The sequence below is a fragment of the Elgaria multicarinata genome, chromosome 11 (genome assembly GCF_023053635.1).
Source record: "Elgaria multicarinata webbii isolate HBS135686 ecotype San Diego chromosome 11, rElgMul1.1.pri, whole genome shotgun sequence".
Taxonomy (NCBI): Eukaryota; Metazoa; Chordata; class Lepidosauria; order Squamata; family Anguidae; genus Elgaria; species Elgaria multicarinata.
In genome coordinates, this window is record NC_086181.1 from 16,869,768 (window position 1) to 17,012,262 (window position 142,495).

The 142,495-nt window shown below is 46.5% G+C and overlaps 5 protein-coding genes across 6 annotated transcripts in view; 2 read left to right on the forward strand and 3 right to left on the reverse strand.

Moving 5' to 3' along the window:
- The first annotated feature begins 3,844 nt into the window (after positions 1 to 3,844).
- Positions 3,845 to 19,650, forward strand: RRAS (RAS related). The gene is made up of 6 exons (XM_063138701.1): positions 3,845 to 4,041; positions 5,801 to 5,888; positions 9,619 to 9,721; positions 11,781 to 11,889; positions 13,655 to 13,773; positions 17,389 to 19,650. The coding sequence occupies exons 1-6, from the start codon at positions 3,937 to 3,939 to the stop codon at positions 17,474 to 17,476; spliced, it is 612 nt and encodes a 203-aa protein (XP_062994771.1). The 5' UTR covers positions 3,845 to 3,936; the 3' UTR covers positions 17,477 to 19,650.
- A 1,468-nt stretch (positions 19,651 to 21,118) lies between these two features.
- On the reverse strand, positions 21,119 to 74,583 carry PRR12 (proline rich 12). Its single transcript, XM_063138385.1, has 14 exons — positions 74,337 to 74,583; positions 63,337 to 63,449; positions 61,485 to 61,646; positions 55,717 to 59,204; positions 47,697 to 48,297; positions 45,892 to 46,211; positions 43,652 to 43,768; positions 42,987 to 43,120; positions 41,275 to 41,729; positions 40,492 to 40,617; positions 39,248 to 39,345; positions 35,676 to 35,804; positions 26,457 to 26,552; positions 21,119 to 24,997 (listed from the first exon to the last, which is right to left on the reverse strand). Exons 1-14 carry the CDS (start codon positions 74,420 to 74,422, stop codon positions 24,857 to 24,859), a joined length of 6,066 nt encoding a protein of 2,021 aa, XP_062994455.1. The 5' UTR covers positions 74,423 to 74,583; the 3' UTR covers positions 21,119 to 24,856.
- Positions 74,584 to 82,770: 8,187 nt separating this feature from the next.
- Positions 82,771 to 112,032, reverse strand: PRRG2 (proline rich and Gla domain 2). Of its 2 annotated transcripts, none has more exons than XM_063137409.1 (7): positions 111,774 to 112,032; positions 107,200 to 107,313; positions 105,880 to 106,043; positions 95,328 to 95,373; positions 93,597 to 93,723; positions 89,622 to 89,765; positions 82,771 to 84,224 (listed from the first exon to the last, which is right to left on the reverse strand). In XM_063137409.1, exons 2-7 carry the CDS (start codon positions 107,303 to 107,305, stop codon positions 84,194 to 84,196), a joined length of 618 nt encoding a protein of 205 aa, XP_062993479.1. In that variant the 5' UTR covers positions 107,306 to 107,313; positions 111,774 to 112,032; the 3' UTR covers positions 82,771 to 84,193. The 2 variants fall into 2 exon arrangements, with proteins under 2 accessions (XP_062993479.1, XP_062993480.1); XM_063137410.1 differs by lacking the exon at positions 111,774 to 112,032 and adding an exon at positions 107,428 to 107,511.
- Positions 112,033 to 118,242: 6,210 nt separating this feature from the next.
- Positions 118,243 to 132,111, forward strand: NOSIP (nitric oxide synthase interacting protein). Its single transcript, XM_063137885.1, has 9 exons — positions 118,243 to 118,443; positions 121,802 to 121,919; positions 123,222 to 123,327; positions 124,696 to 124,777; positions 126,546 to 126,687; positions 127,851 to 127,957; positions 130,041 to 130,228; positions 130,379 to 130,487; positions 131,711 to 132,111. The coding sequence occupies exons 2-9, from the start codon at positions 121,850 to 121,852 to the stop codon at positions 131,780 to 131,782; spliced, it is 876 nt and encodes a 291-aa protein (XP_062993955.1). The 5' UTR covers positions 118,243 to 118,443; positions 121,802 to 121,849; the 3' UTR covers positions 131,783 to 132,111.
- A 1,278-nt stretch (positions 132,112 to 133,389) lies between these two features.
- RCN3 (reticulocalbin 3) overlaps positions 133,390 to 142,495 on the reverse strand; it is a 13,657-nt gene continuing 4,551 nt past the window's right edge. Inside the window, exons 3-7 of the mRNA XM_063138702.1 lie at positions 142,487 to 142,495; positions 139,851 to 140,023; positions 137,775 to 137,835; positions 137,227 to 137,426; positions 133,390 to 133,548 (exon numbers count right to left, since the gene is read on the reverse strand). The exon at positions 142,487 to 142,495 is cut by the window's right edge and continues 185 nt beyond it. Coding sequence (XP_062994772.1) covers positions 133,438 to 133,548; positions 137,227 to 137,426; positions 137,775 to 137,835; positions 139,851 to 140,023; positions 142,487 to 142,495 — 554 coding nt within the window. The 3' untranslated portion in view covers positions 133,390 to 133,437. The remainder of the gene's footprint in view (positions 133,549 to 137,226; positions 137,427 to 137,774; positions 137,836 to 139,850; positions 140,024 to 142,486) is intronic.

Consider the following 142,495-nt stretch of genomic DNA (forward strand, 5'->3'; position numbering starts at 1 on the left):
ACAACATATGGGCAAACTGCGGACCACGTGTGGCCCTTGGCCACTCTGTGTGGCCTGTCCACTTTTCACCATCGCCCATCTGATCGGCCATCAACTGGGGACGGGTAAGAGATTACTAAGCAGCAGGAAAAACAACAATCTAGTTTGGGATCACTGGGGCAGGGGAAGGGGAGATATCTTCACCCCCATCCCAGCGATCCCAATGCAGAAATCGCTGGGCAGGGGCTAGGCTTTGGAATCTCTCCGTCAGCAATCCTATACCACAAACTCAACAGGGAGAAAGGGGAGGTTTAACCAACCCCATCCCTGCATGAGGAAATGTGGTTAGGTGGGGGTCAGAGCACATGTGGGGACACACATGTACAGCCACTGACTGACCAACTGGCACTGTGTACAGCCCTAAGGGTCAACGACGTTGCTCACCCCTGGTGTAAACCATCTATATTCCATTTATATTTTGACTGCTAATTGTCACTCACAGTGCTATGTTACTTGCACTTCTGATTTTTCCAATCCTAAATAAAAATCTAACAGTAACAAACCCCCCAAAAGTTCTAGATCTGTCAGTTTCACCTTGCAACTTGTACTCTAAGATTCTGCATTGCAAACAAGTATGCAGTGGTGCAGCTAGATAATTTTAGACCTTGGACTTAATAGTCTTATGCAGGGAGGGGAGTGTTTAGATGACCCTGCGTATTACTTCAGTTGTGAAGAAACAACTAACATATCTCCTCTTACATTGCCGCCTCTTGCCATCCCATGCTTTACAACTATTTCTATATTCCTGATATAGTAGAGCACCCACAGACCTACACAGAGGGAAAGAACATCTCTCGGCCAAACCCGACAATAGGGAAATACTCTCTCTGTGTGCAATTTCACACTGCAAACTCATCTCAATCATGGTTTATCATGATTAGCATGATAACCATGATAACCATGATTTATCATGGATCATGATTACAGGAATAAAATGGAGTCTCCTTCTGCTGCCCTTATAGATGCTGCTAAACACATTTGCAGGGGGAATAAGTATCATTTTGCTGTATTTATTATTTATTTATTTATTTTATTACATTTATATACCGCCCCACAGCCGAAGCTCTCTGGGCGGTTTACAACATTAAAAATAGTAAACATTAAAAGTATACAATTAAAAACAAAACAAAACATAAAAACAGTATAAAAACAGTATCCATTTAAAAACAACAATTCAATTGTTGAACAATTAATATTCAAAAGGAGAATATTTTCTACATGAGAATCAGTGTGGTGTTGGGGTTAGATTGTTGAACTGGGAGTCAGGAAATCCGGGTTCTAGTCCCCACCTGGCCATGAAGCTCACTGGTTGACTCTGGGCCATTCACTGACTCTCCCCATAGCCTACCTCACAGGATTGTTGTGAGGAGAAAATGGAGAGGAGGAGAACCATGTAAGCCACCTTGGGTTCCTTGCAGGAGGAAAACAGACGGGATATAAAAGTAATAATACATAAATAATAAAATCAATAAATGTATTTGTCAAGTAAAAATCATAAAATGAGCATCTGTAACCACCTCCAAGCCCACATGGATGCTGTGAGAATAGGTTTCAGCTCTGGTGGGCCTCAGCGTGTCCATATCAGGCCCAATGCTGATGCAGGGGGCCTGTTTATTTATTATTTATTTATTACATTTATAACCTGACTTTTTCCCTCCAAGGAACCCAAGGCGGTGTACATAATCCTCCTCCTCTCCATGTTATCCTCACAACAACAACCCTGTGAAGTAGGTTGGGCTGAGAGTATGTGACTGGCCCAAAGTGGCTTTCCATGGCCAAGTGGGGACTAGAAACCAGATCTCCCGACTCCCATTCCAACACCTTAGCCACTACACTGGCCACTGCCCCCTCCCACCTGCTGGTCTATCTGTGAACATTTAGGGGAGGGGCTGGGTTGCAGAGCCCTGGACCTTGGTGCTAAGATCCAGCCCTGGTTTTCCCACTGTTCTCATCAGGCAGCTGGGCTGGCATAAGAGTATGCACGGTTGGACACCTGTCAAGAGTCCCCTGGAGTGGTCCTCCTTTTCACCATTGCACACTGTTTGCTCACCTGCCCCTGGCTCTGGCCAGACAATGGTGGTGGTGAGAGGGAGAAGCAGTGGATGCCACACCCCCCCCCCTGCTCACTGGCTCTCTGCCTGCCAAGGAAGCAAGCCTGGGAATGATGAGAAAGAGGATGGAGAGCAAGAGCAGCTGGGGGCAATGGCAGGGAAAGGCTGAATCACTGAGGGAGGAGGGCCATTGAAAATGTCTTGCTCAAGGGCCCTCCAAAACCTGGAGCCAGCAGGGTCAGGCAACGCTGCAATTGAAATACTTCTGTGCAGCAGGCCTTTGTACCAACCCAGGCTCAATGGATCTACTATTGTTTGTTTCCCAGATGAATGCAGATGTTCCCCACGCACATCTACAGAAAAAGTTTCGCTTGTGAACTAGAACCACAGGGTGCAGCTGAAGCAGTGATGAGGAGGCATTCCACTGATCTCCTAACTCTACACTGTACACATGGCAGGGAGGAGGGAGGGGACAAGCAGTGGGCGGTGCCTCAACTTCCTTCACACAACACATGAAAGGAATGTGGTGGTGAGCTCATGGCCCCCTCCACCCTCGGACAGGCGGAGCGCTGGGTCCTAGCGCCCGTCTCCACTGGAGGGAAAAGGGAGATTTATATCTGAGCAATTCCAGGCCACTAGGAAAGAACCCAGAAGGCTCAGCTCCGACATGTGGGGCCTAGACACATCCATACACACAATCTGTTCGAAGGAGCTACGGTTTGCAAGCCTATGCATGTAGTTTGGGGTTCTGAGTGAGCCCCATGCCATGGAATTGTGGCAGTGGAAGGCACCTCTAAGTAACCATATGTAGGATCAGGCTGCATTGGTCTATACCAGTCTTCTCCCAACCTGGTGCCCTCCAGATGTCTCAGGCTACAAGCCTCAGCATCCCTGACCATGCTGGGCTGATGGGAGTTGAAGTCCAAAACATTTGGAGGGCAACCCGCATGGAGAAGGCTGGAGTCCATCCGCTTCTCGCCTGGCTCCTAAGACCTCTTCTTTCTCATTCCAGAAGTCCTCGATCCGGTCAAAACGCCGACTGTCTCCACCGCGGAATCCCTGATCGGCAGGCAAATCATAAAGCCGTGCAGAACAGCCTTCCCCAACCTGGCGCCCTCCAGATGTGTTGGCTCGCAATTCCCATCAGACCCAGCCAGGATGATGGGAATTGCAGTCCAACACATCTGGAGGCAACCAGGCAGGGGAAGGCTGCTCTAGAAAGCCATAGAGGTCGCCACGTGGCCCTTCTAAGGAGCAACTCACTGACGACTAGTTCCTGCCATGGACCCGGCTCTAGTTTTCCCAGGAGCCCGGCTGCTTCTGCCTTACGTCGAGGCTTCGTCTTTCAGCATCCCGGGATTGTATCTTTCCCACCTGGATTCGTTCTTAGCATTTCATTTCGGGGAGGGGGGGTTTAGTGCTTGTCAAGGGCCCCCTAACCCGTCCGCCTCGCTCCCCCGCAACAGAGCGCAACGGAAGGCAGCGTCCCGCCCGGCCCAGCGAACCTCCCTCCGCCACTAGCGACGGGGCGGACCACCCCCGGGGCGTGGGAGGAGTGCGTGAGGCCCAGGAGCCTGTTCCGGACGTGGGACCCGCCCCGTAGCGGCTCCCGCTGGCCAAATAGGGAAGCGGAGCGGCCGGGAATCATCGCGCTTCGGTTATCGGAGCGCCGATTCGTATTAAGAGGGCCCACCCCGGATCTCAGCCATATTTTGGGGGGTGGGGTGGGAGCGTGACGGCGGCGGCAGGCGGGCGGACGGGTGATGGCCGCGGCGGCAGGACTTGGGGGTTGTTGAGTTCCTCGATCCGATTCTCCCCCCCCCCCCCGCCATATCCAGTGCCAACTATGATGAATCCCAACGAAGGCGCGGCGCCGCAGGAGAAATATAAGCTGGTGGTGGTCGGGGGAGGCGGCGTGGGCAAGAGCGCCTTAACCATTCAGTTCATCCAGGTAGGTCTACACCGAGCAGGGCGGGGGCAGCTCGGGACACAAAACTTCCCTCGCATGCTTTCGTGGAGATTCGGGTTCCAACGTGACAGTGCGGCGGTGCGCGTGAACGCGTGTGAAAACGAAACTTGTCCCACGGCCCCGTGCATTTAAAACCACGTACACACGAGATGGCAAGTTCCAAGTTCTACCGACTTTACTGGGACAATATCAAATTAAGCGCGCCTGACTTTTAGCAACGTCGGCTGCTCAATGGGTGTTGTTGCACGCTTACTTCGGAGTAAGTCCCACAGAGTATATTGGCGCTTCTTCTTTTTTCTTTTTCTTTTTGCGAGTAAACGTGCGTAGGATCGGGGCGTTGGTTTTCTCTCGTGGCGGAGGCTGGGATCTCTAAGCCAGCCCCACCCACCCCAGCCCCTTTCAAGCAAACACGGTTGGGAGAGAAAGAGGCAAGGAGGTTGACGTCGAGATCTGCGGTGTCCTGATAAACGAGGAAAGGCGGCGGGGAGTTGCTGCTCAGATCTGATTTTCTCAGATCGCAAATCCCGATCCATCAGTCGCAGCCAGCATGGCCTATGGGCACTGGGCGTTACCGTCCAAAACATCTGGAAGGCACGAGCTTGCCTGTTTGATCCAGGGGCTGTGACTGTGAGCCGGGTAATGAAGGATCATTGGCACAGATGGGTGGAAAGGTGGGAGCACATTGGAACGGGAAGGCAGGAACTAAAGATAACGTGATAAGACCAGTAGAGCAATACCTGACAGAATGCCCCCCACCAATGCAAACCTACCCCTACGCAACACTCAACATCTAAGGGCCTCCTCCGGGTGCCTACTCGGAGGGAGGCTTGAAAGATAGCCACAAGGGAGAGGGCCTTCTCTGTGGTGGCCCGCCAATTGTGGAATGATCTCCCTGATGAGGCCTGCCTGGAGCCAACGTTGCTGTTTTTTCGGTGCCAGATCAAGACTTTTCTCTTCTCCCAGGCATTTAGCAGCATCAGTCCTGGATCTGTTTTTTTATGTTTGGCTGATTGCTCAAAGTTGCTTTTAGATGTATGTTGTCTTTGTGAATATTGTCTGTTTTTATGGTTTTAAATTTTGTATATCATTTTTATTGTTTTAATCTTTTGTAAACCACACAGAGAGCTTTGGCTATGGGGCGGTATAGAAATGTAATAAATAATAAAATAACAACAATGGCCATTAGCATTGTGCTCCCTCAGTGAGCGTTCTAGAGGCATCAGTCTGGCCCGCTCTCAGAAACAGGATACTGGGGTGTGTGGCATCTCCAGTTAAAGGCAGGGCTGGCAACAGCCCCATGCTTGAGACCACAGGTGGGGAACCTGTGGCCCTCCAGGTGTTGTTGGACTCCAGCTCGCCTCATTCCTGATCACTCACCATGCTGGCTGGGGCTGATGGGAATTGCAGTACAACATTTCTGAAGGACAACTGGTTGGGGAAAGCTGTGCATTTATTCCATCTCAGGCAGCAAAATGTCTTGGACCGGTCCTGACCGTATGACCTTTGGCCTGAACAGCAAGGCAATTTTGTCAGAGAAGGGAAGAAGCAGAACCTACTGTTTGTACAGCAAAGCACGGGGAGATCTCACGGCAGAGGTCCGAGGCAACTCTCATGCCAAGACTCTCCGGTTCTCATGAGCAAGGCTGGGAGTTGGGTTTCCTGTTTTTGCTACAAGGAGTAGCAAGCACAGCTTTTCTCTCCTCTTTAACATCCTTTCTCTCCCACCCCTCCCCTTTTTCAGTCGTATTTTGTCTCTGACTATGACCCCACCATCGAGGACTCGTACACCAAAATCTGCAACATTGATGGCACCCCAACCCGGCTGGACAGTGAGTATCGGCAGGCCAACATCTTGCTTAGCTGTGATGGAGGCTGCATGTAGATGTATCAGGTTAAGCAAAGGCTTGGGGGAAAGCGATCCTAGCATATTGTGGTGTGTTACATCCTTCCTGATTTCACTCGCGTGAGGGTTCTGCCATGACCACAGCTTTGTGGGAGGAAGCATTACGCTTTCTCCATCAGCATTGCCCTCCCTTCAGTGATGAGGGCCGTGCTTGTTTGTGGGACAAGTGGTTTGCTATAGCTCAGGAGCAGCAAAAGGCAGGCACACGAGGGGTGGGGAAGGGGAAAGCCAGAGAGCCCGTGTGGCGTAGTGGTTAGAGTGTTGGACTGAGAGTCAGGAGATCCAGGTTCTAGTCCCCACTCAGCCATGGAAACCCACTGGGTGACTTGGGGCCAGTCACACAGATCTCAGCCTAACCTACCTCACAGGGTTGTTGTTGTGAGGATAAAATGGAGAGGAGGAGGATTATGTATGTTGCTTTGGGTTCCTTAAGAGGAAAAAAAATGGTGGGATATAAAAGCAATAATAAATAAATAAACCCCAGGAAATCTGGGTTCTAGTCGCTACTTAGCCATGAAGCTCACTGGGTGACTCTGGGCCTAACCTGCCTTACAGGGTTGTTGTGAGGAGAAAATGGAGAAGAAGAGGACCATGTAACCCCCTTTGGGTTCCTTGCAAGAAGAATGTAATAATAAATAAATATAGTAATAAAAATAATTGAAAACATTACTACATTTTTGTAGATTTTTGTAATAGGTCACTAAAGGTTTCTGAACTCCCAACTCTTTAACAACAGCAACAACAAATTACTTCCTCCCCCATCTAAATGAGGCTACAAAAATGCAGAAAGCTTGAGGTAACCAGGAGCAGACTTCTTGCATGTGAGCTCAGTTCAGTTTGACTACCGAATATAAATTTCCAGCCTCAGAATTGTGCTCAGAGGCACCCTGTATTTCCATTCTAATCCAGGGACAGGGAATATCTGTAAGTCTGAGGGCTGAATTCAATTTTGGAGACGCTCTTGAGGGTTGCGTTCAAGTGGAGGCGGTGCCAAGGTAAAGAGGGTGGGGCCAACCGACAGAAAATACTGCAATATTGTAGCTTAAAGCTCTTGTTGCCGGTAACTAAGCCTATGGAGAGGCATTTCAGTCTTTTAGAATGGGGGTAAAACTGCACAAATCCCCAGATGATTAGTGGTTGGGAGAAAGGGGTGGGACCAGGGGAAAGGGGCGTGGTCTTCTAGGGTGGTCCATATTTATTTATTTATTACATTTTTATACCGCCCAATAGCCGAAGCTCTCTGGGCGGTTCACAAAAATTAAAACCATGAAGAGCATAAAAACAACCAACAAATTTAAAACACAAATATAAAATACAATATAAAAAGCACGTTGGGCATGAAGGTCCCCACCCCGTTCAAAGTGTATACATTTTGCACCTGGCTCTGGTTGGTGGATTTTGGACTTCTAGTAAACAAAACAAAGTAGATCTGAAAAGCCTGAAATTGACCCACCCTTGCCACAGACAGTAGGATTCCCTGGAGTGATGTGATGTGAAACAATGTATTAGGAAGAGAGCCAAAAACTCCCCACAAGCTATCCTTTCCTGACAACACTGTCCAGCTGGATAGGAGATCCACCCAAGCTCCTTACATTGAGGGCAGATGAGTCTGAGAGGAGTTTTTGGTTGCAAAGGAGCCATGCAGGAATTTAGGAGCATGGTGTTAGAAAGGGGAGCGGGAGAGATAGGTGTTTGGCGTGAGGTGGTGGCGTCCATCAGAAGGACACAGTGTTGATGGCCTTGTCTGTATGTGCAGCAAAATGAACTGAAAAAATCCTGTGATGGTAGAGTGGACTGTATGACCCTATTCAGATGACACGCTAAGCCATGGTGGTTAAGCATTTTGAGCAAAACATTATGGCTTAGCACGTTGTGTGAACCATTCCTAGCCATGGTGGCTACATAACCACGGTTTAAACAGGCTCACTAACCATTTGCTGCAGTAGGGTTAGTGGCCTAGACATGGCTTAGCGTGTTGTCTGAACAGGCCCTCGCATTTTGGACTCTCTGAGTAAAGCATATAATTTCTGAACGTCCCCTGGTTTAAAACAAAACTTGTGTAATTGTAAAAACATACACACACTGCAAACAGTGGTTTAGAACATTCTCCTTGTGGTGATAGAGGTGCTGTTGTTGTTTTTACTTGTAGAGAATTGTTTTTAATTTTCAGGAACATTCAAGAATGGTGTTACCTACTTGTAGTGTGAAGTGGTACAGTCTAGGGATGTGCTCCGCTTCTAATCGGACCGGCGAATTAGAAACGGAGCGGGATGCTTCGCCTCCACTTAAGGCGGGGGCGAAGAGGATTGGGGGGCCGGTGGAGTGTGGCGAAGAGGATCGAGGTGAAGGCGGATCCTTCGCCTCGATCCGGAGCTCCGCCAGAAAGGTAAGTGGGGTTTACCGGGCCCTGCCGCTGTCACCCATGCGGCGACAGCGGCAGGGCTCAGTAAAACCCCCCTCCTCTCCCTTACCTGCCTCCGTCCGCGGTCCCTCGGCTTCTTCAATTGAGCTCGCGGTTCAACCAGGAAGTCTAGGCCGCACTTGCTGCCCAGACTTCCTGGCTGAACCACGGGCTCAATTGAAGAAGCCGACGGACTGCGGACGGAGGCAGGTAAGGCCCCCTTGGTCCCTTACCGGGCTCTGCCGCTGTAGCCGCATGGGCGGAGACGGCAGCAGGGCCCGGTAACCCCCCCCACCCTCCTCTCCCGGCCTTAACTGGCACCACTCCCCTCCACTGCGGAGCTCCGATTCGGAGCCGGAGCTCCGCAGCGAAGAGGAGTGGAGCATGGGTGGAGCGGCGCAGAGCGGGCCAATCCGAAATTTTCGGATCGGCCCACGGGGCAGAGCAGGGGGTCCGTGCACACCCCTAGTACAGTCTAGTCCTCCATCTTATTCTGTTGCATGTGTAGACCTATGTGAGGGGGAAGTTATGGGCATATTAAAGGATGCTATAGATATAATACTTAGTATCCATATAGCTCTTCTAAGTGTTCACGACACATTATTTCTTCTATAACCTTCAACAAACAACTCTGTAAGTTAGAACAACATTATTGAAGATAAGGTGCAGAAGCTAAGATATACTGTGATTTGCCTACGCTGCTACAGTGCAATCCTATACATGCTTACTCAGAAGTAAGTCTCATTGACTTAAATGGGGCTTACTCCCAGGTAAGTGGTATAGGATTTTAGCTCTAGTGAATTTGTGGCTGTGGTAACATTTGAACCAGGAACCTAGTGGTTCATAGTTTGTACTCTTTACCAGCCTGTGTCAGCTTGCAGCATCCTCAAACAACTTCAACAGGACCTACTGCTGATTCACACTCTGGTAGTTGGCTGGGAGACACCATTTTAATTTCCCACAATGCCCCCCAATGTAACATGACCCTGAGGCATTGTGGGGAATTTAAACGGCAGCTTCCAGCGCTGTCTGCGACCTGGTAAGCTCATCAGGATTCATCAGAGGGGGGCCACCAGAGGCCACCCACGTTAGAAGAGAGGGCCCATCAGAAGGCACTTTGCTGAGGGCTCCCTCAATCCTGGAATTGGCCTTGCTCTTTCTCACTAAACTATACCGGCTCCTGTGCTACGTCCATCTTGTTCAAAGTGACTTAGATCTAAACTGCTTTCCTTCCCTTACAATCCCAACCTGTCAGTTCTGGACACTGCTGGGCAGGAGGAGTTTGGGGCCATGCGAGAGCAGTATATGCGTACAGGGGAAGGTTTTCTCCTCGTCTACGCCATCAACGACCGTGGCAGGTAAGACCCAACCCATGGGATTCACATTTGAGCATCTTTGTAATGTTAACCTTTTTTCTTGGGGCTGCTCTGTCCAGGGCTGCATGCCAGAAATGGGTGGGGTTGACGCTAGTAGTGCAATGGACCAGAGCTAAAAGTGGGCAGATCCACCTTTTTCTCTCTGTTTTGGACATCTCTCTCGCTCTCTCTCTCTTTGCCCACTTCTCTCCTTTTCTCTCTTCTTCTTTCACATATTCTATGTTGCTCATCCTCCCAACAGTGGAATAGACCATCCTAATCTCCATTTTATGGATGGGGAAAACTGAGACTAAAAGTACTGTGTCATAGGCTATCCAGTGAGTTATCCTGGTTATCCAGGAACGATTTGATCCTGGATTGGCAACAAACCAGTTCATGAATAGGCCACACTGTTTCCACTCCCTCCAAACCAGGAAGTTTTTTTTAAAAAACCAAGTCAAAACCAAGTCCCTGAGAGGCCATTCCACGGACCATAGGGTAGTACAGCCCATCCCCTCTGCAGGCAACAAGAGACAGCTACCTACAGTTGTCCTCCCTAGACAGCAGTATTTATTTACAAGACCTTTTTATTCTCCCAGTATTTTAACAGTTTATAAATAAATTTTAAGTTGGTGTTTTAAATTTGTAATTTTGCATTGCTGCTGTTTTTATCTGGTTGAGCTTTTATATTGTATTTTATATTATGGTTTTATACTGTTGTTTTATACTTTGAATGGTTTTAATTTTTGTGAACCACCCAGAGAGCTCCGGCTATTGGGCGGTATAGAAATGCAATAAATAAATAAAATAAATACAAAATGTTTATACCACTCTATATCTGAAACAGATTCCAGGGCGGTGAGCATAAGAATTAAAACAGTAAAAGATACAAAAACTAAAACACACTACAAAGAACAGAATGCCAATAAAAACCTTATACCCGAAACAACACAGTGTTGATGCCTGCCTGCCTGACCTCCGGGAGCAGGAAGTTCAGCAGAAAGGGGGCCACCACACTGAAGGCTCTTCTCCAGGTGGACTCCAGTTGGGACATAGGTCCATGTGGAGTCACCAGGAGCATGCCCTCTAATGTTCTCAGTGACCAGGCAGATTGGTAAGGGAGAAGGCACTCTCTCTAGTATCCTGGTCCCAAGTTGTTTAGGGCTGGGTGGCACAAGTTTGGTACAAGTGCCTGTAATGTCGTAGTTTGTGTTTTGTATAAGATATATTTTCTGTAAGATATACATTCCTATCTACATATATGTCAAAGAAAAAGTACTTGCTATCTTTAATGTGTGAAGCATTGATGTAAAGAACAAACAAACCTGACTTTTAAATCGAAATATCTGTTCATTATGAATAACAAGCCATAATACCTATCCTATAGGATTGGCGAAGTATAAAGGCTGGAAATTTTCCATGCTTTTCTCTGATAACAACAAATCTTGCATACAAGAAGTGTTGTGATTCACAAAACAATTTTTTTTAATATGTAGTTTATTTTCTGGGTGTTGTTCCTCTTCTCTATTTTAGTTTGTTTATTTTGAATTATTATAGCTCCTGACGAAGGACTCATAGTCCGAAACGTTGAGCACTTTTGGATACAAATAAAAACATGTGTACGAATTCTTCCAGCACCAGAGCCTGTCTCTTTTGTGCCTACACAAGTTTGGTAGACCGTAGGAATTGCAGACTTTATACTGTTAGTTCTACCCTACCCTGTGCCTGCTTACCCTACCCTGTGCCTGTTTGCATTCTCTTCCCCTCCTTATTGTTTTACTATGATTTTATTAGATTGTAAGCCTATGCGGCAGGGTCTTGCTATTTACTGTTTTACTCTGTACAGCACCATGTACATTGATGGTGCTATATAAATTAATAATAATAATAATAATAATAATAATAATAATAATAATAATAATAATAATAATTGGTAGTTCTTCTGCCACAGTTGCTCCCTTCCCTGCCCTCGTAGGATTGCTCTACCCTAGTATCTTTCTCAGGGAGCATCTTGTTGAAGGAAGAGTCATCTTCATCGGTCTCTATTTCCTCTCAACCGCAGTTTCAACGAGATCAACAAGTTCCACACCCAGATACTTCGAGTGAAAGACCGCGATGAATTTCCCATGATCCTCGTGGGCAATAAGGCTGACCTGGACCTTTATCGGCAGGTGAGGAGAGCATCATGCTATTCATCTCCACCATGGTGGGGCTCTATGACACCTAATGCAGACCGATTAATGTTTTCTCTCTGCCTGTCAAGCCATTGTTCAGCAAACCACAGATGCCATTGAGATTAGGATCCACTCTTCGTTTACGTAGCTTCTTTTTGGTGGTCCAGCTCATGCAAGTGCTCCTCTCGTTTGCAACAGGCCCATTTATTTAATGAAACCTTAGCTGAATCTTAGGGGATTAATCTATTAAGGAATCGATTCCATTTGCATTTGAGTTGGATTGAGAATTCTGACGTTTTTCGATCACAGGTGTCATCGTAGCAAGCATCATTTTAGAGGCATACCCTTCCGCATGTGAGAGAAAGAGGAACACCTCTTTCAAGATAGCGCTTGCCCAGTAGAGTTTACTTAGAATCATAGAATAGTAGAGTTGGAAGGGACCTATAAGGCCATCAAGTCCAACCCCCTTGTAGTACTTGTATTCAAAGTAATAGGTTGGACCCAGGCAGGGTGCAATCCTGTAGTTCCAAGGGCCATTGGGTTTTTAGATTCCCCTACCTGAGGGTAGGCAGAACGGAGATCCAATTCCGCAATACTCCTAGGTGCAGCTGCAGAAAGGTCTGCAACTGATGTTTCTCCAACTCCAGAGAGGACAAAAAGGAGGCGTGCCAGCAGAGGCTGTGGACATGGCCCCGGAACAGGAGAAAGACTACATTAGCCCTGCCTGGATTTGGTGTAGTTGCCTACTGTCTCATCGAAGGTTTTAGTTGACTAATCACACGAATCGCAATGCTTGCAACCCTAGTTCAAAAATGGGCTCCTTTGACTGGCAACCATGCAAAAATTGCCGTGAGTAGGCACTCGGATTTTGGGTGTATTTTTTGAGCATAGTAGCCACATAGAAGTCGACTTTAAAGCTTTTTAATAGGACGGGGGGGGGGGGGGGGAATGATGGTCAGCCATTTAAAAGATAGTACCCAGGGAGATAGACATCTAGTCTTTGTGACTATTTATTAGTTTATTTATTACAATTTCTTCCATCATCAAACTCAGGGTGGTGTACATGGGGTTCCCAGGCAGTCTCCAAACTCCAGGCATTAGCTTGAACAAGATGGCTATTTCATTTGTGTTTGAGCCATGTGCCTTAGATGTATGGGCCTGTCAACACCTTGTTTACTTCATGTTTGACTCATAAAGCTAATGTGTGGGCTGAGTGGGGCATTTCCACATGAAAATTGCCTCTGCCTGGCCATTTTAAGTTTTTGTGTGGTATGGTGGTGGTTGTTTTTTTGCCCCGGTTGATCTCCAAAACTAGAAGAGAGCTTGGCTGAGAGAAAAATTACCTTGTGGGCAAGATTTGGCAACCAGGAAACATCATGCATACCTCCCACCCACCCAGATTCTCTCCTCAATATGTTCCTTCCTATTTATTTATTTAAGCATTTTTATCCCGCCATTCAGCCAAAAAAGGCTCTCACGGCGGCTTACAAAAATGCATTGGTTGAAGATATTTGTCTGTGTCCAGATTTAGTCATACTTCGAGTAGAGCCATTGAAATCCATGGGACTTAAGTTAGTCATGACTAAATCTGGATCCAACCCAGTAACTACTTTGGTTCTTCAGCAACTCTGTGCTTGATTTGGGAGACTGCTCAACCAAACACCACATTTGTCCATCACTGGCTTCCATTTTCTTTTACCCATTCCCTCCCCACTCCCCTCATGTTTCTTACTCACTACTGTTGCATCACATACGCTGGCAGGTGCCCGAGGAGGAGGCCCTCAGCTTTGCCCGGGAGAACCGAATACCATACATGGAAGCCTCTGCCAAAATTCGCCTCAATGTGGATGATTCTTTCTACGAGCTGGTCAGGGCCATCAGGTAAGAGGGCGGGCAGCTGTGGTTGCTTTTGCGGAGCCTGACATTGTGAAATAAGTATATCCCCCTTCCTTGCCCAAAGGATTTCCTTTGACAACATTCCTCAGTATGGAGGTCATTTGCAACTAGGAGTGCTTCCAGACCGAGGAGGCCTGTTCCTGCTGATCAAAAGCCATTGTGCAATTATTCCTTCTTTCCCACCTTAGTGGCTTTTCTGTGGTAAGAAAAGAAATGGACAAACACAGTAGGGGAAGATGACAACATCTGGCACCCTGCACAAATTCCAGGAGTGAGACAATTGCACTATAGAGCCAATAATAATAATAATAATAATAATAATAATAATAATAATAATAGTAGTAGTAGTAGTAGTAGTAGTAGTAGTAGTAGTAATAATATAGCAGCAGGAACCATACAGGATCATGTCATAGCAACCAAGAACTACCATAATGTAACAACAGAATTATGTAGGAAATGTCAACAGTTCCAAGAAACAATAGGCCATGTAACAGGAAGATGTAAAATTCTGGCAGGAATGGACTATACAGACAGTCACAATACAGCTGCAAAAAGAGTTCACCAACAACTGGCCATCAAGTTCAACCTCATCAAACAATCTACACCGTACTATACATACTCACCCGAAACAATCTTGGAAAATGCAGATCATAAAATATGCTGGGACAGAACAATTCACACAGACAAGAATACAGTGTAACTGACCAGGCATAATAGTTATAGACAAAAAAGAAAAATGTGCTTACCTCATCAACATAGAAATATTTAATGACAAAAATGTTGTAGAAAAGCAAGAGGAAAAGAGAGAAAAATACACACCACTGGCCATGGAAGTTAAAGAACTATGGCAACAGGAAAAGGTCACAATTATTCTGTTTGTCACATTAGCATCACATCAAAAAACTATACAGAAAACCTTCAGAAACTGGGCCTACCAAAATATATCCACACCAACATCCAGAAAGCAGTCATATTTAAAACATGTGAATAGTCAGGAAATTCCTGGATTGGTAAAAGACGGCATGACTTGGCAAAGCCCAGCATGTCTGTCTAGAAAATAACATGATTGAGAAAAGAGATGACGATGATGATGATTCTTAGACAGCTTTCTCAAAAAAAGACTTAAGATGCCTTACAACAAAAGTAAAAACAGTTAACAATAAAATAACACAATCCAATAAAGCAACTAAATTAAGAAGCCCATCACATGCCATCAAATTCCTGGGACTAGAGGAAAGTCTTAACCTGGTGCCAAAAAGATGGCACTGTTGGCACCAGGTATTCCTCAGTTGGGCTGGGGCACCTATGTATTGTGTTCTGTGATTTACTCTTTTTTACCTGTGCCATTAGCCACTCCCAAGTACATTTGTAAAAGAGTAAGATCAAAATTAACTGATGATGATAATACTGAAGTATTTCTTCCTGGGTGCGCCTTGCCCCCAAATTTTCAGGCCTGGAGAACTTTTGACTGACCAAACTAATTGCAGCTCACCAGCCTTGTCTGGCATTCTACTTGGGGCTTGGTAAATCTGATTTTGCCATTCAGCAAATACTCCAAAATTGGGATTGGGGGAAGCTGGGAAGCATCTGGGAGACCACAACACTAGGCTGGCCAGCTGTGTAGAGGTTGGCAGGTCACTAGTTTTGTAGGCCTACTCCATTTCTATTTCTGCCGTGCGAGCTGGGAGCGTGTCATGGCCTACAGCAGTGGTTCTCAACCTTCCTAATGCCGCGACCCTTTAATACAGGTCCTCATGTTGTGGTGACCCCCAACCATAAAATTATTTTTGTTCTTCTCTACACGATCCATTGTCATGGGATGGTTTGCTAATGAAAATAATACATAACAATAGCTTTAATAATACAAAAGATGATACATGACATAGTTCAGTCAATACAGTTTCCTAAGACCATCGGAAATATGTGTTTTCCAATGGTCTTAGGCGACCCCTGTGAAAGGGTCATTCGACCCCCAAAGGGGTCCCAACCCACAGGTTGAGAACCGCTGGCCTACAGTGTGTGTGAGGGTGCAGTGCCTGGTTCCCCTTTTATTGTGGTACTCTGTCCACCACCTATGTACTGAAGATGTGGAACAATTTCCTCAGAGAAGAGGTTTCTAGGTCTACAAAGAGGTCAGGACGTAAGGCGTGCCTTGCCAAGCTAGGCCATCTAGTGCATTTTATTTCCAGCTGCAGGCAGGCCAGTGATTCTGAAAGCTCACACGCAGGGCCTAAGCGCGATGGCCGTCCTGTCAGTCACCCCCAGCAGGTGATAATCCGCCGTATCCTCCTTCTGAACTTGAAGGCTCATGGGTAATAACGGTTGTCGACAAACGTGTATGTGGAACTTCCTCCAGAGAGAAGCAGGGTTGGCTCCATTCCTGAGTTTTGTACGTCCAGTAAAACTAGTTTCACAGGCCCTTTGACAAATGTTAACGTTGTTTGGGTTGGTTTTAAATAATGCTTTTGTTCTGTTACTGTTTCTTTTATTGTATTGTTGGTTTAAATTGGACAACACTTGGCTTTCCTGCCTACCAGCACCCTCAATGTTTAAGTCCTCTTCCTCCTTTTAGTAGAGGTACTTTGTCTCCTTTATCAGTAAGACCGGTGTTCTTCAACCCAATGCCCTCTAGATGTGTGGGGTTACAACCCTATCATCCCTAGCCAGCTTAACCATTGATCATGATTAAGGGGCTGGAGCATCTCCCCTATGAGGGAAGGTCAGATTGTTTACCTTGGGAAAAAAGGAGGCTAAGGGGAGACATGACAGAGGTGTACAAAATTATGCATGGTGCGGAGAATGTGGATAGGGAGACATTTTTCTCCCTCTCTCAAAATACTAGAACCCGGGGTCATCCCATGAAGCTGATTGGTGGGAGATGCAGGACAAATAAGAGGAAGTACGTCTTCACACAACACATAGTTAAATTATGGAACTCGCTACCACAAGATGTAGTGATGGCCACCAATTTGGATGGCTTTAAAAGGGGTTGGATAAATTCCTGGAGGAGAAAGCTATCAATGGCCTGGTTCAGACAACATGTGAAACCATGCTGCTTAACCACAAAATGGAACCATTTTGTGGTTAAGTAGCATGGTTTAACATGTTGTCTGAACCAGGCCAATAGCTACTAGCCCTGCTGGCTATGTGCTACCTCCAGTATTCGAGGCAATAAGCCTTTGTTCATCAGTTGCTGGGGAACATGGGTGGGAGGGTGCTGTTGGCATCGTGTCCTGGATGTGGGTCCCTGGTGGAAAGCTGGTTGTCACTGTGTGAACGAAGTGGTGGACTAGATGGACCCTCAGTCTGATCCAGCAGGGCACTTCTTATATTCTTATGAAGTCCAAAACATGTGTTGGGGGAAGTCTGAGTAAGATCTCATTTTAAAATATCAGTGTAGATTAGCCTTCCCCTAGGCAGAGCTCTCCAGATGTTTTGGACCACAACTCTGCATTCCTGATCACTGGATGGGGCTGATCAAAGTTGAAGTCCAAAACATCTGGACCCACTTGGGGGAGGCATGTGCAAGTGATAGCTCTTTTATTACATTCTCCCTCAGTTTCCTGCCCCAATGTGTGTGTTTTCACTTTTTTTTTGCAGGAGGTTTCATGAGCTGGAGTCTCCCCCTGCTCCAGCTGTTACCCCAAAGAAGAAAGCAAGCAGAGGCTGCCCTTGTTCCATTCTGTAAACTGCCGCCCCACACAAAGCTACAGATCCTGGAAGGGGAAGAAAGGCGGTCCAGGTTCCCTACCAACCAGAGGATACAGCAGGATTTTCCCCCCTGGCTCCACTTCCCCCACTGCAACAAGGGCTGGCAATGTGTACTCTGCACTTGTGTCCAAATACTACTTACTTCTCTACTCTCACCAAGGACCCTACAAACTGGAACGAGGTGCAGGAAGCAGATCAACCGTATTTCCCTTTCAGCGCCTGCTTCACCTAGAGGTTACACATATTGAGAAGGGTGTTGTGGGGGGATCCAAGCCTGCGTATCCTACTCGCCCACCTCTCTCTCCAGAATTCTTCCAAGGGAATTGTCGGTTTGCCTTCTTTGCCAAGAGGGAGAAGGCAGGGAGGTTTAAGAAATGTGGGTTCATGGATATCCATTTGGAACAGACAGGCAGGTACGGGATTGTTCTATATTGTGCTAGGGAGTGGAAAGCCACAGCAGGAGGGTCACAACACTTCACTGCAGCTAGAGCCAGCGTGCTTCTCCACCTACACAGATAACACAAGTTTGTTCAAACACATATTGTACGAATACATTTAGAGGGGTGTTTTTAAGCTTTTTTAAAAAATAATAAATCACAGCCATATTTATGCAAGCAGCAAGGGAAGGAGAAGCAGGCTCAGAGTTGCGTCTTCTTCCCAGGCCCTGGCTGACATCGTCCATTTTCTCTGGAAAGGGGAGGATTTAAAAATAAGCACAACTTTTCCATGCAAGTCAATAATATCGGGGTGTGTAATAGCAGCCAGGTTGTCTGGACGACTAATTCCTCTATTTTGGGTAGAGGAAGTAAGGGAAGCAACAGTATTATTTTTGGTGAAGCGAACAAAAGTTAAAAGAGGCTGGAGCTAAAACTGGCCCTACCTCCTGATTCTGTTGAGAAAAGACTAGGCAATAGAAGTTGAAAACTTAAGTGTTTTAACTATTGGATCCAAATACCAATGCCAGTCACCATAGCTCATAGGTAGGGCAACATGGTACCCACCAGATGTTTTTGGCTGTTTATGGGACTCTGTAATCTAAAACTTCTGGAAAGCCCCAGGTTGCCTACTACCCTTTCATTTTTAAAAAGTTGCTCTGTCCAAGAATCACATGGTTTGATTTCGCTTTGCATAATACAAAAAGATGTATCCAGCTTTTCCTTTTCTTTCTTTCTTTCCTTTTCTGATGCACTTGTTGAGTGGTAAGCTAAGCTGAAACAGCCATTTGCCATAGTTTTGTTAGCAACACTTTTGTGGCCAGTGCATTTATCACATTATTTCCCAGCAATAACCTCAGACACAACCATGTTTAAAATCTTAGAGCTCTTCTTGCATGCATTTGTATGGAGTGATCTTGATCAATGATCCTCACAATCATCATTCAAAAATTTCCTGCTGTTTTGGCAGTCCCACCATCTTAGTAAGCTACCTATCTACCAATTCATCCAGTATTTTCTGTTCTCCAGCTCCTGCTACCTATAGAAGAAATGGATGTATAAGACATCCATGTTCTGTTTTTCAGAAATAAAGGTGTGTGTGTGTTTGTGAATGAGGCCTCTCCTGCTAATAGCCTTTCTATTATGCTGCAGAGCATTCCAGCCTATAAATACCAAAGAGTTACCACTTAATCAAAAAAAAAACTATCTTGGGGCACCTTAAATGCAAACTTACTGTGGCATAAGCCATCAGAGCCCACTGTGCCAATTGCATGAAGTATTCTCAGCTGGCAGGGATAATCTATACAGACACAGATAAACAATTTTTTTTTGTAAACGGGGGCCAAAAGGCCATGAAATGCAAGGGTAGTTAGTAGTGGGCTGGAAGTTTGTCACTTATCCCAAAGTAATTTTAATAAAAGGAAACTACTTCCAAATCAGTGTGTAACTGTATTCATCATGACAAAATGGAATGGCTAAGAACAAGTAGCACTGGATGGGGCTGTTGAGCTATGAAGTGTGGTGTCAATCTGTAATAAGAGGTGGGTTAACCATCTCAGGAATTAGATCAGGATGCAACTATTAGGATGCAGTCCTAGACACAGCCGAGAGTAAACCCTACTGAACTAAGGGAGGGGGTATAGCTCAGTTGGTAGAGCACCTGCTTTGGATGCAGAAGGTCCTAAGTTTGATCCCTGACATCTCCAGACAGGATTGGGGGAACAAAACCCTGCCTGCATCCCTGGAGAGCTGCTTCTGGTCAACGTTGAGCTAGATGGACCAATGGTCTAGATTAGTACAAGGCAGCTTCCTGTGTACACAATGAAACTTAAAAGTGAGATTTATCTGAATTAAACTTACACCCAATTTTTCTGAAACAGGTAGGATAGCCATGAAAAGAGCCCTCCCTTAATAGGAACATGGCACACAAACCTAAGTAGGTAGAGCCATAGAATGTGCTGGATGGGTACACAAACCAGATGAAGCCTACTGGTCTGATGGGTGTCCATGCTACCTAGCACCTTCCTGCAGAGCCTTTCCCCCATCACACTGTTGTCTTTTATTGTGTGATGTTTTGCGAAGACCTTGGGCATAATAGAATTTGGGGCAAGGTGGTTGGGGAGTGCTATGCTGTGATTTGGTAAGAGGTGGAGACACACTTAAATCCCAATCCTGTAACCCAGGTCACAAAATATTTTGCCAGGTACAAAGTACGTTTTGAGCATTCAGAAAGTGCAATTTTCCTATGACAGAAGTGCATGTTAAAAGGAAAGAAAGTCTCTGTTCAACAATAAAAATACATTTATGGTGCACAAAAAGGGTGGTGTGGAAAGATTCTTGAAACTGCAGCTCTCTGGGAAAATCCAGAGGGTAAGCAATATAGGGTGACCATATGGAAAGGAGACAGGGCTCCTGTATCTTTAACAGTTGTATAGAAAATGCAATTTCAGCAGGTGTCATTTGTATGCATGCAGTACCTGGTGAAATTCCCTCTTCATTACAACAGTAAAAGCTGCAGGAGCTCTGCAATTTTTCGTATCTGGTCACACTAGCTTTAACTGTTGTGATGAAGAGGGAATTTCACCAGGTGCTGCATGCATACAAATGACAACTGCTGAAATTCCCTTTTCTAGACAACTCTTAAAAGATACAGGAGCCCTGTCCAGCTTTTCATATGGTTACCCTAAATATGTTTGTTCAGATTCACATAGAAAAGTAAATGTGTCCCTTTACTGCTCAGTCTCCATGTGCAGTTGCCCTATCTGCTAAAGAAAAAGTTTTCTCCTCCCAAGGTAACTTGGTGTTCAGTCTCCTCTGTCGGCTGAAGATCCAGTAGCCCTGGGGAATTAGCTATAAAGTCCGCACAGATTCTTCCAAATTCAAAGGAGGACTACTTCCAAATAAACAACTTTCTAAACTTAGCATGTGCCACACTTTGCAGGGTTAGTGATTTTCTCCTTATAATATAAGTACACACTAAAAGGAAACTGGTGCCATCATCTCGGTATAAAAGTTGTCCAAAAGCAACATAGTTAACAATGAAATTACCACGGAAATAGAATCAGGAGCAAGTTGATATTTTTAAAGGTGTGAGTAAATGCAGTAGGTGACAGAGAAGGAGACAAATAGAAAATCCATTGTTTTAATACCAATTCTGATAAAAGGCTGAAATACTTTGTCTTTTTAAACTTACTCTCCCTGCCTCATACCCAACCAACAACCTTTTAAGTCCCAGTCTTCTTACCTCTTGACCTTAGCTGTCATTCTGCAAAATAAAACAAAACTCAGGGCAGGAGCAGGTAAGGTCTGCCTTTATTCTTTTGCTGTGATTTGAATTCTCTTCGCTTCAATGGGAAAGAATGCTGAATAAAGCAGAGAAATGATGCCCCCTCCTGATATCTGGGGCCAGGAATGGTGCCTTAGTGGCATTTTAAGAGTTGCCCAGGAGGAAGACTTCAAGCCAGGGATCATGAGTTCCTCGAGCATAGAGTGAATGGGTCAACAGTGCCAAGGCGCTGGGGCCAAGAGCCAGAATGTCAGGCCTCTATGGGGAGGGGGGGCGGAGATCTAGGAGTGGTAGCTGGGATTCCTAGGTTTTTTCCCCCTCTCTGTCCAAACCCCATCCTACCAATGACCCAACTTGAATAAACTTTGCCCTCCTTTTCACTGCCATCCCAAATTGCCACAAAATGAACAAAGCTGTGCGCCAGGCATTTGATTTTTGCAAAGAAAAGTGTTTTTTGTCATTTTGTTGTGTACACAGTATACAATGTGAGTTTTACATATTGAGAGAAAAAAACGTCTCAGACACTAATAATAAACAATAAAAATATATAGGAACATCCAATAATACAGAACACAAATCCCATATCTCAGAACAATACCCTTGAGGCGCGAACAAGATACACAGAAATACACGTCGTAAAAAAGGGGGCCTTCCGAGATCCAAATGGGGAGGGGGGGTGGAGGAGGAGAAAAGTCTTTTTTTGTCACAGGAAGCTGGGGTGTGTGTGTGTGTTCTTGACCACCTTGGAGCTGGGCCCCTCCAATTCTAGGTGCTCAGGTTTTGGCCACTCAGCCCCTCCATCCAGGGCCGACGCTTAAGCAAGGTTTCACATGGGATTGATGTTTCAAATCTGTTGTCCTGGGAGGTGTCATGACTCTGTCCCTCAAAAATTAATCCAGTATTGGGAAATACTCCCCCACCCCCACCCCATTCCCTCATTACCCGAAACCCATGTTCAACTAACCCCACTTCCACACACAGGTTCAAGCTACAATCCTTCACCTCTAAGGCCCAACAGCTATCAGTAACCGAGTTTGTAAAGGAAAGCGGTTAAGAACTAAGTCGCAAGCTTTAAAATATCCAAAAGGAAGCCAGGCAGCCCTCTTCCCCCTTAAAAACACACTCATTTGAGTGCAGCTCATGTACACCAAATTCCACCCCCCCCCCACGCACACTCACATACACACTTGCCAACCTCTATTCATCCACAATAAATAATGGAGGAGGGGACAGGACCCAGAGGGACATGGGGAGTTGTGTGTGTGTGTGTATATATATATATATAAGGGACTCTGACCTGACCTAGACACCCAGGTGGGTCCCAAGCACATTGCTGTGCTCTTCAGGGATTTGTCTAAGTCATTCTGCTAGGGCAAAGAGGCCACCCCTTCTGAGGTGGGAGTTGTTTCCCCCACCCAAAGTACCTTTTCATACCTCTCTCCTCCCCAACAACAACAACAAAACTAAAAAAGGGTCTCGGGGGATTTTCACCTGCCCTGTGGATTGGGTAGATGAAAAGGAATGAGAACTCTTTCGAGATGGTGAAAGGCCAAGCGATTGGGAACCTAGAAAGTGAAAGGCCAAGCGTTTGGGAACCCAGAACAGATAAGGAAAGCAAAGAAGCTGGGATATGCTCAGTAAAAGGGGGGGGGGGGCAAGGGTATGAAGAAAGGGGGGAACAAAACTGGAGGCTGTGGGATTGCGCTGGCGCAAAGCAGTCAATGATCAATGATGAGTAGTGTGGAGAAAAAGGGAACCATGGGAACAAGAATGAGGTAGACGTTGGCTGGGAGGTGGGAATCTGGTGCTGGAAGGCTCTACGTTCAGATATGGGATCGCTTTGGGACATCACTAGGAAGACCCGGGAGGGTGGGGGGAATGCTGAAGAGAACCGGCTAACAGGTTGGTGTACTTGCGTGTGTGAGGCCACTAGGAAGTTTCAGAAAAGAAAAACACGAGGTTCAGCGTGGCTGAATGCGGGGTGGGATGGGGCAGATGGACACCTGTGAGTTGTGAGTTGAAGGGCGGGAAACCGGGGCTAGGACCTAATCCTCTATCTAAACAGAGTTTATTTTAGCATTTCTGCTCAAGGTTAGAGAGGGATCTTTGCTTAGGAGGCTGGGGTAGGGGTGAGGGACACAGAATCTCCCCTCCCCCTCAATAACAACAACAACAATGATAAAAAAATTAACGACCTCCTAATTAAAGTTTCAGTCCAAACCAAAGAACATCACAGCTACAGGTGAGAGGAGAGAGAGAAACTCCTGCGCATTGTTAAGTTCAAGTTAGTCAAATACAATATGATACATAGACTTTTTTTATCCTATACAGTATATACAGCTGGGAGGGGGGGGGGAGCAGAAACCTGCCTTGTCAAACACCACAACCAGGGGGGGCGGGAATAAAAATAATTACCCCTCCCTCAAAGGAGCTCAGATCTAACAGACACAGAGGGATGTATCTACAGCCCTCTCCTGCACCCCTCTCATGATTCATGTGGGGCCAGTTGAGAAGTCTAGAAAAAAGGGGAAGGGTTTTTTAGGAAGTCTTGGTACAGGCAGGCTGCTCTGGATTTCACTAGGCTCCCCCTCACCTGTTACTGTTATCTAGTCAGAAGGGATACTGGGAAAGGTGGGGAGATGTTCCCCAAGTCCAAAAGAGCTAGAATCCCAAACTCAATGGCCAAAAAAATGAAAGAAAGTGGCTCGCAGCAGATCCAGCAGCAGCAATTGCCCCACAAAAAGACAAGTGGGGGGAAAAGGATGCCCCAGGGAGAGCACGCTCTGTAACAAGTTATGGTTGGGAAGAAGGAGGAACTTGGCAATAAATATTCCTGTTGGGAGCAAGAACAGGCGTGACCGCTGTCCGTGCGTGGGTGGGTGTGGCCCCCTCACTCCAAACGAAAGAGTTATTTGGCAGGGATGGGACCAGAGATGTTTGTGGGCAGGGAGGGGACGTGGGCTCATATTGCCTGATCGGACTGTGGATGATAGGAGCTGGACATTGTAGAAAGGGTAGTCAATGCACCATTCCCCACACTCAATTCTCAACTCTCCCTAAGGAGAAGTAAAGGTTCTCAACGGAAGAGGTGCAGGATAGAACCCAGGAACCCGGATCCTTCTGTTTACACCGTTCTCACTGCTACCAACCCACCCATCCCTGGGAGAAACCTAGGGGCCCTGGATCCCAGCTCTAAACCACACACCGCCACGCCTCTGACCTTCCTATGGGTTCTCCTACTCTCGCCCCTGCCAGAGCAGGGGGCAAGGCTGCTCAATTAGACATTTATACATTTATATATAAATAATATTTCTCTGTACAGCCAGGGCAAAAGGGAAAGGGGTTGTCCAACCATCCAATATTTTGATGCGAACCCTCCTCAACATGTCTTCTTTGCCATCACAAACCTCCCGCGCTCCACCACCAAAATAGGAGGCCCATCCCAGGTCCTGTTTTTAAAAAATAAAAATAAAAAAAGAGAGAAAGAAACCCGAAAAGGGAGGGGGTGGTGAGCTGAGTCTGAACTCGTTGCCTGTAATGGTACCCCTCGACCTTCCTCTCCCCACTTCCTGCTCTGGCTCTGCAGAGGGGCGGGCGTTAGGGCAGCCCCTCCCGGGGCGTGGCTCTGGCAGCTGCGTCATGCACACTTGCTCTGTGCCTGAGTCAGCAACTCGCTGAAGGAGTCAAAGAGTTTCTCCAGCCACGGCTGGTTGCGCATGCACTGCTGCACCACCTCCTCCTGGCCCAGGTCCTCGTCTTGACCCTCGATCGCCGTCGTCTGGAGGAGAGAGAGGCAGAAGGAACAAAAGGTGAAGCCCCGGAGCCGGGCGAGCGTGGGAGGATTTCGAGAGAGTGCCAGAGATGAGCGAGGCTTAGGTAGGCCCGGGGCAAACGTAAATAAATAAATACAAATCTAGCCCAAATTCTGCAATTGGGGGACCACAATGGAAGTTGAGCAAGTGGGTGCAGTTTCTCCTCCCGCCCCATAAATTTCTTCTAGTTTTGTTAGATGTGGGGAAGGACCACCAAAGGCAGATCCTCTAGCCCAGGGGTTGGCACTCTCCAGAGGTTTTGGACTAGAGCTCCCAGAAGCGGTAGCCAGCATGAGCAATGGTCAGGGATTATGGGAGTTGTAGTCCAAAACATCTGGAGGCTGCCTACTCCTGCTGTAACTATTAGAAGTCCTCTCCTGCTCCTTCTCTGCTTTTTAAAATTCTACTAGGCACAAAGTCCAAAGTCTATCTTTGCAACTACGTGGATAGAAACTATGAAATTTAAAGCTGAGATTTTTCATGAAGGTGAACTCTTAATCCAAAACTCTGGGCCTTTTCTATGCTCAGCACAAACCACAGCATCTACACAAACCCCTTTAGGCCTGCGTGAGGCCAAAGTGAGAGGAGAAGCAAATTCTTCACTTAAGAAAGTTCTGACGCCTCTTCGCTCAGTATCATCCAACTGTTAGTCAGCTCTATGATGACAACAGTATATTTTGCATCACTAGTGCTGATATCTCAATAATGTTTCCTTTGGGGAGATGCAATCGTTAGGTTTTGCTGGTGCTCCAAATCTGACTGAATGCCACACTGGGAATCTTGGCAGGGTGCTCCGACCAGGCTGGATGAACAAGCTGCATGGTCAGGATCCAGAATTGCTTTGGAACACCGTCTCTGGGATGCTCATTCCCTACAAGATGCAAACCGTGGTTTGCAGTCCATAGAGATGCACTATCATGATGGTTTGTGGTTTGCAGTCCATAGAGATGCACTATCATGATGGTTTGTGGTTTGCAGTCCATAGAGATGCACTATCATGATGGTTTGGGGACATCCTTTTTCAAAAGGAACAAGAGTGTCATCCTCTTAGTTAGCCGTTCTTTACAAAGGGCTGCAGTCTCCCCAGAGAATGGCGTGTCAATGCATGGCTGCTTGACCCTTCAGAATAACTTGGCATAGAAGTCAGGTTTCCATGGCACCAAATATGTTTAGTGGGCAGATGGGAAACTCTTTCTGTCAAGAGAGACCAAGTCATGCCATGTGGATTCCACCTGAGACTTTCCCACTCCTTACCTCTATTTTATAAGTGTGTGTGTGTGTGTGTGTGTGTAAGAGAGTGAGATAGTGAATGAGTGTTTGAGAAAGCAAGCACACATGGACTTTGTGTCGGAGTGGTGATGGTACCCTTGCAAAAGGGGGTTCTCAGGAAAAGCTGCAAAATGGTAGGCTCAGCGTCTCACTTACCTCATCCTTACAACGCAGAAAGGTGTGGTACTTGTAGTGGTGAAGGGAATGGTATAGAGTGTAGAAAAAAGACTTCTCCACTTCCACACTGAATTCCTGTCAGCAAATAAGGGGAAACCGATGAGGGGGAGAAATCACAGCTCAGTGTTTTCCCCTGCTCTGATCTCCTCATCACTTCCACAACTCCAGTAGCATCTTAGGATCACATTGTTTTCTCCTTAGATAATTCACAATCATCAAGAGGTCTAGAACTCTCCGCCTGCTCTTGCCCATTACAAACTGCTCCTTACTGGGCTGCCCCTCTGGCTACATCTTCCCCTTCTGCCCCTTAAATAACTCTCTCCTCCCCATTACCACAGAAACATCTTCACCTCAGTGCCTGGAACTTTGGGATCCACTTGAAGGTTACCTTTAAGGGCTTCAATGTTCTCCCCCGCTCTGTCCCATGACAGAGACCTAATCTACCCATGTTAGAGAATGAGGTGGCGGGAAAGTAAGAGAGTGAGTCGAATGAGGTGGGAATGAAGTCGCAGAGTTATGCAATGGTACCAGTTCAGAGTGCAGTGCGGAGATGCTATTTTTTTTTAACATGCCCCCTATATTTAAAAAACATTTCCCTACAAGTAAAAAACAAAAAACAAAACCTAGCATGTAGGCCAGGGGTGGATAACTTGTGGCCCTCCAAATGTTTTCACCTACAACTCCCATCATCCCTAGGGTGACCATATGAAAAGGAGGACAGGGCTCTTGCATCTTTAACAGTTGCATAGAAAAGGGAATTTCAGCAGGTGCCATTTGTATGCATGCAGCACCTTGTGAAATTCCCCCTTCATCACAACAGTTAAAGGTGCAGGAGCTATACTAGGGTGACCAGATTTAAGAGAGCAGGGCACCTGCAGCTTTAACTGGTGTGATGAAGAGGAAATTTCACCAGGTTCTCCATATACACAAATGACACCTGCTGAAATTCCCTTTTCAATACAACTGTTAAAGATACAGGAGCCCTGTCCTCTTTTTCATATGGTCACCCTAATCTTCCCTCATCTCTGGCTAGGGCTGATGAGAGTTGTCAGCCAAAACATCTGGAGCACAGCAAGTTGCCCAACCCAGATGTAAACAGTGGGGTGGACTAGAACCTCTCTCTCTCTCTGAGATGCTATCATATTTTTTTACTTGCAGGGATTTTTAATGAAGGTGAGCATTCAACAACATGATTCCCACTTGCAATCTGAAGTGTACAGTCCATCCTACCATGCCATTCTTTTCCACATATCTCCCAGGCCAACCTTTCCTCACTCACCTTCTTTTATTCCCTCCATAGAACAGTTTTCCTCAACCTGGTGCCCTCCAGATGTTTTGGACCACAACTCCCAGGATTACAACCACTGGCTATGCTTACTGGAGCTGATGGGAGTTGAAGTCCAAAACATCGGGAGGGCACCAGGTTAGGGAAGGCTTTCATAGAACACCTTCTGCTACCAGGCCCTTCCTATTTATGATTTATTTATTACATTTTTATACTGCCCAATAGTCGAAGCTCTCTGGGCGGTTCACAAAAATTGAAACCATGAAGAGCATAAAAACAACCAACAGTTTAAAAACACGAGTACAAAATACAATATGAAAAGCACTATAAAAAGCTGATAGTTTCTCCTGCCATGGAACAGTTTTCTTGTATCTACCAGCACCAGACTTTCACTCCGAAACATCTCATTTCATGAAGCCTGGTCTGAACTACTTAACCCTCTCTTATCCCCAAATCATTCCTATTCTTTTATCAGAAGTTCACATCTTTCTCTTCCTTTGTCTATCTTTCTTAAGCCCGTGTGCCTTCCAGGCAAGGATCAAGTTATTTTCTCAAGTGCTAAATAAATGACTGTTAAGTAGCAGGAAGCAATAGCAGCAGCAAGAAAATCCAACAGGCATTCTTCTTGCCAAAACCCAGAGATAGAATGGCGAAGAAGAGAGTCACATTCCAGTTTGTAATTGTTTTCAAGACAGGAAGTGTCGAAATCTGAACATGTGTAAGAGGATTTGTTCCCTTAAGGATATTTTAATTTCTCAAAGTTGGAAACGTGAGGTTTTTCCTGAATGTTACTTTTCTTAAAGTTGCAGGGTTGTTGTTGTTTTTTAAAAATTGTTTTATGAATCTCTTTCCAAAATAAAATGGTTTATCATTTTTTAATACGCATGGGGTTCCTGAAAAAATAAATAAATAAATCTAAAATTGGGTATTTGAAGAATTCCTGTTCCTAATCTGTCAAATAGATTGCAGGGGGGAAAACAATTCCTAAGATTTTTAGGATGTGAAATTGTCACACACAGCCCACAAACAAAAGAGACAGCTGCTGACATTTAAATTCTTTTTATGTATTTATGGCTGTTGTTATTATTAAGAATGTATGTCCTGCACTTAAGAAAATGTCCAATCACTCTTACCTTTATCCAATCCCCAGTTATCTTTCACTGAAAACTCTTTTAATTCCTACTTTGAAATGTCAGATATTATGCGCATACATGCGCAATGCGCACACACACTCACCAAAGCAAAACCTTTTGAACGTATAATTCTGTGGCATGTTCAGCAGCTCAGAGAATTAAAAAGGTAATGGTTATGTGGTACAATCCAACAAATTAGTTTGAAATTTATTCAGGCAAAGCTACACCTAGGCTACAAACTGATGGGATTAATGTATTTTATGGCTTTCCTTAAAGGTTCTCAAGAAAGGAGAGGGCCATAGCTCAGAGGGAGACCAATGCAGAAGGCCGAGTTCAATCTCCGGGCTCTTCTAATGGCAAGAAAACACTCCTGTCTGAGAGCCTGGGAAACCATTGGCAGTCAGTCCAGACCAGGGTGTGGGCAACTTGTGACCCTCCAGATACATCAGCCCTAGACAGCATAACCAATGGTGAGGGATCATGGGAGTTGTAGGCCAAAACATCTGAAGGACCACAGGTTGCCAACCTCTGCTGTAGAGAATAGTAAGGTGGATGGACCCATGGACTGACAGAATAAGGCAGCTTCATATGTTCATTAACCTAGACAGCTCAAGAAGCAAGACTTTAATTGTGTCATTCTCACATGAGGTGGTTCCTGAAATTTGAAGAGCAAATCAAGGCCCAGAGCCTTCACGTGTGCCTTGTGGCTCAAAGTTGGGTCAGAGAGATTCCCAAGGGCAGTCTTCATCCAGGACAGGGAGGGCCTGGGCCACTCTTCTCATCAAAACATAAAACAGGGTGTGGATCCTATTACTTCGTTGCTCCAGAAAAGGAGTGGCATGGATAGGATGGGTGCCGTACTCTGACATTTTATCTCAAGAAGTCCAAAGCCAGACAGAACCCTTACTAGCAGAGGAAAGGAGCTTCTCACAACCTGGAGGCCAAAGATGTGCATGTAGATAGCTTATAAATCCAACAAGGAGAACTGCCGATGGGAGGAGAGCGATCGCATTGCTGAGCCATGCTCCACTAGAGAAAATAACTACATGTCTGTAGTGTGGACAGTGGCGCAGCTCGGGTTGGGCCTCGACCTTGAAGTCTAGGGCCCTGCAGTCCGGGGAAACCCCCAAATGTCCACCCACAGAGCAACAGATGATGGGGGCAGCAGCAAGCATGTCAGCATCTGGGGTGGCAAACTCCAAGTTATTCGTGTAGTCATGATGGTGCTATGGTTTCATTGACCTGGTTCAGATGACACACTAGCCATGAGGGTTAAGCATTTTGAGCTAAGCATTATGGATTAGTGTGTCGTGTGAACCTTTCCTAACCACTCCAGAATCCACTATAAACTTCTCCTGTTGACCTTCAAAGCTTTTCACGGTCTAGCTCCTGCCTATCTCTCCTCTCTCATCTCACACTATTGCCCTGCTCGTGCTCTCCGCTCCTCTGATGCCATGCTTCTCACCTGCCCAAGGACCTCTATTTCCCTTGCTCGGCTTCGTCCTTTTTCTTCTGCTGCCCCTTACGCCTGGAACGCTCTTCCAGAACACTTGAGAACTACAAACTCAATCACAGCTTTTAAAACTTTTCTGTTCCCTATAGCTTTTAAATATTGAGTTTGTTCTGACTCTATACTGTCTAGCTTCACCCTACCCAGTGCCTGTTTACACTTCCCTGTGCCTGTTTGCATTCTCTTTCCCTCCTTATTGTTTACTACAACTTTATTAGATTGTAAGCCTATGCGGCAGGGTCTTGCTATTTACTGTGTAATCTGTACAGCACCATGTACATTGATGGTGCTATATAAATAAATAAATAAATAAATAAATAAATAATAATAACCACAGTTTAAACACGCTCACTAACCATTTGCTGCCAAAGAGCTAGTAGCCTAACATGGTTTAGCGTGTCGTCTGAACAGGCCCACTGTGTTTAAAGTGTGAAACTGCACAGTTCACAGTGTTTATTTATTTCAGAAGGGCTGGCAAACATTTGTTGCTGTTTTGTTCTAACAGATCAGGCATGTTGAAGCGCTTGTGAAGCAGCGAGTGCTTTTTGCGGGGACTAGAAAAAAACTGTTTATCTGTGGATTCAACGAATAAGAAAACTTTAAGATAATAGAAAGAGGGGAACTAATTATAGAATAAGGGAAAATACTGTTACATATTTTTACTGTGGAGAAAATCGGAAGTCCATTTTAATTTTGTATGTTTGTTTGTTTGTAGTGTCCGCTTGTCCTTTTTTTTTTGGTATTTGGAAATAATAAATAAATAAAACATTCTGCAAAGTGAAGCAGGGAGTGGTGGTGGGGAGGAGAGAAATCTTAATTGTGTGATTCACATGCTTTAGAGCAGCCTTCCTCAACCTGGGGCGCTCCAGATGTGTTGGACTACAACTCCCAGAATGCCCCAGCCAGCTGGCTGGGGCATTCTGGGAGATGCAGTCCAACACATCTGGAGCGCCCCAGGTTGAGGAAGGCTGCTTTAGAGAAATAGCTCTCTTACTGCCCCCGCAATAAGACCATTAAATCCAGAGCCTAAAGTAACTGAGCCGCACCACTGAGTGTGGACTTCACTCTACACAACTTTATATTCTGCTATAGAACTGACCCACTTGTCTCAGGGAAGGCCTTCCCTTTGGGAGGACGGTCGGGCATTACAAAAAGTTCTGAAATCGGCTGAGCTGGCATATGGCAGAGTGAGCCATGGCAAGGAATGGAACTGCTAAGCAGGCATCCTTTGTCTAACTGTCCCTCCTTAACTAAAAGATGTAGGGAAGTTGACACGCTCAACTTCTTGTTATGTTCAGCGATGGGAAAAGAAGCTACTCTGCTCTGTTCAAACGGGAGATCTTCTCCCCCTCTCAATTTCAGTGAGGCCTCCTGGGATTGACCTTCCTTACTGACTTTCTGGTTTCTCTCTTTGTCTGTCTCATAACCCGTTGCATAGTTTTTGGGAGTTTTGTGGCCCTGCCTCCCGATACAGGAAGGAGGAATGACGGTTGCCAGATTGCCCTCCCAGCACTGGACAACTACATTTTTGCAAGTGTGCTGCCAATTCTCTATTAGAGGTCCCTAGCTATCCCCTAACTAACGGAACTACTATTCCCAGGATCCAAAGGGGGAGGCCACGGCACAGTTTTAAATAGTGTCAGTCCTCCCTTCACTTGGATGAATATGTGAGCTGAAATGCTTGTTGGGAATTTTAAATACGATTACCAACAGAGGCCCGCGAAAAACTGCATGGCAATTTCTCCCCAAGTGCCAAAAGGAGGTGTGCATGTAGGAGAGAGAATATCCTTGGTGAATCCAGGGTCCCCCTCTGAATCTGCATTAACAGATTAGGGCAATGAAACAGATACATAGAAGAAGGCCAGTGTGGTGTAGTGGCTAAGGTGTTGGACTGGAAGTCGGGAGATCCGGGTTCTAATCCCCACTCGGCCATGGAAACTCACTGGGTGACTTTGGGCCAGGCACAGACTCTCAGCCCAACCTACCTCACAGGGTTGTTGTTGTGAGGATAACATGGAGAGGAGGATTATATACACCGCCTTGGGTTCCTTGGAGGAAAAAAGGCGGGATATAAATGTAATAAATAAAAATAAATTTGCCAGGGAGGAGAGAAAGGGCCCCCAGAGCAAGCTGGGGTATCAATGGTGGAGGGATGCCTCTTTATCGATCAATTAGTGAATTTGCAGCTGTCACAACATCCTGTGGCAATGAACAGAGGTGGCTTTTTGAGAAGGATTATGAAAGTTCATGGAGAATAGATCTGGAACCTTCAGAAACAATTTACATCTGATTACTAGATGGAAGGGTAGGGAATGGAGGTTTAGCTTCCTTATATCCTGCTTGAGAATTTCCCAGGGCCTTTGAGCAAGACCAATCAGTTTTAAGCTGTTCTCCTGTCTGGCCTAAAAATTAACACAAAGGTCACTCCGCCACCTACTTAAGAGATGGTCAAGCACTGAGATTCCAAACCCCATTGGCACAGATCTGCCAGGAGAGAGACCAACTGTTGTATTCCCTTCCCTTCAAACTAGTAATCAGATGTACACTGTTTCTGCTGTATTCTGTCCTGCCACCCCCAAAGGTGCCATCCGGTGCTGGAGCATCTCCTATACTTGCACACAGCACATGTACATCTTTCATTTCCCCACATGCTGTTTTGAGAGAGTCCTATATTACCCATTAAAATTTCCACTAGATAGCTTAAAATCACTCCACTGGCTGCCAATTAGTTTCCAGGCAAAGTATAAAGTGTTGGTTATTACCTTTAAAGCCCTACATGGTTTGGGTCCAGGTTACCTGCGGGATCCCCTTCTCCCGTACAATCCGCCCCACACACTCAGGTCCTCTGGGAAGGGTTTACTCCAGAGTCAGCCACAACTAGGCTGACAACTCTTACCCAGAGGACCTTTTCTTCTGCTGCCCCCAGACTGTGCAATGGCCTGCCGGAGGAGATTTATCAGCTTAATACTCTCTCTGAGTTTAAAACAGCCATAAAGACTAGTCTCTTCTAGCAGGCCTACCCAGATGAATTTTAAACCTAAGAATTTAAAGATGTTGTGATAGTTATTTTAATATTGTATTGGTTTTATGTGCTCTTTTAACCAGTTTTATGTATTATATTGTATGTAATGTTGTTCCCCGCCTCGATCCAGAGGTAGAGGAGGATAAATAAATAAATATATTATTATTAATGTACATGATGAGGTCAGGCTATTATTGGTATAGATACTACAAGGAGTTCTATTTTCTGGGAGGGGGTACTACAAACATAGTGTTTTACTGGCTTTTGTTATTTATCTCACTGTTCCTACAAAAAGAAGCAAGTTTCACCAGCAAGTCATCTTTACAAGCTCAGACAGATTAGCAGCAGTATTGCTCTGACCCCAGCAGATGAACTGTCCCTTACTCTAGTGCAGGGATGGGTAACCTGTGGCCCTACAGATGTCCCATCAGCCCCATAGAATCATAGTACAGTAGAGCTGGAAGGGGCCTATAAGAACATCGAGTCCAGCCTCCTGTTCAATGCAGGAGGAATCTATGTTAAAGCATCCCTGACAGATGGCTGTCCAGCTGCCTCTTGAAGGCCTCTAGTGTGGGAGAGGCCACAACCTCCCTAGGTCATTGGTTCCATTGTTGTACTGCTCGTACAGTCAGGAAGTTTTTTCCTGATGTCCAGCCAGAATTTGGCTTCCTGTAACTTGAGCCCATTATTCCGTGTCCTGCACTCTGGGATGATTGAGAAGAGATCCTGGCCCTCCTCTGTGTGACAACCTTTTAAGTCCTTGAAGAGTGCAATCATGTCTCCCCTCAATCTTCTCTTCTCCAGGCTAAACATGCCCAGTTCTTTCAGTCTCACCTCATAGGGCTTTGTTTTCCAGACCACTGATCATCCTCGTTGCCCTCCTCTGAACACATTCCAGCTTGTCTGCATCCTTCTTGAAGTGTGATGCCCAAAACTGGACACAATAAAGATGAGGCCTAACTAGTGCCAAATAGATGGGAACCAGTACTTCGTGTGATTTGGAAGCTATACTTCTATTAATGCAGCCCAAAATAGCATTTGCTTTTTTTTGCAGCCACATCACACTGTTGGCTTATATTCAGCTTGTGATCTTCAACAATTCCAAGATCCTTCTTGCTTGTAGTATTACTGAGCCAAGCATCCCTCATCTTGTAACTGTGCATTTGGTTTCTTTTTCCTAGGTGTAGAACTTCACATTTATCTCTATTAAATTTCATTCTGTTGTTTTCAGCCCAGCACTCCAGCCTATCAGGATCACTTTGAACTTTGTTTCTATCTTCCAAGGTATTAGCTAACCCACCCAGCCAGCATAGTCAATGGTCAGGAATGATGGGAGTTGTAGTGCAGCAATATCTGGAGGACCACACGTTCCCCATCCCTACTCTAGTGTTCAGCAGCAATGGATCAAGGTTAAGAAGCTCAAGACAAAAAGCATCAAGGAAAAGCTGGAAGGGAGTTGGCATTACAGCAGGGGTTCCCAATGTTTTTGGGTTGGTGGGCTCAACTGGAATTCTTAAAGTGTTATTGGTTCTCTCACAAAATGGCTGCCATGGTTGTTGTTGTTTTGCCTATTCAGAAAATAGCTGCCATTATGGGCATGGTGGCCAGTCCCAAAGTAACTCATTTCCCAGAAGGAAAACTGGTGAGACTGAAAGAAAAGTAACTTGCTCAAAAACGCAAGTTCCAGGCTGAGGTGTGTATGTGTGTTTTGTATTCTGAGATACAAAATAAAGAGGGTTTTGGAGGGCAGCATTCTGCTTTGGAAAAGTGTCCCGGTTAAAAAAAAATAATACAAAAAATCTTAAGAAATAAAATAAAAATCAGGAGGATTCCTGCATTGAGAGAGGTGTCTGTGGACGTCATGCTGGAGAGAGCCCAGCGTTGCAAGTGGATCCAAACACTGGCTCCTCCACTGTGTGATGGCTGGCTGAAGACTGCAGGGGGATCAGAGCCAAACGGGGTGAGCCTGGGCATCGTAGGGAGCGAGAGTGTGAGACCAAGAGCGTGGAGACCTGAGTTCAAATCCCTGCTCAGCCTCAAAGCTCTCAGCAGGTGACTGTGGACCAGTCACTCTCCTACAACTTAACCTACTTCATAAGGTTGTGAGGATAAAACAGGAGGAAAGTGGGGGGAAAACATTTATACTGCCCTGAATTCTCTGGAGGAAAAGCAAGAGAAAAACAGCAATCCATGTAGTTCAATATGTTTACTGCCCATCTTTGGCATCCTCTTGGCTCCCAACACCTACCTGCGGTTTGGATACATTCTTCTTGAGTTTGTTGAGTGTCTTGCGGTTGTAAGGTTCACCACCTGGGCGCAGTTTAACTGTGGTGTCGCACGTCTCGGCGTGGAGTTGGGGGAACGTGTGGAGTGCCTCCTGGGGTGGGGACACACACGCACACAATATTAACTGTGAGACAGCAGCTTTCTCATAACCTGTGGCTGTCAGACCAAATATATGACCTCACGTTGTTATATATCCCTAAACCCTTGATTAGACATTTAAATGAAAAAGAGGGGGTGAGAGCATTCTTAAAGGGTGGAGCAAGAAAATAGCCACTGAGCAAACTGGGAGACTCCAGAGACAATGGTTTACGGCTAGGAGGTAGCCACAGAAAAGGAGCTGATACTCTTTTAAGTAAGCAGGACTAGGACTTAAGTAAGCAGGACTCCCTTTGAAGGGAGACCAAAGCATCAATGCTAGGGTGACCATATTAAAAGGAGGACAGGGCTCCTGCATCTTTACAGTTGCATAGAAAAGGGAATTTCAGCAGGTGTCATTTGTATATATGAGAACCTGCTGAAATTCCCTCTTCATCACAACAGTTAAAGGTGCAGGAGCTATACTAGAGTGACCAGATTTAAAAGAGGGCAGGGCACCTGCAGCTTTAACTGTTGTGATGAAGAGGGAATTTCACCAGGTTCCCCATATATACAAATGACACCTGCTGAAATTTCCTTTTCAATACAACTGTTAAAGATACAGGAGCCCTGTCCACCTTTTCATATGGTCACCCTAATCATTGCTAAATGTGCCATTTAAGGGGCCTGGGTATATGGTGCCACATGGCTTCAAGCAAGAAGCCTTGAGGATCAGACACAGACTCTCTTAATCCTGGAGCTACTGGGAGGATAGAACTACAGGCAATTCAGGTAGGACACTCATACCATAGGCTAGAAGCTTCCTGAGCCTGGAAATCAGGTGATTCCTGTAAACCAATCCCATCCCATGCTACTGCTTGCTAAACAACCCCAGCACGTCTGTTGCATTCTCTAAGTTTGGGCAAGTTGGTATCCAAGGAGGCCACCTGACTTTCCTTTTGTGCCTCCATCCAGACTATCTCCTCTCCGATCTCTGCTCCTTCAGGAACTGTATACTTTTTTTTTAAAGGGGAGGAAAGAGAATGGCCTTTTATCAGCACACTGTCCAGAACACAGGAAGATGCATTATACTGAGCCAAGCCAGTATTGTCAACACTGACTGGCAGCGGCTTTCCAGGGTTTGAGGCAGGATTCTTACCTAGCCCTACCTGGAAAAACAGAATTGAACGCGAGACCTTCTGTGTGCAAAACATGCGCTCCAACACTGAACTATTTCACTCCAACCAGGATGTCTGACATTAAAAATGTAGCTGTTCATATGCCTGGATGAATGTTTATGACCTGGGTGAGCAGTAGGGCTCAAAGATCATCCCAATGTGGTAGGGTGACCATATGAAAAGGAGGGCAGGGCTCCTGTATCTTTAACAGTTGCATAGAAAAGGGAATTTCAGCAGGTGTCATTTGTATGTATACAGCAGCTGGTGAAATTTCCCCTTTGTCACAATAGTTAATGCTGCAGGAGCCCTGCCCTCTTTTGTATCTGCTCACTCTAGAGTGACTGCAGGGCTCCTGCAGGAAAAGGGAATTTCACCAGGTGCTGCATGCATACAGATGACACCTACAGAAATTCCCTTTTCTATTCAACTGTTAAAGATATAGGAGCCCTGTCCTCCTTTTCATATGGTCCACCCTAAATGTGGCACATAACCCCCCTCCTCTCCCGATAACAAGACCTGCAAACCTAAAGTAGACTCTCACCACAAACTAGCAATATAAAAAGAAGAGATAACTAAATTCTGCTCTGTATTCAGCTAGTGAGTCCTCCCTGCTCTGAGGTGAAAGTTTCACAAAATTCCTCAAGGTTGGGAAAGCAAATAGATAACTAACAAAATATACAAACCAAAATAAATAACAATAAATAAAGATAAATAACAAGGCCTGCAAACCCAAAGTAGACTCTCACCACAAACTAGCAATATAAAAAGAAGAGATAACTAAATTCTGCTCTGTATTCAGCTAGTGGGTCCTCCCTGCTCTGAGGTGAAAGTTTCACAAAATTCCTCAAGGTTGGGAAAGCAAATAGATAACTAACAAAATATACAAACCAAAATAAATAACAATAAATAAAGATAAATAACAAGGCCTGCAAACCCAAAGTAGACTCTCACCACAAACTAGCAATATAAAAAGAAGAGATAACTAAATTCTGCTCTGTATTCAGCTAGTGAGTCCTCCCTGCTCTGAGGTGAAAGTTTCACAAAATTCCTCAAGGTTGAGAGCGCAAATAGATAACTAACAAAATATATAAAGCCAAATAAATAACAATAAATAAAGATAAATAACGAGGCCTGCAAACTTAAAGTAGACTCTCACCACAAACTGGCAATATAAAAAGAAGAGATAACTAAATTCTGCTCTGTATTCAGCTAGTGGTTCCTCCCTGCTCTGAGGTGAAAGTTTCACAAAATTCCTCAAGGTTGGGAAAGCAAATAGATAACTAACAAAATATACAAACCAAAATAAATAAATAACAATAAATAAAGATAAATAACAAGGCCTGCAAACTTAAAGTAGACTCTCACCACAAATTGGCAATATAAAAAGAAGAGATAACTGCATTCTGCTCTGTATTCAGCTAGTGGTTCCTCCCTGCTCTGAGGTGAAAGTTTCACAAAATTCCTCAAGGTTGAGAGAGCAAATAGATAACTAATAAAATATACAAACCCAAATAAATAAATAACAATAAATAAAGATAAATAACGAGGCCTGCAAACTTAAAGTAGACTCTCACCACAAACTGGCAATATAAAAAGAAGAGATAACTGCATTCTGCTCTGTATTCAGCTAGTGGGTCCTCCCTGCTCTGAGGTGAAAGTTTCACAAAATTCCTCAAGGTTGAGAGCGCAAATAGATAACTAACAAAATATACAAACCCAAATAAATAAATAACAATAAATAAAGATAAATAACGAGGCCTGCAAACCCAAAGTAGACTCCCGCCACAAATTGGCAACAAAGAAAGAACTACATTCGACTCTGTACTCAGCCAGTGGGCCCTCCCTGCTCAGAAGTGAAAATTTCACAAAATTCCTTGGGGCTGAGAGAGCAGACAGTACTAGAGAGAGGGTCACACTGAGGAGCCATTTGCTGCCAAGATACACGGACAGAGGAAGTGGGACCCCAAAGGCAGCGTACAGACTAATTTTACATTCATCAAAGTCCTTCCATGTTGGAAATAGGAAGGGGTCCAAGTTCCATTTAGGCTAGGGATTAAAGAGCTGGATTCTAAAGCCAGCTTAGCCATGGACACATTTACAATCCTTTCCGCCTCCACTTTCTTTCTCTCTCTGCCTCTCTTACAGATGTTGTGAAGTTGAACAAGGAGGAAATAGCCAAGCCAAGTCTCGGTGCTAGAGCAAACCGTACGTCTAAAATAAACATCTCAATGCAGTACAATGTCTGGGGAAATAAAACGTCCCACTCTCTCCATTTCCATACCTGTAACGACGGATTAAGAGACACTCTCTTCAGCACCTTTTTCTTGTGGTCGTTCAGAATCCCGTCAATCTTTCTCATGGGCGGGAGATAAAGTTCATCTGGGGGAGGATTGTCAAAACAGATTAGAAGAATCATAAAAAGTGTCCAGGGTGAGCGAGGATGGGAAACCTGTCACTACAGTCAAGGGCATCTAGTGCTGTTCCGCACTAAGGAAAACAAGCTTTTTGTGGCATAAGCAAGGAAAAGAGGGATAAAAAGACTGAAAACGCCACATCTGCTTTTTGAAAATGCTGGAATTCCTGGACAGGACTTTCTTGCATGTGTTACGCCAGCCTTCCTTAGCCTGGCACCATTCAGACGTTTTGGACACCCATCACCGGTCTTGCTGACTGGGGCTGATGGGAGCTGCAGTCTGACACATCTGGAGGGCACCAAGTTGGAGAAGGTTGTCCTACACATTAAGGAAATGCAGTCCCTTTTAAGGAAAACGCTAATTCACTTCAAATGTGTCTAATATTTTGGCACTCAGTTCTTCCCAGAGAACCCATGATAACCATACCTCTCCCCAGCCCTCAAAAGAGCATCACACAACTGTGTTCTACAGCAGCAAGAGGTCAAAGCTGCTGCCATTATTCTGCACATCACCTCATGCAGAATTTTGTGGATTTTTATATTTCTCTTTTTAAAAAGAACAGCATGTTTCTAGCTCTTGTTATGCCAACAAGGAGCGGGATAGTTTATATTCAGGCGGTTTCTGCTTCCGGAATGTTCTGAGCAAGTGTCTCTAGGTAGCAAAAGCCTTTGAATCCCCGAAAGGCCAACAAAGACAAAGCAAAGATGAGCAGTTCAGGTCTGGTGATATGCAAAAAGAAAGAGAAAAGGGAGGGGCACATGGGGGTCTCCCAAGGGCTGACCCATGGAAGCAAAATGCCCATGGCTCATGAAGGGTTCGCCTACTGACCAATCAATGCATTGTCATACTGCTCTAACAGTCAGGAACTTTTTCCGGCTGGACATCAGGAAAAACTTCCTGACTGTTAGAGCAGTACAACAATGGAACCAATGACCTAGGGAGGTCGTGGCCTCTCCCACACTAGAGGCCTTCAAGAGGCAGCTGGACAAGCATCTGTCAGGGATGCTTTAGGGTGGATTCCTGCATTGAGCAGGGGGTTGGACTCGATGGCTTTATAGGCCCCTTCCAACTCTACTATTCTATGATTCTATGACTATGCAAGGATGCGCACCATTTGTATCCTCGAGTGCTTGGATCATGTCGGGGTCAAGGGCAGTGCTGACCAGCATTTCCACGTAGCTGCGGTACATCTCCTTCATGGCTCGCGTATTGAGAATGCGGCCCGTCGGCACACGCTCTAGATGGAAGATGGGAGCATTTTATTATTTTAGACATTTACATCCCGTCTTTCCTGTGGGGGAAAATGGTTCAAGGCAGCTCACAAAAACACAAAACACAGGAAAGGTACTAGCGAAGAAGATAAGGAAAAAAACTGGTCTTGATTAGGGCCCTCTCCAGTTATCATTCTGACCCAACCGGCAATTTCCCCCACCCTGGCTCTTCAGGCGCAAACCCTCTATGGCAGCCTTTCCTAACCTGGCTTCTTCCACATGCATTGGACTTCAACTCCCATCAGCCCCAGCCAGCATGGTCAATGGTCAGGAATGCTGGGAGTTGTCGTCCAAAACATCTGAAGGGCATCATATTAGGGAAGGCTGCTCGATGGACACAGGAAGCCCTTCGCCTACTGCCCACTCCCACCCAGTTCTTTGTCATCACCCTCCGTCTGGCTCCAGAGTCACTAGGAAGAAGATCCCACCGACTTCCCTCAGCTCTCTTCAGCTTTGGCTCTTCACCCTGAAGCAATGGCTCCCTCAGAGCTCTGACAAAATTCTCTTTTGACTCTACCAGGGGCAGTTTCCTCACCAAGACTTTCTGGGGCATCTCATGGGGACCCACCTGTACTGCTGGTACCAATGAACACAGGGTGGGGCCTCTCCCCCACTCTACTCACCCTCCTCACTCTGCTGGTCGGGGCTGGAATCGGAGTCTGAGGAGGACGCTGCCTCCTTGAGCCATTTTTTCCTCTTCTTGGGAGGTGGCTCAGCTTTCACCTTGGCTGGCTTAGGTTTGGGTTTAGACACTCCACTGGCTGGGGCAGCTTTTGCAGGCGTGGGCGCAGGGGGGTCCGTTTTCTCCACTTTGGGGGGCTTCTCTGCCTTGGCCACTTTTTCTGCCTTGGGTGGCTTTTCAGACTTCTCAGCTTTGGGGGGCTTTTCCGGCTTAGGCCCTTTCTCAGCTTTGGGAGGCTTCTCGGTTTTCTCCATTTTCTCAGCCTTCGGGGGCTTCTCGGCCTTGGGCGGCTTGTCCGGTTTCTCAGCCTTCTCTGGAACTTCCAGCTTCTCAGGTTTCTCGACTTTGGGTGTCACTGGAACCTTAGGGCCAGAGGCCTTGGGCTGGCTTTGCCTCCTGCACCAGGAGAGAGAGCTGTGAGATCCAAGAGCAGTCTGCACACGTGCCTCAGGGTCAGAAAAGCCTCAGTTGACCTGAGCGCCCAGGTTTAGTGAGGCAGGAGTGTCTGGGTGCAAGGGAGGCTGTAATGGGAAACAGTCAGTGAGAGGACAAGGGACTGGGGGGCTGAGGGGACAAGGTCATCTGAGAAACGTTTCGACAGGTTGCCGTCTAATTCATAGTTCAAGTTGGAGTCAGTGATGGGCAACAGAGGCCCAGGATGCACAGAAATGCACAGGCTAGTGAGGAGAGGAGGGTTGTTAGAACCTCGTATAGCCCAGCCTATACATCTTGCTCCCTGAAAGGTATATAATGGGGCTTTTATTGTCAGTTAAACAATAATAATAATAATAATAATAATAATAATAATAATAATACATTTCTTACCCGCCTCTCCCTCTGGATCAAGGCGGGGTACAACACAAGTCCCAGTGTCTTATTCAAACTCTTTTAGCTGTTTTAAATTATACTTAAATGTTGTAGGTTAAAGATTTCATGTAATGTTGTATTTGGGGGTTGTTATGTTTGTGAACCAACCCAGAGAGCTTTGGCTACAGCGTGGTATAGAAATGAAATGAAATGAAATGAAATACCAAGCAGGGGTAGTGAACCTGCTAGATCAGCGGTTTTCAACTGGTGGGTGGCAAACCCAAGAGCGAGTCGTGATATCAAATGGGTCATGGCAAAGGTGTTGCAGTCATGCTGGGCCATTGCAAAAGTGGGACCCGTGTTGCAGGTTAGGAGTCGGAGGTGGGCCTCAAGTCTGGACCAGTTGAAGACCACTGTGCTGGATAACCAGGTTGGTTGGGAAGTCAAAAGGCTGAGTTCTACACTTGTTTGGGTGAGGAGAGGAAAGAAAAAGACATCCTCATGTGTGAGGTGAAATCACAGAGACTGTAGAAACAGGGGTTGAGGAGTGGCAGCAGAGACGGAGGCAAAAGATATGACAGAAAGTTTCCCATTTGGGTTGTCACCGGAACAGTTTAATTCAGCCCGAATATTTGGGACGGGGGTGGTGGTGGTGGGAAACAAAAGGTGTATTTTTTGGCTGCCGTTCAGACATAATTCTGGGAAAGGGGCAATTTTAAAACTTGTCTGTGCTAGAATAAATTCACACAAGCAAGCAAGCAACAGGGGAAAGGGGTGTGTGTGTTAGTGCTTCCCCAACTAAAACGGGCCTCTCTCACACAAGTCCGCCTCCGCCTGTTCCTTTACCTGACGGTTTGCAGAGGCCGGTGCCAAGGCTTCTTGGAACAGACGCGCACGTAATCTTTCTTGTTGATGTTCTCCAAGAACTTGACATAGAGTCGTTGGTACCGGTTCTTGGCATCACCAAAATAGCCCAGATACTGAGGGGTGAAGCAAGGAAGGAACTGAGTATCAAAAAGAAGGGAGGGAGGGAGAGGGGGGGGAGAAAGAGGGTCCCTCGCACAACTTTCCCTCTTTCAGAAGTATTGGGGGGGATATGGAACTAAGAGCGCAACCCGATATTACTGAGGTCGAGCCCAGTTGCCTGCAGGGAGCACCCCATGCACAAAATTGAGAGAAGGGAGCAGGTTCACTTTATCTACAGGTAACCAATAAAAGGTCCTTCTAGATCTGGCAGAAGCATGGGTGGGGGAGGGGGGGAGGGAGAGACTATTTCTTCTGCAGCAGGAGGAGAAAGAAAAGAAGGGACCATGGGAGAGAGGGGGTAAAAGCCCGCGTTCAATCCATCATGTCACCACGTGTAAATCATGCAAGCCTGCGAGGTCTCCCCGGCTCTACACCCAGGGCTCTCCAGCCTGTGTTCACTGACAGTACAGTTTTTAAATGCTGAGCAGAAGCAAAACGCACGGGGGCCTGGTCACCGGGATGGGTCGGATAGAAGGGACACTTACATTGCTGGTAGCGCAAAACTGACGCTGCCCATCCTTGATTTCAGGAGTGAACTTCTGAAGCAGAGCTTTCTGTACTCGCCAGATTGGGGGTGGCTCCCGCCCAGTCTGAAGAGCAAGCTGTAGGAGGACAGACAAAGGGGTGCTGATCACACAGGGTTACTAGCAACAACAACACAGAAGGTCCTAGGTTCTCAGCATCTCCAGGTAGGGCCAGGAGTGAATCCTACCTGGAAACCTACCAGGTTGCTGCCAGTCAGTGTTGACAATACTGGGCTAGATAGTCTGACTCAATCTAAGGCACCTTCCTATGACCTGCCTGTCCAGGAGGAGAGTCGAAGCAGATGAGCAGTGAAGAGAATGCATTAACGATCAGTCCAGTAAGATTGAAGTTTCCCCCTTCCCCCAAAATTGCAGTTTTGTACTGACATGGCCTTCTCAGTTGTGCCCTCCCGCCCTGCCCCTCCCCCCCCCCAATTTATGGATGACACTGCACCATTATCTTGTCGGTGGCAGGCAAAAACAATCTCTTTTCTCCCAGGTGTTTTAGGGTTTCATTTGCAGGTTTTATGGCTCTCGTTATATATTTTATATTCATTCCTGCACTGTTTGTTATTTTGTATTGTATTGTATCCCCTTAACTTTTATGGTTTTATGTTGCATTTTATCCCTTCAGTTTCGTAATCTGCTCAAAGAACACCTGTTATTGGGCATATTAAAAATAAAATAAATAAAAAAGGGCATATATAGCGAAACTGATAAAAGACCAATATCCCCTGTTGAACTCCAGCCTGATAAATGATGCAGGGTCCGGCCTAAAGATGCATGAAGCAGCCACCATGCTGAATTTAAGGTGGTCCTGCTCTGGCTGGTGACTGGATAGGAGAATACTTGGGAATCCACCCATACACCACCTTGAGCTCCGTCATAGAAAAAAGGTAGAATATAAATGTAATCCAAACAAATCTCCAATATTCGAAGCAGTAAGCCTGTGTGCACCAGTTGCTGGGGAACATGGGCGGGAGGGTGCCGTTGCACCAGGTCCTGCTTGTTCATCCCTGGCTGATGGCTGGTTGGCCACTGTGTGAACAGAGTGCTGGATTAGATGGACCCTTGGTCTGATCCAGCCTGGCAGTTCTTATGTCCTTACTTTTAGGGCCAAGTTCACCAATAAATGGCCTGATACAGTTTTATGAAGACAAACACATTGCAGAGGAGCAAAGCATTTTGGGGAGCTATTTTAACTCTGGGTTGGATCCAGACTAAGCTGGTCACACTTAAGATCCCACTGAAATCAATGGGGCTCAAGTTAGTCATGACTAACTTCTCGCACTGATTTCAATTGGGACTAAGTGCAACAAACTCAGTCCAGACCCAACCCCTTGTAGTATTCATTAAGAATGGGTTGTCATTTCTGTGCAGGCAAATGTCCCATTTTCTAATTACACAACTGGTTTATATCTTGGGGGGCTCACCCTCCTTCAAGTATTCCCCCCAATTTTCTTTTCTAAAGTTTGGGTTGAAGCATCTCAAATGTTAGGAAATCCCTGAAATCGATTATTTGAGAGGTGACTTTTTTGGGTTTGGTAAAAGGAAGTGTTTCCATTTTGATAAACAAAAGCTCAAAGTCTGGGCCCAGTGAATGCAGTGGGACAGGGGGTAATCAGCCTCTTTCAGCCTGAAGGCCAGATTTCACGTTGGAGGGGGAACGGTCCAGTAGTGAGCATAGGCAAAGGCAAAAAGGGCAGGGCCCCAAATACCAAAATGTCAGGCATCCTGCAGCTTAAAGCTCTTACTGCAGCAATTATACCATAGCAATTATACCTTTCAAGAATGGGGGGGGGGGGGAGGGAGGGACAGCACAACAGCTGAGAAACCACCAGCGGCTGAGGAAATGGCGCATGGCCATCCAGGGAACCTGGTGGGACAGATTTGCTCCTCAGCCCTGAGGTTCCTGCTCTAGGAGCATCCAATGCTACAGCACTGCTTAAACATGGTGGGTGTGGATCTGAGTGGAGACCACTGGGAAGCCCCAGTGCAAAATTAGGATTTTAAGTTGAATAGTATTTTTTTTTTAAACCACACATCTGCATAATGTCAAACCCAAGAGTAAGCATTCAAACAGTGAATTGCAAAAGTCCACCTTGGAAACACCTGTCACGTGTTATGCTTAACGCTGGCTCTGCTCAGAACCACGGCCTTAGACCTGCCCCTCCCGGCCAGTCCCGGGACCCCTGACGCACCTTGAGGGCCTGAACATCCTCGACACGTATGACAAACTCATCGCGCTCTCGGAAGATGCCCTCCCCGCCGCTCTCCACCTCCTCTTCGTCCGTCTCCCCGCAAATGGCTGCTGTCTCCTGCTTCTTGGCGAGATGAAGAGGCCGCGTGTCCTCAGGATCCTCGGGCTCAGGGGATGCCTGGGCCGGTGGCTCTTCGGGGACAGGAGGAGCCTCCTTGGGTGAAGGAGCTGGGGAGAGGGGTGGTGGTGGTAGCTCTGGCTGGGGTTCGGCCTCCACCGAAGGAGCCGGGCTGGGAGGCTTCTCCTCCACTGGCGGCACATCTGCGGGGGGGGGGGGGGGAAGTAGAAGGGTGGAGGGGTTAGCCAGCAAGAATGAGGCATAGAAAGCCATCCTTTAGATCAGGGCTGAGGAACATGTGGCCCTCCAGATGTTGCTGTTGGACTGCGACTCCCATCAGCCCTTACACTGGCTATGCAGGCAAGGGATGATGTGAGTTGCTGTCCAATAACATCTGGAGGGCCACATGTTCCCCATCCTTGTTTGAGACTCTGTGTGTACTTTGGAATTTAAACATTTTTACCCTTCTGTTTACCTCCCCACCCTGTTTACAAATAAACAGACTAGTTTGTAATGAAATAACAGTGTTCTTATCTACATATATTTTTAGACATTCATGTTTCCAGAGATTCATACTTGTGTTTTGGGATTATAAAGGTCTAATTTTGGGTTTGTTAGGTTGTATTGCTTTTTGTTGTATTTTCTTTTCTCTTGTAATATATTCAATTCTATTTTTTTTAATTGCAAAACAACTGCAATAGCAACAAACAGGCCAAGAGAAAGAAGAGAGAGAGAGAGAGAGAGAGAGAGAGAGAGAGAGAGAGAGAGAGAGATGTGGAAGGTGTAGTGTGATTAAATACCAGGAGCATTCGCATGTACCAATAAGCCAGGAATCCTAGCTTAATAAAACATGCTGTGAACTAGTTGTGAGTTAGTACACACAGCCCATTTGCTCCTCTCTTTGAGCAAATAGGTAAACCAAGCAGGGAAAGGACAGCTTTGCATGACATCCAAACACAGGATTATGGTTAAGTGCACCCAAACAAGCCAGGATTCGTAAGACTAGTTTAATACTGTCTTATGAATACTGGCTTGTTTGGGCACACTTAACCATAATTCTGGGTTCGGCCATCATGCAAAGCTCTCCCCTTTCTGGTTTGTTTACCCACGTGCACAAAGAGAAGAGCAAAGTAGAAGTGAACGGGCTGCATACAGCTCATTGACTTCTGATTTATTAAGTCTGGCTTATTGTTAAACACCATCATATATCTATGGCATCACTGAAACTGGATTAGCAAACATTTCCCCCTTGTCTACAGAAGAGAGCAGGGCTTTCATGCAATTTTTAAAACGCTTTGCAATATCAACCCCGCTGAAAATTCACTAGAATTTGAACTACATGGGGAGGGAGCGGGGGAGGTTTGTAGGAAAGAACACACCCAGACCTAACTGGGTAAGCAGCCACCTTAAAAAAAAAAAGGCTATTCAGGAAAGATGGAGATCTAATGTGCAACAAAAATGGTATTTCATTATTGAGAGGAGCGGTTGCATTCAGGATGCAAGAACGGTTGAAGAGAACGCAACAGAAAGCAAATGCTAAACGTCACATGGAATTCTATCCCCGCTCAGAACCTGAAGGCAAAAACAGGAAGACATTTAATAAGCCCCGGGGGGCATGAGGAGCTGCCCTGGCTGAGAGCCCTCCTGCCCCCGCCCACCCACCCCGGTCAGGCACTGCAGGCACTCACCATTGGGTTCTCCCTCCTTGCGGTCGGTGGGATCGTAGAGGGCCGAGATGGCCGAGGAGATGCTCTTCTGGAGGTCCTGATTCTTGCTGACCGAGTCTTCCTCGTCCGATGAGAACGAGGGCAGCGTCTCCAGGTTGCGCTTCAGCTCCTCGTCAAGCCGCTTGCAGGGGCTGGTGCAACTCATCACGAGCCCAGCTGGATCACCTTCCGGCCCATCCAATCCCCCCGGCAGCATTGGGGGGGGCACGCTGAAGGGAGGCGGGGGCTGGGAGGAGGAGGAAGAGGAGGCAGCCGAGGGGGGACGCGGTGTCTTGGAGGGGCTGCCCGACGAAGAGGCCACCGGAGCCGCCGCCCCAGGGGGGCCAACCGGAGCCGCGGAGGAAGGCAGCGCCTGGCGCTTGCCTGACTTTAGGAAGTCCAGGAAGGAGGCCATGAACCCCGACTTCATCTCTGGCTGCTTCTCTTCCACCTCCTTGATCTTCTGTTTGATCTTCTCGCGGGTCTGGCTGCTATCCAAACTGCTCTCTTGAGTGGGCTGGTGAGATGGGGTGGGGGCCTCCAACTGAGACCCCTCCAAACCTTTGGGGACTGGCAGTTTGATCTGAGGAAAGAGAAGGGACAGGAATTGGGGGAGGGGAGGCGTTTCAGGCAGATTTCCTGGCCTGGCCCTTGCCCAGATGCCGGCTTTCCGCCTTGATTTAAGCCCTCGTTAAGCATCCTTAATCTTGGAACGTCAGGATTCTACTTCGTGCGGAGAGCCTCCACTGTTAAAAGAGGTTCCCTCCTGCGGACGTTCACCCTGAACACGAGGAGGGAGACAAGAACAGCAAGAGGGAGTAGCTAGTGTGCTCGTTCTCACTCTCCCTCCTTGGATGTCAGTGGCACAAAGATTAAGAATTCTTCAATAGGGCTCTCCTATGGGTCACCATTTTAGGGCAGGGGTGGGCAGAAAGCAGTTCTCCAGATGTTTTGGATCTCAGCTCCCAGCATCCTTGGCCACTGGCTATGCTGGCAGGGGCTTCTGCAAATTGAAGTCCAAAAATATCTGGAGTTCTACCTTCTGCCCACGCCTGTTTTAGGGTTTTCGCTAGCTCTCAGGATCTGCTACTTTAAACCAGAAACATGCAAATTAAATATATTTTGCATATATCTGCACAATTTACTCTACTTCCAGAGTTATGGATTTCTGAGAACTCAGGGGACTTGGTGGCAGGTGGAAAGGGACCAGAGTGAAAGAAGAGCAGGATGACCAGGAGCAGGCTCACACAGGGAGGAAAAAAAACAACCGAGTTCTGCACGGCACTGGAAGCTACCTGCATCCAACTGGACGTCCCGCCCACCTCACCTACGGTTTTGACCACTGCCACCACCGCCCCAAACACGCAGCCTCAATTTTTCCACTAACAAGAGGACTAGAAACTTTGTAACTTTAAAAAATAAAAAAAACAAGACGTCGAATTCTCAGGCTCCAAATTTTGCTTCGGGTGTCAGATTTCATGCTTGAGCAAACCATGCGGCACACGCACAGGCCTAACCACCCATAAAGCTCAACCCTCTCATATCCTGATCCTCAAGCCAGACTTTCGACTGAATTGTTTTCTCACATACAAACAGAGATCATCCAATCCAGGATTCCACCAGGAAACCCAAACTCTGTTGCCAAGGGGGGGGAAAACTACACTAATGTTAAAAATATGCAAATAGTAAACTTTGCACATCCGATGCAGTTCTTCTAACAGGGTATGTTTTCAAACATTGCTTAGAATCAGCCTTTCTCAACCTGGGGCGCTCCAGATGTGTTGGACTGCATCTCCCAGAATGCCCCAGCCAGCAGAGCTGGCTGGGGCATTCTGGGAGTTGTAGTCCAACACATCTGGAGCGCCCCAGGTTGAGGAAGGCTGGCTTAGCTCCTTTTAAAACAAAACCCCTGCTGCATTAAAGAGCTTTTAGAGCACGTTCAGAACAGTGTACTTAGAAAGGGTTCCCATCACAGCTCCCGCTCTGGGCAACGTTTACATGACATGGCTGGACGAGCGGAGTGGGGGGGATGACGTGCCATCAGTATGTTGGTGACATTCAGCGCTCTCACCCTCTCGCTCTGTTTTTCATCAGCCCCAGGGCAGGTGGAAGAAGTCCTGAACCCATGCCCAATGCCCATGATGGTCTGAATACGGGTGACTAAGCAGAAGCTCAATCCAGGCTAATACAGATGTTCTGTTGGGTCAGGGGTTTTGCTGATCTCGGGTTAAACCATCAGCCTGTTTTGGTTCCACTCCCCTTCAAAACGAGGTATGCTGCTAGGCAGCGCTTCCGATCCAGCCCTGCTCCTGGATTTCCAGGTGTCAGAGGTGGAAAGAAGTGCTTTCCAGTGGTTTCAGCAACTGCGCTAGTTGCCTCCTTTCCTGGAGAATCAGACTTGGCCACAGTCAACCATGCCCTAGTGACATAGGAAGCTGCCTTATCTCAAGTCAGGCAAATGGTCCATGTAGATCAACGGCAGGGTCTCCGAGACTACCACAAGATGTAGTGATGGCTACCAATTTGGGTGGCTTTAAAAAGGGGGCTGGATAAATTCCTGGAGGAGACTATCAATGGCTACTAGCTCTGATGGCTATGTGCTACCTGGAGAACATGAGTGGGAGGGTGCTGTTGCACCTGTGTCCTGCATGTGGGTTCCTGGTCAACAGCTTCTTGGCCACTGTGTGAGCAGAGAGCTGGACTAGATGGACCCTTGGTCTGATCCAGTGTGGCCCTTCTTATGTTCTTATGACTGATCCCCGCCCTACCAAGAGATGCCAAGGATTTATTTATTTATTTATTACATTTCTATACCGCCCAATAGCCGGAGCTCTCTGGGCGGTTCACAAAAATTAAGCCTTGGACCTTCCGCCTGCAAGCAATGGCATTTCCCCACACCCAGATCGGATTATTATAATGCGCTGTACACGAGGCTGCCTCCGAAAAATGTTCAGAAGGGCTTCAGCGGGGGCAGAGCACTGCTGCCAAACAACCGTCTGGGGTGTGGCATTCTGATCATACCAGCTCAGTGCTTTTTCAGTTGCCCTGGCTGCCAATTTGTTCCAAGGTCCAATTCAAAGTGCTGGTCTTCACCTTTAGAGCCCTAAGCCTTCTGAGATCATGACACATGAAGGACCACCTCTTTCTATACGAACCTAATTCAGGCACAATTGAAGCCAGTGACTGGTTTGAACCCCCACCTAGGTGCCTCTGAAGCAGGGCGGCAGGGCAGGGGAGGACATGAGACAGGGCCTTTTCAACTGCGGCACCCACATTCTGGAATGCCCATCCTCAAAGAGGTGCGGTGTTTTAATGAACAACCAAAAACATGCCATAAAGCCTTCCAGCTAACTTATTTGGTTGTTCTTTTGGTAGCTGTTGATGCTGGGTTTTGTTTTGATTGTTTCTGAGTCATTGTTTGTTTTAATTCTTGATAATATAAGCTGCTTTTAATGGTTATTAATAGAATGGGAGGAAGTACAACTGTTTGAATGCATTTTTTTTTAAAGTGGACATTTTACAAGAGGCTTCTCAGATACAATTCCTTTTTGCATTGAAGCTCAGAAAAGCCTGCAGCCAGGAAACCCAAATATGCTGCTGCTATTATTTATTTATTTATTTATTTCATTTATACCCCACCTTCCTTCCATCGTGGAACTCAAGGTAGCTACATGTGATTCCCAGGTGGTCTCCCTTCCAAGCACTGACCAGTCCCAGACCTGCTTAGATTCAGCAAGGGGGCTGTCCTCTGTGCCTTCAGACCATTCCCTGTTACACTCAAAAGTTGCTGCTAAATGTTTACCTCCAAATCCACATGTTGCATTTGTTGGCAGCATTCCACTGGCTCTTTCAAGGAGTGACAGTGTTATGGTGGCAGGAGAAAAATGGCATGAATACGTAAATGTCAGTAAGTGTCAGAAAGTCGAGCCTGGCATTAGGGGATTATACTCTAGAGCAAGTGATGGAGCACCAGTGCCCTGGCAGGGCCCACTATTGACATTTGCCCCGCCCCCACACCCAGTGAGTACCAATTGAGTCAAAGAGCTGTCATTTTAATTTCCCATAATGCTTTCAATACAGCATTGCACCAAGGCACTGTGTAGGGTGACCATACGAAAAAGAGGACAGGGCTCCTGTATCTTTAGTTGTATTGAAAAAGGAATTTCAGCAGGTGTCATTTGTGTATACGGAGAACCTGGTGAAATTCCCTCTTCATCATAACTGTTAAAGCTGCAGGTGCCCTGCCCTCTTTTAAATCTAGTATAGCTCCTGCACTTTAAATGTTATGATGAAGAGGGAATTCCACCAGGTTCTCCATATATACAAATGACACCTGCTGAAATTCCCTTTTCTATGCAACTGTTAAAGATACAGGAGCCTTGTCCTCCTTTCCATAGGGTCACCCTAGGACTGTGAGAATTTTAAATGGTGCCTGCCAGACCCCTGCTGGGGCTGTCCTGTTGGAGCCCCACTGCCATGTAAGCCTGTCAGGGGACACACACACCATGAGGTAAGAGGGAGGCCCATCAGCAGAGGAGGCCCTCAGACCTGGAACCAGCCCTGCAGTGTGGGGTAGTGGCTCAAGTGTTGGACTGGGAGACGGGAGATCCGGGTTCTAGTCCCCACTCGACCATGGAAACCCACTGGGTGACTTTGGGCCAGTCACAGACTCTCAGCCCGACCTACCTCACAGGGTTGCTGTTGTGAGGATAAAATGGAGAAGAGGAGGATTATGTACGCTGCCTTGGGTTCCTTGGAGGAAAAAAGGTGGGATATAAATATAATAAAATAATAAATATGTTCAGGAAAAATGACAACAGGCCATGGAGAGGGGGGCATATATATATATATCCATGGCCAATCCCACCTGCAAATTCTGGTGCCTGTTTCAGACACCAGGTGCATGTTGTCATATTATTATTATTATTATTATTATTATTATTATTATTATTATTATTATTATTATTATAATATCACCATCAATGTACATGTACTTATCTCTAGAACACTAAGGGCTGAGATGGGAACACTTGCACAAGAGCAATAATGAACAAAACCAAAAAAAATCCTACATATGTTTATTCAGAAACAAGCCTCAATGGAGCTCACTCCCTAGTAAACGTGCACAGGATGAGAGCCTAAACCACATATGCTGTGGCAGCGGCTAATCTCAATGCAAAATTCCATATGTGAAAGAGCACAGAAGAATTGTGCTCCTGTTATAGCTAAAAAAAACAACACACCCATCTGGGACTGGTTAGCTTGGAAAAAAGGCACGTGAAAGGAAGCCCGATAGAAGTGTACGAAATTGTGTACGGTGTGGAGAAAGTGGATAGGGAGATCCTCCCCCACCCCCAATACCAGTAAACCACAGAGTCAGCCTAGAGAGCTGATTAGTGGAAAATTTAGGACAGATAAAAAAGAAAGTATGTTGTCACACAGCGTATAGTTAAACTAAGGAATTCACAACCACAAGATGTAGCGATAGCTGACAATTTGGATGGCTTTAAAGGAGGGTTAGACAAATTCGTGGAAGCTAAGGCTATCAACAGCTAGTAGCCTTGACGGCTATATGCTGCCTGCCACCTCCAGCGTCAGAGGCAGTATGTCTATGGATACCAGTTGCTGGAGACCACACGCCGGAGTCTACTACTGCACTCATGTCCTGCACTCATGCACTCAGGTTTCCCATAGGCAGCTGGTTGGCCACTGTGTGAACACAACGCTGGACTACAATGACCCGTGGCCTGATCCAGCGTGGCTCTTCTTATGATGCAATAGCAGGCGGTGTTTGGGGTACAACAGTGGACTTTGTAATGGCCCATGGCTAAAACAGCAGTGCAGAGCCAGGCTTACAACAAAGCCAAGTGACACAAGTGTCTCGTACGGTCAATTGGGGTGGGCTGCCACTTTCTCCAGCCTCTAGAACAGCGGCTCTCAACCTGTGGGTCGCGATCCCTTTGGGGGTCGAACGACCCTTTCACAGGGGTCGCCTAAGACCATCGGAAAACACATATTTCCAATGGTCTTAGGAACCGAGCTACATAATTTTGCTACATAACAGTAGCAAAATTACAGTTAGGAAGTAGCAACGAAAATAATTTTATGGTTGGGGGTCACCACAACATGAGGAACTGTATTAAAAGGTCGCGGCATTAGGAAGGTTGAGAACCACTGCGCTAGATCCTTTTTCAAAAACCGGGGAACCAGCGTCATTTCGATTTGCCCCTTAAGTTGCCAAAATATCTTTATACCGGCACAGTGACTATGACTTTGGATAAAGTATTTATTTGCATAGTCCTATCTTAAGCACAGAATCAAGCACACCTGGATGCTGTATTTTTAAAAACATTGTTGGGAACCACCCAGAGAGCCTCAGCTATTGGGAAGTATAGAAGTGAAATAAATAAATAATAATCTCCCACATCATCCAATTACCCTATCTTGAATGGACTGCTATAGTCAGTCATTCAGCTTCCCCCTTCCATGTGCAACTCTGACACTTAAGTAATCTACACATAAGAAAGGGATTTCTAAGAACCAAAAGGTTTCTAAGGCAGAGATTGACTGACGTATCCTTACAGATGGACAGAAGACCTATATCCGTTTCTAAAACATTGCTATTGTATAAGAACTTCTCTTACACTCCTTTTGGTCTACCTTGTTATTCAAAGGATTTGCAGAGACTTAGAGATAGGATGGCCTTTACTAAAGCTCCGTTAAATCTGATGCCTTCAGCTCTGTCAGAAAGAAGATACCGTAATAGGCCGTATCCTGAGCGTAGCTGACCTTGTGGCTTAAAACAGGTGGAAGACGTTGTACATATTATTATATATTGTCCTTTGTAGAATGTGTTAAGAGAACAATATTTGGGTCAGATTTCAGAGAGATTTTGGGGGAAATCCTTCCATGAGACTGTAATCTATCTGCTTTGTGGGCAAGACAAATATCTAACTGCAAAGACACCACATTTCCCATCTACAGTCATTGGTGTTAGGTGGAAATTCTTAAAGGAGAACACTGCGCCTTGTCAGGGAGATTCAAAACTTTTACATTCGAAAGCAAGTTTATATAATTTTGTACAGATTTGTGTAAATTTTACTTATTTTAACTAGAGATCCAGAATTTTAAGTGTATTCTGTATGACCTGGGTGTGCAACATTATGTAAATATGTTATCATTGTATTGATACCTAGTATCTTTTCTTAAATGTTTGTTTTGTGATGGTTTGATGACTGTATACAAATAAACAACTCTGAATCTAAAACTATATATATATATATATATATATATATATATATACACACACACACACACACACACACACACACACCCATGAACATAGACACTGCCAAAAGGATGGGTAATGTTGTAGGTTAGAGACATTGGCGGAACATTTCTACAAGAGCCGTTCCCATTGGTGTAGAATCTGGGAAGCAGGTTCAAACATTATTGCAGTGATTCGGAGCCCTGATCCCGTATGAGCAATTTTTTGGCAGTAATCCTGCCGCGCTTCTACGGTACGTCTGAATCCCCTTGAAGTTGTCACAGATTAGTTCACGCCATGTAAACGCCTCTCCAGTGGATCGGAGCCAGCAGCCTCAGGAGCCACAAAGGCCTACACCTTCCCCTAAGGAAGAGGGTCATGGTCACAGCTCAGTGGCAGAGCTCCCACTTTGCAGACAGGAAGTCCCAGGTTCAACCGCCAGCATCAACAGTTAAAAAGGCTCCGGTAGAAAGTGATGGAAAAGACTCACGCCTACGTCGGTGAAGACAGTATTGGGCTAGATGGACCAGTTGCCTGACCTGGCTGAAAGCGGCCTCCTAGGTCCTCTCACTAGTCCACTCTCCACCTGAACTACTCTACCAAGCCGGATGCCATGCACAGCCTGTCCTTTTACCTCAGTGCCGTGCCCTTCTGGGAAAAAAAAAGGGTCCCTTCCTTACCGTGAAGCCTCACTACTTAATAGAGAAAGTCCGCCTCCTCACGCTCCCAGCTTACCTTGAGTGGTTTGAGGGACTCCAAGCCTGCTCCTGGTTCAACCCCCTCCTCCCCGGCTTTCTTGCCCCTCCCTCTCCCCCGGCCACGGGGCTTCTTGGTGCCGTCGTGAGCCACGCCGTGGGGCGGTTCAGTCAGGGGCCGGATGCGGGGCCTCCCCCGGGGGCGGGGCGGGCCCTCTCGCTTGGGCTTGGTGGGCTTGCGGCCCCGTCGCTTGGGCCCCTCCATGAGGCCGCTGTTGGGCGGGCAGAAGTCTATGTCGCCCATGGGGCTGAGGCTGGTCCGGTTGGTCCGGCAGCTGGAAATGAGGTCGGGCAGCAGGTCGGGCAGCCGGCGGCTGTTGAGGCGGATGTCGGCCGGGACGTCCTCCTTGTCCTCGTCGTCTTCGAACTCATACTCCTGGGCGTAGTTCTTCTTGGGCGGCTGGAAGGACGGCTCCCGTTTCTTGAGCAAGTGGAAGGACGAGGTCTTCAGCAGCTTCTTGGGCTTGGAAGAGCAGAAGATCGGCGACGTCAGGCCCGACTTGGACTCTGACACCGGAGCCGTCCCGTGCTGGCCGGACTGGATCAGCCCCAGCTGCTCCGTGTTGACCGTCGAGGGCAGTTCGTGCTTCACCGACACGGAATCCAGCCCCAGGTGCGTCCCGTCCCCGCTTTCCGACGGGCAGTAGCTCTGGTACCCTTGCCCCCCCTGCATCATGTCGTAGCCTCCCCCTTTCATCCCCTCTCCCCTCTCCATGCCTTGCGTGCCGTCATCCGGCTTGGGGAACTCGTCCCCGGCGCAGGGAGGCGGCCCGAACATGTCTTCCATGCCCGGGAAGAAGCTGCGGTCTTCGTCTTGCAGCAACGAGTCCGGGAAGCAGATGGAGGTGAGGGGGACGAAGCGCTGCTTGGCCCCTTGTGGGCTGGGGCTCTCGAACTGGTCCTTGCCCTCCAGCTGGCCTTGGGGGACTTGCTGCGAAGAGTCGGGGTCCAGGCTGGCGTCGGGCAGGAGGTGCTGCTGACCCTGCACCGCCCCGCTCTGGCCCAGGTGCGACTCCAAGCTCAACTCCGGCTCCAGGAAGTCCTGGATCTCTTGCGACTGGGAGAGGTTGCCCTGGGGCATCACTTCCATGCCCTCGGACTGCATCCGCTCCTGCTGCAGCTGCCCCTGGAGCCGGGGGGACTGCTGCGACTCGAGCAGCTGCGCCTCCATGCCCTGGGAGCGCACGTGGGCCTGGTGCAGGTGGGCCTCCAGGGCCTGCATCTGGAGCTGGGGCGAGGGCGCCTCGGCCGGGTGCATGCGCTGCGGCTCCATCAGGTGGACATCCAGCGGGGTGCGCACCTTCCCCCGAGAGTGTAGCTGGCTCTGGGTGTGCGTCAGCACCGACTGGAGCAGCTGGGACTGCTGCTGTTGCTGCTGCTGCTGCGAGAGGGAAAGAGGGGGCAGGTCGGGAGGGGAGTCCAGCATCAGGGTGCCCCCCTGCTGCCCAGGCATCAGCCCATGGGGCTCCATGGGGTGAGGCTGGGGGGCGTGCTCCGGAGTCTTCTGCAGGTAGGAGTGGGCCTGGGCGATCTCCTTGCTGCCCGCGTCCATGTGGCCACCCTGGAGGTGCTGCTCCACTGACTTCTTCATGTCTTGCCCATAAGAGTCCATGGAGCCCGCCTGGTGGCTGAAATGGACCACGGAGGTGGCCAAAGACTCAGGCGTCGAGCGGGTGTGTGGGTACTCCTTGGGCCTCTCCCCTTTCTTCTTGTCCTTTAAGCTCTGCAGGGACATCTCCAAGCCTTGGTTGTCCAGGTTGGAGTTGGTCCGGATGACACTCTGCAAGTGGTAGCGCTCCTCCGTCTTGCTCAGCTCGTACCCCATCCCTTTCCCGGCCCTCTCCTCGCACTCCACCATGCCTTCGGTGGGCACCCTGGGCGGGCTCTGAGACTGCAGCAGGTGCTGGATCAAGAAGTCCTCGTCTTCCGTCCGCTCCGACGACAGTAGGTCTGAGTCGGCCTTGGCCTTCCCGTAAGACGCTGCCCTTTCCAAGCCCCCCTGGGAACTCTGGTAGCTCTGGGTGTGGGCCGTCTGCATGAACGAAGGAGATAGCACGGACGTGAGGTACTTCTGGGACTGCCCGGGCGACGCCACGCTCTGGGGCCGGTTCGCGGTGGGCGACTGGAGAGGCCGGATGATCTGGGATGGGCTTGAGTCGGGGAGGTTCTGGCTGTGCGAGTAGCCGATGGACTGGCTGTGCCCTGGCATGGCCGGAGAGTGGCCGGTGCTGTAACTCAGTGACGGGCTGGCAGTGGGCATGCCCTGCGAGTGAGCCGGGACGTAGCTCGGCGTCTGGCTGACAGAGACGTGGGGCTCGGCCTGGACACTGTACCCGACGGACGACAGGCCTTGCAGCTGCTCGGGCGAGTAGGTCTGATTCTGACAGGTCTGCAGCCCTTGACCGGCCTGCCCGGCCTGCCCCTGCTGGGCCTGCCCGCTCGTCGAGTAACTCTGAGCCTTGCTCACGCTCGTGAGGTCTTGGGCCTGGTTGCTGCTGAAGCCTTGCGAGGCCTGGCTGACCGAAGAGAGATTCTGTGACTGGCTGACGGAGTAACTCTGCGTTTGGCTCATGGAGAGCAGGCTCTGGGGCTGACCGGGCGAATAAGCCTGCGACTGGCTCGAGATGACCGAGCTGGGCTTGGGGGTGGACGAACTGTAGTTGCTTTGGCACTTGGGCGTGGCTGTGGAGCGGGGCGGCTGGCGGGAGGCCGAGTAGCTCTTGGATTTCGACGACGAGGCCGTCCCCGAGTAGCCAGGGGACTGGATGATGGGACGGTAGCTTTGCGAGGGCTCTTGCCGGGTGGCTTGGGGGGTCTTCTGCTGCTGGGAGCCTTCGCTGCTGGCAGGGGACTGCTCGCCCAAGGGGCTGCAGGAGAGACTGGAGCGGTGCGGCATCTGCTGGTAGCTGCCCCCGCAGCTCAGGTAGTGCTGAAGGGAATGGGCGGCCGGCAGCTGCGGCTGAGCGCTGGAGGGCCGCTGGTAATGCTTGATCACGCTGTCTTGCCGTGGGATGGCCCGTTCGATGGAGGAGGCAGGCGAGCTGGAGAAGACGGAGGTGTTGTAAAGCTGGGAAGTCTGATCTGACGGCCCCAGCGAGGACGACAGGAGGTTGAACTGGGAGGGGAGGTGGCGGGAAGCCGACTCTTGGGCGCTCCGGTAAGCCGAGCTTTGGGAGGGCAAGCCTGTGCCCAGCACCGCGCTGCCCAGCCGGTCAAAGCTGAGAGACGAAGGGACGCTGGGTTGGGAGGACTTGATGTGAAGCAGGGGGTCGTGCGGAGACAGGAGGCCATTGGAAGTGGGGCTGAAGGTAGCGTCCTGCAGGGTGAGCGAGGAAGTGACCGGGAAGCTGCGCCCGCTGAAGGAGGCCGGGTGCTGGTACGCAGAGAGCGCCGAGGAGGAGGGGAAGGTGCCGGAGCCGGGGAGGGCCCCCGAGATGAAGAGCTCGGCCGGCGCTGGAGTGTGCATGGCTGGAAGGAAGGAACAAGAGCGACGGGTTAGGCACTTCCGGGCAGATGTGATCGGCCATCCGCAAAGGAGGCACCAAGCGTTGCCTACTCCGAGAGGGATTGTAAGGAGGAGACATCAGCTGTGCCCAAAGGGTCCACAAAAGACAATCCTGAGAGGCAGAGCCACAGCAAGGCAGGCTCTTTCCCCCTCCCCACCATAGCTCAGGGGAAAAGCGCATGCTTTGCATGCAGACAGTCCCAGGTTCAATCTCCAGTTAAAAAGGGATGTGGGAAAATACATCTCGTGCAAGGATTTGGAGAGCAGCTGCTAGTCGGAGTGGACAATACTGAGCTAGATCAGAGGTGGGGAACCTCCTTCAGCTGAAGGGCCGAATTCCATTCTGGAGAAGCTCTCGGGGGCCACATCTCATGGGTGGGCGGGGCAAAAGGTGAAGGGGAGGGGCCAAAAACAACAGCCTATTTAGCATAAAGCTGTTGCTGCCAGTAGCTAAGGCTTAGGAGAGGCCTTTCAACCTGTTAGAATGGGGGGGGGGGGGGAAACAGCGCAAAAGCTGAGAAGCCACCTGTTGATCGGTGGTCAAAGGAAAGGGGAAGGTGAGCGTGGCCAGCTGGAGAACTTCAAGAGGGCCAGATTTGGCCTGCAGACCCAAGTTTCTCCTCCCCTGGGCTAGATAGACTCAGTGGCTCAGTTTGGACAACACTTCAGTCAACGCAATCTGAAAACTCCACTCAATGGTTGAGTTTTTAAGAGGTACTCCCCACACATGTTCTAACTCCACTGTTGTGTGACTGTGGGTTACCATGCAGTTGAGTAAAATCCACTGTGACGTCTGACTGACATTTTCTCCACCCTCTCTCCTCCCCTGGTCCTCCCAATAGTACCCCATCAGCCACTGCTGCTAAAAAATGATCTCCTAGAGCGGCACTCGCCGCTTTCGCTGCTCTTCCCAGGGAACTCTGTAGCCAGTGGGAAAAATCAACACAACACAACAGAAAACTCCACAGTACCCGCAACACAACGGTTGTGCAGGAACTCTCCTCTACACAGCATGGATATTCTGCGTGGAGTGCTTTCCAAAAAACACCTCCACCATTGCGTGGAATTTTCCCACCAGACATCACGTTTCTCAACGGTGGTGTAAGAACTCCACCGTGGAGTTCTAAAACCACTGTCGACTAACGTGTTGTCCGAACTGAGCCAATACATGTCAGCTACATATTGTCCCAACAAAGAGTCATGGCCCAACAACATAGGTTTTTCCTTGTCAAGAGACAAGATACAACCACCAGATCCCAGCCATCAAAGATACATTAGTGGACCAATGCAAACCCTCCATGGAAGCTTGTCATGCCCTTATAGAGGAATCCTCCTCGGAGAAAGAACTAGAATCTTCAGAAACCAAAAGGCACACTAGTTCAGTCGCTGGCACCACACCAGGAAGAGCCTGGGCCTTTAAGGAAGTTGGTGCTAGGTCCTTCCCTGTCAGGGGAAGGAAACTCTGACCCTGCGGCCGAGGCTGAACAACCCCGGACCCCCAGGAGCATTGTCACCACAAGCAACAAGCCAGGAGGGCCTCCTGTAAGAAGGAGTGCTTGCTTACCAAGGTCTCATCAGGAGAAAGCAACTCCTCTTGAGTAGGGCTCTGGCCCGAGAGCTCTAAGGGACAGCAGCTTTCGTGGTTAAAAGCCTTCAGTCAGAACTTGCTAGTTGCTGGAAACAACATCTCCCCAGCTTCTGCTGCCTGGTGCTTGAACCTCTGTGCTACAGACTTCTGCTTGACTCTGCCACTGGATCGTGTATGTATCTGACTGCCTAACTGTGGCCACAGCTAGACCTAAGGTTTATCCCAGGATCATCCCTGCCTGAGCGCTGGATGCCCTGTGTGGCACTTAGATGAACAGGTTTGACCCCAGGACAATCCGGGGATAGACCTTAGGTCTAGCCATGGCCTGTGTCTGACAGCTGCCTGTTTGACTACTCCTGCTTTTCCTGACTCCCTATACTGTGCTCACCTGTGCTTTGACTTTTTGCCCATTTGATCACTCCTGTTTTGCCTGGCTCCATATATTGGACTGCTTGGTCACTTTTCTTGATCGCTTCTGCCTTTGCCTGAACGCCCTTGAATTGAAACCTGTCTGCTAAAACATTGGCCTTATGGTCAAGCCCTATCACTGACACTGCTACAGTCAATCCAGGACAAAGCTCAACGCGTCCTGCAATGAGTGAAAGGCCCCTGCCCTCCCTCCTGTGATGCTGTGAGGTGCCCCAGAGCGGTTTACCTGTTTGCCAGGATGGGGTGCGGAACTGGGAGAGCAGGGAGGAGGCAGAAGGGCCTGGTTGCGGTGCCCGGGACTCCAGTGCCGAGATGAGGTTCATGACGGAGGCATCCGGGGTGGCACTGCTGGCATGATGGAGCCCTGTCTCGAATAGGCCAGAAAGACCTGACGAAGACAATGGGAAAAAGAGAAAGGAGAAGGAGAAACGCTGAAAGTTTTATTGCTGTGTTTTTAATTCATTTGTTTTCATGCTTTAATTGAGATTGTCTTTTCTGTATTTTACTACTGTTTGCCATCTTGAGTTGGTGGCGGTGTTCACATGTAACACTAAGTCATGGTTTATGTTAACCATGGTTTGGGGTTTAACTCTGGCCTATCTCCCCCACAACAACCAAGAGTTCCCAGTTCACATACAAGCCTAAACAACACAGAGATGGAGCACAACAACCCTGGCTTGTTCTGGTGTGTGAATGGCCCCACTTTCATGCAGGCAAGCAAACAAACAATAAACATTCACTGCTCATTTTCCCTATTTCTGATTTGTTACTGCAGTTTGTTTTCCCTATTTATGGTTTGTTCTCTCCTGCCTACTTTGCCACCCTTCAGAACCGTTCCATTTTCAGGCTGCTTTTTCAGGCTCCTTTGTTTCATAGCAGTCAGCAGCACAAACAAACCAGGAAAAAGCCATCATTCTGGGTTCAGACATCACAACAAACTATGATTTAAACCAGCCATACTCTTTAAGCCAACAACAAACCAAGGCTTCTATTTGTGGTTTGCAGCTGGTTAACAAATCATAGCTTGTTTGCGGGCATGCATTCAGGCACAACACCATGCCACGTTTCAACAAACCACACCATGGTTTAGTGTTATGTACAAGCCAGGCCAGTGCGAAGGAGAACATTTATCTTCTCCTTCACACTGGCCTGGTTTGTACATAACATTGATGTGTCCATTTGACACATCAAAAGGTGACAGGAAGATAAATTGTATGGGTTAGTGTCAGAGGGACCATGGAGAGACTAAGCAAATATAGGCATTACAGGATGAACTAACCACAGGGATTTTGTTTGTTTGTTTGGGAAGGAGAGGATCCACCAAGAGCCAGGCACATACAGACAGAATGGGGGAAATGAGAACCTGATGACCAAACAGGTAGCTTGATGGGGTGGGGTGAAGGACAGATGAGGAACTGGAAGTGTAGGGTAAGATTGGCTGGAGGTAAAAGAAACTGCCTCTTGTGGAGGCCAGGGGACTGTGGACCAGATTACACATTACTTTTTACATGCTTAGCATAAGACACATTCTCTTTTAACCAAACGCAGTTACCAGGGGTGAGATTGAGGCAAAAGCGATTTATTTATTTTAGAAAATATGTACCCCATCATTCCAGCTGAAGGGGTCCGAGGCAGCTAAGGACACTGGAGCAGGAAAACTAGGGGGGGTGGGGAGGACTGTCAAAATTGAACAGCAGCTTGGCCAGGGGTGGGGGGATTTTTAGTGGGAAAACAGCTTGGAAGAAAGGGTCAGTCCCTGCCCCCCTCTCCTGTGCCACTGTCCCAATTCAGATCCCCCCACCTCTGTCCCTGCTTTTGAGCAAACAAAAGTGTGCTCTGCGCTATGTGCAGAAAATGAACAACCTATCAATATTACATGCAGTTTGGCCCTGAAAGGGTGCAGCAAAACAAGTGAAACAAAGCCAGACCATGGGCAAGGGAACGTGGGTAAGATGGCCACTCTTGTATGCACAGAAAGGGCATATAAAATTGGGATGGGGGGCAGGGAGAGGAAGGGGAAGCTGGGCTAAAACACGTGATGCATACAGACATCAAGGAGAGAGTGATGAACACAGTACCTGCCGGGTGGTGGTTTGTGGCGTAGCCCTGAAGAGGATGAGGGGTGGCGTACGCTTGGCGATGTAAGATATCTGTGTCTGGGTGTGAGCTCCGGGATCCGCCGTACACCAAGCTGAAGGAGAGACAAACAGAAGGTCAGACAGGGCCACAGCTCAGTGTGATAGACCACATACTTTATTTATTTATTTATTACATTTATATACCGCCCCATAGCCGAAGCTCTTTGCATGCACAAGGTCCCAGGTTCGATCCCCGGCTTCTCAGGTGAGGCTAGGAAAGAATCCCATCTGAAACCCTGGAGAGTCATTGCTGCCAGTCAGTGTCGACAATACTGGGCTAGATGAACCAAGGGTCTGACTCCGTAGAAGGCAGCTTCCTATGTTCCTAATATAAGTGAGATCAGTTTACCCACCCAGCATACTTTAAACAGGGTGACCATATGAAAAGGAGGACAGGGCTCCTGTATCTTTAACAGTTGCATAGAAAAGGGAATTTCAGCAAGTGTCATTTGTATATATGGGGAACCTGGTGAAATTCCCTCTTCCTCAAAACAGTTAAAGGTGCAGGAGCTATACTAGAGTGAGCAGATTTAAAAGAGAGCAGGGCACCTGCAGCTTTAACTGCTGTGATGAAGAGGAAATTTCACCAGGTTCTCCATATATACAAATGACCCCTGCTGAAATTCCCTTTTCAATACAACTGTTAAAGATACAGGAGCCCTGTCCTCTTTTTCATATGGTCACCCTACATCTCACAGGGTCAGCACTCATTGACAGAAGGCCTTCCGTTCTAAGCTGCAATAGTGACCAAGAGCCAGGAAGCAAGGGGGAAGTATCCCATTCAGCGCTAGCGCTAAGCTACCATTACAGCAGCGCCGATAGCATTTTCTGGAGCAATTGGTTTTCCAGGAAAACCCGTCCTGCCAACCGCCAGAGCCAAACAGGGTACTGCCCAAGGATTCCAGACACGATGATTTCGAGCTGAACGAAGCAAGGGGTCTTTGCATTCCCACGTTCAGGTCCTTGCTCAACTATGAGCTTTCAAGGTGGCCTTGGGCAATCGTGGGCATCACCTCCTCGCCTGTGAAATGGGACCCCCCTTTTCTTTTTCAAAGATGAACAAAATAATTACTAAAAGTGAAGCACATCGCAGGCTAAAAAGGTGCCACAGGAGAAAAAATTGCAACACAGATCTAGGGGAAAAAACGCCCTCCCCCTTCCAGATGCTTAGAGACAGTCCAAGATTCTCCTGGCCATACATTTTCTCCTTTAGCCCTGTTTTCTTTCCTTAGCAATCCACAGATATGCAGAGAAGAGGACTAGAACGTGTAACCCATGATGGGAAATGTAGTCCCCAGCTCCTGGTTTCCCACAGCTTCTGCCTCTGGCCTCCATCCCTTCCTCCCCTCACCCCTCCCACGCACTCCACTCACGCAGGAAGATGCAGCTGTCTAGCCCGGCAGCCAAAACACAGCTTGGCGAAGACTTCCCCTCCATCCTGACCTGCTTCCTCAACCGTGGGTGCTGCTGAGCTCTCGCTGTCCTTACCTGCAACTCAGATCACGTCAGCCCTGCTCCTGACACCGCTGACTTCTGTCCTTTACCTGCAATTCTTCTCTACCCACATAAGCAAAATGGCCCATTTTCCCTTGGACAATCTGTACAAATCCCTCCCACACACACTAAAAAACGAGAAAAGCTTGGTCCCTGTGCCGATGATGCAGCCTGTTGTCAGAGAACTGAACACCTGAGAGTCCTGGCTTCCAGCTCCATGCTTTAAGATCCCTTTCCCAGGCCCTGTCTTCAAAGCACCTGTTCCAAGCTAAGGGACTCACCCCCATTTCTAGAGAAGCTACAAGTCCTGGTTCTCTCAACACCCTACCATCCTACCCTCTATGTGTGCGGAGCCTGTGTTTCTACCACTGTTATCAAAAACCCAAGTTTGGGCCCTGATTTAACAAACAGTGCAATCCTGTGCAAGTCTACTCAAAAGTAAGAACCCCTGAACTCAAAGGGGGCTTCTTCCCAGGTAAGCGGGCCCAAGATTGCAGCCTCAACCAACTTTGCAGTCAGCTATTCACCTGGGGCAACAACGTCTGTGATTCATACAAGTCTGTAAAGATTTGTATTTAAAAAATTGTAGTCATCGACAAAAAGACTCCACTGCTACCTCCCCAGCCTTCTTTAAACAACACCCCAGAGTTTTAGATCCCATGCAGCAAAGCCAATGCTCTCTCCTTCCAGACTCCCTTTAGGAATCATTCTGTGTAGCTAATTATGTGCAACGCTGCCACTCCCCTCCTTCCAGGGCCCAACCAACCCCACACCGTTATTTATCTTCCAAACGTGTGTGTTGAGGCATGTGGCACAATTATGCACGTGCCACGCAGGAAATGCAAGCACAGCCCTGGGACAGGAGAAGCCGCGCAGGGGACGCCACCCCATCGCAAAGAGGAATAGAGGGGAGGCGTGACTTGTGGACAAGTGAGCAAGCCCGCCTGCCTCAGGAATGCAGCTACCTGCAGAAGACTTGCAGGGAACTGACGGAAGTTACAAAAGCAACACGAGGTGCAGAGAGGTAGAGGAGGCCCAATCTGCCACCGCTGCAAGCAACCCTCTGCACACAGCTTGCCTGCGTGCAACAGTGGTGTGAGGACGGACGGCAGAGCAGCAGCCACGAGAGGGCCATTCTGCAAAGGGTAACAGGAAACAGGAAATAAGAGGCTCTTTCATTCACCCTCACCACTGTCTCAATTCCTCGCTTGCTACAGTAGACAGTGTCAATAGCTGAATGGAAAACCATCCTAAGACACACACACACACACACACACAGGGCTGCTCACTTCAATGGGCAGCCATGACAAGGAAAGCCTTACTAGCAGAGACTGCAAGGCAAGTGCATGTAATTTTGCTAGCAGCAAGAGACAAAAGATTCAGATGGTGTCTGGATCCAGGTGTCTGCAGAGGGAGACATTTCTGCTCTTATACTAGTTTTCAGTTGCAGCGTAGTGCACTTTGCAGTCGTAGTGTGATTCACCCTCACAACCGTACTGCGATGTAGGTCACTCCTGTCCCCGTTGCACAGATCAGGAACCACGTCTGAGTGTGAATGACTTTTCCAAGGCCACGCAGTAAAAAAAAGCATGGGAAAGGTAGTGCTTGAGCTCAGGTCTCCCAGACTCAAGCACCGATCTCTGCTCCCACACCAGCCCAGAGCACTGGCTCTTACCTACAGGGGCCTGTCAGCGATAACCAACACAGCTGCTTGCAAGAGGAAGCAGGTCGCACCCTTCAGGAATCCAGACCACATGAGCAACAACAGCTGATAAGCTATTGGACCTGGGAGCTTTGAGAAGACCTTGAGCAAGTCAGCAGCTCTCAGTTCCTCCCACCAGGATATTAGGAAGAGGAGTGACCTGTCTCTCAGGGTGAGTTGAGGACATGCCCTGCTACCAGCTCCAAAACCTTTGGGGTGGGGAAGGCCATACAGACCCCAGTGCAAGAAACATACATTCATACAAACAGCTTAGATGAGGTTAGGCCTCATCTAGAGTCTTGTGTCCAGTTCTGGGCACCACACTTCAAGAAGGACGCAGACAAGCTGGAGCGTGTTCAGAGGAGGGCAACCAGGATGATCAGGGGTCTAGAAACAAAGCCCTATGAAGAGAGACTGAAAGAACTGGGCATGTTTAGCCTGGAGAAGAGAAGATTGAGGGGAGACATGAGAGCACTCTTCAAATACTTAAAAGGTTGTCACACAGAGGAGGGCCAGGATCTCTTCTCGATCCTCCCAGAGTGCAGGACACGGAATAACGGGCTCAAGTTAAAGGAAGCCAGATTCCAGCTGGACATCAGGAAAAACTTCCTAACTGTTAGAGCAGTGCGACGGTGGAATCAGTTACCTAGGGAGGTTGTGGGCGCTCCCACACTAGAGGCATTCAAGAGGCAGCTGGACAACCATCTGTCAGGGATGCTTTAGGGTGGATTCCTGCATTGAGCAGGGGGTTGGACTCAATGGCCTTGTAGGCCCCTTCCAACTCTGCTATTCTATGATTCTATGATTAAGAAACTGATCATGTATTTGACCTCATCTTCTATCCTGACTGAGGAGCTCTGAAGAACAGGTGCCTCACTTTAAAGAGAAATACACACCCTTACTCCTAAATTGTCGTTGCTGCTGTTTTTTAAAAAACTAAGCAAGACCTTTACTACCTTTCCCAGAGTACTGTGGCCTACAAGACTAAACCAATTTCTTCCTCTCTTGGTAGCAACACTTCTAATAGTGCCTGAAACGTATGGATAAGTTTGTACCAAATTATGGAAGTAAACACTGACTGCACACAGACCCGAAGATGCACATGCAACTGTCTGAAAGAAGAAGTAACAGAGTTGAAGAATTCTCTGCAAAGGTGTAGTAATTGCCTGCAAAATTATGTAGCTATGAATTTTAACAGCAAAATGCAATTGACACACATTAGACAAGTTTGACATAATTTGCATACTTTGCAATTCCCCTAATTTTTAAATTTGGTATATATAGTGGAATTAACAAATAAGATGAGGGGAAAACAGGAGTGGAAGAAGAGGGGTGCCATGGAAAGATTTTAGGACCTTTGCAGAGCAAATTAGTTTATGTGGGCCCTTTTCAAATCAACTCTATATCCATGAGGACTAGAAACATACTATTTTAAAGAAACATAGACACAGTCAGGATTCCATACAAGCTAACAGAATATGCACACATGCTCAGAAGCCCAATGACAGCCATACTACTTCCTAGATGCAACACTCTGCACAAATGCATAATCTAGTGGTTACAATAGAGTAATTCATTTGACAAAGACACATAACACAACCACTGCAAGTAAAAATGTACTGCACAAAACGTGCTCAGAACATGGGTTCAAGTGTGAATGACCCGTGGGCACATCTATTTGCAGGTGCTGTGTGTTCCGTCCCATTCGTGCAGCCTGCTAATGCCCTCTCCAAAGAGATGTCTTTACAGATGCAATTACATAAAGAACTACAGGTGCCTGTTTGGTAATTGCAAATGCCATGAGAAGAAGGTGTATGAAGCATGCAAAACAATGCACAGAAATAACCAGGTCACTGATACAATGGGAAACCGGGATTGAAAGTTATATTAGAAAGCACATTACAGGTATGAAAAAATACATGTAGTGTGGCAAGGGCCATATCAAGAGCCTACCTACCAGCAGGGCTGGGCAGAGGGGGGGCAGTGGGGCCAGTTGGCATGAGCCTACGATTTTGAGGGGAGCTACTCCAAGTCCCCCTGGGCAAAGTTGCTTGATTTTTCTGTTGTTGATGATGAATTTGCCCAAAGAAAAGCACATAAAGCATTTCTGAATGTGAAGAAGTGATGTCTTATATACATTTAGGGTGGACCATATGAAAAGGAGGACAGGGCTCCTGTATCTTTAACAGTTGTACAGAAAAGGGGATTTCAGCAGATGTCATTGGTATGCGTGCAGTGCCTGGTGAAATTCCCTCCTCATCACAACAGTTAAAGCTGCAGGAGCCCTGCCATCTTTTGTAGAGTGAGCAGATACAAAATACAGCAGGGCTCCTGCAGCTTTTAACTGCTGGGATGAAGAGGGAATTTCACCAGGTGCTGCACGCATACCAATGACACCTGCTGAAATCCCCTTTTCTGTACAACTGTTAAAGATACAGGAGCCCTATCCTCCTTTTCATATGGTCCACCCTAAATGTATATAAGACATCACTTGTTCACATTCAGAAATGCTTTATGTGCTTTTCTTTGGGCAAATTCATCATCAACAACAGAAAAATCAAGCAACTTTGCTCAGGGGGACTTGGAGTAGCCCCCCTCAAAATCGTAGGCCCATGCCAACTGGCTCCACTACCCCCCCCCACTTGCTGGCAGGTAGGCTCTTGATATGGCTGTTTGGCAACATGTATTTTTTTCATACATGTATTTTTTTCATACCTGCCCTCCGTAATGTGCTTTCTAATATAACTTTCAAACCCGGTTTCCTTTCCTCATGGTCACTCATATACACATCCTAAATAAAAGTGCTTGCCATTACCTTTTTTATAAATCATTCTAGTTCATATGTATTTAGAACTGTTTAAAAATGCTTAATGAGCAGTTTGAAATGGGGCCTACATTTCCCATCTGGCCGGGGCCTACTACCAGCTTTGCCCGGTCCTGCCTGCCAGTCAATGCACATGCCATAGGATTCCCACTTGCAGGGTTACGAGCCAGCAACAGGCAAAAGTTCATGACATTTGGGTGCTGTGCAAATACGGGATTTAATAGCAGGTGCAAGACACACATCCCCAAAAGGTTTTAGTGATGTGAAGATAGGCCTCCACACCTAGCAAGGTTTCAGAAGACAAACCAAGTTGGCTATTCAGGGTAAGGAAGGACCTCTGTGGCCTGCCTCTAGCTCCTTGGGCTTTCTCCTCCATATTTGAAGCTATAACCATTATGCAAAATAAGCAGAACACATGTTGTAGAAATCAGCTTTTCTTGACAGAAAATTTGAATAGCCCCAGAGCTGCTTTTTTCTTTTCTTTTTCTTTTGAACTACAGATTGCACACAGTCCCCAGCAACAGGCCACTACCTCCAATGCAATTACAGGAGCAATACATGCCACATGCAACTACATCAGAAAGCATTAACTGTATCCTGTGTGTATATGCAGATGTGTGGTGAAAACATAACCACACTATGACATGGAATAAATAAGATCCAGGTGCATGCATGGTAATAAAAGTACAATTTATGAAAGAAGGAGCATTCACCCTGTAGTTAGGATGGGGAACGTGTGGTCCTCCAGATGTTGTTGGACTGCAACTTCCATCAGCTTTAGCCAGATTAGCCAATGGTAAGGGATGATGGGAGCTGAATCCAACAACATCTGGAGGGTTACAGGCTCCCCATATCTGCCCTATAAGCTCCAACACCTACAGGAGACCCACGCCAATGCCAAAGCATGCACACTAAATATCACTGCCCAGGGGCCTAATAACACAACAAGAGCAGCAAATTTGCAAAGGAGAGCATGAGATGTGTCTCATAAAATCACAGATAGACAGAGATCCAGCAGTGGATGATGGGGGAGGGAAATGAAGGCCAAGAGAAACATGGCAAAAACTGAAGACACAAAAGACAGAAAATCTAGAGACCAAAGAGGCCACTGGACATTATAGCCTTCACTTCCCAGCACTGACCAGCTGAGACACAAAGCTAACCCATCACACAGTTCTATCACACCAGCTGGTTGCCAGTGGTACCTAAGAATCGCCTCCAGATGACCAGACCAGGAAGCCTTGTAAATTATAAGACAGCATTTTTCTTTCCTTTTAGCCTGTGATGTGCCTGCAATTTTAAAATGTTTGGGCAGGCAGGCAGACTAATACAAATGTTGTGGGCTAGTAACTTTTTATAGACTTATTTACAAGACTAACTGAAAGCCATTTGCTGACATAGCCATAGAACCAACCTCCCTCTTACCCAGAGGGCAAAGAGAGAGAGAAGTACCAGGCCTCAAGCCTAACTCAATCTGATCTGGACATCCTGATTGCTAACCTGAGATAGGTAAAGTTTTGCTGCATGGGGGCGGAGGGAGAATAAAGACTTGACAGAAATGTATTCTGCACACCCTCAGATGTGCCCTTGTTACTACCTCCTAAAACTTACAATAGAGGAAAAAAACCTCCTCTGCGCCGTGCACCATATCAAATGCACACCTGGGCTTTCAAAAGGAGCTGAAGGGTTCTCAGTCGACTTCAAAAAGGTCACCCCCTTTTGAAAGCAGCAAGCAAACAGGAGGATAGCGTGAGAGAAATGCTAGACACTTAAATGGAACACTTCAATAACTCACTAGGCCAAGAATTCTCAAAATTTAGTCATACTAATGCTGAGGCTCCCTAAGCCACAAATACAAGCGTTGAAGGTGCCACAAATGTAATCGAATCGCATAATGATGGATCACCCTTTGGTAGCCCTTGTCCCAGGGGCAAGGGGGAAAAGGGAGGAAGAAGATGCTTTAGGGAGAGAGAGAAGCCAAATGCTTGTCAACATTGGAGGATTGCTCCTTTGGGGGAGAAACACAACATCAACATGAGAAGGTAAGAAGCGAAGCCTCCCAATTTGCTTCATTGGCAAAGATCAGTGTTTATGTAGTCCTGCTCTGATTCTTGTCCCATTTGAGATACATATATGTGTCTAAATCCATGTCTCCTGCAATAACCGTTATAACAGTGCTCTGATCATGGGTCAAGAGCGCTAGCCCTTCCGCTAGCTTGTCTGGTATCTGATGCCTCATTTCTTCATGCTTGCTTGACCCCTGTTTCCCTTCCTAGAGAAACTCAAAGGAGCCTCATCACCCAAAATCCCATTCCTCTCCCATGGTTCTTCCCATTCCCTATGGCAAGGTGGGCCAGTTGCGGACCTCCAGATGTTTTGGCCTACAACTCCCATGATCCCTTGCCATTGGATAGGCAGGCTAAAAGATCTGGAGGCCCAGAAGTGGCCCACCCCTGTCCTGTGCAAACACTGGCCACAGAGAGCATCATCTCATTTAAACATGCATGTGCTGGCCCACGAGTGTGCAGTGTCTGCATGCCAACAGCACTAGCACTCGAGCAGCGCACTCGCCCAGACCTCAAATCGCTGGTGTATCAACACTGCACACATGTATGATGATATGTGCAGGAAGTGCATTTAAATTAGATGGACAGTGACCACATGGAACACTTACATGGGCCGCGGCCACTGTTGCATTTAAATCAAGACTCGGATTACTGCCTTCTTATCAAAGGATAACAAGCACAAACAGTTTTTACAAAAATCCCTTGTCCATTGCTAAGATGCAGCTTTGGAGAAAGGGGGCTGATCATTTTTACACCGATGCAGTTGCGTCTAGGGAGTTGATTACGATGTGTAACAGTAACTCAGAGGTGTGGAACAAATTGACACAATACAGCATAATGTGCTATCCTTCTGTCCCCTCACCTATATAAGCAACGAGACTGGGAAAGGGGGATGAAGACACAAACTGGACCGTGATGCCAAAAGATTAAATTCTTGGATGTTGTACAGAATGAGCGGAGGAGTGGATGAGCGTGAGAGATGTTCCACCCTCCTGAATTCTTTAGGGTGCAGGTGAGATTGGGGAGATCCTGGACTCCGGGCTCCTACTAGATGGAAGTGGTACCTAGTGGGTTAATGGGATCCAGCATTCCTGGACTCTCTAGGAGTGGAGAAAGACCTAACAGAGGTCCAGATTGCTATAAGGATCTAGGACACATTAGTTCTTAAAGACGGGAGCAGGGCTACTGGGTTAATATCTAAGGATAGCAATTGGGAGGGGGGGAAGGGTTTAAGAAATAAAAAAAATCCAGCCAACCCTCTCCTGCCTTTCCAGGTAAATGGGGCACATCCCTACTTGATGGAATCCACAAAAGTTGGAATCCCTACTTGATGGAATCCACAAAAGAATCCACAAATCTCCCTCCATATTAATGGAAAGAACTACCCCCAGGAACAGATAGCCCAAAGGGTTTAAAGGCCAACTCCCATCTTTTGTGGCTCTCCTCTACAAATTATGGCCCTACGGGCATGAACCACGCAAACCACAGTAGATGAGTGTCCCTATTTAAAAGCACAGCATAATGAGAGTCACAGGCCTGGAGTCCCCCATCCATGTCTTAATTCACAGAGGTGGTGGTGGGAATAACGGGGGTTTCCAAAGCCCTATACTTCCCTCCCTCATTTAAAGAGAAAGCCTCATCCAGTCCTTCGCAAACACCTCCATGTCTTCATCATGCTGCCATTCCACAAGGATTGGTCCTATATTCTACAACTTCAAGGCTAAATATCCACACACAAAAGAAAATGAGCTACAATTTGCATCCTTCTCATCCCTATACAGGGGGGTGGCATACATGTCACCATATGGATAAATCAGGGCCATTCCATTCCCCCTTCTAAAGTCCTTCCCCTACTTTGTGAATTAAAAAGAGAACAGAGGCCTTGCACAGGACATCTTTTGGGGTGCCATAAATGCTGAAATGTTGAAAAAGGCCCTCTCTCACACACACAGCCTCCGTAAATGCAGTGGGGGGGGGAGGTTAATTGCTCTCCTCCCAGTACAGAAGAAAAAACACTGCCCCAAGGAGGGCTTCTGTTTCCAGTACAACAGTTCCCTGCCTCCAAAGCACTGGGCAGAGGCTTCTTCTGGCTTCATCCCATAGGAAATGGAACGCCATGTCCCTTCCTCCATAGATAGGATATGGGGTGCCTTCCAGTGGACATCTCTCAACTCATGCACCCCTAGGAGCAGGAAGAAAAGAGAAGAAATCCCAAAGCCATCATCACACTCTCTCTGTGTGTGTGTGTGTGTGTGACTCCTCTCACCTGCATGGAATTAAAATACTTTCTCCCTGCAGAGGTTTGTGGGCTTGCTGTGCACGGGGAGAAACAAGGATCGGCCCCTGCCCTTGCACCCCTTGCCCTTTGTACACATTTCTGTCCCGTTTCTCCCCCTCCCTTCCCCGCCGCCCAGGGGAGCTGTGTGCCTCAGTGGGTCCCCCATTCCACTGCATGGCCTAGAGGCTCTCAACACAGGCCGCCGCCGCCGCCGCCGCCTCCTTCTCCCCCCCCCCCCCCGCTTGCACAAGGCAACCCTCCCAACGCGAGGAAGTTCCCAACATCGCACCCACCCCCCTCCCCCGTAGATGCCATGCCTCGGGCACAGGGGCAAAAGCCTGCCCTTCGGCATTCTTCTCTCCGAAGGGCTCCCTCCTGCGCCCTCCCCTTCCCCCTGCCCCCCACTTTCCCAGGCCCAGAGAGGGCGGCCTGTGGAGAGGCGAAGGAGGGGCTGGAGGGGGAGGGGGCTCCTTCCTTGCTCCCCGCAAAGCCCGGTCTCTCCGGCGGCGCTGCCCGGGCGGGGGGCTCCCTTGCCCTCCCCGCCATCCCCAGCACCCCCAGCCCTGGAGGCCTGACCTGGCCTTGGCCGAGCGCTCGTAGCTCCATCCCGGGCCGGCGCCCAGCGGATCCCCGAAGCCGGCGCTGGGGTAGTTCCTATCCATGGGGAGGGGGCGCCGGGGAGCGGGCGCCTGGGGCCGGCCTCCGTCCGTCGGTCCGTCTCTCCGCTGGGTCTGGGCCCCCCCTGCGCCTCCCCCCACGGCGTCGGTCGTGGGGGGGGAATCGGGGAGGAGATCGTGGAGGGAGGGGGGTCCCTCCGCCGCCGCCTCCTCCTCCCCCCCTCGGCCGCCGCGCTGCCCCGCTCGGCCTCGGCTCAAGCCGCGGGCTGGCGCTAGCGCTGGGGCGGCTGGAGGAGGAGGCAGCGGCGGCGGTGGCGAGCCTCTGGGAGGCGGCTCATGGTGCAGCCATGTTCGCTGGGCGTCTGTCTGCGCTCCGCTCCGCTTCCTCCCACAATCCCGTGCTGAGGAGAGGAGGAGGGAGCGAGCGAGCGAGCGAGCGACGGAGGGATGGAAGGATGGTGGACAGACGGAGGGATGGCTGGAAGGGAAGGGAAGGGAAGGGAGGAAGAGACAGGGACACACTGAGGGAGAAACACGGAGTCGGAGAGAAATGCAGGAAATGGAGCAGGAAGGAGAAGGGGCAGCCAGGAGACGGGTGGGGAGAAGGGAGCGAGGCGGCGGCTCAGGAGCAGGAGCAGGAGCGAGCGAAGGATGGACGGAGTGGGCAAGAACAGGGGGAAAGGACAAAGGCGCACGGCGAATGGATGGGATGGAAGGAACGGGGCCAAGTCCGGACAGGACAGGACGTGGAAGGGTGGATGGAGGGAAGGCAGGCGGGAAGGCAGGCAGGCGGGCAGGCGGCGGAGAAATACGGGGAGGAGGGGATGAGCCAGAAGAAGCGGGAACAGAGGGATGGAGAGGGGCCGGAGCAGAGAATAGTAAAGGAGGAAAGGCTGGAGGGAATGGGGCAGAACTGTTGGAGGGAGAAGGAGTGACAGAGCTGGAGGGAACTTTTGCCGAGCAGCGCTGAAGCCCTTGTGCCTTAATTTCCAGGAGTTAAATAGGCAAACTTAACACGGAGGTGGACAGAGAAAGTGTCGTTGAGGATTGTTGCTGGGAGTTTGGAACGTGTCCCCTGAACACTTTTACACTATGAAGTAGCCAGCAAGGGTTCCTGTAACGTTTGAAGGGTATTCACATGCCCCAAAAGACGTGGTGAACTTGCCCTTCAGAGCGATGACACTTATATTTTACTGGACCTTTTCAGACATGTGAACAGCCTTCAAAATGTTGCAGCAAACTATGGCAGAGTCAACTCCGACTGGAAAAACATAGACCAGGCTTAAGATGACAATGTGAAGTGGCCCTCAGGGTCACTTCACACATGACCTTTACCCAACATGGGTGTACAAAACTGTAGGAAAAAGTACACCCAACATGCTGGATCTTTGCTTTTACTACATGTATTGGGAAAGCAGTGGGTGACTATTAAGTTGGCATACCTACTTCTACCCCACAAGTGACTTCGGCTACATGTACAACTTATGTGGGAAAAATGTACATCTGTCTCATGAATTACAGGGCATACTGCAAATACACACTAAAGCTATACTGTGTATCCATTGTAAGGATATGGTTATATAAACCATATCCTTACATGAAATAAACAAAACAGGCATTTGTGCTACACAGATCAGAATTGACGTGTGCACACTTTTCATAGTTACCCTGGCTTCCTGATGTAACCCTACTTATCACCCATGTTTTATTTTCCATTAAACTGCAAAGTAAATACAAACTCTGACAACCCTTATAAATACAGAAAGCAAGTTATGTGAATGCACTATAACTTCTCTCTGAACGTGAATTGGTTTTTAAGGCCCAGTGGTTGGGAGGCCGGAGGCAATTTACAGCTTCAACTAGACATAGACTACAGGTCATTTAATAAAAGGCTTTAGCCCAGTGGTTCCCAAACTTTTTCAGGTCACCGCCCCCTTGGTTCCACAAACTCATGCCCAGCACCCCCCTACCCTACACTATAAAAATCATTATTCAGAATAGTGGTTTTCAACGACCCACCAAGGAAGATAATAGCAATAAAATTCAAAACAGTAAAAATTAATTGAATACTTTATTCAAAATCCAATTGGTGTGCCCCGCCATGCTGGCTGCAAACAGAGGCGTTCGCTCTCTCTCTTTTCCCTCCCTCCCTCGGCAAGCCTGGGGCCGGTGCTTCCCATTTAGAGGGGATTCTAGGAGTTGAAGTCCTTCCTGAGCAGGAGCGATGTGGGGAGAGCAGCTGAATTTGCCGCTCTTTCCTGCTTGGTCCCTGGGTTTTAGGACCTTCTGGAGAGACCACCTCGAGCGCCCCCCTGCCGCCCCTTTGCCTGTTAGCGCCCCCTGCCAGCGCCCCCCTGCCGTCCCTTTGCCTCTTAATGCCCCCCTATGCAATCCCACCGCCCCCAAGGGGGCAATACCGCCCACTTTGGGAACCACTGCTTTAGCCCAAGGGAAAACAAAAACAGGTCTCAGGCCTGAGCCCAGGGGGAACTTTTACGTTAGGCCTGAATTTGAATGGTCCTTAGCCTGTTGTGTCTGACTACTTGACTGAAATAGAGCAGCAACCTGATTCTGTCAAAAGCAGGACATTCTAACTAGGAATATGAATTTAGTGGTTGTAGAATGTTACACCCCTTCCCTCCCTCTAAGTTGCTTGTACTTAGAGTGGTTTAAATCCGTGCCTCTGTACTAATTGTCAAGGACTCCAATGCTGAAATTTACTTTATTCAGCTACCTAGGATCATGTGTGCTCAGAGCCCTCTTCAGGAGCAAACAGGAATATGTGTGTGTATTGGCTCTTATGATTGGTAGGCAGTATGAAGTCTCTGGATTGGCCAAGTCTTTTATATATATGAGTAGTGTTTTCTGCATGCCTCACTTCATCTGCAGATACCAATCAGAGTACTTACTTTAAATTCAGGTACAGTGGTCTTCCCATCCCTGTCCTGACATGAATGATTGGCCAATTGTCTTTAGCTTACCAGCTTTTTGGTGGTTTAAATTATGTTTCTTTTTTTAACTGTTTGGGTTATATAAACCTTGGGTGCTTATTAAGGACAGAGGTTGTATGGTAAACTTCTATGTATTTATTTATCAATGTGTACAAACCACTCACTTTAAAAAAAAATTAAGTGATGTACAAAAAACAAGTCTTCACAAAGAGGGAAATATTACCTTACTGAGAATACCAATTGGAAAATATATGTTTTCAGTAGCTGCTGAAAACCTGGAAGGGTTGGTGCCTGCCTAATTCATAGTGCTAGGGAGCTCCACATAACTTTTAAATAAAATACCATCCAGAACTAAATATCACTTCTCTGAACACTGCTGGTGAGCGTATCTACGTTTCTTCATGCAATGCAGTAAGGGGAGAACCGGATCTTGTTTTTGCAATATCTAGTTTGTTATGTTTAGTGGTGTAATAGTAAATGTTGATGTGGAAGAGCTTATCATAATAGTGTGTATACACTTACACACACAACAAAGAGCAGCAGTGCTTGGCATAATACATTATTTATTAGATCTGCATGACTGCAAACCTTGGCATAGTTACCTGGGAGTAAACTCCATTGAACTCAGTTATGCTTATGTTTAACTGCATAGATTCAACTAGTAACAGACATCGAGCTTCTAAGAAGATCTTCAACCATCTTAGAATTAGAAATCCAAACCATCTTGCAAAGAAGTGTTACCACTGAAACTGCTAGTGTGAAGTAGGAACCTCATCAAAGGAAAGTATCATCCATCTGCTTGATTATTTTCCTCATTCTCTGACTTCCTCTGTGCTAATCTGTCACAAATAATAATATAACTTGTTATATTATTAATATAATATAACAATAATAATATAATAATATAATAATATAACCTTGTTATCACCCCATCCTCTTGCCTAAGGAAGAAATGTCTCTTAGCTATGCTGGCACTCTGGTAGAAGATCTGAATCTGGATTATCCTGTGAATTAACTATGAGAGTGAGATACACACACAAACTCAGGCAGAAAATTTGTCCCAAAGTAGGAACTGAACTGTGGGATAGGGAAATACTAATATAAAACTATAGTAGCCAATGAAACTGCATGCTTTTATATGCTGCATAGATAGATACATGTTCCTGAGTGCTGCTCAGGATGTGCTTCCTCCTAGAATCATAGTATAGTAGAGTTGGAAGGGGCCTATAAGGCCATCGAGTCCAACCCCCTGCTCAATGCAAGAATCCACCCTAAAGCATACAGATGGTTGTCCAGCTGTCTCTTGAATGCCTCTAATATGGGAGAGCCCATATCCTCCCTAGGTAACTGGTTCCATTGTTGTACTGCTCTAATAGTCAAGAAGTTTTTCCTGATGTCCAGCCAGAATCTGGCTTCCTGTAATTTGAGCCTGTTATTCCATGTCCTGCACTCTGGATGATCAAGAAGAGATCTTGGCCCTCCTCTGAGTGACAACTTTTTAAGTATTTGAAGAGTGCTATCATGTCTCCCCTCAATCTTCTCTTCTCTGGGCTAAACATGCCGAGTTGTTTCAGTCTCTCTTCATAGGGCTTTGTTTCCAGACCCCTGATCATCCTGGTTGCCCTCCTCTGAACACGCTCCAGCTTGTCTGCATCCTTCTTGAATGGTGGCCTGTAGGTGTTCCGTTGTCCAGTCACATACTTAGATCAGCTTTGAGAGGGTTTCCATTAGCAGCCCAGATTGTATATTAATATTTGTAAAGTAGTGGGTGAGAAACTGAATGGAATGATGTCATGCTTCTTTTACCAAACATTAGTGGGGAGCTACTAGAAAGGTGAAAGGGAATGGCCCATAGCTCAGCGGTAGAGGTCATGCTTTCCACGCAGAAACCAGGTTCAATCCCTGGCACCTCCAGTTAAATGATTAAGTAGCAAATGATGGGGTCAACCACAAAACTATGGAATGTGGATACCAGTCAGAGGAGAAGAAATATTAGGCTTGAGCAACCAAAGGTCTGACTTGTCATAAAGCAGTTTCTTATATCTAAACTTGGAACAAACTAGACCAAAGAAGTGTCTGGAGAAGGGTCTCCAACATGATGCCATGGCACCTGCAGGACCTCTAATGGTGCCCACAAAGCTGCCTTCTCCCTACCGTCTTCACAAAAATTGATTGAAGAAAAATGTTGGGCAATCTTCTTCCTTTCCCCATTCTCTAGCCTTGCTTTCATTTCCCTCCAACCCTTTGCATTACTGTTTCCACTTTTCTCCCAGCCTCTAGCCTCACTATTCCCAGCTTCCTCTTTAGCTCACTGTTTCTCCCCTCCTAGCTTCTATCCTTTCTCCTTCTTTCCCCTGTACCCCATTGCCTTGCTATTTCCCCCTCTCTCCCAGCCTCTAGCCTCACTATTTCTCTCCCCTGGCCCTCTTTAGCTCACTTTTGGCTAGCCAGGCCACCATGGCATCCTCCATGGGAGCCATGGTGCCCACAGCAATTCCTCAATTGCCCAAATGTGCCCATGGGTCCAAAGAAGGTTGGGGGTCCCTGGTCTGAAGCATGTATATCTCTTCTTTAAAATGTGAGTCTTATGTATACCAGCATGGTTAATGTTGTTCCACACCATTCAGAAACTAGATATTTGTAGATTATATAGTCCACGACCCCATTTTCTAGATTAGTTTGAAAATGGGATACTTTAACTAACAGTCAACACCTAGGATGTGAAGTTTATCACAAAATGGTGAACAGTGCTCCATCAAAAAGAAAGTTTCATTTCCCCTTCAAAGACTTTAATCTACCTGGAGTAAGGATGGCGAACATCTGGCTCTCCACATGTTAATGGACTACAACTCCTACCAGCCCTAGCCAACATAGCCAATGGTGAGGGTTGACTCCTACCAGCCCTAGCCAACATAGCCAATGGTGAGGGTTGATGGGAGATGCAGTCCCACAACATCTGAAAAACAACCTGTTCCCCATCCCTGACCTTAAGGGTGGGAAGACATCTCGTGGCAGCCAGGTATGTGTTTTGACACTCTCTGAATGGGCACTGTGTGTGCATGCGTGATTTCCAGTGAAAGCTAAGAAAATAATGAAAACAGACAGAACCATTGTCTCAATTTACTCTCTTTAACTAACTTTGTAGGAGGGGAAATAGGATTTCTTGGGGCATCCAGGAGCAAGTTGTATTTAATGGACTTTGTATAAAAAAAAATCCTTGGAACTCACCAAATGGCGGGGCTACTTCTTGAGCATTAAAATTACACATGCGGTCCAAGGCACACCCACACCCAATTTTTAAAAGAAATATGAAAACAAGACGTTTGTCCAAGTGCATCATCAAATAGTTACGATACTTCCAAATCATTCTTAAAGCTGAAATGTGGTACACACTTTGATAAGTAGGAAATTCTGAAGGTGGGGTTGCATCTAATGGCCAATATAGGATAGATATTGCCCAGGCATAGGGCAGCACATCTTAATCACCCACATGTTTAGTTTTTTAACGGTTTTTAATGCTTTATATGTGTATGTTCTGTGTTTTAAAATTTTAAATTTTGTATACTTGTTTTTATCTCAATTTTAGAATTTCTGTAAACCGCCCAGAGAGCTCTGGCTATGGGGGCGGTATATAAGTGTAATAAAATAAATAAATAAATATAGGATACTTCATCTGAGAGCCCAGCATTCCAGCACAGAGCAAGGCAAGGGTTGCACACTGAATGGATGCTGGGGTGTAGAAAGTTCCATTCCTCCTTCAGGGTTGGTTTTAGGTTAAGGGGCACTTCCAGTTGCAGCAAATAACATATTTTAATTTATGTTTAATTTATTTATACAAAATCAATTTTGTGGGCTTTGATAATGGGGGTATCAGAATTATTAGGGTACTTCCACAAAAGATCAAATGCTGAAATTTGGTATGCACATAATTCAATAAACTAGAGTCCTAGAAAAGCCAAAAGATATGTTTACCTCAATTTCAAAATATGGGACATGAAAATTGCTTAACGGTGGCTGGTGTTGAGGACAGCCCAACAAATGTTGCTGCCTGAGGCAGAGCGGGAAATGGTGCCCCCATCCACCTAAGACAAGATGCAGAGTACCAAAAGCCAGCCAAGTTATTTTGGCACACAAGGCAGAAAAATCTCACAAGTGTCTCTACCCACCCCTGACAGTAAAAATACAGTAACGAATTAAGCTAACCATTTGCTCCTCTTTCATGACACCCAAAGTCTGCTGCCTGAGATGGCCACCTCACTCTGCCTAATGGTAGGGCCGTCCCTGCTGCCACTCCACCAGTAAGCAAGCAAGCCCAAGCACAGATGTGGTGGAATGGTTGGTTGTTGGTATACATACTTTATAAATCCTCACATTCGGGAGAAGTGTTGCAGTAGCAGCCAGGAACATACCTGAGTTTAGTGAAAACATAGAGTAGAGTATTTGGGGAAAAGATACTTACAGAGGAAGAGAGTTTTATATAGAGAGCAAGGGTGGGGATTGTGTGGCCCTTCATACTAATTCCTGACCATTGGCCATGCTGGCCTGGGGCTGCTGGGAGTTGGAGCCCAACAGCATCTAGGGTCACAAGTACCTGATGATAGAGCCGCAACTTGAGTCTGAGACTTGCCAGAGAAATGTCTCAGCTGCTAGTCCTGGCAACATGGGCACCACTTGGTACCCTATGGCTCATTCCTTCTCACGTGAAAGCGAAACCTGCCTCTGCAAATCCCCGAACCAAGAACTACTCCAACAAGAAAGACAGACATATGAAAAGTAGCTGTATTTTATTTTCCACAAAAATCACGATAGAAAGATTCACAGATGACTCTACTATTGGGGTAGATTCTTATACATCAAGAGCAATGGTGCTCCGTTTCCCCCAGAGATCAGAGAGTATGATCGCTCTACTGGGCTCAGAGCTAGGCAAACAATAATTCAGGACAGGCAAATGGAAAGGATGGATATGAGTTTGACACATGTGCATGCATATGCATTTTGCCCAATTTCTTTTACAGTCATTCCCCACCTTATACTTATCACCATACACTATACAGCCTAGTAGTACAATGTAGTTGCTGGCAGTGCATGTAAACATATTTTGCTCCTTGTCTTCCACACTGGCACTGTAGAAAAGGTGTACATTTTCTGCAACTGATGTGTACATTCACATCTCCCAAAGTTCACCACATCTTTGAAACATCCTCCTCCCACAACTTCTTGCTCAGATACACTAACTACATTTCTTGCATATTACCTACTTCTCGTACTTAGCCAAGTTGGTGGGTGGGGTGGGTTTCAACTGGCACTGGATATGGGGAAGTTTATTATTAAACGATCAGTAGCTGTGATGTGAAAGGCCTCTTTCTTCTGAAGACCCCAGAGAACAGCTGCCAGTCAGAACAAACAATACTGGGCTAGGTGGACGAATAATTTGGCCTGGTATAAGGCAGCTTCCGGTGTGTCCTACATTCTTAGACAGGGGAGGCTGGGTTCTCCATAACAGGAATCCTGAGGTCAGTAGCTTTAGCAGGTGTTGCTTTCTTTGGCTAGGTTGGGCTCAGCCCTGGGGTAAGCTCAGGGCAAATCTGTTTAGCAAAATCAAAAGGCAAGCAAAAGGTCAAAAGTACACAGTATTACCAGTCCAGGAAAAGGGTAATCCAAAAGCAGGATCTCATCAGGAATCCAGCGGTCAGCAGCACAAGATATCAGTCCAAGAAGAACAAGTTACTGGAAGCTGAAGTAAAGGTGTTGTTCCTGCAGCCAGAGTGCTGGTCTAGATGGACCCTTGCTCTGATCCAGCATGGCACTTATGTTCTTATCTCTGCCTAGGACTGAGGCTTATGAGCTAGAACTTCCAAGAGCCCACCCAGGACTCAGCTGCAGTGCATCAGAGGGTTTTTGGAAGAAGATCTCCTCATGAGGAGGGCCCTACTCACAAGGAGTCCTTTATTCATAAGGAGTCTCCCTTGGCAAATGGCCATTCATTCTCACAGAGGGTCGATCTAGCCTGCCTCTTGAGAAGCCACTTCTCTTGGGGTTAGGTGGTCATTCAGCCTTTGTCTCAGAGATAAGAGTTCCCTTCCTCTGGCAGGAATGGACCTGTGGTCATCTCACCCAAGAGTCCAGGCTCCTCCTGGACTTCTGGCATGGGCTGGTCTTCAATGTTGCTTGTCTCTGGGAGCTCAAGCTCTTCCTTTGAAGAGAATTCCTCTAACAGGGCCATGACAGATGCTCTGTTGAACAGGCAAGGGCATTCACATAGCCAGGCTACCAGAATTTATGTCAGGCCTAGCCAATCCAGAGGCATCATACTAAATGCCAATCACAAGGGCTGACCTTATACACCCATGTTCCTTTCTGCATCTAGCTCAGAGTACACATAGTCCAGGGTGGCTTACTAGGCTGGGTCCCAGTTTTAGATCATAAGATTTCTTGTCAGAGCCATTGAGTTCTTCGTCATTTATCCAGCATAAGCAAGCATGTCTACACACTCTAACTCTTCCACATAATAGAAAACACAACTAGACCAAACCTTGTTCATGAGGCAGGTGGCAGAGAGGAGAAAGGAATTTGATCTAGAGAAATCTGTGCAAAATGGTGTAGTGAGTATCAGTCGTATTATTCACATTTGCAATGACAGAGTTTCATTTTACAAACAACATAATGGAGCAGTCCCTCTTGCACACTTAACACATATATACATTTTCCATGTAGTGCAGTGTATCTCTAATACACTGGTTCAGTTGTCCACATAAATGTCACATATTCATGTATGCATCATGTGTATGCATAGTGTCTTTTGTGCCCCAGAGGGGGCGGGGTGGTCAGGAAGTCTTCCAGGAATGTTGATTCTGCTGTTGACAACTCAGGTTGGTGGGGGCATGTTGGTGCTATTCCTGGAAAAAGTGGGAAGAAAAATAAGGATCCTTATCAGTGGGGAAATAAGCCACACCTTAAGCACGGTGGGTGAAAAAGAGGAGCAAAGCTAACATGAGTTAAATGTTCATGTTAAGTGAAGAGTTGTAAAAGATGAAGACCATGTCTTCAGGAAGACACCCTTCCCCTTTATTAATGATGGGGGAAACTGTAACCTCCCTCTCTGGACTTAAGGCTTATTCTCATAATTCTCATGCAAAATGTGAATTTCTACGGAGTTCTGCATTCACATACCCACCTTTGCACATGGCAATTGAGGCCTGGAAGTCAGCACAAGCCATGCCATAAAGTCCCTGCAAAGTACCTCACTTATAACTTGCAGCGTTCTTCTTCTTGAGAGAGAATGCAGGTCTTTCCCCATTATATGGGCCATTGCGCTAACTTTCAAGTGAGGGAAAGCCCTAACAGTCTTGCTTCCTCCTCAGAAAATGCACAAAATTGACTCAAGCACTTAGCAAATACACCCCTAGTTGCCGCAAATCAGAAAACGAACCATCACATCATAGTGTTGAAAGGGATACCGCCAGCAAAGGGGTGCTCGGCACCTCCCAAGGTAATCTGTTCCTTTTTCGAACACCTCTTACCGTTAAGAGGTTTCTCCAAACATTTCGCTGCAATCTGCTTCCCTGGGCCTTGTCCTGACCTCGGGAGCAACAGATAACAATGTGCTCCATCTTCTGCCTTTCAGATATTTGAAGATAGTTATAATGTTTCTCCTCTTAATCATGGTTTCTAGACCTCTCACCCTTCTGCACACCCTCTTCTAGATATGCTCCAATTCAGCTCAAGATATGTTGGACTACGGCTCCCATCATCTTCAGCTAGCACAGCCAATTGCATGGAACCGATTACCAATGGCCATGCTGGCTGGGGGTGATGGGAGTTATAGTCCAACACATCTAGAGGGCACCAGATTGGGGAAGGCTGCTCCAGTTTGTCAATGTCCTTAAAATATGCAGCTCAGAACCAGACACAATATTCTAGCTGTGGCCTGACCAGTCCAGAATAGAGTGGAACTATAACTTCTTGAGATCTGAGCACTATGCATCTATTAATTCAACCCAAATTTGCAATCACTTGTTCAGCAGCTGCATTGCATGGCTGGCTCATGCTCAGGTTATGATTGACCAAGACACCTAGATTCTTTCCACATAAACTGCTGCCAAGCCAAACCTCCCCCATTCTATACTTGTGCCTTTGATTCTTCGTACCTCAATGCAGGACTTCACATTTCTCTTTGTTGAATTTCGTTGTGTTTTGGCCAAGTGTTTTAGGCTCTCAAGTGTTTTAAATTTTGTTCTAGCCTGTCATGAGTTTTGAACTTTGTTCTAGCCTGTCAAGAGTTTTGAATTTTGTTCTAGCCTGTCAAGAGTTTTGAATTTTGTTCTAGCCTGTCAAGAGTTTTGAATTTTGTTCTAGCCTGTCAAGAGTTTTGAATTTTGTTCTAGCCTGTCAAGAGTTTTGAATTTTGTTCTAGCCTGTCAAGAGTTTTGAATTTTGTTCTAGCCTGTCAAGAGTTTTGAATTTTGTTCTAGCCTGTCAAGAGTTTTGAATTTTGTTCTAGCCTGTCAAGAGTTTTGAATTTTGTTCTAGCCTGTCAAGAGTTTTGAATTTTGTTCTAGCCTGTCAAGAGTTTTGAATTTTGTTCTAGCCTGTCAAGAGTTTTGAATTTTGTTCTAGCCTGTCAAGAGTTTGGAATTTTGTTCTAGCCTGTCAAGAGTTTTGAATTTTGTTCTAGCCTGTCATGAGTTTTGAATTTTGTTCTAGCCTGTCATGAGTTTTGAATTTTGTTCCAGCCTGTCAAGAGTTTTGAATTTTGTTCCAGCCTGTCAAGAGTTTTGAATTTTGTTCTAGCCTGTCAAGAGTTTTGAATTTTGTTCCAGCCTGTCAAGAGTTTTGAATTTTGTTCCAGCCTGTCAAGAGTTTTGAATTTTGTTCCAGCCTGTCAAGAGTTTTGAATTTTGTTCCAGCCTGTCAAGAGTTTTGAATTTTGTTCTAGCCTGTCAAGAGTTTTGAATTTTGTTCTAGCCTGTCATGAGTTTTGAATTTTGTTCTAGTCTCTCAAGAGTTTTGAATTTAGCCTTCCCAGCTTTGTATCATCTACAAATTTGATCAGCATCCCTTCTATGGCCTCATCCAAGCCATTTTCAAAAATGCTGGACAGCACAGGGTCCAGGACAGAGCCCTGTGGCACACCATTTCAATCCTCCCTCGAGGTTGGTGCAGAGTCATTAATGAGCATTCATTAGATATGGCTGTTCAACCAGCTGTGGATGCACATAGCAGTAGAGATGGATGAACATGTGATATTGGAGCTCATTGAAGTTCTTTGAATTCTTCCTCAAAGCTTGTTTTAGCTTGTTTGTGTTCCCAAACACAAGCACCTTTTGAGCGGGGGGGGGGGGGGGGTGGCGAAATCAGGAAAATGTGCATTTTGAAAAGTATGCATTTTTCCCCAATTGAAAAAAATACCTATTTTCTAAAACGTGCATTTTTCCTGATAAAAAAAAGTGCATTATCCCCATAGGCTAAATTGAAAATGCAGATTTGGGGGTGGGATTTGTTCAAGTATGCATGTGTGCACTTCCGCAAGGGCTCACTTTTGAATGGAAAAGCAAGTTTGGAAAATTAAAAAAAATATATCCTGAGAATTGTGTTCACATTCAGAATTGCAAATGGGACATGTTCACATGATTTGTGAACAGGAATGAAATTCTCATACACCCCTATTTAACAGTTATATCATCCAGTCCACATTTTACTATCTTGTCAACAAAAAGATCATGAAATATTTTATTAAATGCTTTGCTGGAATTGAGATACATGGCATTCCCCCAATCTCCATGGCATTCCCCCAATCAACCAAGTAGTAACTCTCACAAAAGATAAGGTTGGTCTGGCAGCTACACTGGCTTCTTTAGATATGTTCAATTTTTTATTCTCATTGGAACAGTTGGAGATTGTGCCTTTAGTATTTCGCTTTTCAGAATCTCCTGTCCCTCTTGGGCTCTTTTCGCCTTCAGAGTTTCAAGCCTACCCAACTTTTCTCTAAGCCGTTTGAAATTGTCTTTCCTAAAGTCCAGGGTTCAATTTCAACTATGCTCAATTTTCACACCTCTTCCCATCACGAATTCCCCCTCCCCCAAGATTCATACCACTTTAACTTCATCAACCAATACTTCCATTTTAGTCAAGATAAAATCCAGGAGTGTTATCCTTATTCCTTCTTACAACTTCTGAGAGTTGGAGTTGTCCGCAAACCAAGTCAAGAATTTATTGGATATTCCATTTTCAGGTTCATGGCTTTCCATGTAGGTCTATACATGTTTTATGTTTAGCACCTCTCCTGTTCCCTTCCTAATTGGGCTATTCCTTTTGCAAAAAGTATGCCCTTCAATCACCATATTCCAATCATGAGCCAACACCAAAAAAGGTGTTGAACCATCTCCAGGTCCAGCCTGCACAATAGCAGCCGTCAGCACTGCCTTTGACATGATTCTGTGTTGCTCCCTAAATTTAATACATTACCAACTATCAAGAGTTTGCCTTACACGGGACCCATTATAGTTGGGAGACAGATCCAAATATATTTTCCAAAATAATTAGCAAACAACCATAAATGACTGATTGCCCCAACACCACTTGGTACAACCTGTGGATCTTAGCTCAGCTCTAAGATTAACCTAGGCTTTGATTGTTCTTTGTGTACCTATCCCACATTTCCAGGACCAGTGTCCCCCATTCTTTTCTTCAACTACTCTGTTGCTTCATTTTCCTGGGGCAGGGGGTGGGCAACTTGTGGCACTCCAGATGTTTTGGTCTACAATTCTCATTATCCCCTATCATTGGCTATGCTGGCTCAGGCTAATGGAAATTGTAGGCCAAACCATCTAGAGGGCCTCAAGTTGCCCATCCCTGGCCCAGAGAGATTTATTTGTCTTGTATACCCAGACAGAAAGTGGTACAGCCTTGTCGGGTTCCATACAGAATGCAGCACAACCCGTGAGCTCTCTACTTCCATTTTTAGTGACTTGCAGATGACTATGTATTGTCAGTTTTGAATCCATTGGAAGCAGGCAAGCATAGAAGAGTATTGGGAACCTGCTATCAAAGGTCTTGAATCAAGTGCAACCACTTTAGGCACCATTTAAACCCTTTTCCAAGATTCTTATCACCATTTTGTTTAACATCCAGCCCTGAGCTGGCTCCAGGTTTGAGGCGGCCCTCAGCAAAGTACCTGTGGGCAGGGCCCCTCTTACAACAGGGCCTCCTCGGCCTGCAGCTTACCTGATAGTGGCAGCAACAAACACTCATTTAAAAACCCAGAGGAACACTACATCAAAAGCACTCTGAGAAATTTGAGAGGCGCTTCTCCGCCACGCCAAGGCAAAGCAGGACACTGGGCAGTGTCAGCGTTAGTGGGCCCTGCTAGACACTAACACCTTGAAAGCTGCCTAACGGTTACAGGGTCTGACACTGATCCGGATTCATCCTGAAGATAAGATAACTACTCGAAAAACTTGCTCATTGCTTGGTGACAATTTTAGTTGGCTCTAACAAAGATCTTACCCAACTGTTACTTTTGGATTCCCACCCTGCCCACAATGGAACAACACAGCTTCCTGCAGTTTTTATGTCCTCACAGGTTATCTTCTACACTGCTAATTACTTTTCCTGATTTATAAACAGACACTGCTAAGTTCCCCACACCCACAGCAACAATACTAAAAGCAAACATAAGAACATAGTTCTCATTATCTATCTATCTACACACCATAATAACAACATAGTTCTCATATATATATATATATATATATATATATATATATATATATATACACACACACATACACACACACACACACACACACACACACACACATATATATATCTCCATCCATCCATCCATCCAACCCAAGAACAACATAGTTCTCAGGTTTTAGCCAAACAGCCAGCACCAACATGGAGCACAAAGTTACATTTTGTGCTGCCATTCCATGCTGTAGTATCTGCCTAGCATTCTGTCAGTTTTCATCACATCACATTTGTTTTCCAGCCTTCCCACAAGGAGCTCAGGGCAGTATATATGAAGCAACCCCTATTTTTATTCTCACAAGAACCCAGGAAGGTACATGACGGCAGGTTTAATGCTGCTGCAAAAGAGTGAACTGACATGGGAAATCATCTGGCCTTTCTCTTGGTTTTCCCTCTCTCCTCAGTAGGGCTCTGGACAATTAAATTTACCCCGAGCCCCACATACACACACATTCCCTGATCAGCATTAGTCTTCACCGCTGTTCCCCAACTATTTCAAACTCCCAGGCTCTGGATACTGCTGGGACCAAAAACTGTTATACCTGTTATAAGGTGGAGGTGGTGCATCGTGCATGCCTGATGCTTCCAACGCTTGCTCATAGGTGGGAAGCCCTGGTGCTGACTCTGGCTTGGGCTCGTCATCAAAGCTGGCAAGGGGTACCCCAGGATGCAAACTGTCTTGAGTCCTGTGGAGGGAAGCAGAGAGAAGGATCAGGAACTACTCCTATGGACAAGTTCGTAGCTTGTTCTCAAGCTCCATAAATATCTATCTATCTTACCTATCTTTGGGAACATCAACTTCAGAAGGCAAATTCTTAAGCCCAAGGAAGTGGATCCTCCTTGAGCAAACGTTTTATTTATTTATATATTTATTTATTGCATTTCTATATCGCCCAACAGCCGAAGCTCTCTGGGTGGCTTACAAAAATTATGGGTGGTTTACAAAAAGGGGCCATGATAACACTGGTCATTCCAATCCACCACCAACCCATGGATTTTGCCTGGGAAAGGTCTTGGCCCCCTGGGGCAGAGTGGTCCTCTTAGCACTAAAGGCAAAGATGTGCATTTTGTGGCCAAGGCCTCGGAACCTGCAGAAAGACTACATTTTTCCTCTTCCCTCCCCATCCCTTTTTCTTTTGTGTCATGTCTTTTCAGACTGTAATCCTGTGGGAGGGACTGTCTTGTTTTTAATGCTGCTCCGGGAGCCTTTGGGGCTGACAAATAGGATAAAAATTCTTTAAAAAAATAAATAACCCAGCAGGCATCAAGTGTGAAATGATAGAACACCATACCCTAGAGGCCTCTGCATTATCAGAGAGGCTCTGGGCCTCCTGTACTGGGAGGCCGGGTCTAGGAAGCCACTAGTTACCATTTCCCTAACGTTTCCATGTCCTGCAGCACCTGATGTTGCATCACTCCAAGGCATTGTGAAAAGTACATATGGCAACTTCGCAGCTGCTCACCACCAGCACCCATTAAGCCTGCATCTGCAGTGGGTAGCAACATAGGAGGGCCCCCACCACACAGCACTTTACCATGGGACCCTTTGATCCCGGAGGGAACAGGGGCTGGATTTAGTCTGTGGCCCACTAGTTGGCCATTTCCAGTCTATGCAATGAGCTAACTCTTGCTCAGTTGATTTATCCAGCACCTACTCTGCAATGTCTACTCTGAAAACGTCAGAGAATTGGTGACACTGTCTGTTGTGGGGAATTCCAAAGAGAAATTCCAGCATGAAATGGCTGCGTTGGAACACATAACAAAGTTTCTCCATGTTGGCTGAGGAAGATGGAAGTTGTAGTCTGACACAGCTAGGGGACACCAGGTTCAGGGAAGGCTAAACTAGAAGGGTAGCAGACAAGGAATATCTTTCCCCATTAGGGTAGTCTTCCTCGACCTGGTACCCTACAGATGCTTGAATTTCAACTCCCATCACACTTATCCAGCGTGGCCAATGGTCACAAATGCTAGGAGTGGTAGAGCAAACATTTGGACGTCACCAGGTGCAGGAAGGCTGTGCTAGAAGGATATCAGACTAGAAATACCCTTCTCCCTTAGGGCAGGCTAGGAGGGTAAAAAATATATCAACAAGTCACATGCACTGTTTTTTTTCCCCAGGAGTGCAAAACCTCTGTATAATATCCTGTACACTATCAGTGACATCACATTGGGTACCAAAGCAGGAATGCTGGCATTCCACCAGCCTATTCATTATAGTTGGATAGTATATTTACCATGTTTGCTACACACCAGAAAGCCAGCTGACAAAGGGAGAAAGCAGTTGCTGTAACCACAACGTATCTCCATTCAAACCCGCTAAAAACAAGGAGCCCCACCCTTTCAGTATTCAAAGGAGCATCCCGTCCAACGTCCCCTTCCAAACTCACATATCTGGGATTGTGCAATACATTTTCTGAACTTTTTCTGCAACCACCTCCCACATTGACCATACACTTCATCTAAGCCAGACTTCCCCCACCAGGTGTCCTCCAGTTCTGTTGGACTACAACTTCCCCCACCAGGTGCCCTCCAATTCTGTTAGACCAGTGGTTCTCAAACTTTTTCAGGTAACCGCCCCCTTGGTTCTACAAACTCATGCCCAGTGCCCCCTACCGTACACTATAAAAAAACATTATTCAGAATAGCGGTTTTCAACGACCCACTAAGGAAGATAATAACAATAAAATACAAAACAGTAACAATTAATTGAATATTTATTCAAAATCCGAAGCACCCGCCGCAGGCTTGCCAAGGGACGGAGGGAGGGAAAAGAGAGCAAACGCCTCTGTTTTGCAGCCGGCATGGCAGGGCACACCAAGCAGGGTATGTCTCTTCATTAGCATTTTGGTGCTTTTGAAACATTTCAATTCACCGTTAAAAAGACTCTTCTTAAACTGTATTAATACATTGTGGATTCTTCCCCTATATGGCTTGGGACCAAACTACCTTCTCCCATAAAAATGTCCCTGGGTTTTAAGACCTTCTGGAGAGGCACTTCTCAGAAAAGACCACCTCGAGCGCCCCCCTGCTGCCCCTTTGCCTCGTAACGCCTCCCTATGCAATCCCATCGCCCCCAAGGGGACGGTACCACCCACTTTGGGAACCACTGTGTTAGACCATCATTGCCAGCCAGTGTGGGATAATGGGAGTTGTAGTCCAACATAACTGGAGGGGCCAGCTGTGGGAAGGCTGATCTGAGCTATCTTTTTCTCAAAACCTATCTACTCCCACCACTGGGATAGATATCACATTTTCTGGGTCCTCTACCACGTCGAGCATGCATAGATTGATGCTAAAGAATTATGGCTGCCCTGCTATATGAGGCTGTGTCTTTAATGCAAAGAGAAGAGGCACAGCACCTTCCAGGATGCATTACAAGGACTAGGACAGAATGGTCCTCTTAGCACTAAGGGCTAAACTAGGGGTGGCATCAGGAGAGCTTCTGTCATTTTCTGTTTTAATGTAAAAAGCAGCAGTGAAGACCTCTGAATCAAATCACGGCATTGGGGAGAAGCATGTAATCCAGCCTTCCTCAACCTGGGGTGCTCCAGATGTGTTGGACTGCATCTCCCAGAATGCCCCAGCCAGCAGAGCTGGCTGGGGCATTCTGGGAGTTGTAGTCCAACACATCTGGAGTGCCCCAGGTTGAGGAAGGCTGATAATCCTTTCCCCACCACCACCATTTTCTTAATCTAAATTTCTCCCCAAAGTTGTTATTGAACCCATTGAGAAAACAGTGCAGGGGAAAGGAATAACCTTCCCCTCCCCCACAACTGTGGGAGATTTGATCTAGGATCCTAAGGTGGCCAGCTGTCCTAATTTACAGAGAATAGTCCTCTATTCTGGAGAGCTGGCAGAAGACAGTCCTCTACTGGAAGGTGGCCTCTATTTGATGGGTTGTCCAACCTATGTGGATGGCAGATTGACTCAGCCTACAGGTCACAGTCTTCCCCACTATGGCAAGATGTCTTGTATTTATATTTAAGTTATAGTTCCCATTTCCAAATGTGCGCCTCTATATATAAATTTGCTAAGAAATTATTATTATTATTGCTCCCAAATGTTTTTCTGCGTAGGGAGATCAACCGCAGCTTTTAAAGCTCAGCTAAAAACTTTTCTTTTTCCTAAAGCTTTTAAAACTTGATTTTGTTCTGACTTTATACTGTTAGTTTTACCCTACCCAGTGCCTGTTTACCCTACCCAGTGCCTGTTTGCTTTCTCTTCCCCTCCTTATTGTTTTATCATGGTTTTATTAGAATGTAAGCCTATGCGGCAGGGTCTTGCTATTTACTGTTTTACTCTGTACAGCACCATGTACATTGATGGTGCTATATAAATAAATAAATAAATAAATAAATAATAATAATATGCACATTGGTGTCCTCTTTTGTGGCAATGCATAAGTAGCCACCCTAAAGATATCTACTTTGGGCCTAAGGTGCTGGAATAGTGTTTCTCCTTCCCTCTCTCCCTTATGTACACCTGGCATCTATCGCACCTTGAACCCTGACCCATACCTGGACTGCCTCCTCTGCTTCGCCCGGTATTTGAAACAATACATGGCCACGACAGCAATCATGACTGCAGACACCAGTGCTGCTATGAGCCCGGCCACCAAGCCAGCCACATCCACACCAGAGGTTCCTGTGGAAGGAGGAGAGATTGAGGGAACGTTAGTGGCAGCGTTTGTACTTGTCAATACAATCTGCCCTAACTCTAAGGCAGAGGTGTTGAACCTCTTCCAGCCCAAGGGCGAAACTCAATTTCAGAAAAGCTCTTGGGGGCCACATTCCAGCGTTAAAGCTCTTGTTGTCAGTAACCAAGCCTTAAGACAGGCATTTCTGGTGTCTAGAATGGAGGGAAATGCACAAAACCCATCTGGGGAACCATCAAATGATGGGCAGGCGGAGGAAAGGGGAAAGGCGCATGACCATCTGGAGAACCCCAGAGGGCTGGACTGGAACCCCAGGTGGGCCAGAGGCTCCACCCCGCCCCTGCTTTAGGAGGAGCCTTAAAGAGGCCATTGCCTCCATGATGCAGAGGGCCCTAAAACAAGCGAAGCATTGCACTGCCATTTCTTGGAATTAAAGAATCCCTAGCTAAGTGCCGGTATTAAAAATAGGTTCTGGGCGTACTAATGGGCCTTAGCTCATATTAAAACCTGGCATGTCTGTCTTCTTAATAATAAGACTGGATGTCACTGGGAGGTTCAACATATTGTTATCTGTCTCTGGCCACCTTGTTGGCCCCGTTCAGACAACACGCTAAACCATGCTGCTAAACCACAAAATTGTTAACGGAACGCATTTTTAAATTAGTATTATTATTGCATTTATATCACACCTTTTTTCCTGCAAGGAACCCAAGGCGGCATGCATAACCCTCCTCCTCCTCCTCTCCACTTTATCCACACAACAACAACCCTGTGAGGTAGGTTGGGCTGAGAGTCTGTGACTGGCCCAAAGACACCCAGTGGGTTTCTATGGCTGAGTGGAGACTAGAACCCAGATCCCCCAACTCCTAGTCCAACACTCTAGCCACTACACCACACTGGCTCAAACTTAATGCATTCCATTAACCATTTTGTGGTTAAGCAGCATGGTTTAGCATGTTGTCTGGATGGAGCCGTTAGCTACAGTTTCAAAAAAATGGGGCATGTTACAGTCCAAAGGACATCAGCTGAAGTCTGGAAGTGCTTGGTTTGGAGGTGAATGGGTCACCAAAACAGGGCTACATATTATTTTTTCTGTCTCCTATATATTTTTTTAAAGCTCAGATTCCATGCTGGTGTGCACATATGTTAAATGTGCACATACAGTATGTTAAATAAATAAAATGAATATATGTAAATGAGCAATAGTTCTCCACCCCACCTCTGCCTGCTCCCACTCACAACCTTGCTGTTAATTACCTGGTTAATGGGGGGAAAGTTAAGTGGCCGTAATAAGGTGCCATCTATTCTACCCTTGTAGAAGAAAAAAGCTACGTCAGGCTTCCCCATTCTAGTGCCCTCCAGATTTGTTAGACTGCAACTCCCATAATTCTCAGCCAATGTGGGCATTGCTATCCAACAGATCTGGAAGGCTGAGCTACGTGTTTGCTCCTCAGACCTACAGGGTAAGGAGGAACTTTGGGGGAAACGTATCAGGAGTTTTGACTTCCCATGAGCCCTGGGACAGATAGTGGGACACCAGGAAAGAGAGCTGAGCACGAGAGCTTCCCCACTGCCATTTTGGGCCCTTACTCACTTGCTCCTCCTTTCCCATTGTGTGGGTATTTCTCCCAAAAGTCTTTCTGCAAGAGAAAACAAAAAAGGAGCAAGGTTAACATCACATGACGTGAAACAACGGCTTCCTCCCCATTTTGACATTGAGGTCTTGACCTCTAGTAGTAGTCACTAAATTCTTGTCCCTAATACCTTAAAAAAAAAGGAGGCTTCTTCTCAGAACCTATTCTAACCATAGGGTTCAGTCCTATGTATGTTTAGACCAGCCTTCCTCAACCTGGGGCGCTCCAGGTGTGTTGGACTACAACTCCCAGAATGCCCCAGCCAGCTGCTGGCTGGGGCATTCTGGGAGATGCAGTCCAACACATCTGGAGTGCCCCAGGTTGAGGAAGGCTGGTTTAGACAGAAAAAAAGGCCGACAACTCCCAGCATGCCCCAGCTAGCCATGTCTAAATATGCACAGGCTTGCACCCTTAATCTAATCTTACTAAACCATAACTTCTGGATAAACCATAACCATAACTTTGCCTCTCATTAATTCTCCATTCCCTGTTCCTTATATCACTAAATCTAAGTTCCTATGGACATTCTTCCATTGTTTACCCACCCTCACCTCCATCTCCTTTCCCATCCCTCTCATCTCCCCTGTGTTGAATTTCAGATTATCATAGGGTGGCCACTTATGAATTGTCCAAAAAAAGAGGAAATGCCACATCAAAAAAAGCGGATGGCAATTTTCCATAATATTTGCAAATGCTAATTTACATGCATAGATTAAAATAGAATTTGTTGGGTAATTTATATAGAAATAAAGTACATCTCACCATACTGTGGAATACTGTGACCTGTGTGTCTGCTTTGTTCAGTCTGCTGCTCAGGTACTAACTTCCGGTGGGCAACAGTTGTTATGGAGCGGATCTACACAGAGTCGTCGGGGCGCCCTGAAGGTGCTTGAGTGCGCCTCCAGGGCGCCCCGAAACTCCTAGTGTAGATACCTGTCCAGAAGAGGAGGAGGAGGAGGCGGCGAAAAGTTCCCAGGGCTCCTGTCAGATGTGAGGGTGCCTAGAGTGTCCTTGCCGCCGCCGCTCACCTCCCCGCTGGCCTCCTGCTACCAGCGAAAGGAGCCTAGACAGGAGCCCTGGGAACTTTTCGCCGCCTCCTCCGCCTCTTCTGGACAGGTATCTACACTAGGAGTTTCGGGGCGCCCTGGAGGCGCATGCAAGCGCCTTCAGGGCGCCCCGACGACTCTGTGTAGATCCCCTCCAGGTTACCTTTAGAGTGGAATTGGACAGGACAAGCCCTTCAAACAGAGGATGCCTTCAAACAGAGGACAGCCCTCTGGCAACCTTCAAATAAAGGACTGTGTAAAAAGGGACACATCCCCCCCCCCCAGATTGTAAGCTCCTTGGTACAGAGACCCTGCACATCCTCAATAGAACCTAAGATTCTGGCTGAGAACTGGGTTGACTATCCTGATCCTATGCAAAAGTAAGCCAACTACATTTAATAGATCTTATCCCGAAATATTTTTATTTATTTATTTATTTATTTATTTATTTATTTATATAGCACCAACGATGTACTTGGTGCTATACAAAATATACAAATAAAACAGCGATAACCTGCCTAGAGGCTTACATTCTAAAATATAGATAGTATATTTAGTACAATCTAAAATATACATAGTATTGACACTTAAGCACGCTGCAAACTGGGAAGATGTATGGCTACCATCTTACTATAGAAGCACACAATATACTGTTGGATACCGTTGTTTTTATACTGTTGTTTTTATGTTTTTGATGGTTTAAAATTTTGTATATTTTTAATGTTTACTGTTTTTAACTTTTGTAAACCTCCCAGAGAACTTTGGCTATGGGGCGGTATATAAATGTAATAAATAAATAATAAATAAATAAATAAATATAGCACATAAAATGCTTTTCTTTAAAAAGCAAATTTGCAATCTTCATAGTTAGGAGACGCCTGGGCACTCTCTGTGGAAATACTTAAAATTTGAAGGTGCATATACTTCATATAAATCCTGGGAATCCACCTCCACACCACGCCCCACCCCCACCCACAGCCTTCTACCTCCCTACACCCATTAGACCCTCTACCTGTTCAGAGAGAGTCTCAGCTCGCCAATCACACTCCACAACAAACATCTCTCATCATTGCACTCTCTAACCAAATGAGCTCTGCAATCAAAAAACAATTAGCAGAATGCATTCCATTTGGAGACACAGGAGTCTACAGTTCTTAGCACAAATATTAAACCTCAGACAAATGAGATGTCGCCGAGCTGCTCACTGTGAAACTCATTTCAGCATCAGTCTCCTGAATAGCCTCCAAACTGAGTCCGAGAGAACAGTGACCACACTCTTGGAAATGGGGATATTTTGTTGTTGTTTATTCGTTCAGTCGTTTCCGACTCTTCGTGACTTCATGGACCAGCCCACGCCAGAGCTTTCTGTCGGCTGTTGCCCACTATAAAAAGCCTGGCCCCATTCAAATGCAAGTGGTGGAGTCAGGGCCCACAGGGACGCACCACCAGTACTTTTTTAAAAGCAGGCACAATGACGTCACCTGTCACCACTACCTGGTTCAGAATTCTCTGCGCTCTCTCTGAGCTTAGCTGCAATTCTCATAGTACTTGAGGGGAATAAATTTCCCCAGTAACAATACATTGCTCCCGGGTGTAAAGCAAAGTATTTTAGGATGTCTTGCTCCTGAATGGGCAATTAAGCTTTATAGAAGACCTGTTCCTGGCAAAGGTGAAAACTGCTAGAAGTGGTTTGTTGACATGGATCAACACAGCTGTCTGAATTTGGAGCATGGCCATGGGAACTGTCTTGAGGAGCGCCTGCACTTCAAAACACACCACTCCACCTCTGAATGCAAGAGGCCGCATATCTGGACCTCTTAAAGTCACCTCAATGCATTGTTGCCACCATGTTCTTTCAGGCATTTGGCAACAAACAATGGGTTTAAATTAGCTCTTGGCTGATGTTTTAATAAATAGTTTTTAGATATATGTTTTCTTTGTGGTTTTACGCCTTTCTTTTTGTACTAGTGTAAAGTCCATGTCACCATGGACGTGAGTAGAATCATAGAATAGCCGAGTTAGAAGGGGCCTACAAGGCCATCGAGTCCAACCTCCTGCTCAATGCAGGAATCCACCCTAAAGCATCCCTGACAGATGCTTGTCCAGCTGCCTCTTGAAGGCCTCTAGTGTGGGAGAGCCCACAACCTCCCTAGGTAACTGATTCCATTGTCGTACTGCTCTAACAGTCAGGAAGTTTTTCCTGATGTCCAGCTGGAATCTGGCTTCCTTTAACTTGAGCTCGTTATTTCGTGTCCTGCACTTTGGGAGGATCGAGAAGAGATCCTGGCCCTCCTCTATGTGACAACCTTTTAAGTATTTGAAGAGTGCTATCATGTCTCCCCTCAATCTTCTCTTCTCCAGGCTAAACATGCCCAGTTCTTTCAGTCTCTCTTCATAGGGCTTTGTTTCCAGACCCCTGATCATCCTGGTTGCCCTCCTCTGAACACGCTCCAGCTTGTCTGCGTCCTTCTTGAATTGTGGAGCCCAGAACTGGACGCAATACTCTAAATGAGGCCTAACCAGGACCAAATAGAGAGGAACCAGTACCTCACATGTTTTGGTAGATCTGCTCCTTTCCTGCCCCTCAGGCCCCTAACCGCAGACGAGCTGATAAATAATACAAATGTGTCTCATGCATAGTGAATTCCACATCTGAAATGGGCATGTGGTGCACACGTCCTGATTGGCTGGCAAAGCACTGCCTCCATTCCATTCCCCCTCCCCACTGGTGCCAACAGCCTAACCTCGTGGCTGTGCCCGGGGTCTGCGTTCATGCCACACTGATTGGCCGAGCAGGGCTGTACATCACCCCTCTGGCAGAGGGACTGCCCTACCTATTTGGCACGGAGGAAATTAATTGCTATTAAAGCTCCAGCTTTGAACTTTTGTTAACTTTCAAAATTTTCTGCATGTCTACCACGTTCAAGCTTCAGTGTAAAACAAAAATGAGCAAAATCGGTCCTATTACTCAAGTAATAAGCCTTATACTACTATTTCCTTATATAAGGTTTTGTATAATGTGTTTTTAATGGTTTTTAATTTTTGTAAAGTGCCCAGACAGCTTCAGCTATGGGGCAGTATAAAATGTAATAAATGAAATGAACTTTCTAAATAAAGGAGGCTTTTTTCTGCCTGCTCTTCACCGGTGGAGAGTTATGCTTAATTTCTAAACTGACAGGGCTACAGTTCAAACCCACCTGGAAACCACATGGCCCATGACTCAGAAGAACAATCCCCTAATGCCAGAAACAAAATGTTGCTCGCCCTGCACACAAAGATGCGTCAAGCCCAAGGCTTACCTAGCCCTGCATCTTGTTTGCACAGTGGCCGGCCTGATGCTTCTGGGAAGCCCACAAGCAAGCAGGACATGAGCACAGTTATAGCACCCTCTTTGCTCATTCACCCACCCTTTCTCTCCCCTTTGGCCATCCAAAAAAGAGCCAAGAACATTAGTCCTTGATATATGACAAGGGAAATTCCAGGCCTGCCAGAAGCAGCTTCCAGACCCTCACATCTTCAGATTGAGCCCCAGGTAAATACAGGCCACAAAGAAACCACAGCTTATAGGCCAGAGATGGTTTTTATCAGGAAATTCCCCTATCCCATCACTGGGCCATTATAGTCTGCTAGAAAGCTAGGCTCCTAGCTGGGGTAGTGCCAGGGCTCAGCTTCAGCATTGCAGTGGATCTTGTAGTTTATAGCTAGATTTTGAACAGAAGTAGCCTGGAAGGGTCTGGGCCTTTCAGCAGGGCATCTTTGTTTGGCCCTCCAGTGTTGACGCTTCAACCTGGGTCCGGGTGACCCTTTGGCAAACCCCACCCCACTTCTGTCATGTTCTCATGGAGAACTTCCAGCCTCACTCCTTGCCAAGACCGAACCAGCAGGTGGATGGGGAGTAGGGTGACTCCCCTCCCGGTTCTGCTCCAAGAACCCTGACAGAGACAAACTCACACAGATTCTGACATTCCACAGGCTGAATAGGCCCAGACCCTTCCAGACTGCTTCCAAACAGATTCTAGCTATAAACCACAAGGCCCACTGCAGCACTCAAGCTGGGCCCTGACGGGTGGCCCTCTACCCTACTTTCCAGAGCATAGTCCTCTTTTTGAAGGGATGCCTGGTCCAAGTCTGGTTTAAACATGAAAGAACCATAAGAAAGCAGAAACAGGGGCCCAGCAATATTTGGCACCTCAGCAGGCAAGCTCAGAAGTCACCGCCTTTCACACTACAATGAGATTAATGTATTGCCTTTCTATTTAAATTATAGCGATCCTTCCCAAATTTGAATAAGTATAAACTACTGCATGCAAATCCGGACCCTCCTTTGTCGCCTTTTTTTGGCGATGCACCCAAGCAGCTGCCCTGTGGTGGGCCACCTCCTGTCAGTGGGCTCCAAGGGCCTTGCCTGGCTACAGTGGCAGCACTCCAAGAAGCAATGGGCAGCTGGGTATACCCACCCTTTTAATTTCCTACAATGCCCCAGAGCGATGCTACATCAGAGGCACTGTGGGAAATTAAAAGGGTAGATAAATCCAGAGGCTTAGAATGCTGGGCCTGGGGGGGGGGGTGGAATGAAAGGGGGGTGAGGGCAGGCATCAGACAGCTGCCCAAGGAGGTCAGGTGCGGACACCAGCCCTGGCTTTGTGGCAAGCATACTACTTCCCCCTTCCATACAACTCAGGGGAATCCCTGGGTCCCATGTGACTTCCCCAAAAATCCTGGCTTGTATTTAGTCACTTGCAGTTCAAAATGTCCACTGCAGAGGGCAACAGTCTATAGGAAAAGAAACTTCTCAATATGAAGGACAAGAGACCACTTCCTCCTATGCATCAGATTTCAGATACACAAGTCAGCTCTTGGTTCTGTTCTATATTAACCTTGGCCAAAGGACTCAGCTTTCTCTGCTGCAACAGGCTAACGTATTACTACGTCTGTGGAATCGAACCCTAAAATGCCAATTCTCCATAGAGCTGTCTTGTTGAGAAATCCCTGGCAAGCCTTTCAACTCTGTGTGCCTCTATATGAAAAGTAAATGTGAAAGTGACTGTCGCTCTCTTGAATCAGGAGCTGAAACCAATCCATATTCTGAATTGGCAGTGAGCATAAAGGAAATGGTGTGATGCAACCCTACAGATATGCAAAGTTGCACAGCCCTCACCGCTGCCTGTAATTAAACAGGCTGGAAGAAATTTGTCATAGTCAAGTAGGGAATAGTGCGTCTGTGTCCTAAACAGTGGACTAGAAAGATGAATTTAAGGAAGCACAATTTCTCATGTTATAGAGGTGCAGTGGTGGTGTAGGGTGACCATATGAAAAGGAGAACAGGGCTCCTGTTTAACAGTTGTATAGAAAAAGGAATTCTACTTCAGCAGGTGCCATTTGTAGGCATGCAGCACCTGGTGAAATTTGCTTTTCATCACAACAGTTAAAGCTGCAGGAGCCCTGCCCTCTTGACCAGATACAAATGAGGGCAAGGCTCCTGCAGCTTTAACTGCTGTGATGAAGAGGGAATTTCACCAGGTGCTGCATGCCTACATGTGACACCTGCTGAAATGCCCTTTTCAATACAACTGCTAAAGATACAGAAGCCCTGTCCTCCTTTTCCTATGGTCACCCTAAGCAGGGGAGGGGAAAACTGCACCCACAGACATTCACCTTTCTGTAGAATTTAGGGTCTCACCCATTTTGAACAAGAGTCATGGAAGAGCTCCCTTAGCATGGTTAGCAGTGGTGTAGTGGTAAATTTTGAAGTGCAGGCTCTCATCATGACAGTCCCCCTAGCTATGCCCGCTCCCCCAAAGGAAAGGCCAAAGACATAGGCAACTGTGTTGATCCAACAAACCAGTTCAAGCACTTTTACCTTTACCAGGAGGAAGCCACTCCAAAATACTGGGGAACCTCTTTCAACCCAAGGGACCAATTCAGTTTCAGAGAACCTCTTGGGGACGAGATCCCTGTGGATAAGGGATAAGCAACTGTGTCGATCCATATCAACAAACCAGTTCAAGCACTTTTATCTCTACCAGGAGCAAGCCACTCTAAAATACTTTGCATTACAACAGGGAAGAATACATTGTTGCAGGGAAAATTCATTTCCCCTCAGTTGCGGTATTGCAGCTGAGCTCGGAAGAAACAGGGAAGTCTGAGGGGGTGGAGGTGGGGGTAGAAGATGACATCAGCATCCCTGCCAATCAAAATGTGCCGGCGCTGCAGTTCTGTGAACCCTGGCCACTACACCACCGATTCTTTGGAAAAACAATGGAATCATCTGGCAACTTAAAACTAACAAATTTATTGTAGTGTAAATTTCCTTGGACTAGAGCAGCCTTCCTCAACCTGGGGCGCTCCAGATGTGTTGGACTACAACTCCCAGAATGCCCCAGCCTGGCTGGGGCATTCTGGGAGATGCAGTCTAACACATCTGGAGCGCCCCAGGTTGAGGAAGGCTGGACTAGAGCTTATTGCATCAGATGCACGCACACGCACAATGCATGTAAACACTGTGGTCAAATGGCAATGCTCTGCAAGAAAAACACAGCCTGTGACAATTCAATTAAAGCTTAAATAGAAGCAAAATAAACATAATGGCCATTCACAACGGCAGTAATTGGTGATAATTCAAATCATCCTAGCATTGCTAAGTTAATTAACACCTGTAGTGTGACAGCCAACTCTGGCTTCTATTGCTGCAACAGATTAACGGGGCTACCCCTCTAGCGTCGTTTAGGAATCCCAGCATGAAGCCAGCGTCACTCTCCAAGAATCATGGGTAAATATGGTGCGACTTAACCTCTTACCCACAGTCTTTTAAGCTTACATGTATTTGTGGTTTTTCTGGTTTTTAAACTATAAACCTTCCCAGGCAGCCTGGGTTTTGAACCATGATTACCATCTGCGTTGAAAGATATGTTGGTGTGAAACAAAAATATCAGATGTTAATAAACGTGAACACCAGAGAGGAAATCATTACAGCATTAGCCACAAAGATAACATGCAAACAAGCTGAGGCTATTCTGTGTGCCTTTGCAGCACCAGTCTAAAATAATGGGGTGGGGGGTGGGGGAACACGGTGTACTTCGCTCCTTGAGCAGCCCATGAGGGAGGATTCGTGCACACCTTCTGACACATGGGAGTTTTCCCCAATGAATTCTGGAATCCTTATCTGGTCCAGCAAGTGCTTCTCACAACTCACAACATCTCGGAAAGTTATTTTTTTTAAAATGAGCTGAGCCAGATTGTGCACGGCTAACCCTGGCACGTTGGAGCATTTCTATCAGCCTTCTCCAGCATGGTGCATCCTAGATATGCTGGAGTACAACTCCCATCTTCCCCAGTCAGCATGACCATTGTAGTACAATACATCTGGAAGACATCAGGTTGGGGAAGGCTGGGTTATAAATTTAGTTGAGTATTTTGCATTTAAAAGACATGGGCAGGGATGGGGAACCCCAGGCCTAGGGGCCAAATCCTAGTCTCTGGGGCTTCCCCAGACGGCCACACAACCTTCCCCCAAACTACCAACCAGTGCTTTCCCAGCTTTTCTGCAGTTTATTTCTTCCATCTGGAACGTTGAAATGCCTCTCTTAAGGCCTAGTTGCTGGCACTAAGAGCCTTAAAGTATGTTGGATTTTTTTTGTACTGTTTGTATTTTACCCCCACCCCACTTTGCTTTAGTCCTTCTTCCTCTTGCCTTTGGCCACGCCCACCACAGGGATCTCGTCCCCAAGAGGTTCTCTGAAACTGAATTGGTCCCTTGGGCTGAAAGAGGTTCCCCAGTATTTTGGAGTGGCTTCCTCCTGGTAAAGGTAAAAGTGCTTGAACTGGTTTGTTGGATCAACACAGTTGCCTATGTCTTTGGCCTTTCCTTTGGGGGAGCGGGCGTAGCTATGGGGACTGTCATGACGAGAGCCTGCACTTCAAATTTAACACTACACCACTGCAAACCTTGCTAAGGGAGCTCCTCCATGACTCTTGCTCAAAATGGGGGAGACCTTAAATTCTACAGAAAGGTGAATGTCTGTGGGTGCAGTTTTCCCCACCTCTTTTGACGCCAGGTGAAGACATTTTGATTTCCCCAGTATTTTAACAGTTTTTCATCTTAGTCTTTTAACTTTGCTGTTTTAAATCTGTATAAATCTCTGCACAACTGCTCGATTTTATCCTGGTTGTGCTTTTATATTGTATTTTTTAGGTTGTGGCTTGTTTTAGGACTTAAATTGCATTCGATGGGTTTTAATTTTTGTGAACCATCCAGAGAGCTTCGACTATTGAGCGGTATAGAAATGCAATAAATAAATAAATAAAAGGAGAGGCTGGAAAGTACTAGGATACAGGAGATGGGGTGGTCTTGGGAAAGAGGTGAAGTTCTGGGAGGGAGGATTAACCTTGGGCAGTTTCTACTGGGAATTTTTAATCCTGTTTCTCTGTTTACGTCGCTACAAAATATTAGAAACCACATCGCCTGTCGAAATACAGCAAGGTAAAATGAAATCTAAATACGCAAACAGCTAACGTGCTGAGAACCACCAAAAAGGTCAACCTGAATTGCATTGAAAAGGGCTGTGAACAGGCTGGCCACACACACACACTTTTGAGTTCAGTGCAGTAGCCCTTGTGGCACTTTCCAGAAAAGCAACATGCGGAACAAGCTGTGACTTAGCCACAAATTTGTCTCAGTCATCCATCTCAGGGCGCTGCTGGTTTCGCTCCCCGCCTCCCCAAGGTACAGATGCCCAGGCATAGTTCTGCAATAAGAAGCCTGAGGCCTAGCACATGGCTCTTCTTAGCTATGTGAGGGATCTACCGGTTCCCAACTACCCAAACGGGTTCTGGCAGGGAGAATTGTTCTTAGACAACAACACTATTTACTTCCCGGCTACCAACCAGCGCTTTTCAGCCTTCCCAGAGGAGTCTGGGATTTTAGCTCCTCCCAGTACACCCAGGGGTTGGATCCAGATTTAGTCAGAGTAGACTCCCTGAAATCAATGGAATTTAACCTCACTGTGACTTACTTGACCCATTCATTCTAAATGTGCATCTAGGGTGACCAAATGAAAAGGAAGACAGGGCTCCTGTATCTTTAACAGTTGCATAGAAAAGGGAATTTTATCAGGTGTCATTTGTATATATGGAGAACCTGGTGAAATTCCCTCTTCATCACAACAGTTAAAGCTGCAGGAGCTATACTAGAGTGACCAGATTTTAAAAAGGGCAGGGCTCCTGCAGCTTTAACTGTTGTGATGAAGAGGAAATTTCACCTGGTTCTCTCATATATACAAATGACCCCTGCTGAAATTCCCTTTTCAATACAACTGTTAAAGATACAGGAGCCCTGTCCTCCTTTTCATATGGTTGCCCTAATCTAGACAAATAAATCAGCACATGCAAATCCGTCCTTTTAAGGGGAGATGCTTAAATGGCCACCCTATAACCCAGTCCAAGGCCTGCTCCAGTCCCCATACTCAGCTGTTAAGATGTCGTCCTCAAAGACTTCGCGGGCTTCCTCGTAGCTGCAAACCTCCTCTTTGCACTCACGCTCCAGGTTGTCTGGGACGATCAGCTCAAAATCCCAGTGGTTATACAGAAGCTTACGGCCCAGGAATCTGTGTGCCATAGAGTCATCTAGGAACACTGAGAGGACAGGAAATGGCAGACATTATTCTGGAGGAATTCTAGGAACAAGCCCCCTCTGTTCTTAGAGGAAAAGGAGCGGGCCCTCTAAGGACACTCTTCCACAACCTGCCACCTTCCAGATGTGTTGGACTACAATTCTCGGCGTCCCACAGCAAGCCATGAATGCTGGGAGTTGTAGTCCAACACATCTGAAGGATACTAAGTTGGGGAAGCCTGTCATTATGGCGCAGGTTTCAGAGCTGGTTAATTAAAGAAAAGCAACAGAAGAGGGACCAAAATTTCTGAATTCTCCAAGAGGGGAACGCTCTATATTGGAGGTGGGGACTGGCAAAGTCAAATCTTTGGGTGTTTTTTTTTTAATAGAACTCAAGATTTACCAACCGGAGCCAGGAGTATCATAGCAGCTGGGGGAGGTGGAGATAAATGCAAAATGCTGGTTAAGGGAGTGAAGCCAATTACCTGCTACAACTCATGAGCAATAGACTGGGGTGACCTACACAGACAAATCTACACCTGAATTCCTATAGATCAGAGCTTCTAATTGGCTAGCAGAACTACACAAAGTCCTGGTCAAAGGAAACTACTTTACAGGTGAGGAACACTAAGGCAGGGAGATTACTGATTGACACAGGGGCCAGCCTGGCAGTGAATCTGTAATTTTTACTGTCATTTTTATGTGCTGCTGTTAAACGGTTGGGAATCAGAAACTCTTGCCGATCCGCTCTCAGTCACCCAGAGCTCTACCAGGAGGCCCTAAACTATCTTCTGCTGCCCCTGCTCCAGGGGGCTGGAGTGGACCTGAGGTGCTTCCAGACAGTACTGAGTCAGGAATGGCTGCTATAAACTTCTACCCTCTAATGGAGAGTGCATTTGAAAGAGACTGAGGACGCCAACATGGCCTAATGTGTTTGTATGTGTGAAAAGCAGGAGTATATGGAAGCTGTGGAAAGGACTGCAAGCTGACAGCTGGGTCTGCTCTAAATAGGATTAATATTGGATACAATCCAATTGGCGCTTCTTCAACTTGCATCCAAGATCAATGCCAAAATGCCTAAGTCAAGAGAGGATATTTTGACTGTTTGGGAAGCAAGTGGGGGGACGACTGGATTTTGACAACGAATACCCCCAGTAAAATGCTGCTGCTTCAAGTTACCTGGATCCTCTTGAGACTGCTGGTGTTCAGGGTGCCTCTGGAGGGAGCCAGCGAGACTAGGGGCTAGAGCTTGGACCAGCAAGAGAAGACACGGAGGACACCACATGACAGGTCCTGAAAGGAGAATGTAGGATGGTTGCCAAAAAGACTGGATTATTGCAGAGGGTACTAAGATGAATTATGGTACCACTCCCTTCCGTAAAATGGGCTCTCCCAGCATTCACTTACAAGACAGGGTTGGGCAGCCTGGAGCCCACAGGCCTCAGTGGGCGATCAGTCAGGCCTCTGGCAAGAAGAATATATCCCTCCAAGAGTAAATGGACTGCCAAAAACAAAACAAAAAGGCTCTGATTTGCATAATATTTGCATATGCTATGTAAAGAGAACAGTCTTATTCTGATACACTAATGACGCGTTGGTAACGACGTTTAAAGCCCTGAACAGCTTGGGACCTCGATACTTGAGGGAACGCTTCTCCTTATATACGCCTGCCCGAGACTTGAGATCTGTTGGAGGAGCCCTTCTCCGCATCCCACCAGGGCAACACATACACTATGATGGGACAAGAGAGAGGGGTTTCTCTGTTGTGGCACCCCGACCGTGGAATGCCCTCCCCTTGGAGGCCCGACTGGCGCCAACGCTGATTTCATTTCGACGCCAAGTAAAAACATGGCTTTTAAACAAAGCCTTTAGTGGTTAAATTCACTAAGATGGCACGTTGTTTTAATTGTTTGAATTGTTTGTATTGCTTTTAAATTATATATTGTTTTAACTTGGTTCATGGTTTAATTTGTTTTTAGCTGTGCATATTTATTGTTTTATACTATATGCTTTTATCTGTACACCGCCCTGAGATCTTAATGAAATAGGGCGGGATACAAATGTTTTAAATAAATAAATAAATAATAAGAGTGGAATCCTATGCATGTTTAGACAGAAAGAGTCCTACAACTCTCAGCTGGAGAATGCTGGGAATTGTTTAGACGGGGGGAAATGTACATGCATAGAATTGTGACCAAATTATATTAAAATTATTAACTGGTGCTCCAGTATTGGGCAAAAGCTGAGATACAAATAAATATAATCATCATCATATTCTAGAGCTTTCTAAAATGCTGTACACCCCCCACCCTTAATTTCTCTAAAAAATTTCCTGGGTTGTTTCCAATCTTCTTCATGGCTGCTCTGAAGTCTGCGTGCATTACCCACATGACAAAGGAAAAAGCCTTCTATACACTGTCCCCATTAGAACAAATAGTGTGTCCAGAAGACAGGATTCTTACACTTTTAACACAGCCTTCCCCAACCTGGTGCCCTCCAGATGTTTTGAGCTTTATCTCCCATCAGCTCCAGCCAGTGGTCAGACATGCTGAGAGTTATAGTTCTAAACATCTGGAGAGCACCAGGTTGGGGAAGGATACTTGGACAGTTGTGTAGAAGGCAGCATTTTAGCATTTGCAGTTGAAATACAGAGGTGAGGAAAGTTACACATTTGGAAATTCCCTTCTCTATAATGGGGGTCAGGCCCAGTACCATACTTCAGTAATACCCACACAGAAAGCTCAGTGCCTCCATTCTTATAGGAACCAACCTCTTGCTGAGGACATTTTCCTACCATCTTGTTAACAGGTGGACACAATAGAAGCTGCTTGGGATCAGAGCCAGTACTCTTAGGTTCTCGGGAAGGAAGGGTGGGCAGGAATGCTAGAGAAAAGCAGCTGAAAGCCTAGACTCCTGGGTTCTCTGGGAAGGAAGTTAAATTTAGCGCATTAAAACAAGGGTAGGAATTTGGCAACTGAAATTATTGGGTACAATTCCCAGATGGGAGTAGAGTGTAAAGAACACGGAATGTTTATCCAGTTCCTGGGCTGTGATTATGTAGCCTTAACTCCAATAGCTATAATGCAACTCAGGAGGCCTGGACGTTATGTTCCCAAGACGGAAATTCCCAAATGAGGGTATGTAACAAAACAACGACCCTATAGCCACTCTCCTGAGTGTCTGTTCTTAAAGAGGCCTCCTGTTCTTAAGTGAGCACGGCCAAGAAATTCTTCAGCCGTTTCCAGAAATCCATCTCCTGGAATAGCACACGGCTGACTCTTTGCCCTTAGATTTATCAAGCAAGTCAATCATTTATAGGCCAACCCTGAGTCCACATTTCCTCGAAAATTGGTCCCAGCAGGACTTACTCCAAGCCCTTCTCCGTGCACCAAGCACCATACGATCCAAGAGGTGTGTTCTTTGCAGCATCACAGATGATGCATCACGGATTTCTCAGACTGTGTATTGGAGTCCCTATTAATATATTGCTGCCCCAAGTGGTTGCTTGGCAGCCTATATGGATCAGCCAGCCTTGGGCTTAGAATTGCAGCCTGAGAGATATTTGTAGCATAATGAAAAGTGAAACAAAATCAGGCATTTTCCCTTGCTGCCCAGATTTACCCCAACATTTTGCACTAAACAGATTCTAGCATGACCACTCACATAAAACATCTAAACTTTTAATGCAATAATTCTGGAGGTGTTTGCTAAAAGACCCCACTTAGAATAGTAATACTAAGTTTATACAATCCATTCAGATGGTCAAAGTGCTTCATATACATTATCATGTAATCCATACAACAACCCTAGAAAGGAGGTGAGAATTATTATCCTTACATTGCTAAGGTTGACAAGTCTTTAAATAAATAACACATTCTGGTACCTTGTTGGAGCCTGGAGGAGGAGCCCTCTAGGTCAGCGGTGGGCAGAAAGTAGATCTACAGGTGTTCTGGACTTGAATTCTCAGCATTCCGGACCATTGGCTATGCTGGAATGTGCTTATGGGAGTTGAAATCTAAAACATCTGGGAAATCTAACTTCTGCCACCCTTGGATCTAGGTCACAGGATAGGTCTTGCCATGGAGCCAGAGGGCAAAACTGGGGATATCGTCCAGTGACTTTTGGATGGTTCTTAGGGCAGAGCCCTGTAGTTCTAAGTCCAAACAGACTTCTGTGATTTATGCCATATTCTGGGGTAGAACCTGGTGTAAAACATGCCTCTTAGCCTAGAGTAACTTCCCCCAACTTCGTGTCCTCCATAGGTGTTGCCAGTCCTCCTAGCCAATACGACAAATGGCCAGGCTGGTTTGGAATGATGGGAGTTGCAGCACTTCTGGAGGGTTCCAGGTTGGGGAAGGCTAACGTTGGGTTGTGTATAACTAAAAAATAATAATGGTTGAAGTGGGGTGGGGAATCTATCTTTGTCTCTTTACCCTTCCAACAAATAACACAAAAGCATAAAATAAAACCTAGCCAAACTAGGATTTATTTTTCTTGGTCTTTTGGTAACCTTACATATGGTGGGCAAGGTGGGAACTGAGAGACAGTAGCACCCTAAGGCCACTGTCACTGCAATCCTATACATGTCTACTCAGAACTAAGTCCCATTGAGTTCAATGGAGCTTAGCCCCAGATAAGTGGGATTTCAATTACAAACTTAGGGCCCAATCCTATGCATGTTTAGATGGGGAAAATCTAAGCATGCATAGGATTGCATGGTAGGGGCAAAATTCAAACTGGGACCTTCCTGACTCATAGCTTGGTCTTTTAGCTGCTATACCGCTACGCCAGTTTATCCAGGATAAGGTAAACTCCCTGGTTTCTCTTCCCAGAAACTAGTACAATAACCACTCAGGATTTTAGAACGTGTTCCCAAGATTTTAAATATTACCTAGTTTAATATTACCTAGTTTAATATTACCTTTTTACTCTGTACAGCACCATGTACATTGATGGCGCTATATAAATAATAATAATAATAATAATAATAATAATAATAATAATAATAATAATAATAATAGTGAATTCAAAATTAGGCTTTAGGACACAATCCTATACACGTTTAGATAGCAAACAATCCTACAACTTCTAGCATGCCCCAGCTAAACACAATGCAGGTTACTTCCAAGCACACATGTACAGAATTTTGCCTCTAGAGTATGGTAAGAGGGCTTTATTTATAAAATAATAATCATCATTATTATTATAAAGACTCCAACCAAATGAATTTGGAATCAATATAAAATGGACCATCAGAATGCTCCATTCCCCAATTTGTTGCCACCAGGTATGTTGGACTACAATACCCATTATCCCCAGGATGGCCATCTGCCCTGCTGGCTGTGGATAGTGACAGTTGTAGTCAATCTGGAGGGGTACATGTTGGGAAAGCTGTATTACAACATTCTGATGATCCACTTCATATAATTCTATACTAATTTGGGTGGAGTCTTCGAACTATAATAATGATAGTGGACCCATGCTGAATTGAACTTCGCCCAAGCATTTAACTGCCAGCTTTTGACTTGAAGGTCAAAAACTGCCACAGGAGTAAAACCAGAGAAGAACAAACACTGAAACTAAAAGTTCTCTTCCCTGTTTCAGATTTGGTCCTGGAAAGCCCAAAAAAATCACCCCCTGCCCTGTTAAGGCACTGAAAATAAACAAAGCAAACCGCGCACCCTTTGGAAAACAAAGTGTTAAAAGGAAGAGTCGGTTTTGTTTCTGAGCTGCCTTGTGCGCTGCCAACTCACCTGCGCGGAAATCGTGGGTGGACAACAGCAGGTACGTTGGACAGGACAAAAGCACCAGGCTGTTCCCAAAGAGCCCCCGCTTATCCACGTTAGGAAGCCAGGTGTGACGAGCTGGAAAGCGATCCAAGCATCAGCAGGCGGAGGGGAAAGGTAGAAAAGGAGAAATTCTCATTCTGTCGTCATCCAGGGCAGGTGGGAAACCAGCTGGAAAGCGAGCGAGGTCTCCTGGATAGACGCAGGAGAAGCTGCCCGAGGCGAGCTCCAGGTGAAAGTGGGTGGGTCTGAAGGTCACACGGAAGAGGCAACACAGGTAAAGCCAGGGGAAGGGAGCTCAGAGGAGGAGTCTAAGGCTGGGCTGCCAGATATCCTGTGCGTGGGCAGGTAGCTTTTGCCCTGTTCTTGTCCAGCCCCCGCCTCCCCAAACAGTTAGGCCACAGTGTGTGAGAGAGAGATTTTAGCCACTTAGCAGCACACTCATCCTTATTCATACTGTGCCAGCCCTGTGACTTTACCAACAGGTTCCAGGTCTGTTTGATGTCAGTTTTGATAGTCCCTTTTGTTTAATGTCAGGAAATCATGTTTGGGGTCATAGGGCACACTTTCCACCAATCGGGTGTGATTGTGTAATTGGTCAGGGGCCAGAAGCCATAGAGAAGTCTGAGATCACTATTTGGTACCTCCTCCTTCCCCCAATACACACACACACACATACATGCACCGCTGCCCAGATATTTACTGCCTCTTATTAAAACATCTCCTTGCCTCTCCTGTTGCCTCCATGTTTCTTGATGTTATCAACTGATTTAATTAAATCACAGCTGATGGATAGGAAAAATGCCATTCTTATGGCCTCTCCCCCCTAGATTAAATAGTTTGTGTGAGTAACCACCAGAACAAGAGCTTTGTTTCGTTCATTAAAATATTGCCAATGTCAGAGTGATCTTAGTGTAATAGGGTAATGGGGCTTGCTTTCGTTAGTGTCATAAGATTGACAACTTGTTATCAATATAGTTAATGCTGTGAGGGCTTAAAGCTGAAACTATGAACAAATGCATTAATTCGCTCTGTGACCCAGGCTCAGATACTGAAGCTAGGAATATTGTATTAGCAGCATGAAGGAGAGGTATGTGGCCAAAAGACTGGAAAAAGCCCCTTTCCTCACTATGACACACTTCCCCCCCCCCCAATCAATATGTTTATTGCTCAATCCACAGATCATTGCAACACATACAAACTTTACATTTTGCTATACTATACATGTTAAAAATTACAGAGCTATCAAAAACGTAACATGCATTACTAAAAGGATAGTAAGATAGGAGCACAGCGGACACACAGAAACCTTTAATTGCTTCTCAATGACATTTCATTTATATCTCTGAATATTTATAACAACACACACCAATAGTATCTAAAAACTTTGCTCTACATCTATTAGCTTTCACAGCAAATAGTGCAACCCTTTGTATCACATATGGGTTGGTTGAATATAATAAATAACTCAGTTTTTCCTTAGCACCCCAGTATTTCACTTTCTTTAAAAAAGGCTCTAAATAACTTTTCCTTATATCGCTATATAAGGGGCAGTCAAATACATAGTGTGTTATGTCCTCTGGAACTGGCTCTCCACAAACACATAACCTGTCTTCTACTGGTATGCTGTGGAATCTCCCCCATTTCATCACAGTATCCATTTGTTCAAACCTTAAACGTGTAAGGGCTTTCCGGTGTTCCATTTTCATGGGTACTAATAGGTATTTCTCAAGTTGGTGTAGGTATTTTGTACTAGCTAGCCATTTTGCTGTTCTTAAGGATGTGAGCGCTGTTGTATCAGTTTGCGCTCCTACGTCCAACACTCTTTGTTTAAAAATATTTCTGCTCGCTGCTATGACACATTAGCTTCTTACCTATTTGCTCACTATTTCTGCCAGATATCTTTTAAGGTTCATAACCTGACCATATTAATCACACTTCCTCATGTCACTGAAACCAAGTATTGCTCTTTAAGTTTCCTGTACTGGGACCTTCCCTGTTCTCACTATTTGTTTTATTACTGAGTGTTTTGCTTTGAATTTTTGTTTCTTCAGATTTAACTTATGTGTGTCATAGCTGCTGGATAACAGAAGGAAGAGATCTAAAACTTGCCCTCTCTCAGTATGTGTCTCCTACTTTCCATTCCTGATTAGCTGGGCAGTCCCAAGATATTTTGCTGTCTGAGGCAAAGAACAACATGGCGCCCCCTACCATTCCATGTAGAAAAGCTGACTGGATGGCAGTCCAGTCCTTCGACATGGGCAATGGGACAGTGTCCTCCACCACACCTGAAAATAGCAGTCTCTTTGAGGGGGCACAGGGCTGACCATGTGGCACCCCGTTCTCTCCTCCCCTATATTGCTCCTGACTTCTAGCTGCCTGAAGCAGCTGCCTCACTGTGCCTAATGGCAGGGCAGGCCCTACTGATTAGCAGCCGCTGGTAACATATTTGATGAAGCTCTGCATTAAGTGGCTACTAATCCAGATGCCTCTATGTTACCTCCAGGAGCAGAGGCAGAATGCCTATGTATACCAGTTGCTAGAAAATTTGGGTGAGAGGATGATGTTGCATTCATGTCCCCCACTGTGTGAACAGAATGCTAGACTAGATGAATTCTTGATCTGATCCAGCATAGCTCTTATGTTCATGCAGAGTAAACGTGGGGCATTGTGTGAATTGAGTGTGCACTCTAGAATATATCATAGGATCTAGTGTGCAGGGGGATTGTGATAGACCTTTGGTATATGAATTGTGGTGGACAGTGCTCCCTGAAGGTAGCAAGTTTGAAAATCCCTTGGACAAAAAGTACAAACATATTGGTCAAAATTTACGTTTTAACCATGGGCCTCCTTATTGTCCTATTTTGGATTCCCAAATTCTGTACACCATGATTTTGTTTTAGAAACCTACACCTAACCCTGACTTATGTCTTAACATTTGGGAATGCTGCCGACTATGCAAATCTGGTGTCATCATGTTGTGAATCGTCATGTGTTCCTGCCAAACATCCCTGGCAGCCAGTGGTGGGTAGGCATGGAGATTTCCATTACGATCAGGGCAACCTGTGATGTCAGCAATGTGGAGAAGTACCAACCTAGTCTGCAGGGAGGGTCAGCCTGTTTGTTTTTATGCCTACCACCACGTTCAATTTACGCTAGACCTTGGGGTAAGGAAACTCTTATGCCTACCACCACGTTCAATTTACGCTAGACCTTGGGGTAAGGAAACTCCAAGAGCTATGTGTTTTTACCTGGGAGTGGGCCAACTGCCAACGAACTTCCCAGTCATCTTTGAGCAAGTTCAACTGGTTTTCCCATATGTTCCCTTCCATAAAGTAGGTACCATGAACAAACAATGTGGCACACAGAGGAGAGCTTATAAGAACATGTCATGCGGGATCAGACCAAGGGTCCATCTATTCTAGCATTCTGTTCACACAATGGCCAACCAGTGGCCTCCGGGAAATCCACGTGGGTGCAATAGCACCCTCCCACTCGTATTCCCCATCAACTGCCTCTGATATCTGGGGTACCTTCAGATGTCAGAAGCATATAGTCAAATGCAGAAGTTTTAAGATTAGCAATTAAAGGATGAGGGAGAAATCAAATCGGGCAGAATCAAAAGAAATAAAACAGTTTACTCTATAAATAATCTGTACTAGACGTGCTTAAATAGGAATACTAAAACGTACTTATGCAGAGCAAGGATCGCCCATGACATTTGGAGTTAAAAAATGATGACAAACTTCATAAGCAAAAAAGCCATTTTTATTCCAGTAGCATTGGGAAGGGGCTCCACCAATCAGAGGTGCTTTCAGGAGTTTGGCACCCACCACATAGGCAAGGGCCACTAGAGGGATGAGCTATTAACACTTTTTAGCAACCCAGGAAGTAAAAAGTGGGAACTGAGAGATACTTCCTTTTTACTCCTAGTAGACAGATCTATTAAAAAGAAAAAAGGAATGTCCATGCTGTGTATCTGAGATGCTTGAGACGTGATAGCTAGGAGGCTAAGTAATGGAGGAACTAGGCTATTGTGCCAGAGACGGTGGGTTTTTTTTAATTAAAGAAACAGGCATTTTATTTATTCTTAGCTTTTTCCCTACCAGCGGTTCTACATGTTACAGCGTGAAAAAATAGTTGCCTCTTTTGGGGGCAGCAAACTGTTGTTGATTGCAACACGTACAGTAACCTGCATGTTGCTCATTTTGTTGCAGTGAGAGATCTTTGTTTAGCAGAGATCCTCGCGGCTTTTCTGTATCAGTGATGCATACAGTGCTCCTGTAACAGTTGTTTGTGTAGAAACATCAACTTTCCAGTTTTGATTGCTCAATTGATCAGCAGGTTTTTTAGCCTGGGGGAACAGTGAGCCACACGAATGGATTGTGCTTATTTGCACTGAGTGCTCAAGAATCTCTTGTGGTTCGCAGTGCCAGGAGCGTAGGCGGAAACATGTGGGTTGGTTTTTGTCTGCATTTTAAGTAGCACAGACCTGCCAAATGTTGACCTTTGAAATGAGAGACACTTAGGGTTAATTCATACATACATGTAAGTCACTTGACTACTCTATCCCTGATTACTGTACACACAATGGTGACTTGCAGTGGAACGTCTGAACTGATTCCATTGAAAAGTATTGCATTTTCAGGCAATATTTTAGTTGTTTCCAGATCAGGCTTTTCTAATACACTATCACCCTGCTTCATTCATGGAATTTTATGGGGGGTCCAGATGTCATCTACCACTCATAGCCCTTTCATGCTTTCCCACTGGTTCTTCTACCTTTTTTTTTCTTATCCTGGAAAATCTGATAAGGAAAAAAAGATGGAATAGCTGTACAGTGCCTTCTAATTGATAGTGATGGGAGCCCTCTATCTAGAAGCACCCCCAGTGATATTAAAGTTCTGTGATGGCTCATTCACACATACAAATAATCATGGTACAGGGGCTCATTTCAAGCTCTTCTTTTATGCTTCCACCCCATGAGAGTCACAGACATGCCTAATCCATGTTTAAAGTGAAGTCAGTTAAAATAACTACACACACAAACAAGAAAACCATGTATATGCACATACCTCCAAATAGCAGTAAAATGGAACCCCAGCACAAAGATATATCCTTCAAGATTTCACAGATTAAATTAGGGAGAATTCTACATGCTTGTACCATCTCTCTTTCTCACACTAGCACTGTTCCATCCCCCTACATTGCTGATTTTCTCCATCTGTTTTGTGCTTCTGAAAGACTGTGTGTGTTTCCTGTTAACAGACAAACTGGAATTTGCCTTACTTTAGTTTATTCTTCAATAGCTTGACCTGCACTGGCTTCTGAAACAAAGCTGAGTTTCCTTTAAAAATAAATAAATTTCCCAATCTTTACAACAGGGGTGGGAAATGCGTGGCCCTCCAGCTGTTGCTGGATTGCAATTCCCACCATCCCTAACCAGCATAGCTGATGATGGGAGTTGCAATCCAACATTTGGAGGGCCACATGTTCCCCATACCTACTATAGAATAAATAGCTTCACCTCAAACATATTAAGCATACAATTGTTAGTCTGTAGACCTATGTATTTAAAGGTAAACCCCACTGTGTTTTATTTATTTCTCTATTTATTGTACTTTTAAACTGTGCAGTAATTGAAGCTAAGTAGGGCAACTCCTGCAGGATTGCAGCCTTGGTATCTTGGTAAGTGGCTGTGGGGAAACCACGCACAAGCAATTAATTTTAACCTGCGTTAAAATTATTTACAAGCAAATCTCATGATTTAAAACAAACAGCCGTACTAGGACAATATAATTGTCCTAAAGCCTGTTATATTTATGGTTCAAAATTTACTTTATCAGTTGCAGCAATGGCAGGCAGCACTGTAAGTCATTACCTAGGGCACAATTCTATGCATGTTTACTCAGAAGTAAGTTCCATAGCGCCCAGTGGTTCTTACTTCTGGGTAAATTTGGGATAGGACTGCTCTGTTCATGTTCATATATGCAAATACAGATTCGTTACAGTCAAGATGTACATGTCCCACTCAGAGGTGCACCTTATTCATCACCAATACTTCCACGAATGCAAAAACGAGGACAAAACAGGGTCAAGTAACAGAAAAGAAGGATTGTCCTTGGTAAATGAGGAGCAGATGCAGAAATAAACTCGCAGAGAGAGGAGTTGGAGACTTCTTTTTTTAAAACAACAACAACCCTGGAAAAGACCCCGGTTCTTTTCTCCTCCACTTCCCCCGTTGAAGGAAGAGAGGACCTTCATGGCCTTAAAAGAAATTAACATCGGCTCTAGTCGTCTACTTTCTGCATAGGAAGTTCAATGCTGCGGTCCCTCTGTTCTCAACACCGTGTTTCCACAGCAACGGGAGAGCTTTGGTTGATGCACAACTCAGCGTGCAGAACTTTAGCGTACTTCCGGAACTTGATGACTTCCTGCTTCCGGTTCTGTTGGAAAAGCTGAAGTCTGGCGGAGGAAAACATCGTCTGTTTTACCGCGTTTTTTAATATAAGTGTGGGGAGAGGTCGTCGTCGTTTTTTGTTGTTTGAGGCCAAGAGCTGCTGGCAGGGTTGCCAACTTTTGAAGTGGCTTTTGTAGCTGTGCTGTTCACGGCCATTTGATCTGCAGCCATAGTCAGGTAACAATATTTATCACTAATCCGTGGAAAGCTTCATCTGCTACGTTCTGCATATGAAACGGCTGGTTAAGGCACAATAGCAGGCTGTTCTTGGGGCGCTGGTTGATATTGGCAACGGTGCTGGAGGGAGGGGAGCCCCGGGTCCCCTGTGTGACTAGCTGGGGAATCTGGGGTTGTAGGACTTCTGTCTGTCTGTAAACATGCACAAGATTGTACTTTTTGGGTTTAAAAATCAGTGCACTCAGAGCTGATGACAATTCCTTGAGATTAGATGAAGGGAGTTGAGAGGGAACGGGGTAATTTTGCATTTGTTAAATTTGTGTCTAAGGATGTTAAATAACATGGGATCAGTTTGTTCAATGAAAACTGACAGTGTGAAACTTGACATTGTGAAAAGCCAGAGAAGAGTGCAAGATGGAGACTGAATGATTGAATGCACTCATAAACAACAAGGTGATAAGTTATTAAGGACTAAAATGTTGGGGAAGGCTATAGTGTGTTTTCAGGAGTTGTATCTATTTTTCTTTGAGACACACTGACCTACGTTGAAGATGAGTCTCAGGTACAATATTAGAAGATAATGTTCCTGATATCCCTCTAGAATGATTTTTTAAAGTCTTCTTTTGTTTATAATCCTTGTATTGAGCATTTTGCTGAGGAGTTCGAGATTTGTCGTATGGGGATTTCTGTAGTCATAATGTCCTTGGGGAAGTAGGAAAAGTAGCCAGAATGAAATAGTTCTGAAGCAATTTCATGATATTAATATTTTAGTAGTATTACATGATGATTCTTCTGGAAGATTTAATTCTGCCACAAGCTCTCTTTCCTGTATTGATTTGGGAATAGTGATTAGTACTATTGCTGGTGAGTTGTGTTTTGAGAAATTTTAGAATCATATAGTTGAAAGTGACCTCAGAGATCATCCAGGCCAACCTCCTGTTCATTGAAACCTTTGTAGTGCATGGAGCAGCTATAGACCCACCTCCCCAGTCTCTGCTTAAATACCTCCAGTATTGAGGACCCACTACCTTCTGAGGCAATTTGTTCCACTGCTGAATAGCTCTCACTATTAGGAAATTCCTCCTAATTTCTAAGTATTTAGCCAGATTTTGGCTAAACACTTAGCCAAAATCTGGTTCCTTGCAATTTCCACCCAGCGTTTCCTGTCCTGCCCATGGAAGCAACAGAGAATAAGCCTGTACCATCTTCTCCATGGCAGCCTTTCCGATATTGGAAGATTGCTATCATGTATCTTCTTAATCTTCTCTTCCCCAGGCTAAACATACCCAGCTCTTTCAACCATTCCTCATAGGACATGGTTTCCAGACCCCTCACCATCCTAGCTGCTTTTTCCCCGGACACATTCTAACTTGTCAATGTCCTAAAAATGAGTTGCCCAGAACTGAGCACTGTACTCCAAATGCAGCCAGACTAATGCAGACTAGAGTGGAACTATTGCTTCATGTTATCTGGACATTATCCTGTTAATGCAGCTGAGGGTTGAGGAGGGTGTTACTGAAATGAAGGTTTTACGAAACCTAAATGGGATTTTACAGAGAGATGTCTTTATTTTCATTATTTTTGGCAGGGTGGGAGAAGGTGATGTTCCATCTTTTTTAAAATGATGGAATAGTAAAGCGGGTTATGAGCTTCCTAAAGCACAGTCCCAGGCATGTCTGCTTAGAACTAAGTTCCTTTCAATTCAGTGGAGGTTACTCGCTGGTAAGTGAGTATAGGATTGCCACCTGAAGGAGCTATTCCCAGCTTAGTACCTTCAGGTATGACTAGGCATTTCAGGCTTGGTGTAATGAACAGTGTATATGAAAAGTTATGGATGATGATGACTTATTTGGAGATGTTTGGGTTGTTGAGAGTGTCTGCCCCAAAACAAAGGGTACATAGTTTGTATGCATTTGAAACGGTATGTATAGGAAGTAATACTTAATAGCAATCTCTTTCAATATTGTATATGATATTTATTTATTTATTTAAAACAGTTATATCCCGCCCTATATCAATAAGATCTCAGGGCAGCGTACAGATAAAAGCATACAGTATAAAACAGTAAATATACACAGCTAAAAACAAATTGTGGAAGAAACAGCAGTCGTATAAACTGGTACGATTAGGGTTAAACGACCAGATCCTCTGCATCTAGGATTGTCTAAATGAGCGAATCATGCAGATGTCATCTGGGTAGGAAGCTGTTGAGGGTTCTCCATCAATGGGGAGGGTACCATGATCCTAGTAAATTAGTTACTGATGTATCCACTAGGTGGCAGTCATGGCCCTTGCTATGCCATGAAACAACAGAAGAAGCCACTGTTGTTCCTGACCCTTGTTAACTTGGGACCATCATGAACTTGATCCCTGTGTGAAAAGGAGTAAATTTCAGTGGCCTTGAGACTTGTTGAGACTCTGAAATAAAGGGGGAAAGTGGGCATCCCTGAAAACAAGGCACATCTGGCAACCTGATTTTAAATGGATTTGGGGGTGGTGGGGTGGTGGACAGTGGATTTCTGATGCCTTGGTGGGGCTATAAGAGAGCCCCTGAGTATCTGAGTTGATCAGAAACAAAAAAGAGCATTCCTGTTTGTATAACTTTGCGTAAAAGAGGGAATTTCAGCAAATGCAGCTTGTCTTGTAGGGGTGAGTAAATCTTATATTTGTTGAAAACCCTTCTTTTAGACAATTATTAAAGGAACAGGAGCTTGTAACAATTTAGAATATGAACAGGATTTAGAATATGAACAGAACTCTGCCTGTGATAGGCTTGGGGAATTGAAAAGAGGATATTTATTTATTTATTTATTTATTTATTGCATTTCTGTACTGCCCAATAGCTGAAGCTCCCTAGGTGGTTCACACACAAAAACAGAGGGGCAAATAGATTTGGAGGTGTTAAAAAGTAGGATTCTTGAAAGTAGTTCTAGCTGATTTAGTCAGTCTATCACATATACAGGGGGGTGGAATCTAAATTTTAGGATACTTTTAGGATGCTTTTAGGATGTTTTTTAACAGTGTATACTATGTTTTTAATTAGCATTTTATATATTTTATGCTTGCTGTTCCCCGCCTCGATCCAATCGGAGAGGTGGGTAAGAAATATTATTATTAATTATTATTATTGCTATTATTATTATTATTATTTCCTCCAGTTGGAAAGGCAGGCAGGCAGTCTAATCACTCTGTGAATATATCCATACCTTTCTGCCCATCCACCCCTTCAGCTGAATTCTCCTCTTCCAACCATGGGATTTACCTAACCTGCACCCCGATTTAACACCCTTGGGCCTCTAACATTGTGTTGGGTCAGGCCCGTAAAACATGCTTAATGAAAACATCTCCTTACTTGAAGGAAGGAAAGAGTTGCTGGCTTCTTCCAGGATCATCCACCTAAATCTACATGACGCGTCATGGCAAGAACTGCACAGCGGGAGCTGTCTACACCTACCATGAAAAGAAAAAAGACACCGGTGAGGATGGCAACACTTTCTGCAAGGCTGTGGGCCATGGTCTGCAGGGAGCCTTGACCTAAGATAGCCATAGTAGGGCTGTAGGTGAGAACCCAAAGAGTGGCGGTGATTCCACATAAAGGGGAAGCCCTGGCTGGGATTGGAAGAACAGAAATTTAAATTGGAGGTACATACAAACAGGACTGCTGAAAGTAGAAATCTAGGTAGTGTTTAAATTGTTATTATTCATTCATTCATTGAGGGGGGGCGGGCGGGGAGAAGTGGCCCTTAATGACATCTACAAGCCCTTCCCCAGGGGGTGAACAATTTATGGCTCTCCAGATGTTTGACCTAAAACTCCCATGATCCTTCACCATTTGCTTTGCTGGCTAGGGCTGCTGAAAGCTGTAGGCCAAAACAATAGCAGGAACACGTTGCCCTACCCACAAACTCTCCCCACTTATTTCCCACCCTGCATAGCTTTTTATAAAAAACAGTAGTTTAGAGGGCCGTCACTAAAATTCAGGGGACCAGGCCCCCTTTGACTCATCTGCAATTTGAGCACTGATCCAGGACTAGCATAGCAAGGAGATGAAGGTCAACACTGGGAGGCAGTAGGTAGTATGGTTGCTTAAGGCCAGGTGATTATTGGGAGAAGCTCCAGGATATTTAGGAGTATTGGGCACACCCTGGGAGTGATTAACCATCCCAGTGTTTTGTTGAAACTCAGATGGAAACTAACCTAAACTACTACTGTCTAGCCTAATTTCTTCTTCTCTTCCTGCCCCTGGGTGATAACCCACCTATAAACTCTTCTCAGGAATAAGCTAAACTCAAGCTGGGCAAAGCTGGTAGTAGCCCCGGGCCAGATGGGAAATGTAAGCCCCATTTCAAACTGCTCATTTAGTATTTTTTAATCAGTTCTAAATACATATGAACTAGAACGATTTATAAAAAAGGTAACGGCAAACACTTCTATTCAAGATATATATATAAGACATCACTTTTTCACATTCAGAAATGCTTTACGTGCTTTTCTTTGGGCAAATTCATCATCAACAACAGAAAAATCAAGCAACTTTGCCCAGGGGGACTCGGAGTAGGCCCCCTCGGAATCGTAGGCCCATGCCAACTAGCCCCACTGGGGCCCCCTCTGCCCTGCCATGGCTAAACCAACCTGAGCAGATCTCTCGACAATCAGGGCTTTTCTGGGCAGGCACGCTACTAATTGCTTTCCCTTTCTGGAATTAAGCAGAGGTCCAGGACAGCCACTTAGATAGGCGTTTAAACTGACGTGGCTTTGCTGTGACTTTTCCTCCCCAGCTGCCTCTGGATACGGGACCCAGAATGTCCGCCTGAGCAAAGATGCCGTCAAGGACTTTGACTGCTGCTGCCTCTCCCTGCAGCCCTGCAAGGACCCTGTTGTGACGTAACTATCTGACTAACTTCTAACTGGAGATCGTTCAATGAATCAAATTCATTGATCGTTCAATGAATTTGAAGATTGTTAGCCTAATTAAACATGTGTCCTTTTTATACTTTTGAAATAAAGCAGTGGATCTCTAAATTTGGATCCATAGTGCAAAACCAGAAATAACAGCCCTCCTCTCAAGTTTCAGTGAAACTATTTGTTCACTTGCTACATCTGCCTGTTGGGCTGATTGCTATGTAGTTCTTTTTCATGCAAATCCCTGTGTAGTTTTAATATCCCCCCCCCCCCCCCGTTCTCTTCCCCCTGCCTGAGAGATGGGATGATTACATTCCCATTTCACCGATGGTGAATTGGGTCTGAAAGATATTTGTTCATAGCTGAGCAAGAACTGGAACCGAGGCTGAAGTCTGTAATGTCTCCTCTCCCTGTAGAAAGAAGGCTTGGTTTGGAGATGATTGCATTTCCCGGTGTTTTCAGTTTTTATACTTGAATTGTTTAGAGAGCTCTGCTCGGTGTTCCCTAGCATTTTTGTGAACATTTCTGAGCCAAGGGCCACAATTTCTGATGAACAGTGACGGGAGGGAAGAATGGGCGTTTGAGGGCCTTATCCAGGGTGTTCAACTGATTATTATGTGAACTTTCTTCTTGAGGATTGCAACAGGATGGTTACAGCAAAAACTGCGAATTTTTTTTAGCAATTGCTATTAAAATGAGGGCTGCAATTGCAACCTGAGTTTTAAATTATATAATTTCAGTCTTAACTGTATTTAATGTTTTATTTGCTTGGAGACAGAGTTTTATATGTTAAGGACTTTGGTTTTTTTCTTGAGCGCTGGACATTTATTGGCTGTTTTATGCGTTATGTTCAGTTAATTGTTCTAAATTGCAATGGCTTGGTGCTAAAAAAATTTGATTGACTGGCGTTTGAGGGAGGGGGGGCATAGAGGAGGAGCAAAGATGAGACTGTTCCAGGGAAGTGAGGCTGGAGCAGGGAGAAGCAGCAGCAAGGACTCTTGGGAAGGAAAACATGGCAACGTTGGGGGCCCTGATTCTTGGCCCCGGCAGCAATAGGAAGAATTTTCTTCCTTGTCAAAACTTTGCACATGTGGACATAACATGGATATAGCGCATGTAGACTGTGCCCAAACTTCCTCCTTCTAGTTGCAATAGAGAGAGGCACTTTCTTCACCTTAGATACATGGGGTTGTGTTCCAAAGTGGTGTCCATTACAACCTCCCAGGTGCGTCCTTGAACACAGGGGTACGTATAGATCCCCCTGTGATGCTCAGCAGTTCTCACTGCAGTCAAGGGCTTAGGGCGTTGGGAGCGTTTTTAGCATGACTCATCTTGCCTGTCTTTTTCCAGCCCTGATGGATACCTGTATGAGAAAGAAGCCATCCTAGAGTACATCCTGCACCAGAAAAGGGAGATTGCCCGGCAAATGAAGGTATCAGAAGGGAATGGTTGATGTGTTAATTTGGAGATTAAGCTGGATTCCTGTGTTGATGCCATCTGCTGATTTCATAGATGGCAAGGAAGGTGCTGCACCAATTCTCTGGGAAATGGTAGGAGACGACATTTGGAAGAATTGAAAGCTGATTAAGTGAAAAAGGAAATTAACCCATGAACCATTGCCCTAATTGAAGTGGGATCATCTTAAGGTGCAATGCAATCCCATGCATGTTTTGACCGACATAAGCCCTACAGCTCTCAGCATGCCCCAGCCATGCTGCTAGTTGTAGGACTTATTTCTGTCTAAACATGCACAGGATTGAGCCCTTAATTTGTTAAATTTCTATTCTGCCTTACCGCCAAGGAGCACAGATGGCGTTTTTTATTCTTGTAAGGCTCGCATGAAATACGTTAGCCTGTTGTTGGCCTGGCCCGCTGTTCAGTGGCACACTTCTGGAGGATGTTCTTCCCTGGGCCCGCTGTAGGCTGTGTGAAGCAACAAAAAAAGACTGAGGAAGGACACCTACGTTGCCCTTTCTCCAGCGCTTCCAACGGCCACTGCCTCCAAAGGCTGGAAGCCGCTGATACCATCTGCCCGATGAGGTCTGCAAGTTCCAAGGAACAACCTGTCCAAGGAAGGGTACAGCAGGAAGTTTAGCGAAAGATTTAGAATCACGCTATTTTCACGGTTGCCCAATTTTACTGCATAACCTGGTTTGAGAACTTCCTGTTGGAAGTTTGTGTATAACTATTGTAAATTATAAATAGTGACTTGCTCAAGGCTTCCAGCTAAACTTCATAGCTGGACCTGGATTTGGGTTCTGTTATTTCATTCTCTTCATAGAGTAGGAGCACAAGCCTGTGGAAAAGAGGGTGGCTGGAGGCTCTGAGGCTGACCGAGTTCAGTAGGAGTTAGTGCAGACTTGCGTATGTGCCTCCAAGACTTTGGGCTTGTATCTCTCAGTGGAGGCAGAGAACTGTTTTGAGCCCAATTGTAGCATGGGTTAGATTGCTTCCCACCCAGGTTTGGATTGTCTTGCACTGTGTTTGGAGGCGGGATACTAGTGCCTCGCACACCTTCGTCTCTTCCCTCGAGGTCTCCCTCTGCGGATGTCCACGGGAAGAGCCTTGGCTCCTATTCACAGAAGTGTTGTTGTGTTAGGTCGGCGTCGGCAGACAGAAGCCCAGCACCTTAGTTGAGATTTGGAATCTCCACCCAACGAGAAGTCAAGCTCTTGTTCATGTCAGAGCTGGTCGACAGCTGGCTGGGCCACTGTGTGAACAGAGTGCTGGACTAAGTGGACCCTCGGTCTGGTCCAGCAGGGCTCTTCTGATGTTCTTAGAGCTATTGCTTAAGGCCATCATTGTGGTGGGACACATTCTCCTGTTGCAGCAGTGTTGCTTCCGGGCAGTGAAGGGCTGAATTATCAGGTATCTGCAAGACTTGTTTCCTCCAGAGGTGCTACTTGTAGCCTGGGCATCTTCTCACCCTCTGTTACAGGACCATTCCTTCATCTGCTTCCCATCAAGCTCCTTCTTTCTAGCCCAAATTTGAAACGGGCTAGTCTTGTTTTTCTGTGTTTTCCTTTATCAAGCCCTCTTCTCTTCCCTTCCCTCTCTTCACCTTTGTCCTGTCTCTCTTATGTAGATCATAGCAAGGAGTGTGCCACTTCTGTATTCTAGCCCCAGCCTGCGCAGGTGTGGAGAAGTAGAGCAGGAGTGGAGGTGTTCCCTTTGTGGATGACCTGCTTTTGTATCCGCAGGCCTATGAAAAGCAGAAGAATGAGAAGAAGACAGAGATGGCAGAGCTGAGCAAGGCTGCCAAGGAGTCCAAGGTGAAGAGTTTCCTAGACAAAGAGCTGAGCATTGTGAGCAAACCCCTCAACCCCTTTGATCGCAAGGCAGGTAAGTGTGGAGGAGGGGATTTGGGTCAAGGTTGAGTGATGAAAGCGTTTATTCCTCCTGCTTGCTCTAGAAGCAGAGCCCTGTAAACCTTAGACATGCTGTGCTCCCACCCACCCCACCCAGTAAGAAGAGGTCCTCATCTCTCTGTTCTCGTCCTATCTGCTGAGTGTTTTCAGAGCTCCTCAGTTTTCTATGATTTTGGGTAGTGGTCTTAATTTCTGGCAAGTCGGCTGGCGTGTTTCTGGATACCATGGAGGGACTCTCCAGTCCCTTGCTGTGATCGCACCTTTTCAACTTGGCTTCAAGCTTCTGGCCTTCTCTTGTAAAACTCTCTGCCCCCAAATTCATCTCTTTCCCCATCTATCTCCATAACCTCTCCTGCTTCTGAGTAGCTCTCCTGCCAAAGGAAGTGAGGCAGGTGGCTACTAGAAGGAGGGCTTTCTCCGCTGTGGCACCCCGGTTGTGGAATGAGCTCCCCAGAGAGGTCCGCCTGGCGCCTACACTGTACTCCTTTCGTCGCCAGCTGAAGACCTTTTTATGCTCTCAGTATTTTAACACTTAGTTTTAACTTAAATTTAAATTTTACTGTTCTAACTCTGTATTTTAATCTTATATCAATTTTGCTGCGTGGTTTTATCCTGGTTGTGCTTTTTATACTGTATTTTGTAATTGTGCTTTTAACCTGTTGGTTGTTTTATTATGGTTTTAACGTTTGTGAACCGCCCAGAGAGCTTCGGCTATTGAGCGGTATAAAAATGTAATAAATAAATAAATAAAACCCGCTTCTTTGAATAGTTGTCCCACTCACTCCAACCAGCTCCTTGAGTGTGGGATGGAATTCCCAGGGGCCAGTTGCTACATGATCTGAGCCCCTCAGATCATGATCTGAGCATACAGATGCCTGTATGTTCCTACGTGCTGTTGAGTGTTGTAGTGATATTTAATACTGACGTGGGCTAGTAGCGGTCAGATTCTGGGATGCAGAAATGAAGCACTTCCTGGATCCTGCGGAAGGTTCCAGGGTAAGTCTGCAGGTGAATTTCAGTGCCTGTAATGCGGCACAGCTATCTCCCACCCCACCCCCAATATGTGACCTCAGAGCTTCAGCTCGTGTTTGGGATATTGTGGGTCTTAACACAACTGCCCTGTTCCTTGGATTGCAGAGGACTCACAGCCTGGGCCCAGCAATGAAGAGAAAGCGAAACAGCTGCCCAGCTTTTGGATCCCATCGCTGACCCCTGAAGCCAAGACCAAAGTCATTCAGAAGCCAGTGAGTTCTTTTCGTCATTCTCTTTCCAGGCTCAAATATTCCCACGTTCCTTGTGGAACGTGCCCGTCTTGGGACACTGCAAACTTAAACCAGTTTAACTTACTGCCACGTCTTCTTCAATGAACTGTGAAAAGTGGAGCTCAGGTCGTGGGTTCTGAACACAGAACTTGGGCTGTGGTCACAAAGCTGCAGTTCCCCAGTTCTTGGGAGATGTCCCAACAATTTAGAAGTATTGCAATAAAAGTCATTTCCAAGTTAAGCTTTGAATTTGAACGCAGCGGAAGTGTGCTTTGGGGTACAGTCCTGTGCATGTTTAAACAACAACAAACAGTTCTGGGCTGGCTGGGGGATGCTGGGAATTATAGGACTTTTTTTCGTTTAAACATGCATAAGATTGTGTCCCTATTTATAGAATCATGGAATTGCAGAGTTGGAAGGGGCCTACAAGGCCATCGAGTCCAACCCCCTGCTCAATGCAGGAATCCACCCTAAAGCATCCCTGACAGATGATTGTCCATATTTTTTCCTAGTCAAATATTTCAATTTAAATACTTTTGGCTATTGTGGGGGAAAAACTCTTTGAGATATGCAGCACATTAAAAACAACATGGCACCCTTTGGTTTAGTGTTGTTGACTGAAATAAAACACTAAGTCAGATTCCAGTAAATCTTAGAGTATCGTGAAGATTTCCAGAAATGATGATCTAGATCAGGGATCCCCAACCCCCGGGCCCCGGACCGGGACCGGTCCATGGCCTGTTAGGAAACGGGCTGTGCAGGTGGGCTGCTTCCACCCCCCCACCCCCTCAGCGTACCTGGGCGCGGGGCACTATCTCACCTGCCCAGCCGAAACGAAGCCAGGAAGCTGGGGTGGGCGGATTTGGAACGGCGCACCTGGCCGGAAGCCGCTCCGGGAGAGCGACTTCCAGGCGCGCCGTTCCGAAGCCGCCCGCCCCAGCTTCCTGGCTTCGTTTCGGCTGGGCGTCCACCCAGCTGAAGCGAAGCCAGGATGCTGGAGGGGGGGGGGGGCTTCCCAAAACCATCCCCTCAACCCCCCCCCCCCCCCCTGGTCCGTGGAAAAATTGTCTTCCACGAAACCAGTCCCTGGTGCCAAAAAGGTTGGGGACCGCTGATCTAGATCATAGTCTACCCTCCCCCATCAATATAAGCCAGAAGTTGGGGGGTCTTTGATTTCATCATGATCTTTCTATTCTCTTGATAGAATTTCAAATTAACATTTTCGAAACTTGAAATTAACATTTTCAACCATCTAGTGTTATGTTTGTATCTGTTGCATCTAACTTCATCTGTTTGAATGCTCTGGATGGGTCAGGGGAATTTTTGTATACTCTGGACTTCTTTGTTTTCTGGGTGGATTAAATATAAACTGTGTACAGGTGTGTGGGCGGCGGGGGGTGGGGAGCATTTGGCTGCCCGTGGGTTGCTATTGAGATTTTGCTCACTGCGAGTGACACAGACTGAAATGAGTCCCTGGGCTCCTCTACACCAAGCAGGATATTCCACTATGAAAGTGGTATATAAAAGACAGGAGCCACACTACTGCTTTATAGTGGTATTGAAGTGCACTGAACTGTTGGGGCCCATTGACACATATCATATACCACTTTCATAGTGTTTTATCCTGCTTGGTGTAGATGTGTCAATGGACCCCAACAGTTGTCAGTGCACTTCAGTACTGCCGTAAAGCAGTAGTGTAGATCCTGCAGTGCACTTCAATACGGCTATAAAGCCGTAGTGTGGCTCCTGCCTTTTATATACCACTTTCATAGTGGAATATCCTGCTTGGTGTAGAGGAGCCCCCTGATTCCCATTGTCTGGCCCTGAGTAGCTTTTGCTTCCAGGTTCCAGTTCTTCTTTGCAGGATCTTGATGTACCGTACATCAAAACTTGGGAACTGAATTTTGAATGTTTAACCGATTTCTCTAGCTTCAAGGGAAGACTGGAGAGTGTGTGTTTGAATATTACTTCCAATCCACTGGACTAATCCACATTCTTTTCTCTCTCTCTCTCTGGGGAATCTTGCAGTCCTGCTTCCCAACTCTCCCTGCTCTTCTCATTCTAGGACAAGTGCGTCTACTGTCCCATGAGTAGGAGACCCCTGAAGCTGAAGGACCTGATCCCAGTGCACTTCACCCCCGTGGATGTCAGTGTGGATCGTGTAGGCCTGATCAACCGGCAGGACCGTTACGTCTGTGCCGTCACGCGAGACATGCTTGGCAACTCTGTCCCTTGTGCCGTGCTGCGTCCTTCGTGAGTGAAGGGCTGGGGCACTTCTGGATTGAGGAACAGGGGCTTTGGCATGCTAGATATAGAGGGGGGGGATTGTGGTCCAGGCTGAAGGGAGACGTGGGAATCTGTGGCTTGTACTAAGCATGTAAGAGACATGTCCATATTTCCCAGGGGCTCTGTGGTGACTCTGGAGTGTGTGGAGAAACTCATCAAGAAGGACATGGTTGATCCAGTGAATGGGGAGAAGCTGACAGACAAGGATATCATTGTTCTCCAGCGGGTGAGCGTGACCTTCTAACCCTTTCTTCTGAGCCTAGGAGCTGGAGTCCTTCATAAACTCCCCGTGCTGTATCCTAGATGTCAGAGCATTGCCTGTTCATGATTCAAGCTCCCTTTAACCTCATGAGAAATGAATTCAATGTTCACAGCCGTCACCAACTTGGTGCCCCTGATGTATTAGAATACAACTCCCTGCATGTGTCTGGGGCATTATGGGAGTTGTAGTCCCAACACATCTGGAGGGTACCAGGCTGGGGAAGGCTGATCTATCAGGAGGTATCCCAGGATGCAGCTCTCCTGCTGCAGTTTTGGAATCACTTTTCTTATGTCTCAAAGGTTCATGCTATGTGATTAAAAATGTTGTCTATTATTATTATTATTATTATTATTATTATTATTATTATTATTATTTGCATTTTTATACCGCCCAATAGTCTAGCAATTTATCAGCAGCTCCACAGAGAAGGGGCTACTACACTAAAGGCTCTTCTGATGGATTCCAGTCGGGCCACAGATCCACGAGGAACCACCAGGAGCTGCCCTCCGACAACCTCAGTGATCGGGCAGGTTGTTAAGGGAGAAAGCACTCTCTCAATAGGCAGCCAGTGCAATTCCCTCAGCAAAGGAGTTCTATGCTGAAAAGAGGCAGCTCCTGACAACAGCCGAGCTGCTGTGTTCTGCACTAGCTCCAGCTTCCGGAGCAGTCTTAAGGGCAGCCCCACACAGAGCTTGACACGGATCGATAGAGATTGGAGTTGTAGTCTAGAAGGCACCTGGTATCATAGAATCATAGAATAGCAGAGTTGGAAGGGGCCTACAAGGCCATCGAGTCCAATCCCCTGCTCAATGCAGGAATCCACCCTAAAGCATCCCTGACAGATGGTTGTCCAGCTGCCTCTTGAATGCCTCTAGTGTGGGAGAGCCCACAACCTCCCTAGGTAACTGATTCCATTGTCGTACTGCTCTAACAGTCAGGAAGTTTTTCCTGATGTCCAGCCGGAATCTGGCTTCCTTTAACTTGAGCCCGTTATTCCGTGTCCTGCACTCTGGGAGGATCGAGAAGAGATCCTGGCCCTCCTCTGTGTGACAACCTTTTAAGTCCTTGAAGAGTGCTATCATGTCTCCCCTCAATCTTCTCTTCTCCAGGCTAAACAGGCCCAGTTTAGGGGAGTCTAAACCTCTTGCCATCCTGCCTTCTCTTACACGCATTCTTTCTTCTTCTAGGGTGGCACAGGATTTGCAGGGTCAGGCGTGGAGCTGGAGGCCAAGAAGTCCCGCCCTGTTATGCAAGCGTAACACGTTCAGACGACTGTCCGGGCAGAGAAGAGGAACAGCCGCTTTGCCACTCTGGGTTGGCTACAAGGCGCAATCCTAAAACAGCACATACTGCATATGGATTGAGAGAGGCGGCGAAAGGCTTCTGTAACTTTGTAAATAAAAGCGGTTGTGGGGTTTTTTTTGCTTAATCGGTGTGGAAGCGCAAATGTTTGGTTTTCCGTTGGGAAGTGGTTCATTAATAGCTTCTGTTCAGGAGAGTTCCCTTGACTACACTTCGCCATTCTCCTGTATCAGGGGGTTTGAACCTCTTTCAGAAGCTCTGAGGCTGCATTCCACTGGGTGGGTGGGGCCAAAATCAAAAGGGGCGGGCCCTGAAATACCAACTTTTTTTTAGCTTGAAACTCTTACTACTAGTAAGAGGCATTTCAACCTTTTAGAATGGGGGTGGGCCAGTGGGTGGTCATGCAAAAGCTGGGAAACCACCAGACGATTGGTGATTGGGGCCGGGAAGTGTGGGGGGGGTCATCTGGGTAACCCAAGAGGGCTGGATTTGCCCTGTGGGCCTGAGGTTCTACAGCCCTGTGCTTTGTAGTACAATACTAAGGGTTTGGAATTTTAAGATTTGAAAGAAAAGGTCGCATGTCAGAAGGCTCAGAGCCGTTTCGCTTCAACATTAAAAGGGTTTCGCAACCCAAAAGATTGCTTCCATGTAACACTGTGGTCAAACGTCGAGCTATATCAGCAGCTACCCACCCCCTCCACACAAACATCTCCTAACCAGTTTCTTACTAAAGAAGCCAGTTAAATGGTTAATCACACAATGTGGGGTAATCCCATTAAATCTGCAATCCGAGGCGTGCTTTGTGTGTAGATACCATAGAATTCAGTGAGAACTGCACGGTTAAGATGCAAGCATTTGCCAGAATCGGATGCACTAAAGCTACTGATCATAAACAAGAGTAAGGGAGTTTGTTAATGTGAACACGGGGAGGCTTTTGGCACAATCCTGTGCAAGTCTCCGGATTTATTTCCGGGCAAGTTGGGATAGGATTGGAGCCTGCATTTTGAAAGGGAGGGAGATACTGGAGCCCAAGTGCAATGTCGGAGCTGTGCTGAACAACTTCATCTACCTTGAAGTGAGCTAGAGGGGTCAAACAGTAAGGACCTCTCTCTTCTACATGGCATTGCCTCTGGTGTATGGAATGTCCCCCCTTGCATGCAAGGGCAAGGTGGGCTTTTGGGTTGTGAACATGGCTAGCTGTAGCTGCTCTTCGAGGATTCTAGGCAGGGTCGGTAGGCTGTGGCACTTTCCCCCAAAACCCACTACGCAAAGATGCATGCATGGCCCAGTGGTATAGGAAATGCAAGTATTTCCTCCCCTCTCTCTCGATCAAGGCTGTTTCAGAGCCTTTGCTTCTCATGTGCATGGGCACCACTGGTGATATTCCTGGCTGTTGCTCCCTTGGAAAAAGCATTCTCTCACCCCACCCCCCTGCTCCAGATTCAAATTGCCTACTAAAAGGTAAATGACATCTTCTGGTGGATTGGTCCACGAGTTCTAAATAGCCTTGTTTTCTCTCTGCTGCTTGCTCTGTAGTCTTATCCACGTCACAAAAGAATGAAGGGGTGGGGAATAGTTTTATTAGTAATTCAGAGTGTTTACAGTCATGAGGTCACAGCTCTTGGTGGGTCTGCTGCTGCTTGAACATTTCTTCGTACTCTTTGGCGCTGTCAAGAGTTTCCTGGATCAGCTGCATGATCTCCTCCCGCGAAAGCCTGCCATCCTGGAGAAGAAGGGGGTAGAGAGGAACTACAAGCCCAGCGTAGCAGTGTTGGCCCAAGGTACAGGGCCCTCTACGCGTTGTATGCAAACACATGGGATGCAGCCCCTGTGGTTTTACATCAATGAAAAGTAGCAATGGGAGATGTTGATTTTGAGGGACCGGCTGCTTTTCTGATCCCGGTTGTCCTCTATAGAGTCCCAGCTGAGTTTCTGAAAGTAATTATGCATCTCAGACACCGGGTTGAAGGGGTGCAGAGTTTGCCCCTTAGACAGGTGGGAACCTAATGGGAGAGGGAATTGGTAGGCGCCTTGCGATCCGTCGAAGTAACGGGTAAACACACCCTAGCCCTTGCAGGACAGATTGAACGCTGTGTGGGAAGTGGTGGAGTGAGGATCGTTTAACCCGTCTCCTCCTGTAACTCCCCTGGAGTGGAGACACCTTTCCTAGTGCAGGAAGCTTCACAGTGCTACGAGGGAGATGGAGGGTGCAGGTGAGCAAGAATGGATCATGAAGAAACCACCCCGGTACGCCAACTACCCTAGCTTTTCAGAAAAGCTCAAGCAGGCCCTTGCACCAATAAATAAGAAAACAGATTCCTTTCCGGAGTGTGCTCCCCCTCCCCACCCCATTTAAGGGAAGGATGTTCTGATGTCCACCCCAACCCCCTCCGCCTGCCCTGATCACAGCTCATCGTGCTCCTTTGTCAAGTCTTCGCCATAGTTGGTGGCCTGGCTGCCCACAAACATGTTCCAATTGTCCAAAATCTCTTGCTTGGTTATTTTGTCATCCTGCGACAGGGAGGGGAGGCAGAAGGGAAAGAAAAATAGGAGGCAAGGAAAGAAGGTCAAAATTACAACCCAATTACAACTCGGGTGATTTATTCTGGAAGCCTCCCCTCCCCCCTCATTGTGTTGATCTTGTTAGTTAATTATGTATAAAACAAGATTGGAGTCATTTGAGTTACCATTTCAGAGGTGAAGAAAGAAAAGATATATTAATATTTAAAAAACCCGCTAGGGTTGCCCCCACACAAATTTTCATATCTCTGACATCACACCTGCCCCCTCCATGCGACAGCCAAGAATTTCCAAAGGCAGAGTGTTTAAAACTTATATTCTGCCCCAAAGGCAGAGTGTTTCCATGGGGGATGGAGAAACGGAGGTGAAGAATCCGCCTTTTCCTATGCCTTGGTGGCTTGTGCTGGTGGAGTGGAAGGTGGGGGCAACCCTTCCTTTTTTCTTGCATTTTTCAGCCACATGTATGTATTTAATCCCCCTCCCATTGCTGATGTAATTTCCCCCTTGTTTTGGAGGTATCTCAGAGGAACTGGAGGGCTTTGGATCCTGCAAATCCACAGCCTCTCTGGGCATGCCCCTGGCATATTTCTGTGTGGTTCTCTCCAACATTAGAATAGCCCCGACTGTGGGCCTTGCAAGGTCAGGTTTTTGGAGTGCGGACATCTCTTTCTGCCCTTGGAGAGAGAGAAAGAGAGAGGCCCAAAAGATTCCATGGCCCTTGGCTGGACGTCCGCCTAGGGACCACAGGACTGGTGTTCTAAGAGACCTACAGTTTTATTGTTAGGCCATGACCTGCTAGGTTGTTCTAGGAAGGGAATGTAATGGTTACTAGGTTCAAGCCTTTCTCCTTCCCCTTCATAAAAATAAGTAATGCATAGTTAGAGCCAAAGTTAGGCAGCTGCATGGTGAGAGGATTGGCAGTGTGCCCCGTGGAGCCACCGGCTAGTTGCAGCCCTGGACAAAATGTCCACTAGATCCGAATGTAGGCAGAATGCACCTTTCCCTAAGTACTTAATGTCCTGCTTTCATTCTTAAAGATGGGAGAAGAATTTGTTTCTCATCCAGAGACATGACAACCCCAATGACAAGGAACAGAGAAAATGTTCAGCAGAGAGCAGCACAAAAGTCTTTCCAAAGCAAAGTTAGCCCTAACATTAATGGGCTCATTCGATGGGTAATTTTGGGGAAACATAATCTCTTTAGGATGAAATCTGGGTCTTGCTCGACATCAGGGAACTAAAAAAACCCAACCCTGTTAAAGCTGGGACCGAGCATCGTTGATCTAGATTTCGTGTCCCAAAAATTGGCTTAGGTTTACAACCTTGGGCCACTTAGTGCCGTAAGATAAGTTGCTCAAAATGGGCAGGCTCTCGACTTTTAGTTCAATGTTGTGCCAGAACTGCAGCCACAGTGAGGGCTCGACGGCGTGCTCTGCTCCCCACTTCCCCCCAGGACAGGGGTGAGGAACCATTTTTCTGTTGCAGGCTGCATTCCCATGGCAGTTAATTTGTCGGGTGCCAGATGCTGGCAGTGGGCACAGTGGGTGGGACCAGAGCCAAAGGGGTTAGGCTGCCACTTCTCTCTCTCTCTTTCTTTCTCTCTGCTGCTCCTTTCCTCTCTCTTTTTTCTATGCTGCTCCTTTTCTCTCTCTCTCTGCTGCCCCTTTTTTCTTTCTCTCTGCTGCCCCTTTTCTCTCTCTCTCTCAACCGCCCCTTTTCTCTCTCTCAACCACGCCTTTTCTCTCTCTCTCTCTCTCTACTGCCCCCTTCCCCGTTCTCTTTCTGCCACTCCCTTTTGTCTCTCTCTCTCTCTCTCTCTCTCTCTCTCTCTCTCTGCCACTCCCTTTTCAACTCTCTCCCCACCCCATTGGGCTGACAGGGGAAGGGCAGGTTGCCCTTGCCAGTGATTGGAACCATGTGCCTGCAGAGGACTTTTGAAAGTAGGCAGACAGAGGGAGCATGTCCTATGGTTGCTTAGTACAGATCCAGGAAAACAGCCTCTGGGTTGAAGGAGGTCAGTGAAGACCGGCTGGCCCAGAGGCAGCAGTGATGAAGCACCCCAGCTTCTCCATACAGGCACCACATTACATCAAATTGTTGCTGGGTGAGAGGAGACTGTAGCCAAGCTTTCAGTGGAGAAAGCCAAATTATTGGCTTACGGAGCAACGCCTCTAACCACCAGAACCCAGCTGCTGCTGGTGGGTTTTTTTTTTTATAGAAGTAATGCAACTCTGGGAGAGAGGGGGTAATTTAGAGTGAAGAAGAGGGAGGAAAGGGGTACATCATCCTTTCCCTCCTTGCCATTCCTGTACTGGTGGCCTTTCCCAAGTGGGTCCCCTGTTGAGTTCTAAATGTGTCTTCACATATAGAACACCATAGAGAATAAAAGCAATCTGGAGCAGAAAAAAAATGGCTATTGGGGAAAGGATTAGCATCTCTCCCCTGTCGTTTCTCTCTAAATTCCTTTCTCCCTGTAATAGTTTTCTAAAAAAGGAGCAAGATAGGGGGGAAAACCTGTTACATGAATTTGCATATAACATGTGGATAATCCCAAATTAGATAACCAAACCAGGACAAAAATGTCTACAGAGAATACATTAAACCCCAGGACTGACAGGAGAAGATGAAAGCCCTTCAACTCAGCATTCACTTACAGATTTGGAGTGAATGTTGCCCTATCAACACCAGTGTAAAAACTTCACATTATCCCCACCACTCCTGCTCATATATCCTGGCTCCCCATATTCCAATCCCTCATCACATCCAACTCTACCTGCTACACACCCATCTCTATCTTAAAGTCCCTCTATTACCCAGACTTTCCCTTCCTGGTTTCCTTTCCAGGCTGCAGCTCCTTCCCCGTGGGCCGGTTCTGCTCTCACCTTATCCAGGTCCGACTGGACAAGGAGATGCTTCGACTCCACATCGGCATGGTCGTAATCTGGTGGCAGGATCCAGTGACCAATCTCCTCCCGATCCATTTTTCCATCTTTGTTGAGGTCCCGAAAGTCCAAGAATTGTTGACGTTCGGTCTTCACCCAGCTAGGTTCTGGTTCCCCCGTTTCAGGAGAGTACATGTCACCTGGTCAGAAGACAGACAACAGTATGAGATGCTATTTTTAAAATGGACCGACCGACCCCCACCCCCCACCCCGGTTATCTCTGGAGACCAAAACAGCGTAATCCCCAAATCAGGGCTGGGGAACATGTGGTCCTCTGGATGTGGCCGGACTGCAACTCCCAGCATTCCCAGCCAGCATGGCTCATGGTTAGGGATTATGGGGGTTGTAATCTAGCAATAATATTCAGTTTCCCCCACCTCTCCTTCCTGCGAAGGCAGCTTTGTCCCAAGAACAGTGTGCTTCCCAGGATGGGTGGAATTAGAAGGGTGAGCAAACAATGAGATGCACCCACAGCCCTTTTTCCTTACCAAGATATTCATCCACTTCTACGAAGCCGTCCCCGTTCTTGTCTATGTCCTCAATCGTTTCCTGGAAAAACAGGAAGGCGGCTATCAACAGTGCAGTGGGTCTTAATGAAGAGAAATACAGCCACCTCCCCAAAAGGAGGGCAGCAGAGCCTTGCCAAAGTCAAGCAATAGCAGCACCTGTTTCAAGAGCTGATCCTTATGCATAGCTGCTTTCTAGTATAGGAGGCATAGCAAGAAAGCTGTATTGATCCTGAAAAGCAGGGCTGGGCCACTTGTGGTCCTCCAGATGTTTTGGCCTACAACTATCAGTCTTCGTAAGCATAGCCAGGGGTGATAGGCACAGCATCTGGAGGGCTACAAGTTGCCCATACCTGTCGAAAAAGGTGGGTGGGTGATAACACTTTCCATGTTTGAGCCAAAGCAATGCAGAATAGCGATCACTGAGCTATCTAGCTCAGTATTGCCCACTCAACTGGCAGTGTCTCTCCAGAGTTTCTGATGAGATTCTTTCCACGCCTTACCTGGAGGTGCCAGGGACTGGACTTGGGACCTTCTGCATGCAAAACTGGTACTCTGCCACTGAGCTATGGCATCTTTTCACCTGCCTCAATTGTCCATCCTGAAGAAAGCTGGGAGGGCTTCCCCAAAGCCCAGGTTCAAGAGAAAACTGAGGGGCTGGATTGGACGCTGGCAAGTGGCGTGACAGAAAAAAGAATGCCCTCCTCTGGAGCCTTTGGCATTCTGGTACGGACGCAAATTCTATTGCGAATGATCTCTGGCCTGGTCTACACATGCAGCAGAATGAGGTGGCAGTGGATGCTACTGTTGACAGCAAGCGCGGGGTGCCATTTTTTAACGCTCCCCTACTTTAAAAAAAAGCCTTTCATGCAAGTAAACACAGACACAAAACAAAAGTCTAAGAATCAGAGAGAAATGCTAAAACAAAACAAAACAAAACAGTAGGGGAGCATTTTAAAAGGACATCCCTTTCCTATGAAGTGATTCACTCTTACCACATTCTGCTGCATGTCAAGACCAGGTGCAACATTCCTAGCACTAAATTTATGTATTTCTTATTACATTTATATCCCACATTTTTCCCTCAAGGAAGCTAAGGCAGCTGACATGGTCCTCCTCCTCTCTGTTTTATCCTCACAACAACCCTGTGAGGTAGGTTAGGCCAAGAGTCAGTGACCAGCCCAAAGTCATCCAGTGAGCTTCATGGCCAAGTGGGGACAGACCTGGGTCTCTCCAGTCCAAGTCCAACATGCAAGCCACTACACAACACCAGAGTCCGGAGAAATACCGTGCAAAAGTGTGACCTTGGCCTTCAATTTCAATGGGTGTACTCTACTGTCTGGATACAACCCTAAGTCTACATTAAAGTTTGTGGGGGGTTTTGTATATCATTTCTCTGTGCAACTAATCACTTTTCCTCTTACCCTCCGTCTTTAACACCCCTCCTGGTTGATTTGTTGTAAGTGGGTATAACATAATTTATGGCTCATGGGCAGAAGTAACCATGTTGGGAGAGTCTAGGAATTCTGTTCCTACAGAGACATCAGAGACGAAACCCCCAACATAGCACACGGTGGTGTAGTGGACCCAGGACTCACAGGGAGGCAGTGCCGGTTCTGTTTTTTATTAGCAGGGATGCTGATGCCCTCTGCTACCACCCCACTCAGACTTCCCTGTTCTCTCTGAGTTTAGCTGCAATCTAGACAGTGGATGGAAGGGGCATGGATTTTTCCCATCAGCAATATATTGTATCCTGCAAAGTGTTTTGAGGTGGTTTGGTCTAGAATGGACAATTAACAGCCACTAGCTTTACAAAAGACCCGCTCTTGATGGAGATGAAAACTGCTAAAGCTGGTTTGTTGATACGGATGAACACAGAGGCCCAGATTTTTGGGGCTCTCCTTGAGGGCATGGCTAGAGGGGACTGTCACGATGAGAACATTACAAAAATCACCGGTACTTCCCTTGTAGCATGTGAATCCAGCAAGTGGAAATGGTCCCTGACCTAGTGTCCCAGAGCCTTCCCGTCTCCCAAAAGTCCAGCTCCCCCAGCCTCACCGTCACTACGATATGCTTCATGTAGTCAAACTCTTCAGGGTGGAGGAAGGCTGTGAACTCCTCTCTCGTCACGCTCATGTCCCCGTCCTTGTCGGCTGCCTTGAATCGCCGCTCATCCCGGGCCAGCATCTTCCGGTAGGAGTGTTTGTCCTCAAGATCGCCAAACTCCTCTCCTAAAGGAAGCCAAGATGAGGCCCAAGGAGACATGACCACACAATCAAGACTTGAAGGTTCTCCTACAATGAGATGGGCCGACTCCAGGTGGTTCGGCCAACAATACCCACCATTCTCCACCAGTGGTGATACTGGCTAGGGAAGATGGTTGGCTAAAACATCAGGAGGGCCACAAGTGAACCACCTCTGTCCTATGAAAGGACAGCGGTGCCTGGGGAAATGTTGAGAATTGTAGGACTTCTTTCTGTCTAAACATGCATAGGATTGCACCCTTAGTTTGTGAGAAAGTCTCAGGCCTTTGAGACAGCCTTTTTGGAAGCACGGCCTCTTCTATATGCAGAACCAGCTAGACCAGAGGTGGGCAACTTTATGTCCCTCCAGATGTTTGGGCCAACAACTCCCCTTACTCATCATTGGCTAGGGCTGCTGGAAGTAGTAGGCCAAAACATTTGGAGGGCCACAAGTTGCCCATCTTGATCCTAGAGGATGCCACATGCTTGATAAGCATAATCAAGAAACACTAGCTTGTTTTGACAAAACATAGTTAAAATCAGCCAGTTTAGAACCAATGCAACACTTTAAATCATGGTTAGTTCAAATTGGAAACCAAAGTTTACGATCTCTTCCTCATGGTCACACCGGAGGGAAGAAGAGTCCAGTGTGGAGGCGAGGCTCGCTGCCATCACAATAAACCATAGTTTGTTGTGACATGTGAACACAGCCTGTGTGTTTCTTGGGAACTCACCTTTGTATACAAAAGATGATAGTACTGCTATGACGTGCCTCTCCAACCCCTGAGCCAACGACCAGATACTAGTGGCCCATGGGCTAAATGTAGCCTTTTTGCAATTGATCACTGGCCCCCCAAGTCTGCTATGCCTTTTGGTAGCTGAACCTTGCTTCTTGGACTCAGACAACCTTGTCCTAGTTGGTTCCAGGAGGCAAAGCTGCCAGAAACCGTGAGAGAGAGAGAGGCCAATGTCTTCCTCCTCCCCCAAACCCCGACTCCCAGGGCTGCATGCCAGCCTAGATCTTGCAGCCCCAGCCAGATATAACAATACCGGTAAGCAAGCAACAAGAGAGCAAGAAGAAGCAGATTAACATGGACACTTGTCCCAGTGTCCAGCAGCCAAACTTGCTATAAACATATTGGTATAAACAAATTGAAAAGAGAGCTGGGTGGCTGCTATTGCCAGATAGCTGAACAGGGCAACAGGCCTAAAGTTAGGAACATAGATGCTGACTTGTACTGAGTCAGACCATTGGTCCATCTAGCCCAATACTGTCGACACGGACCGGCAGCAGTGGCTCTCCAGAGTTTCAGGAAGGATTCTTTCCCAGCCCGAACTAGAGATGCCAGGAATCGAACCTGGTACCTTCTGCCTGCAAAGCAGGTGCTCTACCACTGAGCTAGGGTCCCTCCTATAGGGTTAGATCAACCTTTACCCTGCTAAATCTGTAAGAACCTTTTTGCTCCCAAAGACCCCAGATATCCTGACCCTAACAATCTACACCTCATGTGAAACTGCTTCGTGCCGAGCAGTTTGGCCATGCAGCCCAGCACGGTCTCCTTGGACCAGCAGTGGCTCAACAGGCTTTGCTGCCAGAGGCCTCTCCCATCCTGTGGTACTTGATCATGTATCTCAAGATACCTAGGACCTTCTGAACACAAAGAAGGTGCTCCTCCACTCACGCTCAGCTGCTTTCCAGGCCACCTACCAGCCTGGGCTTCTGACCCTGGGCTGTAATTAGACAGACCCCTTTCCACATCAACCAGGAGAAGTCCTGGCCCTCGGCCCCTTAACTTTCCACTCTGGCTTACTAAACCCTATAGAGCAGGGTTGTAGGAGCTCAGATCAAGGGTCCTGATCTGGCCCTCTGGGATTCCCCAGAGGGCTGCACCCTTCCCCCCCCCCCCCCGACCCTCTTACCTTTTGGTGGTTTTCCAGATTTTATGCAGTTCCCTATGCCCCAATTATAAAAGGTTAAAATGCACTTTTTTGCAGTTCCCCCTGCCCCAAAAGATTTAAACTCTTAAGGCTTAGTTACTAGCAGCAAGTGCTTTAAGCTAAAATATGCTGGTATTATTGACCCCACCCATTTAGCCTCAGCCCCGCCCACCACTGGAATCCACCCCACCCCCACCCAGAGCTTCACTGGAATGCGGCCCTCCAAAGCTTCTTCAAAATGGAATTTGGCCCTCAGCTGAAACGGCTTAAACACCCCTGCTCTAGACAGTACTTTCCCCCCTGCATCATCAGGTTTCTCCACAAAGCCCCCCCCCACATAAAAGGTTCTTCCTATATATGTTATTTCTACGCTTCCCTCCTACCTAATAGCTCCTCCACCTGGTTGCAGAGTTGAACTAGAAACTGCAACTATCTTCCAAGCGGCCCTTTTCTTCCACACACACACAGACTCTCCCTCACACACACACTGCTTCTCTTTTCCTCCACCCTCACCTTCATAGT

What these genes read in the sequence shown, in the direction of transcription:
- RRAS (XM_063138701.1), top strand. Translation starts at nt 3,937, where the DNA reads ATGATGAATCCCAACGAAGGCGCGGCGCCGCAGGAGAAATATAAGCTG. An exon ending in CACCCCAACCCGGCTGGACA is followed by an intron (nt 5,889 to 9,618) that starts GTGAGTATCGGC and finishes CCAACCTGTCAG; the next exon opens with TTCTGGACACTGCTGGGCAG. An exon ending in ACCTGGACCTTTATCGGCAG is followed by an intron (nt 11,890 to 13,654) that starts GTGAGGAGAGCA and finishes ATACGCTGGCAG; the next exon opens with GTGCCCGAGGAGGAGGCCCT.
- PRR12 (XM_063138385.1), bottom strand. Translation starts at nt 74,422, where the DNA reads ATGGATAGGAACTACCCCAGCGCCGGCTTCGGGGATCCGCTGGGCGCC. An exon ending in CACCCCATCCTGGCAAACAG is followed by an intron (nt 59,205 to 61,484) that starts GTAAACCGCTCT and finishes CCTTCCTTCCAG; the next exon opens with CCATGCACACTCCAGCGCCG. An exon ending in AGGATGTTCAGGCCCTCAAG is followed by an intron (nt 43,769 to 45,891) that starts GTGCGTCAGGGG and finishes GTCCTCCTACAG; the next exon opens with CTTGCTCTTCAGACTGGGCG.
- PRRG2 (XM_063137409.1), bottom strand. Translation starts at nt 107,305, where the DNA reads ATGTGGTGTCCTCCGTGTCTTCTCTTGCTGGTCCAAGCTCTAGCCCCT. An exon ending in CAATGGGAAAGGAGGAGCAA is followed by an intron (nt 93,724 to 95,327) that starts GTGAGTAAGGGC and finishes CTCCTTCCACAG; the next exon opens with GAACCTCTGGTGTGGATGTG. An exon ending in AAGCAGAGGAGGCAGTCCAG is followed by an intron (nt 89,766 to 93,596) that starts GTATGGGTCAGG and finishes TTCCCTCCACAG; the next exon opens with GACTCAAGACAGTTTGCATC.
- NOSIP (XM_063137885.1), top strand. Translation starts at nt 121,850, where the DNA reads ATGACGCGTCATGGCAAGAACTGCACAGCGGGAGCTGTCTACACCTAC. An exon ending in TGAAAAGAAAAAAGACACCG is followed by an intron (nt 121,920 to 123,221) that starts GTGAGGATGGCA and finishes TTTCCTCCCCAG; the next exon opens with CTGCCTCTGGATACGGGACC. An exon ending in CCAAAGTCATTCAGAAGCCA is followed by an intron (nt 127,958 to 130,040) that starts GTGAGTTCTTTT and finishes TTCTCATTCTAG; the next exon opens with GACAAGTGCGTCTACTGTCC.